Source organism: Cyprinus carpio, chromosome B16, assembly GCF_018340385.1.
Source record: "Cyprinus carpio isolate SPL01 chromosome B16, ASM1834038v1, whole genome shotgun sequence".
Taxonomy (NCBI): Eukaryota; Metazoa; Chordata; class Actinopteri; order Cypriniformes; family Cyprinidae; genus Cyprinus; species Cyprinus carpio.
In genome coordinates this window covers 9,280,389-9,400,684 of record NC_056612.1, presented here as the reverse complement: position 1 = coordinate 9,400,684, position 120,296 = coordinate 9,280,389, and the positions used below count along the sequence as shown (strand labels likewise).

The 120,296-nt window shown below is 37.0% G+C and overlaps 5 protein-coding genes across 15 annotated transcripts in view; 1 reads left to right on the top strand and 4 right to left on the bottom strand.

The window, feature by feature from the left end:
* Positions 1–1,831: 1,831 nt before the first annotated feature.
* Positions 1,832–59,778, bottom strand: LOC109104707 (POU domain, class 2, transcription factor 2-like). 10 transcript variants are annotated; one of them, XM_042740568.1, is made up of 17 exons: positions 59,715–59,778; positions 15,452–15,517; positions 14,825–14,859; positions 14,691–14,750; positions 14,309–14,419; positions 13,921–14,160; positions 13,678–13,783; positions 13,110–13,201; positions 12,260–12,388; positions 12,032–12,173; positions 11,391–11,539; positions 10,804–10,995; positions 10,314–10,362; positions 10,081–10,219; positions 9,835–9,897; positions 4,497–4,570; positions 1,832–4,271 (listed from the first exon to the last, which is right to left on the bottom strand). In XM_042740568.1, exons 2-17 carry the CDS (start codon positions 15,507–15,509, stop codon positions 3,970–3,972), a joined length of 1,941 nt encoding a protein of 646 aa, XP_042596502.1. In that variant the 5' UTR covers positions 15,510–15,517; positions 59,715–59,778; the 3' UTR covers positions 1,832–3,969. The 10 variants fall into 10 exon arrangements, with proteins under 10 accessions (XP_042596502.1, XP_042596497.1, XP_042596499.1 ...); XM_042740563.1 differs by lacking the exon at positions 59,715–59,778 and adding an exon at positions 39,630–40,845; XM_042740565.1 differs by lacking the exon at positions 59,715–59,778 and adding an exon at positions 19,454–20,672.
* A 743-nt stretch (positions 59,779–60,521) lies between these two features.
* On the bottom strand, positions 60,522–74,083 carry dedd1 (death effector domain-containing 1). The gene is made up of 7 exons (XM_019117981.2): positions 73,946–74,083; positions 73,348–73,495; positions 72,635–73,131; positions 72,433–72,552; positions 70,178–70,306; positions 62,473–62,863; positions 60,522–61,818 (listed from the first exon to the last, which is right to left on the bottom strand). Exons 3-7 carry the CDS (start codon positions 73,098–73,100, stop codon positions 61,812–61,814), a joined length of 1,113 nt encoding a protein of 370 aa, XP_018973526.1. The 5' UTR covers positions 73,101–73,131; positions 73,348–73,495; positions 73,946–74,083; the 3' UTR covers positions 60,522–61,811.
* LOC109104701 (prenylated Rab acceptor protein 1-like) lies at positions 74,073–80,556 on the top strand. The gene is made up of 7 exons (XM_019117989.2): positions 74,073–74,206; positions 74,677–74,779; positions 77,981–78,061; positions 78,752–78,964; positions 79,193–79,290; positions 79,409–79,510; positions 79,594–80,556. The coding sequence occupies exons 3-7, from the start codon at positions 77,991–77,993 to the stop codon at positions 79,680–79,682; spliced, it is 573 nt and encodes a 190-aa protein (XP_018973534.1). The 5' UTR covers positions 74,073–74,206; positions 74,677–74,779; positions 77,981–77,990; the 3' UTR covers positions 79,683–80,556.
* A 4,142-nt stretch (positions 80,557–84,698) lies between these two features.
* On the bottom strand, positions 84,699–103,543 carry atp1a3b (ATPase Na+/K+ transporting subunit alpha 3b). The gene is made up of 20 exons (XM_042740562.1): positions 103,215–103,543; positions 103,057–103,121; positions 91,535–91,651; positions 91,398–91,457; positions 90,546–90,749; positions 90,324–90,437; positions 90,105–90,239; positions 89,896–90,013; positions 89,537–89,805; positions 88,318–88,516; positions 87,970–88,214; positions 87,484–87,676; positions 86,697–87,009; positions 86,271–86,421; positions 85,979–86,147; positions 85,727–85,881; positions 85,489–85,612; positions 85,124–85,269; positions 84,885–85,015; positions 84,699–84,804 (listed from the first exon to the last, which is right to left on the bottom strand). Exons 2-20 carry the CDS (start codon positions 103,060–103,062, stop codon positions 84,699–84,701), a joined length of 2,955 nt encoding a protein of 984 aa, XP_042596496.1. The 5' UTR covers positions 103,063–103,121; positions 103,215–103,543.
* Positions 103,544–119,519: 15,976 nt separating this feature from the next.
* Positions 119,520–120,296, bottom strand: part of LOC109054052 (nectin-2-like) — a 65,109-nt gene continuing 64,332 nt past the window's right edge. For both annotated transcript variants that reach the window (XM_042740560.1, XM_042740561.1), the window contains one exon: positions 119,520–120,296. This exon is cut by the window's right edge and continues 35 nt beyond it. In XM_042740560.1, coding sequence (XP_042596494.1) covers positions 120,149–120,296 — 148 coding nt within the window. In that variant the 3' untranslated portion in view covers positions 119,520–120,148.

Sequence of the window (120,296 nt, the reverse complement as noted above, 5' to 3'; positions counted from 1 at the left end):
TTGTTGTTTGTCGTTTCTCCAATCACAAATGCAGACATGGTTTTATGTTTACGCAGCGCGATGCAATGCAATGCAATGCGTAGAAAGAGAGTATAAGTCATTTTAAATTAAAAAGTAATTATGTCCCCACTGGATGCAACAAATGCCTCGTTTATAACAGCATCACAGTATGGTAAGGGACGTAACATTTCCGTCACATGCTTGAAGTATTCAGCCAATCACAACACACTGTATAGCTGGCCAATCAGAGCACACTTTGCTTTTCAGAACGATTAGCTTTGTAAAAACCGACGCGTTTCAGAAGACAAGGCATAGAGGAGAAACAATAATGTACAGTATGTGGAAAATAATGTGTTTTTTAAACCTTAAACCACATAAACACATTGCATTACACCAAATACACAAAATTATGTTCTTTTTAGCAACACCATATGACCCTTTTAAATTGAAAAATGCTGCGAATCAAACTCAAGGATTGTGTACAGGATTTTAGGGAGCATGTGTGTTGTGTTGGGTCTCAGAATGACGTGTTGCTTTGGTATCATTCTCTGGAGATTCACGCCACTGAGAGACTCACACTTTGAACACGCTCCCTTACGCTGCAGCTATTACTTGCATATCAACACGAGAAGTTTTTAAGACGTCGGGAACTGCGCCTGACTGTAACGGTAAGAAGGAAAGTTAGAGAAAAGATAACGCAAGATTGAAAGGGTTCCCCTTATATTCCTCTACATCTCTTGCGTTTTAAGACATAACATTTGTCACCTAGCAACAACAGTCGCCGCCCGCTCTTCAGTCACCTTTCTGACTTATATACATACACATGCACAGTAAGTGTGTACATATATGAAAAGGTGTGTGAATGTGTCCTGCCCTGTGTTTGGTGACTTAAAAAGTGGTCCCAGGGGCCAAGGGAGTGAACATGTCAGAGCATCGTGAAGTTCTTTGAGTGTTTCCATCTTCATAATGTTTCAAACACTTCTCCTCGGCCCCTACTTTTCTGTTTTAAAGCATTCATCTATTTGGTTTGTCCTTAAGAGAGTGAGGTATACGAGGAACTATCTCTCTTCTACATCCCCTAACCAGGAGACAGAACAACAGACATGCTACAAAATAAATACAAAAACAAAGCAGGAATAGAAATAGGACAAAGAGGAGGAGGAGTGAGACAGAGAGCAAAAAGAGAGGAAGATGGAGCACTGATACATTTCTGCTATCATACAATACATACATTCCACTGTATTTTCTATCAAGGAACCCCAAATCCCTCCGTCTTTCCTCTCCTAAAGTTTTTGGTTTTGTAGCTGTTTAAAGCTTTCAGGTCAAGGCTCACGGCAGCACTGCGCTCGACGCCATCATAAGCGGCAGCCTTCACGACAGTAACCATAGCAACACCATCCCTAACATCAGCAGTGGCGAGACAGGTACGTACAGATACAATGCATGTTCCTATAGGACCTTATCCTTTCTAAGCCATGGCAGTGTATGCTTTTACTCTGGAAGGTTACTTCAGCGTTGAATGAATGCTACCGACACATTTGAGCAGAAGAAACACAGTGCTGCTTTTTCCCCTGATAGGTTTCCCTCCCACAGGCTCTGTCCAGTAAGGAACAGCTAAGAGGTCGAGAAGACAAGTGTCCGCCCCTATGCTGTCAATTAGCGGCCGGCACGTAAGGACCGACGGTTGCATTTGTCGATGGATTTGGTTTGAAAGGTCGCCTTGGCAAAGGAAGTTTACATTTGAATACAATCTGGTGCCTCAAACACACCCACTACAAAACAGCATCTGGAATATATTAAATAAATAATAATATTAATCATAATAAAAAAAAAGAAATTCACAAACGAGCAAGAGGAGAATAAAAAAAAAATCTAATTTTTAAAATGGGGGAGGAAGAAAACCCAAAAACCCAAAAGAGAGATATGTGAATTTTTGGTCTAAGTAAATATCAACATTTTTTTATCTTTTCACAATGTTTTTCTTCCATACATTAGCAATTAGTAAGCATTATAACATAGATCACTTACTACAAAATCTATAGAAGCACTAACTGACCCATTCAGACTATACGGTAACGTAGAGAACTGAGTTCATGTAGCCATCCCTCGTTGAACCTGCAGCACTCACCGACTACAGATTTCAGCACAATATAAATACAACGGTAAGGTGGATGAGAGCATGTAAATTGTTGTGTATGTGATATTTGGTTCTCTTTAAAGCTTGTTTATACTTGACTTTGGTTCTTTGGATGTACTTGAGCGTGTTTATCCTGGTTTCTTATCTGTTGAACTGATTTTTCACAGTATTGTTTCAACCACCTGATTAGAGTCTCTAACACAACTAGATAGGAACAAGTAAGGAACGTAAAAAATGAGATTTCCACAAATACGTATGAATACCTTTTCCCCAAACGAAAGCACACAAATCTACACACACAGCCAAGAAAAGTCCCACAAAACAGACAGACGGAACGAAAGAACAAAAGTAACAACCCTCCCAACCCCCAAATGAACCCGAAACATCTTCTTCAGATAAGTCCACTGAGGTCATCAAAGATCCCGCCACCCAGGACCAGGAAGAGTTTGAATGACAGGAGGCAGAGGCAGATCCCTTGCTACATGGTTCTGGGTGACCTCGGTCCAGAGATGCATGAAGGGATACTCTTTTTCTGTACAGTGACTCACTTTACTCCTCCATCCGTTTTTTGGCTTGGTTCGTTTTTGGTTTTCCTTTATGGGAAGCTTGGCTGGCTTGAAGTTTTGCTCCATTTTTAGGCTTGTAGAAGAAGCAGAGAGGATGGGAGCCCCTTCGCCGTTTCCCATGCTGTCTTAACAGAGCGGCCTCGTCAAGGTTTGGGCCCCTGATCTCTTTCTGCATCATGTGAATGATGAACTGATCATGTATGAATGGATCACTTTGGTATTCAAAAGGGAGAAAGTGAGTGAGGAAAGCATGAAATGGAATGAGGAAGGATACAAGCACTTAATTATTAAGAGAGAAATGAGAGTATTTACACTTAACTAGAGGTGTGAAAGCTAGAGTGGAGCTTGGTCTCACTTTTATTACACTATATGACATTCATGTCATCAGACAAACAAGTGCATCAAGCTATGCAGTGCTAATATGATGAACATCAAAGACCAAACACCCAATCCTTTCTATATGCTCGATAAGACATGGAACGATTATGATGATGATATGTACTGAAACATTCAATGAAGACAGATGGAAAAATCTGCTACTTCTGAGAAAAAAAACAGACAAGAATGATGAAGAACCAGAGAAACACAACAGCACTGGGAGTCCGGCTCATTCATATTTAAAATTAAATCATAAAAAACATAAAAGAAATGATGTGATTGCATGGCAGATAAGATGATGAGCTCAGAGATGGCTGGATTGTTGTGACTGGGTCTGGTCCTGGACGGTTGGCTATTTACAGGTCCTTTGGATAAAGCTTTTCCATCCGTATTTTTGGTGTTTATTTTTGGTATTTGAGATTTTGGTATGCTTGTATTTTTTTGTCATAGTGAGTCTCTCAAAGTTCCATTATACTTTTTGGTATTCAGTAATCCACATGTTTGCTTCAAAGAGTTCTTTAACACAGTAAAGTTTGTTCTCTTTGTTGTTTTTGGTGCTCAAGGATCTCTTTTTGTCCTCTTCTTACTGCACTACATAGTTTATTGTTCTCCTTTTATTTACGTATTTGGCTGCGTCCAGCTAAGCCGCATGGTGTTTTTTTGGTTTCATTTTCCCTCCTCTCCTCTTCCTTCCGGCTTCCACTCCGTCTCTCCATCTCTCCCCTCTTCTACTCTGTATATTTTTGGCATCAGTAGAGTGGGAGAGCGGAAGAGAGAGAGTGTGAACGAGAGGAAACGAAAGGGAGCGAGGGATCAAGAGATGCTTTGGTTGACAGGTAAGGTTTCATCTCCTCCTTCTCCTCCTCATGTGATTGGCCTTGGGCAACGTCACTCGATTTTAGCCCCTCCAATCGAGTGTGGGCTGTGTAGCAAATCGCCAGAAGAGCAGGAAGAGATGGGGCTTGAGCAAGGGGAGGGACTCATGCCGCCTGTGACAGGAAATGAGGTTTTGGCAAGAGCTGAACTGCCCAATCCCATGCCGGTGCCTGTTGCCATGGGCAACAAAGAGGAGTGGTTGAGAAAGAGGGAAGAGGGGAGACCTGCTCCTTGGCCTCCAGAACCACCAATTAACACCTTGCTGCTTCCCTCAAGACTGGAAATGGGCAGCTGGCCACCAGTGGCTGCTAGAGCTGTGAAAGAAACACAGTATTACTCACAAACATCACTGAAACTGACATGTTACGCATTAAACAGGATGCACTAGTACCATGTGAACTGATGAGCAGATGTGAAAAAGGGTGAAAAGGAGTAGGAGGACTTAAAGAAATACTCAAACAGAGAGGACACAGTAGCACATGACTGATATGAGGTGGCAGAGTCATTAGTGTGTCTCTCACCCTCCCTTTTACACAAACCTTGGATAGTAGCAAGTGGGTTGCAGCCAAGAAGAGCTTGGTTCATTCCTGTGTTAACTCCCCTCACCATATTCCTGAGTCACACAAAAAAAAAACCAACCCACAAAACACACAGACAGAAACGGAAAACAGAAATACAGAGAAGAAGGGAAAAAGAGAAAACATTTAGAAGCATAGTTAAGAGTAGGGCTGAAACGATCCATCGATATGAATCGATACATCGATTAAAGGGGTCTTATTATGCTTTTTCACTTTTTGAATTTTAGTCAGTGTGTAGTGTGCATGTTTGGGCATAAGAAAGATCTACAAACTTACAAATCTCAAAGTCCACTCCAAAGGGAGATATTTTGTTTTTTAAAAATCCCTTTTCAATAACTACACCGAATGGCTTGTTTGGAGTACAGCGTTGTTTTCCGGGGTTTTGTGATGTCACAAAGCAGCCCATTAGAATATCATTAAAATAATTGCCTACGGAAATTCGAATGGTTGGGGGATGGAGAGGGGCGATGTCTTGGTTAGAATGCTTGAGTGATCAGACAAGACGACAAAGAAGAAGTGCTGCTAGCATCACGTTTTTGCCTGTCGAAGAAACACTGTTTTTTTCACCCATGTGCCTTTTGAATTTCCTTGCAGCAGATGTTTTCTACCTCGCTGGGCATTTTAACGCAGTTATCACACATGCACCTGAATAATTATGTATGTAAATATGTATGTTACAGTTATGAAAACATTTTTATAAATTGCTGACAGTACAATAATGGACAATGATGTAATCTGCAGAATTTACGCTTCAATTATGAGACTATGGTATAAATAAATTCAACTGTATAATGTTAGAATTAAAGAACAATAAACATAATACATATTACAGCTGCACTTATCTGTACATAGTAAATGCAGTTATTTTTCAGCGAGTGGGTGTGTGCCCGAAGGGTGAATCCATATACAGAAAGGCATGGAAAACAAATAACGTTTGCTAATGGTTACATTACAGTACTTAAAATTTCAGTTAGCACATGAACAAAGTAGGAGAGATGACTGAGGATGATGGCAAATGACAAAACATCTAATCTTGTAAAAGGTGTTGTTAAGTGCTGCTGCTACATATAAACAGAGTATGTGTGATCACGAATCTGGAAAGTGAAAGTGAAACTAAAAAGCGATGGTGCACTCAAAAGCAGTTTCAGTGCCAGGCATAATAGCGGCTCCCCGATGCCTGCAATTCATATAAGCCTACAGTATAATTAGCCAGTGATCTTATAAAATGTGTGGTTATTGATGTTTATATTTTTATACAGTGTTTTTTTTGTTCTCTTTAGGGGTTCGGGTTCCATATACACATAATTTTCTTTAAGAAATCGGTACTGGGATGCGGGGGGTAATGGGGGGGGGGGGGTTTAGTGAATCGCAGCGGAGCTTCTGGCCCGACTGTGGAAACGCAGCGCTATTCTGGCCTCGTGCTACTGGCCCGAGGCTATTAGCCCCGCCCGGCCCGTTTTAAGCCCTGGCTCGCACTGGCCTGACAGTGGAAAAGCGGCTATTGATATAGCAATATTGACCCCATCCTTAAAGGGTTACTCCACCCTAAAATGAAAATTTTGTGTTGTGTCGTTTATCCAAATGTAGTTGCTATATATTATTTTTTTTGTTGGTTTTCTTTACTTTATTTGAGATATTTTGGATGAAAACCGGGAGTCTTGTGACTGTCCCATAGACTGCCAAGGAAATTACACTGTCAAGGTCCAGAAAAGTATGAAAAGCATTATCAGAATAGTCCATCTGCTATTAGTGGTTCAACCGTAAAGTTATGAAGCAACGAAAATACTTTTTGTACGCAAAGAAAACAAAAATAATGACTTTATTCAACAATTTGTCTCCTCTGTGTCTCTCCGCATCACTGTAGGGCCATTTAGGAGAATATCTACTGAACGCAAACTGCGTACGCTATTCTGTGTCAGCCGCAACACAAGGATATGTTTTCTACGTGTATTTATGCTTTGATTTGAACAAAAACAGCGCATCCGTGCAGCGTGGCTGACACAGAAGTGCGTATGCTACTTGCGTCCAGCAGATATTCTCCAAAATGTCGCTACGGTGATGCGGAGTAACACAAAGGAGAAGAATTGTTGTACAAAGTCGTTATTTTTGTTTTCTTTGTGTACAAAAAGTATTTTTGTCGCTTCATAACGTTACGGTTGAACCACAGATGGCAGATGGACTATTCTGATGATGTCTTTCATACTTTTCTGGACCTTGACATTGCAATTTACTTGGCAGTCTATGGGACAGTCACAAGACTCCCGGTTTTCATCCAGAATATATTAAATTGTGTTCCGAAGACGAACAAAGCTTTTACAGGTTTGGAACGAAGTGGGGGTAAGTGATTAATGACAAAATTTTCATTTTGGGGTTGAGTATCCCTTTAAATATACTGGAGCAGCTGGAACTTGCTGCTTTGACAAGGAGCGGGGCAGTACTGAAACAGTCTAAGCTGTTCGCCAATCACAACGCACACACTTCATTTTTCAGAAGGAGGGCCTTCATTAAACCTGGAACTAATCAAGCTGTTTGTGCCAGGCTGGGGAAAAAGGTATTGTAATAATGTAAATTACGTGAAAAATAATGCGTTTTTTTTTTTCGAACCACCAAGCATGAGAGCATGTTCTAGTACACCCCCAAAACAAAATCAAGACTTTGTAAAAGAATATAATAGGACGCCTTTAAACGTCTAACCATATGATGTATCGATGCCACACTAGGGGTGTTGCGATATACCAGTATTGACGATAACCGTGATATTCAAAGCAACAATTATTGATATCGAGTTAATTTAATGCGTGACCATATACCGCAATATTTAGAATGAACAGTTCTCTTATGATAAAACCACATGTAAATACTCCAGGACCAGTACCTGATTGAGCTCCCAGGTGGCAGTATTGTGCCATAACGCTGACACCTGTCACACAAGAAGAAGACGCAGCGCTCGCAGCTACTCCGAGGAGTGCCGTGTTCATCAGAGTAAGTTGTCATTATTTTACTAGTCATAGAATGGGAAACGTTACATTAACCTGTTAACAGCGGTTTTCTGTGTTCATATATTTAAGTAAAGGGTGATTCTTTTTATAAGTACTGCATTTTCTTTACTCGTCTTATTTTTGTATTTGCAATCAATACGGCCTGCTATGCGTAATAACACTTTATTTCTTTGTTCAAATCTATTAACAGTTACACGATTAAAACTGAACTTGAAAAACTGAGCGACAACATTGTTACATTAAACTCTGTAAAATGTTAAGTTGGTCGCAGTGCCATGCACTTAATGCCTCATCTGCAGTCATTCTTCAATAAGGTTTATTAGTTAACATTAGTTAATTACATTAGTTAACATATATAAATAACATAATAATTAACAATATTTCCACAGCATTTATTAATCTCAGTTCATTAATTTCGGCATTTACTTATGCATTATTAAAATCACAAATTGTGTTTGTAAACATTAATGCACTGTGAACTAACATGAACAATGAACGACTCAATTTTTATTAACATTAACAAAGATTAATAAATTGTGTAATAAATGTATTGTCCGTTGTTCATTCATGTTAGTAAATACATTAATGTTAACAAATGACATCTAATTGTAAAGTGTTACCATTAATATTTATTCATCATACTGTTGAACTTGACAGTATTTTCTCTCTTGTTATTTCATAGGAGCCTCAAAGAAGTGCCCTGTGCCCTGCGTTTATCAGTATCCTTATGTTTGTTGGGTGAAAAAGAAAAACTCAATAAACAAAGTAAAAAATAATTTGACGTGACCCCCCCCCCCCATTATATAGGACTAACAGAAAACCTCTGTCAAAGAAAATTTTTTACAGATTTTGACTGAACAACTTTTATAAGGATTAATCTGTATTTAATCTATATAGTGAAGACTATGCAGTGTTATTTTACATTTGATTATCACATTTCTGTACCTGAAAATTTCTTTTATTAGTTTATTTAATTTGTGTCTTTGTTATATTGTATTTATTTTCTGCTATTTCTTGTAATTTGGTTATCTGTAGAAAAGTTTTTTTTAGCACTGAGCCCATAGTAGCAGCCAAAAAAAGTCTCAAATAAAGTTTTAACAGCTTTACTTTTGTATATATTATTTTTCTACATTAATGTATTTTTTCCTACAAGAGTACCTCATTTGTGTTTCCTAATGAGGATTCACATTATTTTACACATTGCATATTTTGGCACAGAAATCTGAAAGACTGTTTTGACTGTTGTCATATCTTAAGATTACTGAGCTTGCATGTGACTTTTTTTTTTTTTCATTTATTTATTTTGCTTTATTCTTAAAAAAAAGTGTAGGCCTATTTTTTGTTGCGAATATCCCAATTGAGGAACAGGATGTGAAAATTTTAGAAAAATGTTCATGTTATATGTTTTTGGTTGCATTTGTGAGTTAATAAAAATGTAGATGGTTGTTTAAAATAGGTGTATAATATAATAATATCAATATATCGATTGATATTCTCCTGTACTGAATCGTATCGAAATCGTATCGTAGAATTTTTTTGAAGTATTGGCAAATATCGTATCACTGGGTATGAGAATGGATATCGTATCGTATCGTATCGTATCGTATCATGACAATCCATCTGATTTACACCCCTAGTTAAGAGCTTGAAAAACAGTGCAAGAAAACAGGTCTTTGCAGAGTAAATACATTTTTTCTTGTAATACAATGCAGGCCACACACCAGCAGACCTCAGTGACGCATCAGTACGAAACAATCCTTATGTTAAGATGTAGTGCGATTTGACCAAATCTTTTGAACAAATATGCAAAATCTTAAAAAAGAAAAAAAAAGCACAAAAAAATAGGAAATGTAAATAAATAAAAACTAACTAAAATTAAAATAAAAAAAATAAAAAAATAAACTATATATATTTTTTGTAGTATCAAAACAAATATATAATTTATAATTAATATTTGCAAATAATATTTTATAAATTATAATAATTTAATTACAATAATTATATAACACTAATTATAATTAATAATGTATTTAATTGATAATAATACAACTGTATATACATTATGTATGTGCATATACATAGTACATCGTCATACACAATTGTCTCAATATCAAGGTCAATTTAGCAGAATTCACCTTATGCCCTAATCCACATTTTCCTATACTTGACAATGACAGATATGTTTATGTGAAAGTGTGTGTGTGTATTTTATATTTATATGTGTGTGTGTGTGTGTATGTGTGTGTGTGTGTGTGTGTGTGTGCGTGTGTAAGGACACAGACTCTGCTGGTTGTATTCACCTCAAATGTGCAGCAAAGTCATTGATGTAGTTAGAAACGTCACCATTCTTTTTATGCCATAAACTGTGGATGACAAAACCACACACACACAAATAAATTTGCACACACACACAAACACTGCAGTTACCTACATTTGCTGAGCGACAGGGAGTAAAAGGTGATGAGTATGTGCTGAGTGGATGTGTGTGTGTGTGTGTGTGTGTGTGTGTATGTGTGTGTGAGAGAGAGAGAGAGAGATCAACTCACCCTGTGTTCAGACTTAGTGTACTGTGAGTCGGAGGGGCGGGGCTGGCATCACTGCGGGGAGGCGGGGTCACAGGAGATGGTGCAGAGCTTAAGGAGGGTCCATTTGGGGTCAAAGGGCAAACTGATGACATAGTGGTCACTGACAGAGGGAAATAGTAAGAAATAGAGCATCCATCTTATATATAATTATATGTATCTCTGATCAGCAGATGATGTCCACTTCTGTGCCCTACCTGGTGTACCGAGACGGCTCACTGTCTGCGATGGTCCCTGACTGGGCATCTGTAAGGAAGACGTGGATATGATGTCACAGGTCAAAAGGGAGACATGATGGACAGAGAGTAATGGAGGGTGAAAAAGGAGAGAGGCTTGTGCTCTGTTTGTGAATTTAAGTTACTCAACTACAAAATTATAAACCAAAATACTTAGTTTGAAAGTGAAAACATGCAATCTTTCTCCTAAAGAATCAGAAACAGAGGCTGAATCGTCCTATAGTATTATGACAATGACAGTAAACTAGTTGTAAAAACTGGCTATGAAGATTATTACACATTAAAATGCAAAGCAATGCAGGGTGGGTGAAACCACATTCAGGAGTGAGTGATATATGCACCATTATGGGAATGATTATTATCATCTGCTCATGCAGGAGAAACTAGTAGTGTTTTGGCACAGGGTGGTTGGAGATGGGGGTATGGGCCAAGGGAGCAAGCCGGGTCGTACCATGTGCGGGCTGTAGCAGGGGGGTTTGTGCGAGGTGGGCTGGGGTTGGCTGGGCAAGGGAGGGGTGGCACTGGAGGGGTTAATACGTTTCTCTTTCTGCCGGCGGTTGCAGAACCAGACGCGGATCACCTCCTTCTCCATGTTGAGCTTTTCAGCGATGAACAGGATCTCCTCTGAGGTAGGCTTCTGGTTCTGAATGCAGAAAGCAGAACTGTGGTTTAGGACATTCATTTCGGAAGCATTTACTTATCTACTACCACTTCAAAGTTTGGGGTCAGAACTTAACAGAAATGAACACTTTATTCAGCAAGGATGCATTAAACTGAAAAAAGGGTCAAAAAGTGACAGTAACAAAAGATTTGCATTTCGAATAAATGTTATTTTTAACTTTCTATCAATCAAAGATTTTAGAAAATATTAAAATGAAAATTTGTAGTTTTATATTGTAATAACATTTTATAATATTACTGTTTATACTGCATTTATAACGAACCAATGCATCCTTGGTGAGCATAACAAATAAAATCCAACCCCAGACTTTTAACCGGTAATGTATGTGGTGCAATAGATTTGTGATGTGTTCTGACCGAGATGAAGCTGCGTTCCAGAGCGACACGGACGTTGGTCTCAATGCTGGTGCGTTTCTTCCTACGGCGGCCAGGCAGGCCCTCGTACCCCAGCGAGGCAGAGGAAAGAGCACTGGGACTTGGCAAGGTGCTGTCCATCGACATTGTTTCTAAGTAAACCATTAAAAACATTTCATGCTTATTATTATATCAACCACAAAATGTTTTATTTACTGCCATATCACATTTGTTACATTTAATTTTTTTTTATAATGATTTGGCCTAAATGCCACTTAAACTGTAGTTTTAATGTATGTACATGAACTGGTTTTTGAGATTGATTGGAAGTTAAAGGGATAGTTCACCCAAAATGATCATTTATTCATCCTCGTATAGTTCCAAACCTGTAAGACATTCTTTCTTCTGTGGAACATGAATGTTGAAGAATGTTGGCTTCCATTGTATTAACAAAAAATACAACTCAAGTCAATAGGAATTGAAACTGCTTGGTTGCCAACATTCTTTTAAATTTTTTTTTTTGAAGAAAAAGTCATACAGGTTTGGAACAAAATTAAAATTTTCAGAATTGGGTGGACTGTCCCTTTAAGCACTAGGTTTGATTGACAGCTGTTATGTCTAATGCAACTGTTTGTGATGGTTACCTGCGTCAGTCAGCCACTTCTCCAACAGAGGTTTAAGTTTGCACATGTTTTTGAAGCTGAGATTGAGCGCCTCAAAACGAGAGATGGTGGTCTGACTGAAATCGTTCCCATAGAGCTTCCCCATGGCCAATCCCACATCACCCTGTAGAGAGAAACAGAGAACAAACATTACTATACAGGCAAATACAAATCTTCTGAGTGTGTGTGTGTGTGTTTATGTGTGCATACCTGTGTGAAGCCCAGTTTGATCCTTCTCTGTTTGAATGTGCGGGCAAATTGCTCCAGTTCCTCCAGATCACTGGGCTCTTCGGGATGAGTGGTCACCGTGTTCACGCTGCTCTCTGCAACCTTCTCCCTCTGCCACAAACCAGACACACAGATAGAAAAAATGATAGCACAGAATGTACACACACTACTGTTCAAATGTTTTTTTGTTTTTAAAGAAATTATATGCTTACTGAGGTTGCATTTATATGATTAAAATACAACAAAAACAGTAATTTTGTGAAATACTATTACAATTTAAAACTGTATTCTGTCTTAATACATTGTAAAATATAATCATTCCTGTGATGATGAAACTGCTGAATTTTCAGTAGCCTTTACTCCAGTCATCAATGTCATATGGTCATTCAGAAATCATTCTAATATATTGATTTGGTGCTTAAGAAATGTTTCTTATTATAATCAATGTTGAAAACAGTAATATTTATTATTACTTATGCTTAAGTAATGCTTTTTTCAGGATTCTTTGAAGACTAGAAAGCTCAAAAGAACAGCATTTATTTAAAACGAAAATCTATCAGTCTTTACTGTTAAAACATTTTAATCACCCCAGTCTTACTACAGCTGTCATACACACAAAATTACAAAGTTCATAAACAATACTGTGTTTCCCTTTTTCAAAAAAGGAACTGAAAATTTCATACGTTTAATTAATCACTTATGTTGTATGTTTTTTTCTTTAGAGTTTAATTTAACAAAGAAATATCGTTCCAAGTTCTCCTTGGATACTGTTAAAGTAACCTCTGGCATATGTTTACCCCTTTTGGGGAACAGTGGACTCCCAAATATGTACCTGTGCTTGCAGACTAAGTCTGTGTGGAGCGGCCAGCAGGCTTCCTTGGTTTTGCTGAGGTAGTGGAATTAGATTTGGCGTTGATAGCAGCCCTGAAACATGTATGAATATACGATTACATTCATTACAATTAAATCAAATCATACCATTTCAGCTAATCTTGAAAAATTACAATGTAATAAAGTGATAATAAGCAATAAATTTGGTTACACTTTGTTTTAAGGTGTCCCTATTACAATGTAATTATACATTTAAGTACTGAGTAATATTAGTTAACTACATGTACTTACTATAGGGCCAGGATTAGGTTTTGGCTTAGGGTTACTTGCGTGTTATTATGCATAATTTATTGTTATTATAATAATAAGTACATGTAACGTGTAATAAGGACACCTTAAAATAAAGTGTTACCATAAATTCTTATAGGTGTAAATTAGAAATGTTCTTAACAGACATACAACAAATCCCTATGTTTAATTGTTCAATTCATATTAAACAACATTTTTAATTCTGATTGACTGTGACTGGCAAACTAGTGATTTGATGTTAATAATAATAAATAAGCTACCTTGCTGCCCTTGCTGTGTTTGTGGTAAAAGAAACTGTGCGGGTGAAGGCAGAGTGTGTCCTGGAACGAGGACCAACTGCTGCAGCTGCAACAACTGCTGAATGTCCTGAAAGAGAGAAAAGAAACAGATGCTGAAAGGATGTGATGGTTTCACTCTGATGAAGGACTGAAAGAGGAAAAACACTGATTCTGGAACAATATCAACACTTTTCAGGTGTGCTGCCCGGCACTGACTGGCTGTACCTGCGCAGTGAGCTGGATTGGCTGAGAAAGAGAAAGCTGGTGAGGAGGATGCGGCGGGACAGATGCGGCGTTTTGTTCCTGTGTGCTCTGCGATTGGCCCTGTGACTGCGGCTGAGCTGCCTGCTGCTGGGCTTGCTGTTGACTGGCCGCGTGGGCCACATGCGACTGCTGCACAGCTGCAGCGAGGAGCTGCGCCTGCTGTAAGAGCAGCTGTTGCTGTGCTGGCAAAAGTGCAGTCAACTAGAGAGAGAAAGAGCCGCAGAGAAGGAGTGTGGCGAAAATAAGAGTTAGAAAAGAAAGCACATCCAAAGCAAGCAAGCTCATGTAGGAACCCACACAGACACACATACAGTATGCAGCACATATAAAGAGTGTATGTGTGTCTCACCCCTGCGAGCTGACCACCCGTTAGCATTAGCTGTGTGTGGGGAAGGGGCGTCTGAGCAGGTGGAGTTTGTACAGCAGCGGGAGACATCTCACCACAATCCTCCACCTTAGTCTGAGACATAGTGACAGAGAAGCGTTGATGATGAATTAATTTGTTACAGAAAGGGACAGTGAGTGGGGGTATAGAAATGAGGTTAATAAAATACACCTCATACGGCAGCTCATAAGGTGGAAAAAAAGCTATAATCTGTAAAAACTGTTAAAGACTAACTTTTAAACGGTCTCCGAAACTTACAACAAGAATATGTGCAGATTTGTATGTAAATCACTTGACGGTAAGGAAGAACACAAACTATCACATTCATTTACACACATTCACTCACCTTGGTGCTGCTGCTCAGTGTGGGAGAAAGAGAGAAAGGGCTGATTTTCATTGGCTGAACCTGTTGGAGGGAAACACATTGAAAACATGCTGTTTTCAGATTAAATATAACACTGGTACCTGGCTGTCACTTACCTGATTATTTGAATCTGAGCCATTTCTTTCTGAGTCTGACAAACACAATGAGAGAAGACAACATTTCTGTTAATTTTGTAAATTTAAGTTAGGTTTTAGTTAAGATAGATACTTTATAAAGCTATAAAGTAGCTTTAATATAGCAAAGGACATGCTATTTATTTATATTAATTTTTATTGTAAAATTTACTTAGTGCTGGGCAATGATTAATTGCATCCAAAAAAAAAACATTTTTGTGTATATTTATTATGTATATATAAAGACACACACATACAGCATATACTTTGAAAATATTAACATGTATATATTTATATTCATATAATATATATATATATATATAAACAACATTTTTAGTAAATACATGCATGTGTGTGTATTTATATATACATAATAAATATACACAGTATTATGTACACAAAAATGTTTATTTTGGATGCGATTAATTGTTGCCCAGCACTACTTTTGTTTATTCTTTATTATTGATTTATTTTTGCATAGTTTTAGAATGTTGTTAACACATAAAAATGTGCTGCAAATGTTATGTTAAGTAAATATCTGAGCAGAAAATTATTTATTGTTGAGACTTATTGCAGACATAAAAATAAAAATATAATGTAGTTTTATACCTGTGCTCTCCATCGGAGAGTCTGCTGCTGGATTCTCAACCTCTATTGGCTTTGACATTCTGATATCTGTGAAAAAGAGAGAGGGATATGTGGTCAGTCATTAGCTTTTGGTACATGATGATGAATTTCGGTTAACATATTTTGTTCAAATCAATTACAGTTTGCATACAGTTAGCAGCCCTGTACCCTGATTTAACAGTTCAATCCTATGCCACAGTTGAACAGTAAGATATATATATATGTTTTGATGATGATGAATGGAAGTGTAACAACCACAAATATGTTAGATTTTGAATAAAAAGGACACACAAATGCACACATTTTGATTCTAAAAATGTAGAGGTCTTGATTCCTCCATTCTCACACAACTGGAGACGTGCTCAATCCAACAAACAACTAATAATGGTTACGTCACCGTAGACGTATCATTTCAAATTTAACTGTAACCAAGCCCATGGGACTGTCCCAGTCCCTCAGTGGTGAGAAGCAGAGCGTGCAAAGTAAATGTGTGTGTGAAATATCTTATATCTTTAAAGAATCATAATAACAGGTTTTTTTTAGAAATAAGATTTAGAATATTCTGCTCTAAACTGAATCATGTAAATCATAGATATATTTTACATAAAAGTCAGAACACAGCTGAATGTGTGTGTTTCTGACAAATTCAAGCCAGTTCAGTTAATCTGTATGGCACTTTTTACAATACAAAGGAGTTATAAGCAGCATCAGCGTTATAAATTCTGTAGCCAAAAAAGCTCTCTAACAGACATTCATAAACACACACACAGAGAGAGAGAAACACACTCACTTCCCTTTTGTGAAAATGCAAATAAAGCCAACGACTGACTAATAATATCACCCACCTGCATATACCACTATCTCGTATGATCCTCTTTATCTATCTCCCCCTCAACACTCATGCCTTATCCTTCATTTCTCATTCTTTCACAAATATTTTCATTGATATTTAATTCCTGCCAAGTACATGAAACACTGAAGCCTTACCAGACACTGATAATTAAAAACTGACTCCTCCAGAGGGCAGTACAACTTAAAAACGTGACTGTAATAATCCCAGAGAAAGTTGCACAGGAAACCAACTTCACTCATATAAATTGAGTCACTCGTGAAAAAGCCACCAAAAAGCTGAAGAATTGCCAACTTCCTCAGACGATCAAATCCAGGGTCCAGCGACAGTGATTGGTGAAAGGAAGTAAAAGGAAAGGAAAGCCCCTCTCGAGGCCCGTCAGCCAACGTGCCGTATCTATAAGGGTTTCCACAGAATGGCCTGCTGGTAAAATGGTGCTATGATAGCTCAGGCTGAAAGTTTGAGAATATTTTCAGATTGTGTCACACACAAGTTCTGACTATTTTGAGTATGGTGTCATTATTCATCTGAATAAAATAAGCTGACTAGAGGTCTTCAGAAAGGCATCATTAATTTGAAGCAAAAAAGTCAAAGAAGTGTTTTTAATCATGGATTAATCATGACACCTTGCAGTCTATGATAACTTATTTGATATACAGCCACCAGTTTCGCATTATGGAATCTAGAACATAAGGTTTTATATCAAGTGAATATGCAGTTCATCATTCATATGAAGTTAAAATGAAAAAGTGCCTGATGGTTTTGGTGTTAATGTCTCACTTCCCTCTCTGTTTCCCCTCAGGCTGGGCCAAACACAAAGTGTTAAACTAAAACCCTTACTGTCAGGCCAGCTATTAATACACACATTCACACACACACACAGACACACACAAACAGGCTTAAATGTAGGTGCTGCTATATAATATACAGTCTTTATACAGTAGCTGACACACAGTTCTGTTTCTTATATATTCCGTACTTCTCCATTTAATAACTTCTGTATTACAAAGATCTCCAATCTTTTTTTAAATCTGAAATAAATATGCTTACACCGCCTGCACATACTGGAAATGGTTTCTGAGCTTAATTATTGTAATGCAATATTATCTGATAAAAAAAAAAAAACACATTTCTGAGGGAGAGAGACTTCCTGCACACCTTCAGCAATACTTGTTTCCTCTCTTATTTCTATGTTAACCTCATAATCCCTAATTCTGCTTTATTTTAGATTTAACAGTTCCATGTAACCTCTTTTATAAGTGGCTTGCGTTAAGCAAATTGTTTTTTCTACTAGTACATTTTTCTAGCACGTTCAGCTACTATTGAGTGTTCATTGAGCTATAGGATCCCTGCATGTGCGACTCATTTTCAGTCACCAGTCACTTCTTTTTACGTCACGATGTAAAGATAAAGAGCTTTCATATAAGAAAGCAAGGATCAAGGCAATCTCAGATCACCATCACCATCTCCATCACTGCATGAATTAACTTCTCAATTTGCTCAGCTCAGTTGGTTTGTATTTAAACACATATTCTTCATCTAAGGGTGTCTGGGTTCCAGTAGACTTACTTCTTCTGACTGCCGATTACTGACCTCTTTCCCATTTTACAATGTTTGAAAGGACAGATAATCAGTTAAGATAATTCAGGTTGTCTTTGGGAATATTAAAGCTGGTTTCTACCTGCTAGGAACTTCACAGTAAGTGAATGAAACAGTCCTCAATGAAGCATTCTTATTCCTTTTCATAGCAAACACAAACTGTTCCAACAAAGATCATTATACTGCACAATATACTAATTTTCATTATTAAAGGCAAGAGTTCCTGTACTGTGATCCATCTGTTGAGCTGCAGACAGCTGCGTTGTAGGTCAAAGTTGCAGACGGGAGCTAAGGAAGGGGGAAAGCCCATGAAGAACTTCATATTGGGTTTCCCAGAGGTTCCCTTATATACTTCCAGTAAATAAATAGAATTTCATTACCTCCTGAGTACTAAAAATTGCTTATTTACTTGATGAAACAGCAAAAAAAAAAAAAAAAAAAAAACAGATCATTGACGAGTTGTCACATTTTACTTAATTACAAATTCTACAATAAGAACATGAGATTGGCTAGAAAAAATGCCCCCCCAAGTTTCACGACCTCACTGTGGCAGCAGTCTAGTGAGAAAACCACAGAGGTCAGTAGCTGAGAATGCAAGAATTAAGCCACTACTCCAACACAGTCATGAATAAAAATAATAATAATAATAATAATAATAATAATAAACTTGGTCTGCCAAAAAGCATAATATTCCTAAGATGTGTAAAAAGAATTGTGGCCAAAAGTAGTGAAAATGTATATATGTTGTGCAAATTTAATACTGGCCACACTTCAAAAGCCAACATCCTCATGGTGAAGAAGGTGTTGGAAGCGTCATGCTGTGGATTTGTTTTTCATCAGCAGAGACTGGGCATCTTATCAAAGTACATGGAAATATAGATGCTGCAAAACGCAAGGAAATACTGCAAGAAAATATCTCTCTGTCTGCTGAGCTGAACTTCAGCAGGACAATGATCTTAAATTCTGAGAACATGTCCTACATTGGCCCAGATTTCAAGCCAAAAATTCGGTGGCATCTGAAAAGATGAATCATAAAATGTATCGCTTGTCATATTCCATTTGTAAGATGCTTGAACTGCAACGAACAGCAGTGAACAGCATGAAACTGGGCACATATTTAAAAAAAACATTTATAACGTCTCTAAAATGTATTTAAACAAATAGAATATTTAGAATATATAATAATTATTTATATTATTTCAGTTTTTTATTAAATAAACTGAAAGTTATAATTAAATATTTTTTTTGTAAATAATTTACACTAATTTTTTTTTAAGTTTCAGTGGTTTGAAGAAAAAAAAAGCAATCACAGAAATCTGAATTCTCCTGCAAAGCACCATAAAACAAATCGCTCTATTTCTATAGAAATTAGATACTCCGAAATTCATGACGCATATTTTGGAATTTCAGACTTTCTGTAACTTTGCATAGCTCTTTCTTTCAGTTTCTCTACACTAACCTTCTTGGTCCAGTGACCTCAAACATTCCTGCATTTCTAATGAGTCCATCAATAAAACTCAAAAAAAGAGACCAACCTGGCAACCACCCCAGATGCTCCAGACACATACCTGGCAACCACATATGGGAGTAGTCCATGGATGCAACAGGACCTGTCTTTGTCATGTTGATGAATATGTGTACAGTCGTTCAGTGAGGTCCTCTTCCTCTCACACACATGAATAAACTCTTTCTCTGTCTCACTCTCTCTGCGTCTCTTTGACTCTGTGTGTGGCCAAGAAGGAGGAACAAACTGATAACAAGTAGGGGGTGAACTCTCCACTCCTCCTTCTCTCCTCCCTCCGTCACCTCTCTACGCTATACTCACCCACACCTCCGCCCCCTCTTGCCCACTTCCTGACCCCGAGAAAGCAAGAAAGGAGTGGGTCAGGGCAGACATGGCACATTTACAAGAACGCAACGTTGACTGCATTTTACACTCGTAAGTTTGTCACAGGTCATTTGACTGAGCGAATTTATGCGTGTTTGGAGGAGGAAATGCTGAGGAAGACGAGCAGGAACGGTGCACATACGGAGGAGGAAGTGAAGCGCTGTCGATCGGTGGGCTGAAGAGTGGGGTCAGGTGAAGAGACCGAGGATGAAAGAGGTTGAGAGTGGGAAGGCAGCAGAGAGAGCGAGAGAAAGAATAAGCAGATGGTGTGATAGAGGTGAAAAGAGGGGGAGAGTTGTGCCGCTGGAAAGTGCTGGGGTTGCTGGAAAGAGTAGCTCACGAGTCCTCTCTCGCACACCCATCTCACGCCGTATCTCTACTGTATATCAACACAAGCCTCCATCAGAAAATACAGAATGAGGACGCTTGCTCACACGACTTTTTTTCCAACCTCACACGTCCACACTGGGACATGAATCACCCCGTAGGAGCCCAAAACAAAGCAGAGAAAGCAAAACAAGCCATATGTGTTGTGATATAAAACTGTTATGTGTCTAAAGCAGGAAACAGAGATGGATTACTGCTGTACTGCTCAAAGACTGAAAATAAACATGTCCAAACTGTCTAAACTACATGTTCCGCAACAGAGAACAGCATGGACACACCAAATTGTTATTATATTTTATTTTACACATTCTGAAAAATTGTAAAGCTCTTAAATGTTATAAATCAACAAATAGAGCTGAAATGTTGTGTTGTGTTGAAGTGTTGAAGATCCTTATTGGCTACTTTTCACTATTTGCTCCAATTTAAATCACAAAAAATAAAAACATAATAATAATAATAATAATAAAATAAAAAAAATCATACAGTGACAATTAATATTTTGTCTAGTAAATTATTTTGAAGGATTTAAGCATGAGCCTTTTATACAGCAGTCCACACCACAGCTAAAGGTACAAAAACAAAACAAACAAACAACAACAAAAAAAAACGATATTGTTGGAATCGATAAACTCTAAAAACATTGACAGAGCCAATCAGATATCGTCCGCTGGTGTGGACGCTAATATCGTTATCTTTATAGTTATCGTTCTTGGTGTGAACTGGGCTTTAGGCTGATGATACACGGGACAACTTTTTGGGCAATGTTGCCATCAAAGGGCAACCAGGTTAGCCACAGGGCCCACGACCGATCCAGATGTATCATCAACCTTTAGAAACAGTTACATTTGAATGATGCTATATGTTGTAATATAGTTTTCCACCAGTAACTGCATCTTCATAAATATTAATGCATTCAAGAAAATGTAATCACAATAATCTGAACATTAAATAAAGATATAGTATATATAGTATAAAAAATATTACGGTTAATATAATTATCTTAATACTATGTAAAACAAAAAAAGTTTTCCTATAAAAGGAAGATTTTAGCATACATATGCACACAGTATGATATTATATATTTATGATAATAGTTTTAGGGTGTTGAGTGAAGATAATATTGATGGAGTGATGTAAAAACATTCCATCTGAAATTTTAGATTATTATTTATTGTTATTATTATTATTATTATTATTTTAGCAGATGCCTAAAGATTCATTACTGTTAGTTTGCTATCAGACAAAGTCTCAAAGGTCGGAAAAGAGAGATTCAAGTGCATACAGCAGAAATTAGAGAATTTCAGCAGCAAGAACAAGATTTACAAATGCTTAATACTGAATGTTGGCGTATTAAACATACCAAATGATTAGTTACTTCGGAAAATTTTAGACACAGGCTCAGCCCGCTACACAATTCACAGTCAAGGCAAAGTCGAAGTTCAGCATGTATGGGTGAAATAAGAGACTGCAGTACTGTATGTTTAACACGAGGAGGCGCCATCGCTCCACTTCTAATGAGTTTGTCTCCAGTCTACTGATTGATAAATCTCTAAGGGCTCAATTTCACATTCACTGGTCATATTACCATAAAATAAATGTAAAGATAACATGTCTACTTTTTAGTCTGCATTAATCTGTACAACAGACACAAACAAAAGACAGCTGAGAGCTTATTTTAGTTACAATTCTCTCTATTTACTTATATGTTCTTCATGTATAGTCCTACACATCTTCACTGTAACATAATAATCAGATATTTGTAATACTGCAGAGTTTGAGCACTTGTATATGTATTGCATCACACAAAGAGAGCAGAGCGTCAGGTTCACGGTCATCGACAGCCTGTCTGTATGCTGTGCGGCTGCTGGGGTTAAAGTTCATGACCACAGAGGTCACACAGCACAGACACGTCTGCACATGTCACGGGGGTCTCAGGCCATTTGGCCGGCCCCTCATCTCATGATTTCCATTTCCAGGGCAGGTAATAACTGCAAACAACATTTTTAGCTTGAGTGATGACCTGCGGCCTGATGCATTCGTGGAACAAGCAGGACCATCTCGTGATCCACCAGCTCACATGCCTCTTTCATCTTTAAAATCGAGTATGTTTCTTGATCTGTTCCTCTCTCCCCTTCTCTCCGTGTTTATCTGATCAGCTGTCCGTTTAAGAGCGTGAGCTACAGGCCTCAAGAGAGCCATCAATCTTGCAGCTGTCACAGCTCAGAGCCGTATACGTGTGTATGTGTGTGAGTGATTAGATACTAACTATTTCTCACAGCAAACGCTCTTCACGCTGCAGATGCAATCGCGTTTGGTCCAACACAACTGTGTCTTAGTCTTTAATGCTGATAAAGTTACTTTCCGTCCTTCATTCCAGACTGAGGCGTCCACCTCTTCACCTCCATAAACACAACTGTCCATTCTCTCCACTTCCCACTCACTCCTCCAGCTGTTAAACTTTCAGCACGTCCCGTAACGTAGCGATGAAAATGCTCTTTTTAAATGGTTTCCAGACATTTCTTTCTCTCTTTCTTCCCTGCTGGTCAGCAGATGCTGTGACATCACTGGACACTGCTCTGCACTGTGATTGGTCACTGGCCTACGTTGCCAGGCAACAGCAGCGAAAGGTCTCTTGTGTGTGTGTGTGTGTGTGTGTGTGTGTGTGTGTGTGTGTGTGTGTGTGTGTGTGTGTGTGTGTGTGTGTGTGTGTCTGTGCTTATGTGTATGTTTTTACCCCTGTGACAGACAGTGAAATGGTAAACGGAGAGCGGCTCTTGTGCTGATAAGTTTCCTATCTGAAATGGAGCGTTTTTCCTGTAATGTGAGGGTTGTGTATCGTTTCCCCTGAACGGAAGTGTGCATGTTTAATATTTCGGCGTATAGAAGTGTGTGTGAACGCAGCTGTGTGTGAGAAAGCGTGTGTGTCTGGGGAATAGGTGGTGGTTATTTTTTTTGACAACGACCCTCATATTTCTGGATCGATCGATTCCTCTGACTCCCGACATGACAATAATCGCACACACACACATGCACACACACACTTGGGCCTCTTTCTATCAGTAGCATTATTACTGTGCAGAAAGGTAAAGGGGGAAATAAGGAGAGCTGAGAGGAATTCATACGGCAGAACGGGAAAGAATGTGGATGCAGGAGAGAGTCAGGCCACTTGAAAAAGAAGTGCACAGTGGGAGAATTGATAGTAAAATCTCACAGGGAAAGAAAAGGACAGGGGGAGATGAAGAGAGATGAGAAAATAAATGAAAAAAACTCGGAAGATAAGACTAGAAAATTGAAAGAAATGTGTGTAAGCTGAAAAAGTGCACCAATCTGATGCTCTTGGTCGCTACAAAGGACCGTCTGAATTGAACTGATTTTTTATGCAATTCTGAATCAAACTGGTTTAAACTTTATCATCGGTTTTAATAAACCTATGATGCTTCATTCAAAACGGATTAATTTGTGTAATTTTTGTTATGCATTACATTCACTATAAAAGAACATTTTATATTTAGAATTTATTTATTATTAATGTATTTATTTTTATTAATTGATTTCATTTTTATTAATGAGAGGGTCATTATTTTTATTAATATGAATTTATTAAATATCATTTGTTTTATTCATAATATTACAATTTATAGTTATACTCTAGGTAATAAAATATAAAATAAAATAGATAATATTTTATATATTTACATAATTGGGTTACACTTTATTTTAAGGTGTCCTTGTTACAGTGTAATTATACATTTAAGTACTGAGTGATATTAATTAACCACATGTACTTACTATATGGTTAGGGTTAGGATAAGGTTTTGGCTTAGGGTTACGTGCATGTAATTATGCATAACTGAAAAAAAGTGCTACCCATAACTGTATATAGAAAACATATTTTAGTAAAAAACGTCGGGAAACCATTTATTATTTTAACCTTTTAAGTTTACACATTAAAAATTTAGAATCTAATTGGTTACAGTGACTTCTTGGTGAAAACTACTATTCCTCAGATTAATAAAAACACCAATTTCGGAACAAATTCATAAAAATCGAGATATATATATATCAAATAACGTCAAAAGCCTGAAAATTATGTCTATAATATTTTTAGCTATCTCGCCCAGCCCTACTGCAGAATAATAACAGAAGAGCATTACAAGAGAGAAGATGAAGGATTCATCCCATCTTTTTCCAATAAAGAAGAAATAAGGGATTGAATTGGGGAGGATGGAGGGGTGAGGGTACAACAAAAGAGATGAGACACACATACACACAGAAACTGTTGTTTTTGAGAGATGAGGAAGAGATGTTATTAGGTTGACAGCAGCGTAATGACGGAGCGACTCTAGAGCTGTCACAGAAAAAGCACAAGCGCTCGGTGATGGAGGACAAACACGGACATGTTCACACCGACACTGTCACTTTCATGAGGAACCGTTTGGTTTGACATGAAGGACGGGTCATGATGGTCAACTAGAGAGGCTGACTAGTTTACCTAGGTTTTTTCTTATATACTATATTTCATTCGATTTTTTAGCTTTAGTGCATGTCAAGTTTCATTAGACATTCTGTAGTGCTAATAGTTTTTTAACACAAGAATCCATCTCATATTTGATAAAAAAAGGTGAACCTAAACCAAACCAGTCAAATGGCCAGCTCATACACTAGTTGATTTTTAATATTTCATTTTGCACATCCTTATTTGATATCCCCCATCCTCACACAGAAACTCTTTCTATCTTTTCCAGTAGTTACTGTATTGTAGTTATGGTTAAAAGTGACTGATTTACAATTTCAGGGATAATTTGACCTATAACCTGCCTTTCACCTTTCCCCGTGCAGTTTTTTCCCTTCATTTTGTCTGTCATTCTTACTCATCAATATTCCCACTCACCCTCCATCTTTATCACAACATCCATCTTTCTCTCTCCCATAATCCCCTTCTCCTTTGCTTTCCGCCCCCTCCTTTTTGTATCACTTCATTCCCTGTCTTCGTTCTCTTCTCATCCCATTTCACTTCCTAAACTACATCTCTCACTCTTTCTCTCTCTTTGTATATCCATCCATTTCCAGCTGCCTTTTTAAAAAAAACTCTTTTATTGTTTAATTTCCTATCCTTTTTTATGCCCCACTTGGCCGTCTTTCTCTATCCGTCCTTGTCTCTCTGTTTGTGATAATAACTAAAATAAGAGTTTCTTCTGCCATTATTTATTTCTCTCCTTCCGACCGCAAGGAGATATCAAAACCTACTCAGAGCCGGCACAGGGGACCCGTGCTACATTTGGGGAAAGGAGAGGTGGACTGTGAGATGGAGAGAAGGAACGAGAGGGGGTAGGGGCTCTACTGCTGTTAGATGGGGGTAGATGGGTTGGGGTGGGGGGGTGTAGGAAATCGGTCTGGCTAGCGGAACAGCTTTTCACCTATCTCGCTCTCTCTCTTTCTCTCTCTCTCCCCATACTGCTTTGTATTCTGTGGAGATGACAGGGGAAAGCTTTATTGCTCTGAGTCGGTATCGATCGGGGCCCTAGGCAGGGGGGAGTGCACAGACGCCCATTAGAGGCACTTTCTCAACGACCGCTCCCTAAGAGCACAAACCCCACCCCACCCCCCTCTTTCTCTTTCTTTGCCTCTGAAATTTAAATTCAAGGTTTCTATCCTTGAGGCTTGACTGAGAAAGAAGGAGAGAAAGCGATAGGAGACATAATCTGATAAAGAAAGAGCCAACAGAGACACAAAGCAAAGAAAATATATCAATATTTCAATAGCCTACGAATATATATAAAGTGCTACATTCCTCTTATTCTTTCAATCCACTATTATGCTGTATCTTCTATATTTTTAATAGCAAATGAAAATTTGTTGGTTGAAATCACTGGAGATGTGTAGGGTCCAGCACTGTATAGTTCTTCACACATTCACATACACAGTAAAAACACAGACTCACAACAGAGAATGAATACTGATCCTGTGAATTGTGTGTAACACCAAGGCCATTCCTTTCCACTGTGTCTGTGTGTTCAGATCCCACTGGGATGTCACACTCTGGAATGAGGCCTGTATCACCTGTAATCTCCCTCTTCACAGAATTCCGCATTTTTAAATCAGAGTTTGGCAAGGCAAGAATCTCATCTTACCATTCACCCGTCCTTGCCCTCTCTCTCACACCTCGACCAAACAAAACCACACTGTCTTCATGAAGAAAATGCTTTCTGGTGACACCCCGGCTATCCAAAATCACACAGTATACTATAAATATTAATTCTCTATTATCCAGCTGAAAAAGCCTGACCGGCAGAGACCACACTTTGACCTTGGGGAATTTTAAGTTCTATCTGCACATCTCCTCATCGGCACATCACTCCCTTATGGAATGATTTAAAAGGTACAGTGATCTAGTGTATGTATGTATGTGTAAATATGTTTATGTATATATATATATATATATATATATATATATATATATATATATATATATATATACAATTCTAAAGTTTTATATGTTTATATTTGCAATAAAAAATAGTTTGAGCCTTGGTGCTCATGTGGGAAAATCAGATTCAAATCTAGCCTGCAGGATGTCCTGATTCAAGTCTCTTTAAGATTTTCCTGTCATCTCTATCTTTTCTACCCATAAATAGTCATATAATATTAATATATGTTTATTTGTATCTGCATGATCAGAGTGACTACTCAAGTAAAACTTTTTATATCTACCAATATCTCTTCTTTTAGTCAAAGTATTAGTAAGTATGGTGCGACCTCCCAATTTTAATCTGATTACATGTTTTTAACCTGACAAACACTGAAAAGTCTGTGTCTATAATAACCACATGGGAATAGTTGAAGAGACTTCGACGCAGCACAATCATACACCATGTTTACACATGTGAGTCAATCGCTCCCACGCCAATCGATGGAAAGAGAGAGAGACAGAGAGAACAGGTTACCTTTGGTCATTAAGACAGGGGGAATCCCAGACTTAGGGTGGTTAGGGGGTTCATTGATAGAGAGAGAGTAAGAGAGAGCGAGTATTTGGCAAAGAGAGAGAGCAGACAATTATCTGTATTGATTAAAGGGAGGCAGCAGAGTGAAGAACAGAGCTCACTATGTGTCGATCAATAGAGAGAGAGAGAGAAGGAGAGAGAGGGAATTGTTTGGGGAAAGAGGGTCAAAAGGGTGGGAACGAGATAGGGACAAAATCAAGAGTGAAAACGAGAAGTAGAGTAAGGTAGGTAATGCAATGACATCCCTAGTGAAAAAGAAATATACTAAAAAGCATTTGAAATACATTTATTTAATTCTTAAGATACTACAAATACATTTACATATTTATGCACTTAATACAAATACCCTGCAGTTGTACTTTTAGTATCCTAAACTGGTATACTTAAGGTCTGCTACATTGTAACAACTAATTTTGTCCTTAATGGACCTTAATTGTGCGGAAGTAGTGCTGAAGTCCATCTAAAGACATACTGAAGTATATCTGATTGTGCTAAAGTGAAACTATTGCAAGTATACTTCAGGTACACTTTAAATATTTATATCAGTAAGTCTCGAGCGATATGTTAGTATTATGTTAATAGAATTGAACTACAGTATATTTAGTATGAAAAAAAAAGCATTTTAAATATATAACTTTTTTTTACTAGGGAGTGCACAAAATGAAAAAATCTAACCTATATGTAATACTATATGTATTGTTTAAAAATGTAGATATTGACATCATAATTATTACATGTGTTTCAAATGTTTACATTTGGCTATCAAGTACAGATGCAATTTTGATTGGCACGGTGTTTCACATGCCTTATACACTAAACAAAAATATAACACTAACCTAACACATTTTATAGTTACAAAATGAGCTAAAATGATTATTGGCCTAAGTGTGCAAGCACTGCCATGGTGGCCACTAAAAAACTAGTGGATGTTTATCATTAACACATGTGCAGTCAGTTTTACTTTTACAGACTGAACGTGTGAGTTGAGTTTGAATCCATGTTGGGTACTTTGTAGCTGAGACCACCTCTCGCCCTCAGAAACGCGTGAAACACTATGACAAAAGCTTCAAAGAAGACTAACACAAGTGAACTGTGTAGACACATGCAGTGTAGACAGAGCGACTGCTTGCCCCTTCTCAAAATATTAATCCCCTTTCAGACAAACTTGACCCCCAACACACACACACTCCCCTTTTCCGCTCCCATTAGGAGCCGAATGCATATCTACAGGCTGAGCTGGCTGTTGCCTAGTAACTGTGACCCTCATCAGCTAACACCAGTAACAACACAACATTCATTACATCCTCTGACTCATTTGTTGCTTAGTAATGCAACATTGTCCAAAAAGCATGTATTAGTGCACTTTAGCTGGAGTTTTAAAACCAAAGTTTTCAACAAAGAGTGCATTTTGGGTAAGGCCTTACAGAATAAAACGAACATGAACGTATTTGGTAAATAATGCATTAGAAAAATGGATTTTTAAAAATTAATAATACAGAAATAATGCACAAAAGCAGTGCAATAATCAACAAAGCTAACTAATTATTATTTCATGTCTATGCATACGCTGTTTTTGTTTTGCAATCTAAATAGTATATATATATAATACATACACATAGGTACATACCTCAGTTTTGACATCACGGTTCGCTTCTAAATTTTAAAAATTTTTGTTGAAATATATTCATTTTCACAGTGGCTGTTCATAACAGATTTATTTAAATAATTAAGACATCACTAACAGGTAAAATAAAATATGAGTATATAGTCTAATATTTCACGAAATGCTCTTCTCTAGACTTCATTTCTCTAGCGAACGAGCTGTGAACACTGATGATTGCATGAGGTAAATTAAATGCTGCGTGACATTTTGTTTACAAGCTGTTTTAATGACGTCTTTCCACAGTCGAAACACTGATTGAGCGATTACATGAGATGTTTATTCACATTTATTTTGCATTAAAATTAGTAGTAAAGAGGAAGGGACGATCGCGCTCCACACTGCCATTTGAACTGAAGCGTTTATACAGCGATCTGTCGTGCAACATCAAAGAGCATCAAAAACCGCATTTATTGGTGGAATTTCCTGAAAGAAAAGTGACAATTTGAAGATGAAACTTAGTTTCTTATCAAAAGTAACAATATATAAAACTGGAAGTTTCCAATGAAGTTTCATTCGTTGAAGTAAGTTGCTTTCTCTGAGAAACACATATTCCTGGTAAAAATGGCATTGTTGGGTAAGAAACAGACAATAAAAGTGGAGGATGGGATGGTGGACACAGGTATTATGATGCCAGAAATAAATGTTTACATTTAGTGTATTCAAAAAAACTTTTCGTAATAAATTAAAGAAAACAATTTTTTTTTTAAATAATTGCAAAACTTACTTAGCAATAGGACAGATTGCATCACGGGGAACAAACCTTACAGCCTAAGATGAGGCAAGGTTAAGCGAAGGAGCACACACACACACACACACACACACACACACACACACACACTGTATCGTCTGCACTGATAAAAGACCTGTTTAATATGAATCAGATCTCAACAGATTTGGCAAGGACACAGAGTCCGTGTGCATTATAATCTACCAGAGTAAATACTTATTTACATGTATCTAGCACACACAAACACACTGGTAAATAATAATGTTGCAGTCTGTGTACAGAATGTAACTAGAGGCAATAAATACAACAACAGAAGTGTATAAAGTGCCAAGTGGGTCTGAAACACTAAAGCTTTGAAAGAGAGTCCGGCAGAAAGATTAAAACCAACAGAATTCAGGTGTATGGTTATGCATGCATGACATCACAGGTCCCCTCCCCCAGCCCTTGGGAGTGGGTGCCTTGGAAACGGTCGCTAAGGGAACAGACGACTAAGAAAGAGAGAGGGAGGGAGAGAGAGAAGGTGAAAAAGAGCGGAAGGAATAAAAGAGAATAAGAAAGCATCCTGTGCTGCCGTGCAAAGGAAAAAAGAAAGCACCAAAAGAGAGTGAGAGGAAGAGAGGATGAGACATAAAAGCAGATAATATAATATCCCATGAAGATTATTAAAAACATTACATAAGTCATATTAAATACAGCTTATTAGATAATGTTTTCTAGCAAGACATTATGAGATTCTGGATGCAAGATTTTATTAAATTATTTAAGAGGTGGCATAAGTCAAGGCTTGCAGAGCAGCCTGTGTGCCTGTTCACCTTTTCTACACATCCATCTTAGCACTTACTAATACAAAAGAATGAAAGAAATAAGCCGCGGGGCTTCAAATGTCTTTTATATTAATCTCAGTATCTGTAAAACTACACTAATGTGAACACTGATTAATATCTCAGAAAAAAAAATATTTCACTTGCCAGCCTTTATAGAGGAAATTATTCATTGTGATGTACTCCAATCATATGGCTTTAATGTAAATTTATGCTGATGTAAAAGTTCACATTTCCATTTATATTCCATATATTCCTGCAGCCACATCCACATGGGCCTGAGACAAGCATCTCCTGTTACATCATTCATGAGCCTCCTTGAATATCAGGATGCTTGAATACTGTATACATCACCATAAAAACACATACTCTTCACCAAAGGAGAAAAATGAAGGGGTGGAGATTTGCAAGCCCAATAGAACTAGCAGACTCCAGTAGCCATCTCACCTCCAATCCAGAAAATAACCCACTGCCTTCACTTCTACTTAAAGTATTACTGGGTTCAGTGCATGTTAAAGGGATAGTTCACCTAAAAAAAAAAAAAAATTCTGTCATACACACCCTCATGTCATTACAAATCTGTATGACTTTGTTTCTTCTGTGGAACATAAAAGATTCTTTGATATTTTGTGATACTTTTAAGAATGTTTTGTTTTGAAAACAGCTATGGTTCCCATTGACTTCCTTAGTATTTTTGGTCCATACAATGGAAGTCAAAGCGAAACGGAACTGTCTAAAATATCTTCTTTCAAGTTCCAAAGAAAGAAAGTCATACAGGTTTAAAGTGACACGAAGGTGTCAGAATTTTAATGAATTATACTATTAAGCTCAGTGGACAGCATTTGTGGCACAATGCTGATCAGAAAATAAAGTTCAATGTTATCATGAGACACTTACAATGGAAGTAAATAGGGACAGTTTTGGAGGATTTAAAAGCAGAAATGTTAAGCTTATATATATATATATGTGTGTGTGTGTGTGTGTGTGTGTGTGTATATGTTATGTTGTCATAGTAATGAAGACACAAAATTAGACTACAGAAAATATAAGCAAGTGGTTTTTCACACTAAAATCATGTTATCATTTTGTCTTGAGGCTCTATAGTGCCCTCAGATTGGCCCCATTAATTTCCATTGAAAGTGCCTCACTGTAAGCCAGATATTTTAGCTTTTTTTAAACAGAAATAACTGTGTAATCAATATTATGCCACAAGTGCTGTTAATTGATCTTAACTTGTATTGAACCCCAAATAAAAACCCACACCACAGATTTAAATCAGTCTAACTATCTAAATATATTCAAAACTAGAGGCTGAAGAAGAATCAACTTTTTCCCAGGCTCTTTAAGAAAGGGTATGTGACTTTTCCCCTTAACTTTCGGAGTGTTTCGCATCGTATGAGCTGTTAAGGTTCGTTAAAACTTACAAAAATGGCAGATGCTGCTATCAGCTGCAACACAGCTGGGTACAAAACATCCAACTAGTTCCAGGACCATCCAAATGTGAATTTACAGATGCTTATCCATACGAGCACGAGTGAATGCAGTGGGCACATGAGATAGAGAAAGCAGGGATCCCAGACCGACATCTTCTCATTTACACTGATAGGGCTGTTGTATCTGACTCCACATTACTATTGCAGCATTGTGAATAAATGGTAGACTACCCCCACCTTCTACCCGGTAGGTTGAGTCTTTAACCTTGACCTCTTGTGCCTCTGCCTCCAGTAATGAAGTCAGCCCCCCCACCCCATCTCCCCATTCCCTCTCACCCCCCGTCTATCTGCCCCCAGCTCTTCTGTCCAGCACTCCTCTCATTCATAGTAAACACTATTGATTTTTCAGCACAGAGAGTAAAAAAGCCATGAATTTTAATGCTACTATCTGTCCCTCGCTCGAGCTCCCTCTCTTCCTCTGTCATCCTTTCCTCTCATGCGTTTTCCCTCCATCCCTTCATCCCATCTTCGAGATGTGAGGGAGGGCAGGAGTTGAACCAAGTATGTGTTTGTTGGCTATAAACTTTGGGTATGTGAACGTGTGTGTGCGTACGGAGTGCCAACTAATGCTCTCATCTCTTTCGCCCTCTGTGACTGAGACCGATTGATTTTGCTATAAGCAGTGTTGAGGCTATGACAGGCCAGCAGCGACAGACAGAGGAGCTCATCAACGTCCAATGAACACGGAAAAAAATTCTCCTTAAAAATCCCTCCATCATGCCACACCAGGACTGGAGGAGAGAGAGCAAGAGATACAGAGAGAAGGACAGGCGGTAGAAGATAAGCCTTTATAAAGAAACATCCCGCACTGTAACATCACAACAATACGTGGAGAACAGACAAACAGGTCAGACTGCATTTGTGAGGGATACGATTTAAAAATCACATTATTGTCTGGAATAGACATGTTAGTAAGGGATAATGTAGGCTACAGACAGGGGAGACAAGGAGACCATTCAGCAATAAAATAAACAAAAATAAGTCAAATAATAATAATATAAAATACTCAATTGATTTGAAATTATTTCACAATGTTACCTAAACATAGTACCTTGTAGCTTCCACTAAGGAAAAAATGAAATGATCCACTTCCACGTACAAAACAATCAGCCCCGCTACGAGACGAACAATGAAACTATATTACAGTATTATTAATGTTTACTAACCTTAGTTCACACAAAATTGGAAATTCTGATATTTCTTGCTTTATTATGAGGAGCACAAAAGAAGATCTTTTGAAGAATGTAACCAAACTGGGTAACACTTTTTAGAGTCCTTGTTTACATGCTAAATTTACTTATTAAAGTAATAACAATAAACTATGCATAATGCAAGAACCCTAAAACAAATCCTAACCCTAACCCTATCCTTATAGTACATGTTGTTCATAATATTACCCAGAACTCAATGTATAATTACACTGTAACAAGTGTAACATTGTAAAATAATGTGTAACCTCAAACCATTTTGGTTACCATTGACTTCCATTGTATAGAGAAAAAAATGCACAGTTCTCAGAAGATCTTATATGTTCCACAGAAGAAAGTAAGTTAAACAATTTTGGAACAACATGAGGGTGAGCAACTATCAATTTAAGTTTAAGTTTGCTAAGACCATTTTTACTACAATCGATAACTAAAACGCAAGACGGTGCCAACTGCATTTGTATGAAAGGAGAAAAGTTGCGGTGACATGAAAGTAGTGGCGGTTTCAGTTAACCGGTCTGATATACAGTGTTGCCACAGGCAATGGTGAACATTACGAAATATCAGAGCACTGAATACCATGAGCAACATCAGAACTGAATATTTCAGAGAGCCATAAAATAATTCCTCATAAAATCTGCAGTTCAATGTATTTTTACAACCATAATCACTTCTGCTATGTTGCCTAAGCTCCTTCATTGTACGTCACCTCAGATGCATTCCACAGAAAACGCAGTCATTCAGCCGTGATCCCTCCAGCATTCCTGGTTTAATGCCCATCTGCATCATCAAATGCCGGACACCAACCGAGCTTATATGCGCTGATGGTAATAAACTCTCAGTACAAATTGCTTTCAGGGAATACAATTATCCCATCAAAGCATGTATGAGTAAGGCTGTCAAATTAAAGGCAAAATGTCTCAGTATTCTGCTGCTCTGTTTTAATGCTATTGCGAGTGAATGGAAACAATTTGCTCTCATAGAAGTGATGAGAACATGCTGCATAATGGATATAAACTTCGAGTAATCTGATGCAATAGGCATTTTATGTACTCAGGTGCAGAGTACAAATTGGCAAGCCACGTATTGATCGATAAACCCGGATTGAAGGAAACCCTGTTAACAGCAGGCTGTCTGGGGATTCGGGCTCCATCCCTCCCCTCTCTCCATCTTAATTTGATTGATGATCATACTTGTCACTCAAGGCAGCATGTGGCCAATTACAAGATTTGTACGGGTAGGTGGCTGGTGGTTTCGGCTTGTGTTGTCAGTTAAAAATACAGTGTGGTTGTAAGTGCCCTGTTTGGGGTAAAACTGCATTTATCTTACCTAATTTTAAAAGATAATACAGTTTTACAAGCATTAAAGGGACAGTTCACCCAAATGAAACATCATCATGTTGTTTCTAAACTCTATGACTTCTTTCCTCTGTGGAACATAAAACAGAAGATTTTCAGAGAAAGGTTTTAGTGGGGGTTTTGTTTTCAATGAGTCAAGTCCATAACGTTTTGGTTAACAACATTCTTCAAATTTTCTTCTTTGTCTTACACAGAAGAAGGAAAGTCATACAGATTTGGAATGATATAAGGTAAACATTTTACGGATGTTTATGTACTATTATTTACTCAAAAGCATCCAGTCAGAAATGCTGCATATTATATACGCATAAGTTTACACTGCAACAGTAGACCACTAATTTAATCTAAATCAAATTGTATCTATAAGATCATATAATTTAGATAAGAAACATCATTATCATACAATATGAATGAATTCCCAAAATGAATTATTAATAACTAATAAACTAATTGGCATATTAATCAAAACATGTCACCAGAACACCTTTCGACCATGAAAAGAAAGGGGGGAAAGCCCTTAAAAACATTCACTAAGCCCTACATGTGAACGAGAGACCTTGAACGCTATAAATCTTAAATGAATTGGAGGAAGAGAACAGATTTAGGTCTTGAGCTTGTTCATGAGGAGTGAAGGACATAATCAAAGAGCAAGCTTTTATTACACATCTCTATGATCAACACACACACAGCAGCAGCTGCTGAGAGGACAAATGACACTAGTTTATGTCCATTTTTCACCTTATAGAGTCAAAGCAGGAGCCAGATTTTAAAAAGTGGCATAATTCTGTGTCAATCCATCTGTTTACCCCACAAGCTAATCTAAATTTCTCTCATTACATCCATTTGTCAGTAAAGCCACTATGCACCTGCCATGTCAAATATCAACACATTCATTCATGTCTATTTACGCTTATCTTTCATTCTAGTCCCAATCTCTCCATCTATCTACACACACAACAGTTCTGTGTGTCTGAGGTGAATAAATCTTTCTATGATAATAATGTCTCTCTCTTTCTCTCCTCACATGTGAACATACACATACAAATACACATGTGCAGCCAGATAATCACACTAAATTAACACAGCAGCGCTGAATCTGTGTGAGTGCTGCTGTACTGGTAGGGGGTGTATTGACCAGGTGCCGTCTCACACAGATGTGTTGATTAAGGGCCTGTCTGAACACTTCACCTACTTTTGCGCCATCATGTAGCCACCAACACCTCCAAAGAGTGTTTTTGTATGAGAAAATGAAAAAACGATGTAGAAAGACAGTATAATAACGAAAAGATTTGCATTTCCTGAAGGAGAAGCTCTTTCTAATCAAAAACACCTGATTTTACACATCAGCTCATTTATAGAGACTTTAAAACCCGATATGGGTGGGTCAAATAATGGAGACATCCAAAACGTATACTGCTAGTGTGCCTCCAGGAACAGGGAAACACTGGTGTAGAGAGCCATTCACCCAAAATACTGCAGTCTACTTTTCCATTGTCTTTCTATGTAAACATTAAGCTAGATGCCCATGTTTGATCATTGCACTGAAGTTTCATGTCTTTTGCAGTGTCCCCCGCATGGCACGGCATTCTCAACACGTGGCGCTTAAGTAAAAAACATTTTTCATTGCATCTTACATAATGCATGTTTTTGTGTAAACTGTGCAAATGACCTTTAAATGTGGTTGTAAGTAAATAATTATGTAAAAGAAAGACAGAACCAATAACAGTTCCATATGCAAATGTGTTTAAGAAAGAAGAACATTCAAAATTCACTACTCAAAATTGCAACGCAGCCTGTTACTTTGTTTGTCATTATGTCAATGAGTAAATTTACATCCACAACAATTTTTCTATTAAATTCATTATAAAAACCTGACAATACAACAAAACAAAGTTCACACAAATTTAAAACTTGAATTTTTTAAACTGTTTATGTTTAGAAACTGATAAAAGAACACAGTTAAGGTTTACATATGGCTTATTAAGCACACAGTTGGTAAAAAAATGCAGATCTAAATTTCTTAAGGTTTACATTTTAGTGCATGAAAGGTTGAGGGAATAGTTGGTGTTTTTGGTTGAATTATTTTTTAGCAGTTTTTGAATATTTGAGGATCAAATTGCAAGCTCTTGTAAGTATCTTTAAACTTTCTGTGTGACAGAGAGTTCAGTCTAAAATCTTCATCATCAGTTTGCAGAGCAGACTCAAGATGTGTAATGTCTTTCTGGTTGTATAAAGACACAATGTGTGTGTGCTTGTAATGGTCACTGGGAGGAAAGAACTCTTGGGAATTTCTTACAGAGTGAAAAGCCGCGTCTTCCAGTACTAATGAGGGAAAGGGTGCTGTCAGTGTTAATACACCACAGAAGGTCAACCCACACAGATGCAAACACATTTCTGCTCTGCTGAAACTAACAGTACAACTAAAAGACCCGTGGGAGTACTGTCACTAAACGAAAATCATGACGACACGGCATATCAATCAGAGCAAGAGAGGGTGGAAGAGTGAGAGAGAGAGAGAGAGAGGAGAGAGAGGAGAGAGAGAGAGAGAGAGAGAGAGAGTGAAATGCAGTAGAACATTCTGTATTGACATCTTCCTTATATCTACTGATTCCCCATTATGTTACTAACAAACCCAAGCTGACATTTTGTCATTGCCAATCATCTTAACACCAGGACTTGCCCTGATCTATAAAAACACTTTCTCTCACATTCGCTCACACAAAGCTACCAAAAATAAATAAATAAATAGCTACAAAAATATATGGATTCCATTTCTGACCCTGTCAGCTGTCATTATGACAATGAGACAATTATCTTTCAGTACTTTTAAAGTCATTTTATCCTAATCAATCAAATATATAGTAGTTCTTCTTTCTCTCTGTTGAAATCAGTAAGAACAGATAGGACAGATTTTCCTTGGTTCATAAGTCATGCAAAGCAGAATGTTGCTTAATGTTCACTTTTTTTCTCTCTCAGTCAATATTCTCTCATCCTCCAGGATCTGCCTGTTACTATAACACACATAAAACTTTAATGGAGCCATTAATGGCAATAATTCCAGAGACCACTTACAAGAATAGGTCTTGATTATCTCTATCTCTGCATCTGTCCATGTCTATATCCGTTATCTAATGGGAATAGGGTGTAATAGCTGCATATATTAGTAACTGGATCATAGTTAATAGGTTCTGCTCTCTCTAATGGTGATTAAGAAGCTTCGATGAGATATGCATATTTCTGCTGGCCATAATGGTATTTGACAGCATAAAATGAAGGACTGCTGCTTTCAGTTTTGTTGAGGTTTAATTGACTTTACATAAACGTTTAGTCAAAATGATTTCAGTTTTTGGAAATTATTAATCAGATTTGCCATTCACCCACTTGTGTGAAATAGGTGCCAAGTATGTAGATCTAAACAACAAAGTTTACAGCCTTGCTTATCATTCACACCTAATGAGCTAGACGACTGTGTCCATATAAGCTGTGCCTAGGGCTCAAGATCACCTCTCCCGCTCAAACTCGGTTTTCCATACTCGTTCCCATTTTTCACTGTCATCTGCACCTACTTTCCTTTAGTGGTCCACAGCTTTTTCTTTTTTCTGCCTTCTTTTTTTTATCTTCTTTTGACACTCGCTATTTTTCAGGGAAAGGGGCATGATACTCCTCCTCCTCTCCCTTGGCCCTGTTAATCTCTGAGGGGAAGAGGCTCATTATCCTTCCCCTTTATCATCCTGCATCCTTCTTCAGTCCCAAAGCACAAGAAAACCTGTAAGACTGAATTATGCAAATTCTGAATTGGTAAAACCACACAGAACAATGCAATCCCACTAGGTAAAATAAGGTTGCAAAAAAAGTCTGAATAAATGCAACACTTTCAATTGCCACTTTACACTTTCTGAACACATAAAAATGAACAAAAGTAATGTCTGAGGAACTTTTAAGTACCAACTTGGTTTTTATACCATAATATAGGGAAAAGGTCCCGTATGCAAATAACTTTGATTTTAGACTGAAATTCAACTAAATTTATAAGGGGAACTGTATCTTGTTCCAAATATTTGATGCAATCCCTCAGTTAATGTGCTTATTACAAGAGAATGAAAAGTAACTATAAAACAATTATAAAAATGCTGTTAACAGAATACTTAAAGCATAACATTTTACACCAAATGGCATGTATATTTTCCAACATATAACCCATATAAGCGTTATATAAAATAATACAAAATAACCTCTGCATAAATGATACAGAAAACAGTTTCTGTATTAAATTACTGAACAATTGCATTGTATTCTCAGACGTCACATTCTCAGTAAACATAAGAGCAGCTTGCTTATGCAGTTATGCCTCCTCAATTCAGACTACACCCATCTCCTCCTACTCCACCCCCGCCCTCCTTTCTCCATCCCCGCTTCCTTGTGTTTTCATCTTTATGTAGACACCGAGCAACCGGCAAGTTCCCGCAATGAAAATAATAGTTAAAACAGTCGTCGTTTGCCTTTCTCCGTCTCTTACTACAAAAGACGAGGTGCAAATCACATTATACACATATATGTATGTGATCATCTATTCAAAGCGTTTATAGCCGATCACACGTGCAACTACATCTACCTGACCATCACACTATACATCTGTATTTGTGAGCCAAACATAAGATGTTTAAATAGCACAAATGCTCGTTTCTCTGTTCTCTGTAGCTGCTCTGATTCTCTCCTCTCTCCCCTCGATCCGCCGGCCCCGGAATCGATCCTGCGGAGATCGATAAGTTGGCATGAATATTCCCAGCTCACCGCGAGTTTAGTTCGGGGGAGACGGAGGCAGAGGCAGAGGCGAGAGGAGGAGACGGACGGATGCGGAGCCCTGAAGAAACTAAGCCCAACGAGACTGGAATATATTTAGTAAACACCTTGACAAAACAAACCCGACCTGAACTGCATTTTGAGGAGCCATAGCGCCGTGCTAGATTTGCTATAGACAAACTTGACTCGCGTCGGCTGGACTAAACTGAAAGGTTGGAAAGGGCGGAAAGCGCGCGCGGCACAAACAGAAAATGGAAAATGAGGATGTTTCATTCACACGATGGATACGGGGATTAGGCCACTGAGCGCGGTCACCGGATTCGGTGTTAGAAGAAAGAAAGGGTGGTTGCTCTGGAAGAAAGCCTTACCGGAGTGAGAGCGCAGAGCCAGCGGGGACTTGAGGCGCCAGGCGTGGAGATCAGAGGCAGTTCTCGGCAAGACAAACGGCACCGGCAAAGGAACAAACATGATCCGTCTTCTTGTCTGCTTCTTATCAGATGTTCTTTTTGCTGTTGATTTTTCTTTGCAATTTTAGCAGTTGTGGCAAGATGCTTTATCTCACTTTGGTTCCAGGCGCTTTTGACACAATACCTTGTTATTAATAAAATTGCGTTTATGCGTGGGTTTCCCAGTTACATTTTTTAAATAAAAACCCTTTCCTTTTTCGCTTGTAGTTTACTTTTGATCTACATGCATAGATACGCAGACGCGCGCAGCCCGACTGTATTTTCCCAGCGCGCGCACACAGGCGGATAGACGGATTAAAACAAGACAAACGTGGGTTATTTTACTATTACTTTCACGTTTGTCTATTCGTTTTGGTATTCAGCTACAGTATTTGGTATAACTGTTCGATCTGCTTGCCGAACATATATGCTTCTGTCACTCAAAGGCATATATTTACAATGTTTGCGAACGTCTATAAATGCATATATCTCCCGTTGTAAACTGAAGTGTTTCTGTCCTCGTCGACACTGACCACTGTATGTTCAGCTGGCCTGGTCGCAGTCGCTTTAACTTTGGTTATCTGCTTGTGAAATAAACTGACGGTTCTGCATTTGTTCTAATAAAGAAAAAGAAAAAGATTTCACACCCTGACTGTATAACGTATAAAAGACAGCGGATACTGTTATTACTTGGATATGTGGTGCATTTTTTGGTGAATTTATTTGGTCTAGCTCTTCTATAGCTCTCTTCCTTGTTCTAGCAGCTACAGGCTACACATTCATTTAGTCACTAAACGTGGTTAAAACCGTCTGCTTATTTTTGCTCATTGAAATTAAAAATCTATAGAAAAATAAGGCAACTCAACGTGTCCGTCGGATTCGCCCCTCCTCCCACGCACCTTGTCACACGCCAGTAGGCTAATTAAAACGCAATCAATCGATACATGACTAAATAAGGCAAACAAATAAATAAAGCACGAAAACATCAATGGGAAAAGAGCTCGTTACGTCGCTGGTTTTTAAGATCACTTGCCTATATTTCCGTCCATCCGCCTGCGTGTTTTGGTCTGTCTGCCTGTTCCCGTTATTTGGGAACCCCAATAGCTCATTCGTGCACGCTCTCCTCCCTACGCTCTGAATCCACCACGCTGTCCGCAACATTGAAGCGCGAGCGGAGCCGTTACAACTCTCACATCACCCCCCACCCCCCCCCCCCCCCCCATTTCTCTCTCTCTCACCCTGTGCTCGCCTCGCTGAAAGGTAAAATCACAGCTACGAACATCTCTTTCCAGCAACACTTATTGATCTAATGTAGATTATAAGGGTATAAACATCACGACACTTTAATATAGCGAGCAAAACTAGCTTATTCATACTTAATACAAAAAAAGAAAGGCTTTCCCTCAATGACAATGTTTACATGCATACCATTTTAAGATTAAGTTTTATTTGCTGGTAATATTTTATTTATTTTACACTCACTCTTGCCATCACATTGCATTTTAGTCATTTGACAACATCTTTTATCTCTAAGATTTTTGACATAATCATGTTCATGTCATTCATTTATGCTTTTCTTTGTCCTTTGTTATTGACTTTTTGTACTGAAAAATACCCAGGCAAGGTATTATTTTTAATACCTTCCTTTGTGCTCCCGAAAAGAAAGAAAATCATATTTGGAACATCATAGTGAGTTAATTATGTGAACTATCATTTTAGTTAACTCATTTACCACCATTCATATGCTTAATAAACAAGTGCACAATAAATATTGGCCATGCCATGTTTTTTTTTAATCATTATGCCTTGATAGTAGGTAAAAAATGAGTCTAATTCTAAAATGTGTTTCTTCAATGTATTTAATATTACCCAGATTTATGTAACTTTTATCCTTTTGTTTGGACTTTTTGGTTATTCCAAATGAGGTATTCACGTGTACCAACTGTCTAAATTAATAAAACCACATGTGAGTTGTTCTAAACTGTAATGTTGGCTTAATCTGCTCATTACTGACATAAATGAAAATCAACCAAATTTTGATAAATATCAGATTATGCAGAAATGCATAGAAATATAGAGTGTAAATGTTCTTGGACACACCTGAGAATCTCTTAATAAGTCACACAGGCTGTTGCAGTTTTATTCGTCAATAACCATTTTACCAACATGATGTGAAGAACAACAGCAGAAACAAAACGGGCTGATCTCAAGAGAGCCGGTGTGGACCACATTGTTTCCCAAATCTGTCCGGGCCCCAAACAGAACATATTCAAGATGTCTTCAAATCAAGCACCTGATCATCAGCTCATCAGTAAAATACTAAAACACTATTATATTTGTATTTGTCAATAAACATTGTTTACCAATATGATGTGAAGAACAACAGCAGAAGCGAAACAGGCTGATTTCAAGAGAGTCTGTGTGCTACTCACAGTTTCTCAATTCTGCTCTTGGAGCACCCCAACAGGACACATTCAGGATGTCTCCCAAATCAAACACCTGATTATACCCATCAGCTGATCAGTATAATTCTGAAAGGCCAGAAATGGGTGTGCCAGATGAGGGAGACATCCAAAATGTGTACAATTGGGGGGCCCTCCAAGAGCAGGGTTGGGAAACACTGTGCTCGGAAATCTCGTTGTGCCAGCAAAACCTCCCGGGGGCCTTAATCAGCGAGCACTCGCTGCTCCTCTCTCCTACCGCCAATTCATCACGTTCTGTCAATTACAAACCATGCTGCGGCACACTTACACAGAAGATTATTGTCAATATAGATTTTTAAATAGAAAAATCTATACACTAAACACTCCAATCGATAGGAGTAAATCGATTCCACTAGGCAGCAAAACTCTCGGTGAGCTCAGGCTCACAAGTCTTGGGAATGACCGAGATGCGAACAGATGTTGCTAATAAAATCATTTCAAAATCTTCTTCTATGCAGCCACAAATAATGATGTGTCATTTTATAATAGTAATAAAAATAATATGATTATGTCTTTTGTTGTAGTTGTTTGTTGTGTTCAATTTTGGGGGGTCTCTCCATCTGCAACAAAACACGTTTCCTCTTTATTTTGTTCAATAGAAGGATGTGTTTCATTGTCCCTGTCCTTCTCTTGCATCTCGCTATTGACAGATGACATCCACAGGTCAAGTGAAAGAGATGAAAAGCAGTGACCGGTTGTCCCTCGCGTACCCCCTCGACGTGCTGAGGTAACGGGGCGCTCGGGCCCCTCCCTCCAGTACTCCTTTCAGACAAAAGCAATTATTTCTTGTAGAATATAGTGTGGTTGTGCACATCTAAGAGAAGGAGAGAGGGACTGGATGGAAAGAGAGAGTGCGAAATTGAGGGAGAGGAAAATAAGATGGTTTTGGAAGGATAGGGAGCTAACACCTCCTTCCTAGCTGTGCTCTCCTCGTCCGCACATACAGTACCTAGCCATTGTTCCTGTTTATGTTGACTTCCTGGAGTAATACACTCTTAAAAATAAAGGTTCCATGAAGAAGCTTTAACATCCAGGGAAAAGGGTCTTTGGAATAAAAAATATATTTCAAACTAAGAAAAAAAAATGGTTATCTTAAGACTTGTTCACTGTAAGTTTCTTTGGGGAAACACAAAATAGTTATTTTATCCCATTTTCACCCTTATTTTACACGCTTATGTCGTTCCAAACCTGTATGACTTCTTTTGCCCATGCATACAATCAAAGTAAATGGGGTCCAATGTTGTAGTTAACTTTTACTTTATGTACAAAAAGTACATTTTTTAAAATATTTTTGTGTTCCACAGATGAAGCCAATTTCAACAAGTTTTAAAGATGATGAGAGTGAAAATTCCCTTTCACACATGGTCTTTACTGGTAAATTACTGTTAAGAGGACCTTTTCAAAAATACAGGTAAATTCATTCTGGCAACTTACCGGTATGAGCATGTACAAGTTCAAAACAGCTGACCTAAGACTTTTATTATGGGCCAATCATAATAAGATGACGCATTGTTTGCGGAAGTCAAAGAAATGTCTAAAGTCGTCTTATACGATGTCCCTGGGCCAAAAGCAGCTGCATGAATGTGAACATCTGACAGAAAAATTAAAACATCAACAACAATTATATATAAAAAAAGTATACACAAAAAAGTATTTTGAAACTGATGTGAATGGTGCTTTACCAGTTTTTGACAGTGTGAACACCGCATTTTTGTATTTACCGGTAAAGTTGTTCCGGTAATTTTACCGGAATTTACTGGAATTACTGTGAAGGGGCTAAAGATGATGATTTTCTTTTTTGCGTGAATATTTCTTTAATATCACACAATTACAATTTCTACATAGCAATCCAATTATCATATGCATCTTGAACACAAGCAGTTTTATTAAAAACCTAACCAAGAAAAACTCTTTGGTAGCATATACTCTTATAAATAAAGGTTCTTTTTTGTTTTCTGCAGAAATGCAATAAAATAACCATTTCAGTGAACAGCTCTTTAAATAGCCATTTTACTTAGTTTGAAGAACATTTTTAAGTATTCTAAAGAAACTTTTTCCACTATTAATAAGCCTTTGTGCACTGGAAAGGTTCCATTGATGTTAAAGCTTCCTCATGGAACTACAGATGCCATTAAAGAACCTTTTTTCCCCCAAGAGTATAGCAGCATGTGATTTTTCCACACAGTGCTGAAAACTGATAAAACAGTTGCCTGTCATTTTGATTATTGCTTCAACTCATATGAATTATTCAGATGAGATCGCAAGAATCCTTAAAACACAGTTTGCTGTTAGCAACTGCCTGTCTAACAGAGAGAGGTGACAGCTTTAGTGCGGAGATCTTCAAATGACTCCACATGAGCGAGAAATGAAATGCATACATGATTAATGCCACTGTGTTTGTTATTGATGATTAAACTGTCATGTCTTGACAACCGCAGAAATATTCCATGCTTATGTGCACAGGAAATAATAAATTCTCTTAGGCTATAACACACATTATTCAGACAGAGACATATAGCAGAGTGGAAAGTATGATTAATATAATGGAGCAAAAGAGCAGGCTGTGAGACTGTATGTAGGAATGAAGAAGCACAGAATAAGCAGTTTTATATGTGTGTTTGTGATGGCTGCTGCTAAACAATGATTCCACGTTGACAGATGAGCAAGTCAGATTAGATTCTTTTTCATCAACAATATGGTAGTCTGATCAATAATATCTCAGTGCTACATCCAGCAGCACATTGCGTTTCTTTCATCTCGCTCTCTCTTTCATTCGGTCATGCGTACAGACACATTCAAAGAGCTCAGAAACCGTTGCTGCCTTAATTAAAAGATTCTATGTGACACATTTCGCCACAAACACTGAATATTTCATAATTATCTAATATAGTTTCACATTTCTTCCACCAATTTTAGTGTTAGTAAAAGTGAACATGCACATTTATGTCTTGTACATACAAACAGATGGACAATCTTCCACACACACACATATTTTTTTGCTTTTATTTTAGAGCAGAAAAGCAGATCCATCTAAAGCCTCTGTTCCTTCCTCACTCGTTGTCTCTTTTATTAGTTTTTATGAACTCCCTCTCCCCTTTTCTCCTTCTCTGTCTCTGTCAGTACTCTCAATAATCAATGCTGATATATTGCCAATATCCCAGCCGGTCCCTGGTGCCATCCCTCACTGCTCCTCTTTTATTGTGGGAGATTGGTCCAAAAATAATGATATTTATTAGATATATTTATTATCCTCAGCAGTGCGGCAGTGCTCATGTGTTCCCACAATATACTCCTTCGACAACTTGTGATTCTTAGTATTGTTGCAATACAAGAAAAGATACAGAGCATTTCGCAACAGCCGCTTGAAGGAAATGTTGGAACATTGATCAGGACCGAGGCCCTAAATTTGATTTCCTCATTTCTTTTTACTTTTGACTGCATCACTTTTATGTTTTTCAGCGGATATATAATTTAGGGGTGCTTTAGCTCCTGTGGCGTACAGAGAGATTTACTGAGGAGAGCTCCAGCCTCATGGCTAAGTCCTGAGGCAGCCCCCCACGAACCCCCCCAGACCCAAGGCCTCCAGACGTTAATCTACACCTCCCTTCCTCATCACTTCTCCTATCGATTTCCTCTTTCTCTCTTTCTCCCTCTCCCTCGCTCTCTTTCTCTCTCTAGGACACAGCAGGTGCTGCTAACTCATTGGTCAGAAGCAAATGGGAATCTGGCCACAATGGAGAACCAGCCACAGAACAAACACAAAAGAAGAGAAATAAATACATTAATGAACAAATACATGGGTCAGTGGCATGTAAGAAAAAGACACAATAAAAAATAAACCCATAAAACCTTTTTAAAATCACAGTCCAATTCTCGCTATTAACAAACAATTAACTACGACTTTTGCCTCAAAAAACTCCTAATTTGCTGCTTATTAATAGTTAGTATAGTAGTTGTTAAGTTTAGGTATTGGTTAGGATCAAGGATGTAGAATACGGTCATGTAGAATAAAATGCTTTATAACTATTAATAAACAGCCATTATGTTTAAAATAGGCATTTTTATTATTTAATAGGCATTTTAGTATTTAATTTGGTAAACAATCACTTAGTGTAAAGTAGTAAAATACTATTTTTGAATAAAATAATATGCTATAATAATTTAACAAAATTTATTCACAGGTCCACGATTCTCTGACTTTAGTTAATGGTCACACCATGAAATGCAGGTAAAAGAAAATATTTCATCTTTTTAGCAAGTGTTTTATTTCAGTGTTGTTATTTCAAAATTACATATTTTATTTTTACATTTTTATGATTTCATTAAATATTAGCTTTTCAATAAACTCACAAACCCCAGTTTTGGAAATCTTAATGTAATGGTTAATGCACTTCATGTTGTTTATATCAACAAATTAAATATATTTTGTTTGCATTTTTATCAATATTGTACAAAAGCATCATATTTAAATCAATGTGATTCAATCAACTAGTTAGGTCAAAAGTAATAGTAATCAAAAATTAGTTGGATTATATTACCTAAAATGTTCAATGTAATGAACTACATTACTAACTACAATTTTTTTGTCATGTAATTTGGAATCAGCAACGGACTACACTTAGTAAGTAATCTACCCAGCACTAGTCATTCACAAACCTAAATGAATAAGAGAATAGTCAGATGGCAACAAAAGAATGAGACTTGTGTTCGAGATGACAGCATGGAGCAGTGAGGATTGTGGGGGCTGAAGAATAAACGATTATGAGGATCATATAGAAAATTCAAACAGATCATATAGAGAGACTGTGTGTATGGTATTTGGAATTTGAAATAGAAATCAGCAACCATAAAGACAAGCAAGGACACAGAGTTGACAGGTGATGTATGACAGTTCCAGCAAACAAGAATAACATTGCATTGCTTCCGTGTGGAAAAGAAAAGAAAAAGTAGAATTCAATTACATTACCCCTATTCTCATTCCAAACTAGATGAAAATCCTCATAACGGCACTTCTGAAGAAGGCTGGGAAAAAAGGTGGGATTCTCTCACTCTACTGTGACTGAGCACACATCACGGCAAATGGACAAGATCAGTTCTATTCCCCATGAATACACACTATTTTAGAGAAGACACAGGCCACACTCTCACATTTGGTCAGGAAAGGTCTCTCAGCCTTTTCATCAGTGGTAACCCTCAGCTGTGTCCAATCACTCAGAAAATAAAGAGAAAAAGCAAGTTCTTTTTCTTTATAAAGATATCCCATCACCTTCCTTTCCATCTCACTGACTATTTCTAATTCCTTCTTTGGGATCCTATGAGCTGGCAGATGTGGATTATTCTATAAATTTTCTGTTTATCTATTTATCTGTCCATCCCTCTATTGACTCATCACTTCCATTTTAGTGCTGTTGCGTGTGGATAAACAGTCCATATGTAGGAACGAGAGAGTGAACGGCAGAGAGATTTAAACCCGAGATCAATGGGAAGTTTCAAAATCAATGCACTAACAACCAGAAAATCAATGAGCTCTAATGAGGATGCCAGTTGCTTCCGTCAAAACAATTAAGAGGTGAAGAAATGTTTAACGGGAGTCATGAGAGGGCTTACGGGGTGAGAGCACAAGTGAGTACGTGAGAAAGAGTGCAGAAAAGAAATGATTAGAAAGATTTGACTTATTATTCAATTAAATAACAAAAACAATATGGTCTGGCTTGCTGTAATAGTTTGTCATGATCGATGCAACATAACGTTTTACTAATTATATTTAAGTGATTTATTTGCAGAATGTCTCTAGTCAAAAGCTCTTTATTTAATCTACGTTCTTATAGTGCTTTGATGGGGTCCTGAATGACTCTGTACTCTGACTGAGGGAGGAAGATGGAAAGAAGGGGCTAATTTGGGGTCAATCAATCAACACCACCCACAGTCTCTCTCTCTTGTCTTGTTCATTGTTGAAGGCAATCAATAAAAAATCCCACAGCTTGTCAATTGCTGAACATACAACTAATCACATACTCACACACACTGACAAAGCTGCAATTAACCTATTGATTGAGAAGATGTGCAAACACGAGTGCGCAAATCCAAACAAACACTTGTGGGATTGATGTCAGTTAAGGCTAATTTCCTTGTTGTCAACCATACATCTCTCTGCGGCTCCGAGTGTTTGGATGAAGTATTCAAGCCATTAATCACACTTCACAAATGCAACATTTAAGCACAGTTCTAATTATGTATCTAAAAATAAACAATTAAATTAAATAATGACAAAATGAAATTATACTCATTCTTATGCTTATTAAAATCGTTACAGCATACCAGATAAAGACATATTCTTGTTCTGAAGGGTGGTTGTAAAAATTAAAGGACTAGTTAGTCCAAAAATGAAAATTCTGTCAACATTTAAACACCCACATGTTTTGTTGTTTTGAACACGTGTGACTTTCTTACTTTTGTGGAACCAGAGGTGGACCGAGCAAAGTATTTTACTTAAAGGGGTCATCGGATGCCCATTTTCCACAAGTTGATATAATTCTTTAGGGTCTTAATGAAAAGTCTATAACATACTTTGGTTAAAATTTCTCAATGGTAGTGTAAAACAACACCCTTTTTACCTTGTCTGTTGACAATGGCCTGTTTCGGTGCATGTCCCTTTAAATACTAATGAGGTCTGCTCACCCCGCCCCTCTCTTCTGTGGGGTTACAAGCGTTCTCACACTCTAAAAATGGCTGGGTTAAAAATAACCCAGCCATTTTTAGAGTGCATGAGACTGCAAACTTTAGTCACGGAACTTGCTAACTAACACATTATTATGAAAGGCGATTTACAAACATTCATAAAAAAAAAAAAAAAAAACTTATACTCACTTCTTCTGTAGGTGAAGCTGGATCATGAATGATTAGCGTGAACATAGACACATTTAGGTAGATTGTTGAGTGCATTCCCTTAAAAAAACAAAGGTAAGATCATCCACTGTGTCATCAATGGCTCAGATGTCGGGAGTAAATGATGACTGCTATGTTCATTATTACATCCCACAACAGAACACCTCAATCGCTTAGGAGTCATTATTTTACTGCTCCGGTGTCGAAACAATGGCTGACTGTTTACAGCTCACTCAGGGCAGGTCTAAGGTAAAACACTAGTGTCAGTCAACATTTGTGGGAGGGGCCTGTGCAGAACAGCGTCACTCTGCCAAGAATCTCAGAACAGCCTGATCTGAGAAAGTGATAATTTTTATTGGGGATTAGAAAAAAAAGCACTGGGTGGATTTTTATCATTATAGGGTGGATGTGTACACATACATTTATGTTCAAACAACATGTAAAAGTGAACTTTAAGTATTTTTCAAGTATCAAGTATCTGTATCTGATTTTACTTTTACTCCACTACATTCCAAAGCATAATATCATAGGTATAGTTCACCCAAAAATGTAAATTCTGTCATCATTTACTCACCCTCATTTTGTTCAAAACCTATAAGACTTTCGTTCATCTTCAGAACACAAATGAAGATATTTGTAATGAAACCTGAGAGATTATAGTATAGTATAATCGTATATAATTAGTATAGATTTGTAAAAACTGATCTATATGAATTGAGCAGTTTAGTCCAAATTTTTTGAAGAGACTTTTTATTCACATATCTACATTGATCAGCAAACATCAACCGAAGCCTACCTGCTTGATAAGAACAAACATCATTGGTTCTAAGGAAGCTTAAAATGCTTAACAAAACACTTATAGAAACTTAAAAAGCTGTGTAACACACAAGAATGAACCTCATTTGCCATTTGCCATAAATGATGTGCGCATTGATTAATGTTAGTATGGGAATAAAAGCCTAGGCCTAAATTAAATCTGTTTATTATATAAAGTGATCACGTCTCTTCAGAAGGTTTGGACTAAACATATATCTATCTAATATATCTGATATTCAAAGTCTTCTGAAGTCTTACAATTGTTTTGTAAAAGAGACTAAATTTTTATTTCTGGGTGAATTAACCCTTTAAGACCAAATCCCAGTGGGTACTGTTAGCTCAACTATAAGGAAGTGTCAGTTACTACGAATCACCCAAAACCTTCCTAAAAAACTCTTTGCACAAACACAGAGGAGAATTTGAAAAAAAAGCCACAGATGGGCCAATGATCACTGTGAAGGAGCTACAGAGTCCAATAGCTGAGAATGGAGTAAAGTTGAAGAGCTCTGCACAACATGTATGGGAAGATGGGACTGAAGAAGCCATTTCTTCAAAAGAACCATGTGAAAGTGTGGAATTAACCAATTGTGACACAGAAGAAGATTTTGTGCAAGTGCTTTTTTCTCCAAAATAAAAAAAGTAACATGGTGTAAATGTAATATATGTATATATATAGATAATAGATAATAATAATCGGTAAAATTCATAAATGATGGAGTAGCATTATTCTGCTGGACTGGTTTCATCAGCTGATGAAAAAAAACTAGGAAATTCTACTGCATACTTTTATGCACAAATGCACTCTAAAAATTCTTACAGCTTTGGCAAAACTCTTACAGTATATTACAGCATGCAGAATCCTCCACTGAGATTTAGACTGCCCCTTTCTGATTTATGTAAACCTTTATTCATTTTGCAGGCCGTGTTTGAAGAAAATGGGTTACCCAATGTATTACTTCTATGCCTCACAATCAGATTTAATAGCTACAAAATTAAGTAATGCAAGAAAAATTTAACAATACATTGTCTGCTATTTAAACATATCCTACACATACACACACTGTACATCAATTACACACACACGATTTTCACTCAACCAGAGTGAATCCAATCCAATTTCAGATTTTGAATGTTCTGTTTAAATGAAGCCTAAATGTTGCAATCCGATACACATTGCATTTATTTGCATTACATTCCAAACAAAACATCAATGTGATAATATCACAATGAGTACACATGTTGTTTCAAACTTTATTTTAGAAGAGCTTTGTAGCAAATATTAAGAAGATATTTATTCTCATCCTTTGACCAGATGGTAAGATATTAGACATGAGTAAACAAACATACAGACATTCACATGACCTTAAATGTACACAAACATACGCATCACAGCACGGTATATTTGAATCCGAAAAATAAAATAGAAAATAGTCAGATTTAAGCTTTTACATACTTTTTTTTTCTTTTTTTTTTTCTTGTTGACTGAATTATTTCAAGTCTACACCACCCCTTTTAATACAATCTAAACTGAATTCCAATCAAGCTCAGTTGAATTGATTGAGGTGTTTACATGGAGACTTTTCAGTCCGACAGAGCCACCAAATCCATTTCTAAACAGATTATTAGGATGCATGTAAACACAGCTAATAAAGCTGATGGTAACTATAAATGTAGAATAAATGGTGCTGGAACATATGGTTTTCTACTCCAGCTCTCACTTCTGTCCATTCCTCTACCTCTCTATTCTCAGAAGAATATGTTCTGTGCTTGGTGTTAATAAAATGGTATTTTCAATTTTCTAAACAACACTGCAAAGGGCTGCAAAGATGATTGCAAAAGGTTTTCTCCATACAAAGATAGACCCACAATAAAAACTAAATGCAGCAAACCCTTGAAAAAGCTTATTTTAATGCAGTTTTGTGGGTATTAGGGGATGAGCATAACATACAAAATATAAATATACAAACAGTGCAAATTCCCCTGGGGCCAAATGTTTAAGCAATTTTGGGACGGTCAGGCAGCGAATAAATGAATCTGGACAAAGAAATCTTCCCCAGATTACGTGCTCTTGATCCTACAGTGAAACGAGAGAAAGAAATGAAAAAGAGGCATTTGGGGCTGAGGGGAAGCATCCAGAGATCATTTTTCTCAAATAAGCGTCTGCATCCAGTCCCTTTCATCCCTCTCAGCTGAGAGCCTTGTTTTCAGAGCTCTCTCTCTCCCTTTCTTCATCCCTCACACCCTTTCACATTGCACTTTTCTTATGTTTGTTTTGTTTTCTTGGTCATTTTCTTCCTTGTAACAAATGAGTGACCCAGAATATCTGGACTTGTGCTGGGGGAAAAAATCAGCAAGGAGAAAATATAAGATTTTCTCTCATACACCACCTCAAAAGAAACATTCAGTAGTTAGTATCAGCAGGAAAATCACAAGAAACAGACAATGTTACAAAAACATCTCTTAAACATGATGACGTGTGTAGAGTATCTTTTAGCCTTTGCTATTTGAACAGCAGAGATAAATAAAAGACATCTGGATCATCCGAAGGCAACAGAGTCTAGGCCAAGCCCCTGTCAGTGACTAGACTGTGCATTAATAAAGAGCATTGTGGTTGTATTGGTACCGTAAGGTACTTTTTCCTGTCAGTCAGCCTAGACTTTCATCTTTTCTCCCTGCTTTTTACTCGTCATAGTCGTCTTGCAGAATAAACTACAACTGATATAAGTATATGAGAAACACTTGTATTTCCTTACATTGTCTTCTCATCTCCCTCATTATTTCTTTGCATGCAGAAATTTTAAATATGCATCATAACATAAATGTATCTTTATTTTTGTTACGCATATATTTTTGAATTTATTGTCTATTTTTAATTTCACCATTCTGATTTGTGTGTGTTATGTTTACATATGTTTTATAGTCATTTTTGAACATTTCAGAGAATCTTCTAAAATATGAAGAAAAAAATCTGAAATCTGAAGATAGAGTAACATATCTAATGAAGAAGTTGAGTTCTGAACTGTCTGAATATTTATTTATGCTACCAATCCAAAGCTTAAGGGTTGATAAGGTTTTTTAATGTGTTTGAGACTGTCGAGATTTTTGATAAGAATGATCTTATCCCCAGGCTGCATTAATTTGATCAAAAACAGTAAAACAATCATATTGTGTAACTATTACAATTTTGTATTTTAAAATGTAATTTATTCCTTTGATGGCAAAGCTGATTTTTTTAGCAGCCATTATTCATGTCTTCAGTGTGATATGATCCTTCAGAAATCATTCTAATATGCTGATTTGCTGCTCAAAAAAAATTATCTTATTATTACTATTATTATTAATAAAATCAGTTATGCTGTATAATAATTACTTTAGTGGAAACTGTGATACATTTTCATTTTCAGGATTCTTTGATAGACAAAATGTTCAAAAGAACAACATTTATTGTAAATTGATATTTTTTTTTTAAAAAATCTTTACAGTCACTTTTGATTGACTTAATGCATCCTTGCTAAATAGAAGTATTAATTTCTTTCCTTTATTTTTAATTTACTCACCCCAAACATTTGACACCAGTGTAGTTATTTGTCTAAACAATATTATCAATATAAATAACCTATTTTAATAGCTATAATAAGTAATTTTTAGCGTTAAAGGAAAATCAAGTGAAGAAATATAATTATTCTCATTAAAACAAACTGATATTATGTATATTTATCATATGTATATTAATCAGGAATGTCTTACGTAAACATCATATCTTGAGTTGGGACATTTTATTTTATTTTCCTCTCAAAACACAAAATATCAATATAAAACATTACAGTATACCTTCCCAAATTATATTAATGGCAGACAATTCATGATAAGTGAGGTCACTCTGTGCAGAGAAAAGATTTGATGTCGTTTTAATCCACAAGAAATTTCTCAGTAATTTTAATCTTGTCCATCATATAATTACATCTGTTAGCTTCATATTTTCTTCAGAAGTATGCAAATTTACTACTACATATTCTTCTTTTGATTCTCATTACTTCACTCTCAATAATTAAGCAACAAAATCAAATAAAACACAGTACTTTAAGATTTCTTACTGATATAAATAAGTGAGAGTTTTGTTTGATCTATCCATAACCCAACCTCAATGCATGTCACCATCTATACACCAACACAGAAAAATACAAAAAAAAATGTCATTTTAAAAACCAGAAACCAAGAAGTAACAAAAAATCCTCCACACTTCAACTGAAACACCTCGAGTTTTAAAGAAAATTCACCCTAAATACCCCCATCAAAGGGAAAATGCCCACTAAACACCCCATCTCGAGTTAAAAGCCGACTGATTAGCTACCAGCACAGGACAGATAAAGGGAATGTCAGCCAAACCTGCTGTTCTCCTTCAGCGAGAGAACACACAGATATACCTCTGGATCTGCCCATCTAATTGCTTAAATTGGTACGGGGACAGGGGCATTCAGACAAAGAAATAGGTGAGAAAATGACAGCTTAAAAGTGTTCAGAATCAGATTTTACAGATATAAAACGCTGAAATATGGGAAATTTAGAGGAGCAACGACAGATTAGCATGCTTCAATTAGCACCTGCAAAAACAAAGCACATGTTGTGAGCACTGCAAAAAGCTTGAGCACACAAACAGACATTTTCGTGAGCTTTTCCATGTCATCTTCCTCACCCTCAGGCTTGCTTGCGTCTTCCCCCTCACTCCTGTATCCTCCCCTGGTCATTGGCTAAGATAAGTAGCTAAACTAAATGGGCCGGACAGCCAGCTCTCTGCTGCCAAGCGCAGGTCACATATGAAACTGCAGCCCCACTCACACTACACCCCTATCATCAGCCCCAGTGGCCCCTACCCCAGCACCCCGCTGGGGCTTTAAGAGCAGCCATCAGCCCTGATTCTTTACTAACCCTCAGTAGGTGAACATGGCCAACTGCAGGTGTTTAAACCTCAATCTTGGGTTATAGTGGAAATGCGTGTGAGTGCATATGAGATACAGAAGAGTTCATCTATAGCAGCTGGGGATACAAGAACACCCTGGAGCTGGGGTGAAGATAAGGGTCAAAGGTTAACTTTTCTTTTGTGTAAGTGTGACAGACGCAAATAGAGAATACATTTGGAAATAAAAATGGAGAAAATGGGACAACAAATGTGTGTGTTTCATAACCAGCCCTGTATTTATCGTTTTACCCTTTGCCTTTAGCTTCTGCTCTCTCTGTTTTCCCCTTCTACTGTCATTTTCTGTATCCCTTCGAATCCTTCCCCCATCCTGGTATGACCCCAGGGTCATTCATAAGGGCAAGGTCGTCCGTCTGGGGCTGAATTTGAACTCTGACCCCCTCGTCTCATCGGGTTCTAAACACACGCGCACATTCATAAACGGCGCGTGCGTGCCCCTATGTGTATTATTGTGGTCATCTTGATTCTTTCAACAGTCACATGAGCAGCAACAAAATAGAGCTGCAGCCAGACCAGCCACACATTCAAACCAGGAGCAAAAGTCACAATTGTAAAGGTTACAGCAACAGCCACAATTTATTAGTTGCTGGTATTAAGGTTTCGCCAGGTGGATTTTACAGCTGTGAATGCGGAAAGGCCAATAATGTCTGATTTATGTCATCTAAATAAAATAAGTGAATTATAAAATGACACACTTTTCACAGAAACTTCTCTAAAATGCCTTAATTTCGAGAAAAATTAATTATTCAGCACACCAATGATTATTTTCAAAAAATAAACCAGAACTTATTCTGCCTTCTGTAAATTAATTTCTGAGGAATTAGTAGGCCTATAACAAAATACAAAAGAGATCACATCCTTAATGCTAATAATATATAGTAGAATAATACTTACATTAAAAAAAAAAATGTTCTCTGTAAAACACTTCGTATTTTGTGAATATGAGGACACGGGTCTTTGTATTAGCATCAGTATGGTCATATGCTTTTGATAGCATCATATTTTTGAAATAAACTGCCTGCGGTTTTGTTCTTTTGTAAGAGGAAAATTGGATGGGGCCATAATGCTCCATCTCTGTCCGTTTTAATTGCACCGGTGGTCGTTTGGCCTTCGACCCACGGGGTCGTGAGTTACGCTGACAGCTGCTTATGAAAAAACCCAAGATTGATACCGGACACTAAATATCTGAGGGGCACTTTTTTATAATAATAATAATAACAATAATAATAATTCTAACATAGGCTACTAAAGTATGCATTTTAAATAAGTGATATAAACAAGACGACTGTCGCGATTTCGACGACATAAATGATCTTCTGACAGAGCGACCGATGTTGTCTGAATCCGTCTGAAGAGCAGTCATTTCCTAAAATAACAAGAAAAAATACAAGCTTCCTTCTCTCACGAAGGAATTTGGGCCAGTGTAATTGTAATAGAACAGTAAACAACCAAAATATGAAATATTAATAATATCACATAGGTACTCATTTAAAATAAAATCTTACAAAGGTATAATTTATTATTTTTTCATGTTTATATGTAATGTACTTACAGCACACAAGAGCCATTAAGCTTTTGTCGATTTGTTAGTTGACAGTTTTAGGTGAAATAGGCTACGACTTAAACATCAATAAACATCAATAAAGTCGTGAATAAAAACTTAGTAAACTCATGTAGAAATTTAAGTAGATCACAATAATATTATTCGTATATTTTATTCTGTTATAAAGTCTTTACTTAACGAGTTTACCGCAGTTTTAACCGCTGTTATTTGTGTGTTTTTCTCTCTTTACTACTTTGGTTATGACATGAATATAATGTCGATGATAGAATTATTAATTTGCATGGTATCAAAGACAGATCATTTTGCAAGAGTTATTATTTGAAGTGTTGATATAAACGACAAACATTCTGCTGATGAGAGATTTATTCTTGTCTCCACAGAAATTGCTGCATTGTTATTAAATGAAAGAGTAGCCTATATTTTGTAACCTTTTAACAATAAGTTTTTTTCTCTTTGAAATTGTATAACCTAGGCTACGTAATATTTCTACTGCATCTTTGGAAAGTCAAGACACTTTTGTTTTACCCCAAAACGAGCTCAAGGGAAATGAATGGTTTTATTTAAATAACTGATGCATAAAAAGCATTTCTTCGATAAATATCACTTCGTTTGCGTTTTATAGGGCTATTCATTAACATGGATATAAAAGCTAAACTGCAAGGATTTATGGTTGTATGTATTGCTCAGCAATTTGCATATCAGTTAAACTCGGGTTTATTTAGTTATTTAAAATAAATCTGGCATATTAAGTAAAAAAAAAAGTCTCATTACATAGCTACAACATTACAAAACGCGTGACAATATCTGTTACTAACAATCTAGTCAATAATCATCGTCATTAATTCAAGCACGGTAATATTTGATATGCAAAGATAACATTTGCATATGCCACTCAGATAGAAATCTGGCTATTTAAATAATTAAGAATCTAAATACTACAATAATTATAGAAATACATCTCTGGATTTTCTATATAAGGTAAACCATGGACGCATCGTCTCAATACAGACATGGATAAATTTATCTAGTTATGTTTATCAGGCTATTCAGATCAGATATGTTCATATGCATGATAGTGCATATTTTGACTGGATTATTTTCATGATTTGCATTATTCAATTTACCGTAATTCAAAAACTAAAACAAATAAATGCGTGGAAAATAGCCTAGGCTATAACTTTTGTGAAATGTTTCAGTTGATATAAACGTAATTTCTCTTTAGTTATAGCCTACCTTAATGGTAAAATGAGGATATATTTTGAATAACACGTAAATTCGGTTTTCAGTTAATATCTTTTTTAAAATAAGAATGTAGTGTTGATTTATGCACTGTTTTAATAGCCTAAAGAGATATGCGTCTTCAAAACCTTTTGCATGAGAAAATTCTATAGTACATAGCCTAGGCTACTAATGCATTTAATATTTCAAAACTTTTAAACTAAAGATTACCAGGTCCTAATGGTTCTCACAATTTCTGCATCATGTTTTAACTCCCAGATATGGCATCGATAATGAGTCCTGAAGATTTAATGACATCGTAGCCTATTCAGATACAGCACCCGTGAAGAGGTTGCTGTGTGGCGTTTCTTAGTTAATCTGAAGCCAATAAAAGGTGTCCGTGCCTGTGTTTCAGCCATCAAACGTGAGAGCACATATACACTCAATCAGGCTCTTCAAATATTTGATGGTCCATCTCCACTATGTCAACTTATAAGAGAACGTCTCCACCTTTCTGTCCATCTCTACAAACCCATATCTACAAAAGAAAGAAATAACTGTTCACTGTGAATAGTCACATCGAAACACGTTTGTTTGTTTGTTTGTTCGTCGGTACCGAGGAAATAGGATCTCCGCGCGCTTCTCGCCATCACCAAACATATGCAGGTTATATCTTAAAAAATATGCTGGAATGAAATAGCCCCATTACAGCATTGTAAATGTGTTTTATGGTCGGCTGACAGAATTGCAAACATGCAGGCTAGTTTAGCGTCATAAGCCACGGAGAAAGTGACCAAGCGCTCGCGCACCTTGAATAAGACGAGATGAGCGAAAGGACGGAGCCCAGAAATGTGTGACCAGGCTTCTTTTTTCCTGTCCCTTTTCCTTCGCGATGGGTGCCTTTTAAAGCCCAAATCTCCACCTCTTAATTGATTTTCTCATAATTAACTCAGTCTGCTCATCGATTTTCCCCTCAGTGTGGCGGCGGACACTGACGGCGATGCTGAGGCCGCGTGATGGTATTATTACAACGTCGTTATCAAGAATAGGCCGCCAAACAATTATCGACCATATTGATTACAAAGCTTCCCAAAGGAGTAAACACCATGTCCAAATTTTCCACAAGTCAGGAGAAAAAGCAGAAGATGCACGCCTATACGCGCGTAACCGCCATCAATTAGGCAGAAATAAAGGAAATATTAATAGCCTACCAAACCATCACAACAAAGCCATTAAAAAGCTTGAAGGGTTTTAAAACGTTTTAACATCTATTTTCAAACGGGCGTCAAAAACTAAAAAATAAAGCCTTGCAATTTGGACTATTAGCTTACAATAGCACTCGGTGACACCAAAACGGTAGGCGAAAAAAAAACTGTTTAGGTGAAACAATTAGTCTATAAAGCTGTGTCCCCTTTCGAAGACATACAGTAGCTTTTATATTCCTCCCTTATCATAATAATCGCTATAAGCTCGTTTTGGTCTGCATAAAACAAACAGCGTTAATGACTGGCCAAAAAGCTGAACAGAAGCTTGCTTCAATGATGGTGGCAGAAAGCTGTGTATTTATTATCCCTCGACAAATCTGAACATCGCAAGATGTTCGCAGGAGCATGACTGTAAAACACGAGGGCATGCATATTTCACAGGACGATCTCAGCTGTTCAAAATCAAATCAAATATTCCCGCGATGCCCTGCGCCAATTACAGCATGCAGAGAAACACAAGCAGAAGCGCTGACTCCGAGAGAGAGGGATGTCTCATGAATTCATTTCTGTCTAATCAATAAAAAGAAAACCCCGGTCCGAGCGAGAAATCAATTCAGGCAACAACCCTGTCCGCCACTGTCCGGGACGGGTTTAAACGAGACGGGACAACTTTAGCGTGAATCGTTTTGATGGAACATAACGGCAGAGAAAAGGCATAAAGTACAAACAAATATACATTAGAGAGGCAAACATAGAAAGAGCGAATGAAGTAGAAGGATGACGTCATGGTATGGAAAAGTTGTAGCTATATACGCAAAAGAACGAATGTATGAAGCTGTGAGTTTGTTTACACAACATTACCAGCGTTTCCATCGAAGATGAACGCGGCGGTCTGCGTCACGCCAAGAGCTGCTCACACCGAAAAGAGCCGGACACAGCAAAACGGGGGAGAGAGGACAGATATTTTGGGGTGGTTTGGTTGGGGGGTTGGAGGGGGGGCAGAAAGGGAATCTGGTGAGGAGCCTGAATTTGAAATTAGGGGCGAAAGGTGAGGGGGTCGGGTGGAGGGTATGTGCTCGTGCGCAAATCCTTCATGTGTCTCGCTCTACCTCTAGCGGTTTCCATGACTACGCGTTGACCACCGGTGCTGAAAAAGGGGCAAAAGCGCATCTGTATGGGCGAGGAGAAGAAAAGCAGCATACATGTTTTTTAATCTTCATTTCCCCTTAATTGTTTGATTACTTCAGTATATGTTTTGCGTAGGCTTGACTTGGATTGATCAAACATATAGCTGCCATCTACTGGTGAAATTACTTAATTGCACAAAAAAACGCGGTGAAGGCTCGGAGCAGGCCTCTCTCCAAAACACTGTGCTCTAAGCAAACGAGTATAGACATACAGTTACATTTACACCCTATAAGAAGTTATTGAAGAATAGTTACATTTACAGCTGTGTGTTTAATGCATTTTCTCATTTAAGAATATCAGTCAATAGACAAACACCTCAGTTCTGTATATAACGTTAAACTATCACGAATTAACTGAAAAAAAAAAAAAAAAAAAGCAATACTTACAGGAATCCACCGAAGGGATTTGGCCACAACATTTCCCAAAGAAATACAAAAATTGAAATTAAACGTCTTTTAGCTCACAGTATCAGAAAGAGTGTTATTTTCTGACAGGACTTTATTAAGAATTATATAGTTACATAAATGTACATACTCCAAAACAATATCAAGAGATATCATTTCAAACAAAAACATGAAAACACAAAAGCGTTCAATGTTCCACTCCCAAATCACTTACATCAGTGACATGACAGGACTGTTCCAAACCGAATCTCAACTAAATACTACTGAACTTTTATCTTCTTTGCATTTTTGTCATAAGAGTACAAATATAACAAAAGGGTCAACATGTTCTTTCTTTATAAGAACACTTTAGTCCAGAAACATGACTAGAAGTTAATCCAGTTGTGTCAAATCATTGGTCATCTAATTATAATTAACAATCATTTTTCATCATCAGTTTACAAAGGCATTGATAATCCATGAGCTTGTTTCTGAGACAAATAGCAGATGTTGGGACACATGTAATCTCACAGTGGTGCACACTGTAGAAAATCCTTGTTGTAAAAAAAGCAGAGTTGATTTGTTCCAGTCAGGTACGATTTGAAGGATTTCCAAAGTTAACTAAGTTGACTCTTATAAGCAGTACAACAGAGCACTCTGGAGCAGTTAAATTACACAACATATTAAACGGTCCAATAGTGGAAGTGTACAGTTGGTCATCTGAAGCATTGTTACCAGCCCAAACTCTTAATTAAGTTACCATTCAATCTTTCAAAACCTTTTCAAACAGGAGATATAATAAAAATAAAAATCCTGACATAATCTTTTTGTTAACTATACATTTGAATGTTTATTAATCATTCGTATATCCTTTTGGGTTACATATTTGTTGTGTATTCCCATTATTCCTATCTTTTATCAAAGAGGTTATTTTAAATTTCCAAAAAGTTAAACACATAACTTGAATTCAGAGGTTTATTGTATGTCATCACATTTGGGAAAAAAACTTCTATCCACATACCACCTGTGGAAGACTAAGTGGTACAGATGCAGAACTTCCATCTTTTGTTTTCTATGGGTGTGCATTTGTCCATGTTTAAACTGACCTGCAATAGAGAGAGAGAGAGAGAGAGAGAGAGAGAGAGAGAGAGAGAGAGAGAGAGAGAGAGAGACAGCCCTATATTTGAACCTAACCTCTGAACACTCAAGAATCCTTTTTCCTTCAGAAACAGTCAGTGTCCAACAAAACGGCTGCCCAGTTTAATATAGACTCTTCCAACAGGCTCTCCTTCCCAGGGTCACCAACACTCAATGGGCAATGAAATAAAAAGGGAAAACATCTTCTTCATCCATCATAGTTGAAGGTCCTAAGTGGAACTGACATTTCTCAGGGCCTGTGAAGGAAACATGGAATACATTACTTAATACAGTAATACTTTAGTAAAATGACAGCATAAAAAATAATAATTTAATAATATATAATTATTTAACTTTGGAAACATATTTTATTTGTTAATAAGGTTCTCGCCAGTGTTGTTTTGAAAATAGTTTTGGTTAATTCACATAAAGCTTAAATAAAATAATATATATAGATATATAGATAGCAAAAATATAGCCTTGGCAACTGAAAAATAGTTTAAGCTTAAGTAAAAAATTACAAATAAATAAATAAATATAATGAAATATAAAAAACAAAAGCTAAACAGAATTGTAAAATATTAAAATATCACAAGTACTAAACTTTAACCTGAACGTACCAAAACCTCAAAAATAATAAAAATATATATATAAAAAAAATAGAAGAGAAGAGTTATACTAAAGACTATAACTGTATATAAATAATATTAAAAAATACAAATTTCTCATGGTTGTATAAAAGGGGACAAGACAAAATTGTTTTCTACTGCCCCCTGGTGGTTACATGATAATATAGAGGCAAGAGAGAGAGAGTATACATGCAATTCTACATTCAACCCTAATGTATCAGACCACAAAAAAAAAAAAATTTCAATAAATAAATAAAATCCTATGCATAAAAAAGTACTTACAAACTTTGTGCTGCCCAGTTTGTCCCATTATGTGTCTGGCTTCTGAGCAACAGTTTCCTGCCCTCTTCATAGTCATCCTGATCCACACTGACAAGCAGCCGGACCCCCTCCTGTCCCGCTGCCCTTTTCAAAGAGTCTGTGATGAAGACTCCTTTCAGTGCCTCAAGCAGTGCCCCGCTCAGATAGTCTGCCCAAAAGGCATCCAGGTTGGCAAGTTCCGAGAACTTGATATCACAAACAATACAGCCCAGATCACGGGTACGGAGCAGCATGCTTGCTCGGCTGAACAGTTCAAATTGCCTCTCCAACGGCTGCTGCTTGTCAGAAGAAACTCCTCCACGAAGGGCCGACTCGTGCTCCGAATACTCCGCACGCACACGCAGCCGGACATCTGAGAGCGGAAGAGTGTTGGAGACAGAGAAAGAGAGGAGGGTGGGATGAAGGATGAAGGGTGGCATGCAAAGGGGCAAAGAAAATCATGAGGGGATGGAGATGGATTTGTGAAGATTCAGTGTGTGAAGGTTTTTTTGCAGCAAGGATGGAGAGAAACAAGAAAAACAGTAGCAGGAGGAAAGGGGAAGAACACGAGAAATGACAAATCAGTGGGGGGGTCAAAAGGAGGGCAAAAAGTACAGTGATAATGAGACTTGACATTCAGTTTATTTGTTTACATCCAAAAGTTGGTTGAAAAATAACTAAGATTAGCAATGATTCATATACATTTGCCTAAAAAAATTCCTTCCCTGTTTAAATTTTGATTGGTTATTTATGGACAAAGTCTATTAAACCAGAAGGCACAAAAGTCAAACTCTTTCTGGTACGGCATCAGCTCTGAGATCTACTGGATAACTGAGGTCAACATCCTCAAGATTGTCAGAGATCGAGATTTTTGGAGTCGACTGACCCTGATTTTTCACTTGTAGTCAGTGAGGCTACAAGTGAAACCAGTAGGCTGATTTAGGTTATGCACAAATTCATCATGAGGTGGCTTTCAAATTATTTGCAGGCACACACGACTTGGAAACACATTGGTGAAATCCAACATGTTTACTGAACATTGACAAGGGAGATTTAAAGCACATGATCTGAGGCCATTCGGAAAGTTCAGGTGGATTGAAAGCACCTTGAGCAAAATCCAGAGATGGGCTTGCATTTGAGTTTCAGGCGACAGATCTGGTGATATTTATGTTTTGATATGTAGATCCAAATTCTGTAGGGATCGTTATTAACGGAGTTTTATGCAGGTTGGCTTTACCAAACAGTGGAGGTAGAACTGATGTCATGCAACAGCACAGGGAACAGAGATGGCAAAATACGATTGGAGTATACATACTGAACCAGCGCTTCGCAGTGATGTCATTTCCTTTCATGTCATTAGCTCAGAGGTCAGAGGAGGAAGTGGACCCATCAATCTTCAGAACATTGCTGCAACACAAATCCAACCTTTCTACAACCAAAGCTCCAATGCAAACTCCACCTTTTTGCATGTTGGGACGTTTACAAAGCAACAGTGAATATGAAAGACTAACCATTAACTTAAGCGACTGAGTGACACTTTAATTCATTAGTGAAAATAAAACACTGTTTAAATGTTGAATGTACTGTATTTACGGATTGCTTGTGAACAGCAGCACTTTGGGAATTTGTTATTCCTAGAGCGACTGGAGTTCATTACCCAACTGGACACTTTCCCTTCATTCAACAATCAATCAGGTATACAGTATAGGACTTTGCTAGTAAATAATGTCATATAATTACAGGTACACTACTGTTCAAAGGTTTGGGGTAATAAGAAATTAATACTTTTATTTAGCACTGATCCAAATTGATCAAAAGTGAGAAATACAGACTTTCACACTGTTACAAATATTAAGCAGCAAAATTGTTTTCAACATGAATAAATAGAAATGTTTCTTGAGCACCAAATCAGCATATTAAAGAAAGATTAAATTTAACACTGAAGACTGGAATCATGGCTTCTGAAAATTAACTGAGCCATCACAGGAATAGGTAACACTTTATTTAAGGTGTCCTTGTTAGACGTTACATGTATTCACTATTATAACAACAATAAATTAATTACATGCAAGTAACCCTAATCCAAACCCTAACCATATAGTAAGTACAATGTAGTTAATTAATATTACTTAGTATTTAAATGTATATTTACACGGTAACAAGAACACCTTAAAATAATAAAGTGTAACCCAGCAATAAATAACATTTTAAAATCTATTGAAATGGAAAAAGTTTCAAACCATTTTTTAATTCCAAATTTTTGAACGGTACTGTAATATTACAAGATTGTTCAAATGCAAGCGAGACATGTGGACCAGGATTGATGTGCTAGACAGTGTAACTGTATGCATGTATATATATTGATGCAAATGCTTTGGCAATGTATTGCATCTTTCACCATGCATATAAGGATTTTTGAATCATGTAATGTAACTTGTACTGAAAGTTTGATTCATATAAATTTAAACAAATCATTCGCACAATGGTCTTTACTAAAACACACTGTTCAAAGATTTTCCATTTCTGATGAAGAATAAACATATCACTTGACAAGGAAACCAGCCAAAACAAGGCTTTAAATTTAGCCTGAAATTGTGGCTAAAATGGTGGTGGTCTCCCAAACATAATTTGTAATGCAGGTTTGAAAGCAGACTCGAAACACAAGAGTTATTTAACGTTCTTTTAAACACAGCACACATTTACAGAGCACTTTTAGTTCCATTAAACACACATCATCAGAGCTCCTCACATAAACTAATACAGGACATTGGTTTTCCTCAGCTTCGAGTTTCAGTAGACAGAAGGTACCTATAATAAGTGGCACAGTGTAGGTTTTTCTGTCTATATATTTAATGCCCCCCTTGTAAGCATTACGTTTATTGTGCTTTTTGTGCATCCCAGAGCATTTCAGAAAAATAACATGTATTCACAAATATTCAGATATTATAGGTTGTTGAAGATTTTGTTAATTTCTTCTTATAAACAAACAGTAACTACTTTTTCTAAAAATCTAAAATGTTGTGCGTCATTTTATGGGGTGTTGCTCCATGCGAAGAGCTTCCACACTTATTTCGATCCCTCTTTCCTGCTGAACAACAAACCAAGATGGAGGGAGAGAAATGAGGGCATAAGGCTGACCGACTGCACCCATAGATCAGGGTCAGGCTTTTCTTTTGATTGTTTTTTTTCCCTTTCATTCTCTCCCTCTCTTAGTATGTGAGGATGGCCAACTTGTTTTTGTTCCTGACACTTGAGTCAGTATGTTTTTCAACTGTGGACATAGAGAAAGGAGAGGGAGACAGAGAGAGAGAAACAAGCACTTTTGGATGAATGTTGTTGCAACAGTTTTGCTATGTCTTATTTTTTGGTCAAGCAGGCAAAGTTCATTTGCACAATCTTTTATCTGTGTGTAAAAGCAACATTTTCTAGTTCATTCCTATGGAGGCTACAGGTTTAAGATTCTCTTTGGTCGAGAATGAGCAAGTTTACAACCAGTGTCTACTTTAATTTTACAAAAATCAAAACATTGGCAGAAATTGATTGAATAAATTAAGGTATCTAAGGTAAAGTTCCAATACTAAAAGCCTAAACACAAATACAAAACACTCGGTTGGGTCTAAACAAGAACTGTTGGGTCATTTTCCTCAGAACTGCTCCAGCAAAGGTTCACCGAGGATGATTTTTCAAGGACAAATCATTGCAAAACTGAGCTTTGGGGCTGAGTTTGGTCAACGAGTGTAGAATGGTTTGTTTTTGAACATAGATTGCGCTGAATTAGAGTCGTGTAATGTTATGTTGCATTACAGGTGATTTAATAGGACACACTCAAATGGACTTTCAGAAATTTCCAAGGTATTTTTAATGAGTCAGTTCCGAGAAACACTGAGGCCAACAACCCCTCCAAAGAGGATTTTGTTCCTATTTGTTCCCAAATTAAGTTCATAGATCATAGCACATGTCATTGGGGAAGTGGACAGCAACAACTGAAAACTGACATTTGAACACAGAGTATTAGATTCGCCCCTCGTCCTATGCGAGTTAGGAAGGGGGTTCTTTACCTTAGGACATGGACCAGGCGCGTGAGTTAAAGCACACACAAGTCTTGACTGTGTGTGATCGGACAGAGCGGACAGCACACACTTGTTTTTGTTGTGAGCTCTGTCTCTTTCACTCTATCCATTCTCCTGCTTTTTCTACTCAATCTTGAGTCAACCTGCCAAGATCAAATGCGGAGTCAACACAGCAAACAGCATGTTCAGCTAGTTCAGGTGTAAAACAAAGGTGAAAGTTCATAGGTCAATCATGGCACAGAAGGACTGTTATGTTGGAAGTTGTATGGCAGAATCTGAACAACAGGGAGGATCTCGTAGTGAATAGAATGCATTCAAATTTACCATATAAGACTGAAGCTTGATTTATGAACATTTTATAGGTCAAAAAAGCTCACAGTGCAGTGTAACCTAATGTTTAAGGGACATGTGAAGTAAGTTAGGGCACAAAGGGTTCTCATCACACTAAACAAAAGGTCAGTGCAGATAGTAGATTAGCCTTGGCTGCATCAAAGCTCAGGTACAGAAGAGAGAGGATCGATGCTTTAAATGAGAAGTGGAGTGACAATAATGAGTGTTTTACTGGGCATGAGACACCAGGAAATACAGGCTGATGCAGCTCAGTCTCAGTGGCCCAATATTCAATAATCTCTTCACAGAAATTTCATTCAGACACACCACGGGAGTTAATCACACTGAAAACTGCTTATCCAAAGGAAAATGAAAAAGAACAGAAACGGGGATAGAGAAGTTGATGAAAAATGTGACACAGGTAAAAACAAAGAATGTGAGTGTACTTTTCTCTATAGAAATCGAACCATGAAGGAAGCAGGGGAATTGAGGCAAGTCTAAAGCACAACTCAAACATAAATGCTCACAACTATAAATGGGAACACGATCTGTAAGAAATCTTAACTTCACAATGTTGTTTCTGATAAGAAGGAATATATTAACCGTTAAGCACTATTGGGCTGCACCAAATTACCTGTTTTAACTGATACAAGCAGCTGTTACTGGCACACTATAGTAAGTACATAAATATGATTTAAAAGCAAAAGGTTTTCTAATATCCTGCCTTTAAAGGGATACTCCATGCCAAAATGAAAATTTTGTCATTATTCACTTACCCCCATGTCGTTCCAAACCCGTAAAAGCTCCGTTCGTCTTCGGAACACAATTTAACACAATTCTAAGTCCCATAGCCAAATAAATAACAGTGTCAAGGTCCATAAAAGGTATGAAAGTCGTCGTCAGAATATTCTATCTGCCATCAGACGTGCAATCTGGGTTATATGAAGCGATGGGAACAATTTTTGTAAGCAAAGAAAACAAAAATAACAATAATTCCTTTGTCAACGGTCTCCTCTGTGTCTCTCCATATCACTGTATGCTGTGTATACTCTTCTGTATCATCCGCGCCACAAGGATGCGCTGTTTCTATGTTTATTTAGCTATGATTTGAAATAAAACAGCGCATCCTTGTGGCGCGGATGACACAGAAGAGCATAAGGCATTTACTTGGCAGTCTATGGGACAGTCTCAATCCTCCAGGTTTTCATCCATAATATCTTAAATTGTGTCCCGAAGACGAACGGAGCTTTTACAGGTTTGGAATGACATGGGGGTAAGTGATTAATGACAAAATTTTCATTTTGGGGTGGAGTATCCCTTTAACAAAAGCTACATGCTTTAAGCAGGTGACATGAATAAGCAAAGAAATAAGCAGCTTCAGTTGAGGGTTCAAGAGCCCCTGCAGTGCACATAATGAGGAACCAAAGCCATGCAGTATTTGTACAGGCAGGTCAATAAGCATTTGTAATAGGGTTGGGTTTCGTTTGAATATTATCAATTCCAATTCTGCTGATCAATTCTGATTCTTTTCGATTCCCAGTTTCTTTTTCCAATGTGGTTAAAAAACCGAAGTCAAAAGTTCAGATATCAAACATTTATTCTGTCTCTTTTTGCAAAACATTTAATTGCTGTTGAATACCTTGAACAAAAATCAGCCAGCTACATAAAAACTGGACTTGACAGAGCCAGATTCTGGATAAATTTACACTTTTTTTTTTTAATGGAGGTTGTAGTTCTCTCACAATTCTGAAGAAAAAAATATAACTAAACAAAATCTCATGGAATTTATGAATGGAATGATTCAGTGACTCACTCAAGATTTACTTGTTTCATTATTGGATGAATCAGTGTTTTTGAATGAATCTCTTGAATTATTCAAAGACAAACGCATTTTTAACAGCCCCTTTTCACCACCTAAAAAAAAAAAAGATGCGCACACAGGAACTGATAGGTGGAATTAAAATGTTTATTTTACTACAAGTATTCGATTCCTGACCTTCAGTATGTAATTCTGGAATTGGAATTGATTTTCGATTCCCAACCCTATTTGTAACAGTAGAGTACAACTAGTGCCGAGCATCTGAGGTGAACAAAGAGCATGTCAAGAGTCTCACTCACACGTTTGAAAAAAACAAAATGGCACATAAATAAGGCTGGATGCAGATACTTGAGTGTGTATACTGAGTGTAACAACAGCTCTTCCATGTTTAAATATGTTTATCCTGTTAAAATTAAATTATCCTCTGAATTCCCTGATTTTCATTCATGTTTTTAGAAAAGTGAGGTCTAATGTGTGGCTCATGCATCAGACAGATATTTTGAAAGAATCCACACAATATAAAAACACATTTGGATGGTGAAAATCTGATTTGTCTATCTATTTATAAATGTATATCATATTTTTAGGCATAGCAAAAGATTATGAACCCAAAGATGAAGAGCTGAAACAGTAAGCAAGACCATGCAGCCTAAATGATTACAATAGATGTATCTGCACTGTTACAAGAAAAACAACAACCTATTATAGTGATCAAATCTAAGAAATTATTTGACGTGTATCTGTATTAATTAAACATTATTATGAGACATTCAGCTCCCACAAGAGTATTATGCTGGAAAACATGGTCGTTTTTTAATGCTATACTGCAAATTGGAGCGTAAGATAAATTATGGCTCTTGGTATTTTGAGATCTGAATGTCCCAGAAAAAGAAAAAGTCCTTCCAGAAAATAAATGCCTCACATAAACCCCTTCTTTCTTGACAAACAGTTTTGGCAAAATTTGAGAAAGCAGTTTTTATCTTGGTATTTCCTTACTTACTGTGCCATTATTGCCACTCAGTGTGTCTCATGTGCTCTGTTCTGAAGAGATTTTAGCAATGCCCTGATGGCAGGACAGCTCCCATCTAGCAAAAGCACAAAGAGGCTTTGGTGTGAGCAGCCTTTGAGTCCAGTCAGAATGAAACTCAAAGTGATAATAGTGCAGAGTGCAGGGAATTCACAAAGGGATGAATGATGACATACATTTAACATGGACCTCTTTTGTGACAGTTTCACTTTCATTCTGACAGCATTAGAGGTTCAGGCACTAATGAATGGGTGACTGGTTATTTATAAACTGTCAAGAAATGGAGCGCTAAGGTACACTCTGCTGTGGAGCATTTTATAGATAAAATCAAACAAAAGAAAAGAGAAATGGAAAGGCAAAGAGATTTGTACGTTTAAAAAAATGCTAGTAAGAGAGACTAAACAAAAAATGTGTAACAATGAGGATAAAAATTGATCTTACCGCAGGTCACTTTGTCGGGTGTTGGCTGAGGCTGGATTTCAGGCTTGCCCCTAGATTTTCTGCTCCAGTGGTGACCTCTACCTCGCTTCCGTCGGAGAGGGGTGGTTGTTGTCACAGAAGAGCCAGTCCCTAACAAAGCAAACATACATTATTACACAACAACCAGGAAGGGGTGGGCGCTATACCAGTATGAAAGTGACTACCAGTATTACGTTGTTACATGATATGGATTTTGCTATACCGTGGATACCGTTATATAGTCACAAATTCAAATTTTGCATTTATATAGTTTTGTTCAATTTGGTACGTTTTGCAAATTTTAACACACATGACAATAAAGAGCTCGAGGCTGAACGTTTTGGTCCTCTGTGTGCAACGCCGTATTACACAGGCATTAGTAATCAAACAAAGAGAATCGTAACAGACCAAATTAATAGAGCGCAAATCGCCAACTCCAGTGGTTCCCAAAATGAGGGATAGTGTAGTCAGCAGATTATTTTGCAAAATAAACCTCTGCAGGGTGATAAAGACTACACTGTATAATTTTCCCACTTATCTTGCCTGATAAGTAAATAATTGAGCGCAAAATATTAATTTGACATTTTAATTACCTCAACATGAGTCGCAGTACCCAGTACGCAGATTGCATACACTCTTCTGTGTCAGCCGCGCTGCGCCGATGCGCTGTTTGCTTTCAAACCAAAGTGTAAATACACGTAAAAAATGTACCCTTGTGGCGCGGATGACACAGAAGAGCGTAAGCCGCCTGCGTACTGCTCAGATTTTTCAAAATGACACTACACTGATTTGGAGAGACACAGAGGAGAGGAAATGTTGAATAAAATCATTATTTTAGTTTTCTTCGTGTACAAAAAGTGTTCTCATCGCTTCATAATGTTATGGTTGAATCACTGATGGCAGATGGACTATTCTGACGATACTTTTCATACTTTCCTGGACCTTGACAGTGTTATTTACTTGCCAGTCTATGGGACAGTCACGGGCCTCCCGGTTTTCATCCAAAATATAAATTGTGTTCCGAAGACGAACAAAACTTTTACAGGTTTGGAACGACATGGGGGTAAGTGAATAATGACAAAATCTTCATTTTGGGATGGAGTGTCCCTTAAAGCAACAAGGTTAAATATTTTAATATGCTTTATGCTTAATGTCCTACAAACTGGGCCATTTTGGTTACCCTTGCTACTAATTTAATCAAGACTACAACGCAAGCAGTAAAAAAACGGCAACAAATTCAATTTATTTTTATTAATCAGTTCAAACTGTTTTTGTCATTGCTAAATTAAAAGTCCCCACATTATATTTTTCAGGTATTTATGATTTATTGAAAATATACAGTGCTATTATGCATTTCTACACTGGAGCATATAAACAAAAATGATTAAATATATAAAAAAATCCTTTACTTTTTTTTTGTGAAAAAGAGTGTGGAAAATATTCCTTAATTATTTTAAACAATTATATTATATCATATTATATTATACTTAGGTTTGGTATATATATAGATCGTTTTGTTTTTTTTTGTGTCGTCAGTAAAGCAAAGTTTCATGATTAGCGGTAAATCCCCTCACCTGCTTTCAAATGGAGCTGCAGTTAATACACAGAGCCGTAGTTCACTGAGAAGCTACGCTATATCGAGTTCATTATTGAAGATGAATCGCCTTTGATAATGAACTCGATATAGCGTAGCTTCTCAGTGAACTATGGCTCTGTGTATTAACTGCAGCTCCATTTGAAAGCAGGTGATGGGGATTTACCGCTAATCATGGAACCGGCTTAACTGACGAGATGCACATGGTCATATCGTTCGATATATTGTCCAGCTCTAATTATACTTAAACTATTATTAAACTGGGTGCAGCCATTTGTAACTTGAACTAAGGCTTCCGGTGTCTTCTGCTTCTAGTTATATTAGATGTACAAAAACAGTCCTTTATGATGTCTGATACTAGTTTTTGTTATCAATACTATTATTAAATTTTTTTAGCATAAAAATAAACACTGTGTAGTGCAATAGTAATTCTATTTACTCATATCTGCCAGTGAACCAGAAGTTCTGCACATTCACAGAAAGCAGCTTACGCATTGAAAAATAAGGTGATGATATTATATAATATTATAATATATTTCCAAAAAGACTGAAAAATATAGAGACAAAATGTTTAACAAACAAAAGCAGAATTGTTTTTAAAATAAATTGATGTGCTGAGATTTTAGCGGAAATCTTTTCTCACCTGCTCTCCACTGGTGGTCTTGTGTGTTTTCAAAGGATGGTATATCTGTGTTTGAGCTGAATCGTGTGTCCCCTCTGGTATCCACCGCTTGGTATTCTACCTTCTCTCGCTCTGGAGACACTAACAGTACAGGTGACACATTAGTATGTGACCATAAACATTACTGTATACTGTTCACTGTTTTTTGACACCTGATACTCACCTGTTCTTCTTTTCTTTTGTGAGACAAAAGGCAGGACATCATGTCGTGTCAGAATTCGCAGCAACTGCAATAAAGGTTTGAGGTTTGCTTCGCTCAAGTATCCTCTCCTCTCCAACTCCAACAGCAGTTCAACGCCGCTCTTGGGTCTGTGGCAACCGGCGATTGGGCTCGGCTCATTCTGCGGCTGTATTCTTCGCCATGTTTTCAGAAGCCGAGGACATGGAGAATTACCCTGTGACGACCCATCAGGACCAGGAGGCAACTCATCGGTCCATCCCTCTGGATCGAGGGGATGTTTTCCAGGATAAGCTTCATCGAGGAGAAAGGACAGAACCTCGACATCAGTCTCTGTGAGTTGGGAGCCCACGATTTCACAGATCTCATGGAGGGACAGCATCTCATAGTAGCTCAGGCACTCAGTCTCCTCCCAGTACAGGGAATATCTCGAGCATTTCGCCGAAGCCATGGCCTCTCCAAATGGTTCTGGTAAAGAACACCTATAAATATTAAAATGCGAGTTATTATATTATATATACTGAATAAAACAAACAAACTTGGCTGTCAAAAATACTAAGTAACGTTACATTCTCTGTACATTAGCCTACAAGCTAACTATCAGGATCGACTGTCCGTTAAAACATACTTCTATAAAACATTCAAATCCAGTTTTTGTGTCTCCAAGTGGTACAAAAACAACATAGAAAGATATTTACACGGTCTTAGTGGAAACAGCGCAGTTATTTTGATCCAAAAAGCGTTTCTGTGGTGAGCCGCCCTCAGTCAGTCTCTCCGTCAGCTGTTCCGTCAGACGTTCCTCTCGCGCAGGGTCACGTGGACTCTTTATATAACGTCACGTTTGAGCTGAGGGAACAGAGCCAAGGTGATAAAAGAAAACGAATCAATGACATGCATTTATGTTTAATTATGAAACAGCGTTAAATTATGGTGGTTGAGGGTTGAGACTACGTCCAAATGTTCATGTTTGCGGCGTCAGCTGACATTCCTGCAGCGGACTTCCGCCTCTAACGTAGTATTAACGTTACTAGATTCTTCGATGAGCTAACCTCACATCACTGCACCAAAACCTCTCGATTAAAAAATATTTATAATAAAAAACCTACAAGATTCATTTTACATACTACACAGAGCACAAGAGTCCCCCTGTTATCAACATTTTTGTTATTAGCGCCCGGACAAGGAATTGTGTTCTTTTAAAACAACAAGGTTTGACTTGATTTCTTTTTATATTTTGCTGTATAAACAAAACACTCATATTTCACGTCAATACCTGAGGTTCCACAAGTATCTTACCTGTACAAACTGTTTATCTGGATTGTGTTTACACTCTTGTTCTAGCCCTTCCTAACACCACCCACAAACCTCGACTGGAAAAACACCGCTCGAGCGTTAACCGGTTTTGTTGACCGAGCACCGAACAGTCGCAGATCGTTATATGTGTTTTTAAAGGAAGGTCACTCGAATATGATTTGTAGATCGAGGCTCCATGTAGACAAAGCAGACACATCGTCCGCGAAAAGTCGCCATATTGGGAAGGGAATTAGACACGCAAAAGTGAGTAGAAATATTTGTTTGTTTATTTATTTATTTACTAACATACTTAACGTTACTTACTTACTTATCGGAGGCTGATAGCAAGTTACTTTATAAGAACTGCCCTTGTCCAATTTTTTTAAGCATCCTTGTGGAAGTTGTAGTCCATGAAACATGCACTTTAGTGATTCGTAAAATGAGGTATGGTAGTGTGTAATTTATGTTGTAGAACAAAACGTCCTCTATTATCCACAGACTTTAATTAACTAAATAAAAACCAACAACAACTCTATTTTGGGCCCATTATATGCTGGGCCTTCCTTCCTAGCTGGCCAACAAATTGACGTCATGACTTTTAGATAAAATAATAATTTATTATAATTCCTAAACGTAGAATATAATCCATCATATTAAAAATACGTGTGAATTAATACATGGGACTGTGATTAATCTCTGTTTGCCTGTCCTGTTGGTTTGGTCCATGTCACTAGGAGGCGGTCGTAGTTCGTCTACGGAAGAAGATCGTCACAGCTGCTGGATAACCACATCATATCCGCCGCACAGCAACAACTGAATATAACTTCGAAAAGTACTGTGAGTAAGAGCTTTGTTTATTTAGGGTTTATTTTCCTCTCAGTGCGCCGTTTTTGCGATATCTAAATTTACAGTCGCTCCTCAAAGTTCACTTACAAGTTGTCTGGTTTTCATACTTGTTGGGGGATCAACATTATCGAAGAAAGAGCGAATAGTTTCCGGTTTTATTAGATATTCGGTGTTTGATTTTTTCGGTGATGGTTTTCGTAGCTTACATGAATATTCATGAGTTTCCTGTTTCGCGTTAAAGCGTCTCTGAAAATATTAGTACGTTGTCACTGAAACATAAACGATTTTCAAAAAAGGTATGTTTTAGCGTAGAATGACATTATGCTTAGTGTATTGTTGTTTTTATTACTATTGTTAATATGCAAAATAATTTAAAGATTGTGATTGTCGTAATGATTTACCTGAGGTAGGCTATGCTCCAAATGAGCCTACAACAATTAAGCATTTTTATAATATTAAGAGTCCTTAAAATGTGTCGTTTAATAACTGTTCCAAAATGTATCTGTTGTGCCATAATAAAATGTATGATGATTATTCTGTGTCATTCCTAATCGTTTGCTCAATCATTCAAAAAAAATTTTTTAATAACAAAGCAAAAGATGAATTTTTTTTTAATGCACACATGAACTGGAATATAAACATTCTTAATCTCTGTATTTATTTATTTATTTGTCTAAAAAAATATACATTTAGTACATAAAATGCACTATATATGCACTATATAGTTAAACAAAAATGTACAAATGTCTTTATACACTTTATTATTGTTTTTAATCATATACACATTGTGGTGCACTTGAAAATCATTTTGACTCAAATGTGTATTGGTCAAGTTTTGAAATCCACAACCTTGCAGTACTTTAACAATTTTTTGCTTATTTTCTACAAACTTATAACAATTAAAATGTTTTGTAGTTTAATAGAAAGTGGCTATATCAAAACATACAGTAATTTGTATATTTTCATTTCAAAGATAAAAGTAGATTGCTTTTGCTGAATAAAGACTTCAACTGATGCGGTGTTAAAAGTTTTTATTAACCGATGTGGTGAAGGCATTACATAAATGACATTTACTACACACCTGTATAAATATAAAATACATGGTCATGTTTTGAAAAAAAAAAAAAAAAAAACAACTGTGAAAGCTACAGGAGGATGTAACAACTTGTATATGTGTTCAGGGATAGGCCTACTGATCAACATAAGCAAGCACATGTTTATATGATTTCTGTTGTAAGTAAATTATTAAATACATTATTAAAGTAAATTCCTATATGAACAAGAAATGGCAAACAGAAAATTTATGCACCATGAACAAACTCAATGAAATCAGTCTAAATGTTGGGAGAAGAAACATGCTTTCAAATCAATGGGATCATATTGTTTATACCACTGCAGAATAAGCCATTCAAGAATGACCCACATGTTTTTAATATTAGTGGAATATCCACCAACATGATCTTTTTTTACAAAACCCTTTATCCATGAAACATGTTTTATTAGGTTGTGCTTGGTTTGATTACCTTTGATTATCTTGATTCCAAAAGTGTGGATTTCAGGAACAAAATGTAGTAAAACTTTAAAACTGGTTACATAATACAACATTTGTATCAAATAGTAGGCTATACAAATTTTTTTATTTTTGCATATGATTTGTTTAACTATTACACTGATAAAGTACACATCCACCATCCCCTGCATCAGATAAAAAAGCAAAAGTTAATTCTGAGCACGTTTACGCATGTCTTTATGTATGTGTGCAATAGTGGCCTCATATATAACTTGACAAAAATATAAGTCTCCCCCATTAGAAGAGCTTCTGTAAGCTATAGGAAAACAATAACAGGCAAAAGTATCAAACTCTGCTGATTTGTAACAGATATATTAATTACAAACAAACAGCTTCTCCACATGAACTGCAGGCTGTCATGCACTTCCATGTGACACCTTTTTTAAGGAGAAAAAAAAGTTAAATAGTTGTTACTACATAAGAGTCTTTATATCGTTCTTCATTTCTCACCTTACAGTCTTACAATACAGTGAGCAAGTTTGTGCCACCATATGCTACACAACTTCAAATGACATACATTTAATAGCAAAACAGAGGAATATGAAAAAATATTTAACAGCTACTGGCCCATTTACTTGTAGCGTATTCTAACGATAGGCTGCTTCTGGCAAATCAGTGGCTGTAATCGTTGAGTAAACATTTAAAACAGCAAACAATAACATTTTGTGCACAAACGAACAATTATATTCAACATTTGCTTATCTTCGTTAGAAGCTGAAACGTAATTAACCTACCTTGTTGAACAGTTTTTGTGATCCGGTGAAAACGTACTAATATTATCAGAGTCGCTTTAACGCGAAACAGAAACACATGAATATTCATGTAAGCTCCGCCCAGCGTCACCGAAAATCTCAGACACCGAATATTTCAGAACATTGTATGGTTTTCGTTTTTGTTGGTTTGTGAAGTTTATTTAAGAAGGAGCGTATAGTTGATCGCGTTGTCTTATTTCATAACTTAATATGTTTTGGACACATCTTGACGTAATGCAGCAGTTTAACATACTTGTTCTTCCGGATTCTTTGTCGTTGTGGATGCGGTTTCTGTACCAACCCATATGAGTGACATCGATTTCCCATTAGCGCGCACATACCGTAATTTAAGACATTTATAACTTGATGCACAGTAGATGGAAAGTCTTCTAAACGAAGTATCTGAAATAATGAAAACTATTATGTTTATTTAATTTGTTTTTTCATGGTTTCATAAAAAAAAAATGAAAGAGAAAAGTGTAGGCAGTGGTCTACTGAGCAGTTAATAAAGTCTTTGTTCATTCTGTTCTCAACAGACCTTCTTATACCAACGTTTCCCACTTTTAAAGTTTCCATACATCTTGACCTCTTCTCCTTCGTGTACTATGATAATGTAACAGTGTAATGACTACAGTAATGCATATAGGCTAAAAATATTTTGAATGAGCAAAATGGACATTTATTATGAATGATGGACATTTCATTAGAAAAGGGTCCCACTTTTTTCTTTAGATATAATGGAGTTTCCTTTAAGTATAATATAAGTGTATTATTTTATAGTGTATGTGTAGTGAGTTGGAAATTAACTAGATGTTTTAATAGTTACAGTACTTGTATATATTAATGTTAAATAAATTCTTATGTTATTAGACACACTGAAATGGATGGAAAAGCAAGTGACCCCTTCAGCAGTGAGGCAGGACATCTTCCTGATGCTGGTGTAGTGGGGAGGTGAGTAAAGTGTTTAATCTTTCATTTTAAGTCATATAAATCTACAGACAGTAACTTCCTTTCGTTTCTATTGTTTGCTATTATAATGAATTACACATCATTAAAAATAATCATAGTTCAAGTCATATTATGATGCGTTATGTGTTGTTGTTACCCTCAAAGGTGCTGTATTTAAGATTTTGACTCTACTTAAGCTTAAAAATACCATAGTTATTATATGTTATGTTAATAGATATTTAAGAAACATGCTAAGTAAACATACTTGTTTATCTGAAAAACAATGCTACAGTCAGTTATTCTCCTTTGAAAATGTGCGTTCCGGGCCGGAACATCGATCTTCCCGCCCACTGCCAGTTTACACAATTGTATTTCGGCACCACGGGTTGCCAGTTGGCAGAAAACACCGCATATTCCATTTCATTCATCGTCAAGTGCGCTCGGTCCTGTTTGATTCGTCAATCTGGCAACCTGCGTGTGTGTCAAGTCTGAGGAAGAGAAGCCAGGTGAAAAAAACCCTCTCCAATATTTTGAATTTGGACTGCAATGCTTAGTTCAACCACTCGGCGTCAATCCTACATACAGCACCTTTAATTGTGTTATTATGGTGCACATATGTTTTAAAATGAATGAAATGTATAAACATTATTATAACTCTGGTAATTCTTTTTTCCTGTCTGTTGTGGATGTCAGACAGTGGCTGCCCAAAGGTCTGTCTGGTAATGTGATTAAGGATTGGGTTGACCGCAGGAGGAAGTCCATCCGTCCGTGGGCCAGTTTTGTAGACCAGCGCAAGTTCTCCAAACCTCGCAATTTTGGAGAGCTGTGCCAGCGTGTGCTGAGGAACCTGAACACCTATCACAGCAACTACACCTTCATCTTCCTGGGACTCATCCTCTACTGCATGTAAGGAACTGCTTGCTAATAATCATCTACAATGTATGTTACAAATGAGCTAATATTCAAAAATATGTCACTTCTTCCAATTAAATAAAAGGCTCACATTTTAATGCCTCTGTTCTTATGTACACAACATGGGTGTGTGTGTTTAAGTTTCTCTGAAGGTCCACATTCATGCAACCATCTGGAAGGTGTTTAACAGAATAAAACTTTCTCTCTCCTTTTCTCCTCCAGTATCAGTTCCCCAATGCTCTTGATTGCTTTGGGAGTGTTTGCTGGTGCCTTCTATATAATTCACTTGAAAACGCTGGAAAAGAAGCTGCTTGTTTTCGGTAAGAGAGTGAGTCATTGGATTTGTTTGCTTAAAATGCTAGTTTGAAGTTGAAGGGCTGGATATTTGATGTGATGTAAGTGATCTAATGAGCAAACACTCTCCTCTGTTTCTCTCAGGTCGTGAGTTGACTCAGGGACACCAGCTAGGTTTAGCAGGAGGGGTTTCCTTCCCTGTGTTCTGGCTCGCAGGTGCAGGAATGGCTGTGTTCTGGTTATTAGGTGAGTTTTTCACCTTCATCTCATTGTACTTGTTTTTTCAGAAAAGGTTCCTCTGAAACTGATTTTTTTTATTATTTATTCAGGTGCTACTCTAGCTGTTATCGGCACTCATGCGGCATTTCGTGAGCTGGAGTCGTCTGACATAGATGAGCTACTCATGGAACCTGTTTAAGCCTCTCACCTTTGACCTTTTGGCTCATATTAACCTACAATAACTTGCCTCATCTTTTATATTGCCACATAGTGGTTGTACTAATTTAAAAATATCAGTTTACTCTCAGATTGGCCAGAAATGTGGACTGTTAAACTGATATTGCCCTAAACGGATCGAGCACATTTGAAAGACCTCAGTTGCCTTTAATAGTACCTATTGGATATCATGTTCATTTGTTACATTATTTATTTCTAAATGCATTCTTAAACACAAACTAAATAGACTGTGACCCAAATGCAAAAAATCCAGTTTATTCAATTTATATTGTCTTTAAAGGCATAGGTGACCCAAAACTGAAAACTGTTGTTCTGTGGAATACAAAAGAAGATATTTTGAAAAACAAATTCTTCGTTTTATGTTTCACAGGAGATCCCAGGATGAACTATCCTTTTAAAGGTTTTCAGATCCTCTCGCACTAAAGGACAAATACATTTTTTGATCAAAATGTTATGCTAGATCATCCAAAATAGCGAGGAAAAAAATTCAGACAGCAAGAATGTACTGTCTTGACAGTTTGTGTGATTTCTAGGGTACCGATCATTACATAATCATTTGCCTTAAGCTATATTTAGCTCATATGTTGTTTTATCAGTCTTTTTAGGACAGCTCACGCATGTATGATTTCATAACAGCATGCGTGAGCAAAGAAAAAAATGTTTTATTGCTATTGTTTAATCAGTTTCTGATGCCAATATTCTCAGTGGAAGTTTTTTTATTTTTTTATATGGTGTCTCATATTATGGAAATGTTTGTTTATTGTCTTTTATTTTACAAATTGCTTCTGTTTTATCAGTTAATGGGAAGTGCAATAAAATGCTCAGCCTGTACAATATTTTCAGTCTAATGTTTATTTAACGACTGCTCATAGAACAATAGCTAGACTTATTGCCTATTATCTTCTTTTTTTTATCATTGTCTTGTCACATCGCACAAATTTGACTTATGTGAGCTGCTTTCATGACATCAGGCCAGTGACAGTCCATCTCATTTTTAAGTTGCCATAGTGATGACCTTGAGTGGGATCAACCTTTCCCTTTAAACACTGCGGCAAGAGCAGCCGGTCGATATTCCATTACAGCAGTGCAGTAAGGATAGAGGGAGGGAGGGAGAAAGAGGAGCACTGCAGTGAGCCCATAGCATTCTCCCAAGGGACATTAGGCATGTGTGTGTGTGTGTGTGTGTGTGTGTGTGTGTGTGTGTTAGGCAGCCCAGTTTTGCAAGTCAGTAGTTTGCAGTGACATCAATGTATGATGAATGCTGCGGTCAGCATATTACAGTCACTCTCTGCTGTGGCCTAAAAAGACCATTGTTTGCCATTGTTTAGAGAAGGAGATAAAATAGTGGTATTGTTAAGTGGTTATTGTGTGTTCTGTTGAAACTGAGAATTCTCATGTTTGGGATGCTGGGGACCCCAATGATATAGGAGGAAAATAATACAGTAATTTTAAATGAACCTTTATTTTATACACAGTAAATTATGTTTCTCTAAACAAAGCAGATATTCAAGCTTTTCAAGATGTATCACAAAGCACAACTGGATGATTTTTATATATGGGCCTTTTTGACATAACACTCAAAAATGAAACATTTTTAAATCAATTCTTGTGTTCAAAAATAATTTTGGTATATAAATATATGGTATATACAAAATAAATTCAAGCAATTATGAGCCAAATTAAATGAGAAGGACAAGCAAAAATGTCCACCCTGTTAGGAACAAATAAACAACAATTTAAAATTTTTATATGTAAAATTTTATATTTAAAATGTAAAAAAAAAAGTTTAAATACACCACTTCTTCAACTTCTACATCAATTGCTGTCACTATCACTATGCACACTGAATGTGTCCAGCCTGACTTAACAGCTTGGACATTTTGACCTAAAATCAGCCATTACACTAAGTCTGAGCAGAAAATGCTAACACAGAAGGTCTATCAAATAAAGAATTGAATGGATTTTTAAAAATAAAATAAAATTATATTATAAATTAATTAATTATTAACTTTTCTTTTTTTCCTATTCCCCTTAACAGGGTGGACATATTAAAGCTGAGCACATCAGATTGGAAAGATAAAATAAATAAAAACAGAAACAGAGGCTCTCACTCACCTTCCCCAGGTGTTTTCCTTCAAAGAAATTATGTCAGCTTTTTGAAAAGTTGTAGTTTCCTTTTTCCAACTTTAATTTAAAGGGCCAGTAGTCGAATATAACAGGGTAGACAATATTTTAAGGGGCAAAATATTATTATTTTTATTTTTATTATTATTATTTTTAATGAATTTAAAACTAATATAGATACATTAAAGAAAAGTATTACTGATATACCAAACAAGGTGAAAATATCTAAAAAAAAAAAAAAAAAAAAAGACTTTATATTAAGTGTATTCATCATCAAAATGGCAGGCACAGGCCAAGGAACATAAGAAAAATTGTGATATTTGGTGGTTTAAAATGCTGTAAGATGTTTAGAATTATATATAAATAAAAACTTAAATATGCTTAAAGTTCACAAGGTGTTTTTTCATCAAAGACAACTTTAAAATTGATGTTAAAAATTTGAAGGCAATAATATCATGATCTTCACTGGGGACACAAAAGCCACCGAATCTGCACTGAATACAGCATCTTTAAATAAGAGTGATTTAACAGTAACATCTCATATTAGAAATTTGGTAAGAAGAAGATAAAGATGCAGAAATGAAGAGTCAGACATCACTTGGTAATATTAAATGTACTAGATGTTTTATTGGATTTGACCTTTCAGATACATGTTTCTACCAGTAGTTTTGTCATTCTGTCTTTAATCTCAATATTCACGTCTTTCAGATGAACAGCCAATGGCTGACTGCAACAGTGCACTGTCCCTCACCTCTCCCACAAACACACACATGCGCACATACACAGACAATAAGACCTGATACTGCTTCATAGCAATCACATCTCCTGATAAACCAGCGCTGGAACCTGCACACACCAGGCTCAATTGGTTGGTCCAGAAATAATTTGGACGATAAAGTTTGTTTCTCGAATCAGATACTAGGAGAACAAATTGTTGATATGACAGATAAAAGCTGTAATCTATTCCAACAATTAATATAAATATAAAAAACGGCATAAAAGAGGGACAACAAAACCTGGTGTGTTTCGGTTCATGTCGGCAGTTGATATTATTCCAGAGATGCAGTTCAACACAATACTAGTTTTCAGTGCATAACCTGACCTGCTTCTAGTGTGTTTCAGTCACGAGAGTTCAAACATACAAGAGGTTCATTTTATACGGTTTTTCAGTGTTTCTATCTTCCAAGATATGCCTTTATTGGATTAATCAGATGTGGTATTGTTTACATTTTCCCTAAAACACAGAGACTGAGAGTGTACTGAAACATAGCAGTCAAACGCACACAAACAAAGAAAGAACAAGTGAGAGAGGATGCCAATGTCAATCATAGAAAATAATATAAACAAAGCCACCAAACCACCTCCATTAGTGATTAAAGAACATAAAATCATCTAACAAGCACAATTATTAACATAACATGAGTAAAATATGTTAAACAGAGTCTAGTCTAGTGTGTGCACTGGGGTCCAACAACAGGTTTTGTGTGATTGGTGTATCGGTGTGTGACTGGAGTGTAGGTTGAGGGAAAAGGCATAGATGTAAAAGATCGATGGAGGGACGGCCTTTTTTAATAGGTGAGCGTACATTCTCTCTTATAGCATCAAAGCTCCTTTCGAATCTACATAATGATTATGCAGCTGCCAGTTTTAGATATATAGTAGACTTTTTGTACACAGCCATGTGAAAATACATGCAAAGATTATTATAGGAAATGGGGGGCATGATGGGGACATTTGAGAGTTTGGATGTCTTTGGGGAGAGAGACATGCTATTGACTTAAAGCTGCTGTCTCTTTGAAAGGAGGGCGGGAGAGGATGGTTGTGCGTCTCGGTTGGGAAGAGAAGTTGTAGAACAAAATGGAAGATGGGGGAATGTGAGTAAAGACGATTTGTTGATCAATAGTATGTCTCCTTTTCCACCCATCCTGCAAAAAAGACAGAAAAACAGCAGGAATCAGTTTGAGGTTTTGCACATCATTTACACACTGATATATACTTCTATACTGAACACTATAGTATCGTATCCCTGATTTAAAGAAAGAACTTTAATAACCCAATGTGGGGTCATAATGCAAGACATGCTCATAAGAAGTGTGGTTTTTTTATCGTGTTCGTGATTTAATGGGGTTACTTTGAAGGAGCAACTTTCGGACCTCATCATACACAAAGATTAAGAAACTGTAAGGGAAAGCACAGAACCACCAGCTCGGCCTGGAGACAAGAGAGAGACAAATGAGAAGAGAGTACCATATACTTCATGGAAAAGATTATGACATGTTTGTGAACATCTGTGTCTATAGCATAACTTTAGGTCATGTGTCTCACATGTGTATTTATGAATGGCCTAGATTCATAAAATGACTCATGAAATCCATATCGGAATCAGTTTTAGTTTGATTTGATTATTTTCAGATTCTCAATAATTGAATAAAATTACGAAATATATTTAGAGAGCCAGTTTACACCACAGTGGCATGAACATTTTACATTCACAAGCTCTATAACATTATTCTGAATAAGAAATTGATGCATAATACATAGTGAATAATAATTTCAATATATTATTAAATTTTGACTATTAGCATTAAATTCGTAAGCTGTACATTGAATGTTTATTTTGAGTTTGAACATTGAGACATACAGTATGCAACTCAGATTGTTCAATAAACTCTGTTACTTTTTACCATTATCACTTCGTCTCTTCTTTTCTGCTCTTCTCTGGCTTTTCTCTGTCAACTTCTTGACTGACAGAAGACTGTTAAACCCTCATTTTGGTTATCAACAGCTCTGCTGACTAGTTGTTCTGTTACTGGACAAACTCATATTTTCGGGGTTGGATCTAACAGTGTTAAACTCACTTGAGCGGGTACATCCTGAGGGCCACATCCATGCCCGGGCAGTATGAGAGGAATGCAGCAAGAGCTGTTTCTTCAAACAGCCCAAAGATCAGAATCTTATTCCTGTAAAAGGAGAAACACAATTACATCAAATGTTCTTGTGAATACAAACACATAAATGAACACACACGTCCTGAACTCACTTCATGCCCTGCTGGAATACTGAGTTGCGTCTGGTCTTGCAGATGATGACATCAGCCCATTGTACAACCACAATACTGACAAAGAACGCTGTGTGACATGTGAACTCAACAATCTTCCTCTGCTCGTACGTCTGGGGAACATGAACACAACATCTTACAACATGCAGTGAAACGTCTCTGGACCTCTCATGAGACATGTATGAGATCTAAACACTTTCACAACACATGAAAACACTCACCCACTGCTGTCCGTAACTGTCCTCCAGGTCGTTCATCGAACGATCATCCCAGTTGAGTCTGATACCCACGAGCAGTGAAGGCAGGAAGCCATTCTCAGCCAAAATCACAAAGTAGCTGAAGAAACCACCCAAAGCCTGGATCATACCTACACACACAAGCATATGCTTACTTTACAATTTTAATATTTATTAGTTTTTATATAACAGATATAACAGTTTAACACTGTTTCATTGTCATATTTTCTAGTATTATTTGTGGTACTACTGGTCATTCTATTATTAAAGAATTTTTATTTCCAGGGTTTCCACCCTAATATCAGTAGCTTGTAGCACAGCTAACAGTTTCAAAGTTGTTTGTGACTAACCAATTTGTCCGTATGCAATGCTGATGAGACGCTCGTTCACAAGTTTGTCTCTCAGAGGGTTCCTGGGCTGCCTCTTCATGATGTCACTCTCCGCAGCTTCATAAGCTAGGGAAATAGCAGGAACCTGTGGAGGTAGAGAGAAAGTTACATTTTTGTAATTCATGTTTGTGTGAGTATATATTAGTGTGAGAGTAGGTCATTATTTCTCCTGTTTTCCTTTTCAGTTTTTCGTGCTTACCATGTCAGTCCCCAGGTCGATGCAGAGGATGGTGATGGTGCCCAGGGGCAGAGGGATATTGACGATAATGAAGAACAGGAAGGGAGTGATCTCAGGGATGTTGCTGGTCAGGGTGTATGCAATGGACTTCTTCAAATTATCAAAGATAAGTCGGCCTGCATGGGGAGAAATGGATTTTCATATGTTGTTTGACAACATCAAAAGGCATTGGTCCTGCCCTCCAATTCACTAGTCTCCTCTTGTCTTACTCACCTTCTTCTACTCCAGTAACAATGGAGGCAAAGTTGTCATCCAGCAGAATCATGTCAGCAGCCTGTTTAGACACATCAGACCCTGAAATGCCCATAGCGACACCGATATCAGCCTTCTTCAGGGCCGGAGAATCGTTCACACCATCACCTGTTACAGCCACAATGGCTCCCTAAGTGACAGAAACATAAACAGGACATGTAGAAAGCTATAATTAAGACATTATTCAAATCACAAAGGACTTCTGGAGGACTGAGGAATATAAACAATCTTGAAATGCAAGATGTGTGTTTACCTGTCGCTGGCAACCCTCTACAATAATGAGTTTTTGCTGAGGAGACGTCCTGGCAAACACAATCTCAGTGTGGTTCCGCAGAACTTCGTCTATTTGCTCCTGAGAATAGTCCTTCAGATCCGTTCCATGAATCACACAAGCCTTGGCATCCCTAAAACACACAAAACAAAAAATACTGATAAAAACTTTTTTGTAGTGCAATCACTTCGTCTGGCAATTTTTTAAGGCAAAATCCAATAGTTCAAAAGAAATTTTGCGTGAGGGCAAAATATTCTACCATTCAGATTTCGCAATAAATGCAAGTTGACCACTATAGTATTGACAGACAATGAATCTTTTTTTGCACATGAAATTTCGCTAATCTGACCGCACCATAAATGCATGTTGAGGTGCCGTGTGCATTTACAGTGCTGGTCATTGCATTACCTGGGATTGACCTGACTGATGGGGATGTTGAGGCGGGCAGCGATGTCTTCCACAGTCTCGTTGCCCTCTGAGATGATGCCCACACCCTTGGCGATGGCCTTGGCAGTGATGGGGTGATCTCCTGTCACCATGATGACCTTGATTCCAGCAGAACGGCACTTTCCCACAGCGTCAGGCACGGCAGCACGGGGCGGGTCGATCATTGACATCAGTCCCACAAAGCAAAGGTTGTCTGTCGTGAAATTCACATCTTCTGTGTCAAACGCAAAGCCTTTAGGGTACTGGTCCTCAGGCAGTAAGAGGTGGCAGAATCCTGTGGAAAGAAGGCAAGTTTACACATATTTGTATAATATATAATTGAGTTTTTAATGTTTTGAAAGATATTTCTTATGCCCATGAAGGCTGCAGTTTATTTTGATAAAAAAACACAGTAAAAACAGTAATATTCTGAATTATTAGTTTTCTATTAGGATATATTTTAAAATGCAATTTATTCAAGTTGGAAAAAAAGAAAAGAAAATCCAAACTTTTTTTTAAGGTGGTTATGTTTTATAACCATTCATTTATCATAAAGGGGTTTATTTATGATGATACATTTCTCTGCTTATTACACAGCCGCTCAAACTCCCAAAATGGACATCCACTATATTAACATGTAGAAAATGAACTATGGTCAATTATGCAGTTTAGTAACCATTATACAAAAATATCTGACCTAGAATGCTGTGACTGACCAATCAGATTTGAGTATTCTAGAGTGCCATGTCATAATACCATATATACGCACCCAGCACTCGCTCCCCAAGTCCTCCAAGCTCCAGGTAGGCATTCTGGAAGGACTCCTTCATCTCCTCATCCATGGGCTGCTCCTTACCCTGCAGCATTATGGTGGAACAACGATCTAGGATGCGCTCTGGTGCCCCCTTCATCACCAACAGGTAGCGGTTATCGTTGGGGTCTTCTGTCTCATGGACGGACAGCTGGGAAAAATATGGAAATAGGGATGACTACACTTAACTGAGTTTGTGATTACACCCTGTCTCTATGCTGCAGAGGAGCTCCAGACACTTTATTATCCACATTTCTCTCAAATAAGAGGATTTCAGATTTATGTTTAGTCTTTTATCAGAACCAAACAATATTTAGTTCCATTTTTAATATTTGCACTACACAATGTGCTATTGTTTGTTTGTTGAACCTCAGCCTTTCCATTCATTGTAACTCATATTGATATTTTCGGTTTGATTTTGAAAATCAGTAACTGCTGACAAACCTGGTATTTGTTGGTAGAGTTGAATGGGATTTCAGCTACTTTCTTGTTCTTCTCTCTCATCATCTTGACTGAGCCACAGGACAGCTCGATACACTTGAGCAGGGCCGACTCAGAAGCATCACCCGCAACGTCCCTCTTTAGGATGGGCAGAGAGTCTTGTGCTGCCTTAAACACAGCCCTGTTACACAGAGCCGCCACACGGGCCAGAGACACCCACGTCAATGAGCTCTTATCAAATGATGCACCTGCAGAAAGAGATCAACTTAGACTCTGGAGGGAAAAACCGATGTCATAAAGTGGGTGAGACTAGATCATCATTCGGCTCTTAAAATGAAGAAAAGAACAAACCAGACTGATCTTCAGTGGTGTCAGCTTCATGGATCTGGTTGTCGAACCACATATGTGCGACGGTCATTCGATTCTGGGTCAGAGTTCCAGTCTTGTCTGAGCAGATAGTTGAGGTGGATCCTAGTGTCTCTACAGCTTCGAGATTCTTAACCAGGCAATTCTTCCGAGCCATACGCTTTGCCGTCAGAGTGAGACACACCTGAGATTAAATAAACATTAGAGAGATTAATTGAAAAACTAATTTTATATCCCTTAATGTAATTTAATCATTAAGGGATAAAAAAATTTGTTTTTCAATTTAAACATCCTTAATGGTTCCATTATCCATTATCTAAGTGGTTTTGAGGAAGGAATATAATTTTTTTTTTAAAATCAATTAATTGATTTATGATTATTTATTGATAAATTTGTTTTAATTTTTTAGTTTAAAAATATTATTTGTTATGGTGTTTATATTTTTTTTGATGCAATATAAATAGTCTTTTGCCCAGAAATCGGACTACACTGGTCGTGCTAAATGCTTCACTAAAAAAATACATAAAGGCTCTAAAACTGGTGTGAAGTCAAGGTTCTGATGCACTGAAAAGAACTGGTTAATGAGAGTCATTCACTTGGGAATCAGACTACCCTGGTTGATTATTTTTTGGACTACACTGGTTACACTGTATGTTTTTGATTCTTAATTCCTAGAAGGGGTGGGCGATATGACCAAAATCTTATATCACAATGTGAGTAATTTTATTTCACGGTAACAATATATACATGATGTAGTTATTTTTTGCTTTAAAAAACTAACACTAGCCTAAATTTAAAAATAAAACTCAAGTTACCGAAACAGTAAATTATTAAACAGTCGGCGATTAAATAAGAATAAGAAACTAATTACAATCAATAGGCAAAAAACGCCCTCACGGCCTATATAGCGTCTCTGACAGCACTCAAAAACAGTCTCATAGCGAAATGAGTTCTCTTGCGCTGATGCTTGCCTTTTCATTTGTTTTAAACCGTAATGCTTAAAAACATGTGCCAACGATAAGTTTTCGAGACCACGTAGCACAGCAACTTCATGTGAGCCTGTAACCACGAGAGAGACAATAGTCTAAAATCTCTGCCGGCTGACAAATTTCTACCGTTAATCGCGTCTACTAGTATATCACCCACCCCTAGTTTCTACCCTTACTGAACTGTATTTAAATGCTTAGATGATGCATGTGCTCACAGTGACAGTAGCCAGCAGACCCTCAGGCACATTAGCGACAATGATTCCGATGAGGAAAATGACGGCCTCCAGCCAGGAGTATCCCAAAATGATGGACAGAATGAAGAAAGACACTCCTAGGAAGACAGCCACGCCTGTGATGATGTGAATAAAGTGCTCGATCTCCTTGGCGATGGGGGTTTTCCCTGTCTCCAGTCCTGAGGTCAGCGTGGCAATGCGGCCCATCACGGTGCGATCGCCAGTGCAGACCACAATACCACGAGCAGTGCCTGATAAAGAAACAAAAAAACGTCACACCTCTGACCTTGACTTTTACATAGGTAGCCAGGTTCAACACTTGACTGTAGCAAATCACGAACCTTCCACACAGTTAGTGGAGAAGAAAGCGATGTTACGGGTTTCCAGAGGATTGTCATGAGTGCAGTCAGGTGATCTTGTCTGAGGTTCTGATTCGCCGGTGAGGGAGGAGTTATCCACCTACGTATCATATCAGAGACACACAGTTGCCCAATGGGTAGCAAAGCAAGTACGATTCCTTACAAAGGATTGGAGTTTATAAACCACAAACCTTGCAGCCATGAGCAGAGACGATTCTAAGGTCAGCTGGGATTCGGTCTCCACCTTTGACCTCTACCAGGTCGCCTGCTACCACGTCCTCAGCGTTAATCTGCATCTTCTCTCCTTCACGGATTACTAATGCTTGCTGTGGATAGAAAGAGAGTCATTTCTGCTCACTGTTTCTTTGTGTTTCTGTGTATTTTAAGTTTGCATGGATTGTTTCCAGTACCTGGGGCACCATGTTTTTAAATGACTCCATGATCTTGGAGCTTTTTGCCTCCTGGAAGTAGGAGAAGCAGCCAGTGATGATGACCACAGCAGACAGCACGATACCCAGGTACAACTGAGAGGAGAACAAAGAAGACGCATTCAAATATTATGTTCATGTATTCATGTTCAGTGTGGATTCACTGAAGCAGGATACGGTGCTAGTGTGTGAATGTATATGCACGTTATCTCCAGCTGGCTCATCTTCGGTAGCAGCCTGAATGGCGTAGGCCAGGAAACAAAGAATGGCTCCGATCCACAGCAGGATGGAGAAACCTCCGAACAGCTGACGACAGAATTTAACCCACTCGGGTGTTGTGGGAGGTGGGGTCAGAGCATTTGGCCCGTCTCTTGCCAGAAACTCTCTAGCCTTTGCATTAGTTAAACCCTTGTGAAGAGAAAAAGAGAGATAATTTCCTAAAATGACTTAATCAATGTCGTGCCACTTCAGTTTCAAACTAGAATTAAATTAAATATTATTAAATAGTTAAATAAATTAACAAAAACGTATTTAAAATAATCTTAGTGTTACAAACAAGATTTGTAAGCAATTTATTTCTTATTTTTATTTTTCCCATCAAAAACTGTTGTTTTAATTGAATAATATACAGTTATAGAAACTTCTTGAATCATGAAATTAATCACAGTCAAGTATCTTCTAGATATTTATAATATTTTTTATATTCCATAAATCTATAATACCTACTGAAACTCTTAGTTTCTGTTCACTGAGATGTTTGAAAACAAACAACTTTGTCATCATAACAGCTAGTGAATGTATTCTACTTGGGATGCACAGCCTAAACCAATGTATTATACAGAGTATGGAGCTCTCTAGTGGTCAATAAGGAGAAGTGCTGCAAAACAGTCATTCCTAAAATGTGTTGTTCATACACTCAGGTGAGTATTTTCTGCTCTGCTATATGTAAACATTTTTTAAATCACCTACACACATCAGATTTATAATTGGACATGGGTGTTTTTAGCAAACATGGAAGCCTGGTTTTAGCAAACACTAAATCATTTGTGAGTTTACCTGAACAATGTCTGTCTGAAATTTCCGGCATACTTCCTCAACGGACATCTTATGTTCTGTCTGAAATGGAAGGTAAAAAGTACAATTAACAAAAGAAAAAGATTGCTACCATGCTGCTTTTTCAGTGTGATTCTTACCAGGGGAACTTCTTTCTTCAGATCATCAAGATCCTTCGTCCCCTTCTTCTTTTTTGGAGAATCCTTATCATCTTTATCTTGCGTGGTGGCCACGCGATAGCTATCCGATCGCCCATACTAAAACACAGAGAATATTTAGTTAATTCACTTTAGACAAATCAATCACAGAAACTGAGAGTTTAGTCTCTACTTGCAATGTAAAATTGCAATAGAACATTTCAAGTAATTTACTCTACATTCACTGTGATTTCAGATGGTGGATCATGGGTCTCTCTCACCTCAAAGAGGTCATTTAACCTCATTTAATTTGCTGAAAGAATACAGAACTTGAGAGTGTGGCATCACAAAGACTCTTGTTGTTCATCAAAGACACTCTGATTAAGTTGAATATGTGTCTGTTTCAGATCACAGTGACATGAAAATCTAGAATGTTTAGTGAAATGTGCACGCATACACAGTTCAGAGAGTGCATGCACTTCAAAACATCTCAAATCTAATTTTCACACTTTGTTCTTTATCTAATGAAGACAGAGCTCAAAGTTCAGACTCTGGAGAATATTCCACTTTTGTGTTCATCTAACAGGCTGATGATTTTATCCGATTAGAGATATATAGCCTGAGGTTGAGATAATTATTCGATCATGGACAGTTTTGACCTTTCAATGTACTATCATAATACACCCCCTTCCATAAATCCTCTGTTTCTATTGGCTGGATGTGTAATCCTATCATACCGGAAGACTGCAGCACAGAATAAATCCAGCAGAGCTAAGATGGCTCCCGTGAGACTCGGGTGGTGCTATTTTAGGTGGGCAGTCATCATTAAAGCAGGAAACTGTGTATCATCTGACCTCACGAATGATCAATACTGAAGTTCCAGAACATTTCCCTCCAGGAAATAAAGAACTATTCTTGTAGTGCAGTCAATATGTGAACAGTGAATCCCCTTCCAGGAAATTACTGAGGAAAGACCCTGTGTAACAGGACCTCTAACATGAGGCTCTGGATGAGTGGAGCCCCCTGCTGGTCAATGTATTGAAAGAACCAGACCAATTTGGTAATTATGAGTATTTTTAAAAGTACACAATGTATCTGTAGTATTGTTTATTAAAACATATATATTTAAAAATATATAAAACATTCAATAAGTATGTTGTTATATTTAAAAACTACTGCAATTAAAAAGTATTCTGTATTTATATTTAAATATTAAACTAGTTCTCTCTCTCTCTCTCTCTCTTTCTCTCTCTATAAATATAATATGAAAACTACTACTGTAATACTGCAAATTTAAACAATAAATTGAATACACAATAAAAAAAATGCACATGCTTTTGTATATGCTTGGTTGTGTAAATAAAATATTTCATACAAATATATCAATACATTTATTTGTAAGTACTGTTATATTTAATATTATATAATACAGTTAATACTTACATTATTAACATTTGAGATATTTTAACATTATATATAATATATAAAATTACTGTATTTAATGTTATTAAAATAAAACTATTAGTAAATATTACTTTTAATCCAACATTTCACTTATTTTTAATTAAAATATATAGGTCTAATATTTTTTTCATTTTGCCAAAATATCAGCAGGGAAATACTGTACAAAATAGGGGGGCAGCAGAAACTATCCTTACTATCAAACCTTACGTGCAAGAGGAGGTTTTATCAGCAATCCAAAACAGACCTATGTCTTTTGATTATATTTGCAAATTCAAGCAGTGATGTAAAAATACACAGCCAAACACAACACGACATTTGACTGAGGTTTTTTATCTGCATTTTTATGGTCAGCTGACACGCCTGCTTTAGAGCGAAAGATGTTGACTCGCGCACACAGCCAGGTGACACCTATTAAAAGAGAATGAGAACGTGAGAAAAGAAGATGGATGGATGGATAAAGAGGAGAAACAAAAGAGGGGACAGATGGAAAGAGAGAAGAGCATGCAGAGATGGGGACTGAGAGAAAAGCTGACAGACCAAGAGAGATATCCAAAGAGAGAGAGATTAGGAGACAGAGAGAAATATATGTCACTTCCTGTGGGGTAATTAGATATTGACCTGCTGCTCTCTCAGTGTGAGAGCTTGTCGCTGTCAGCGGCTGCATTTAATGCCTGATGACTCTAAGCATCACACCACCTGCCCAAAACCAACCGGACACACACACACACACACACACACACACACACAGTGACCTTCTAGCCAACCTGCACGGGACACACAACAACGCCACAGATCCCATGACAAACGCGAGTGCATGTGTGGTAGGTGACACCACTCAGTAATTAAATGAATAAAAAGTGAGCATCACCCCTATCAGCTCACATTGATCTTACAAATCAAAAACATCTTTTCACTACTGAAGCACATCTTAGAAGCTTTTAGAGTTTGATTTTGTAATAGTGGCTAAAAGTGTGAAAGCTGATGAGACACACCTGGAAACACTGCAAACACACAGAGGTCCTCTTTCATCGCTACGAAATTAAAAACAGCTGAACACACACACAAAGAACAAAGGGAACGATGAGAGAAATGAGATAGAGAGAGTCAGGGACAGAGGAAAATAGATTAAAAAGCAAAATACAGAAAAATAATGTATGCTATGTAATATGTTTCTATACTTTTTATGCTTTTATAGTAGGTGTGTGTTTTGTGATGTGAAGGTGGATATGTGTGTGTGTGTGGTGGGGGGGCGGGGGCACCTGCCGCAGATACATCTGCAATGATACCTGCACTGCGGCATAAGAACAGAGCGCAAATAGGAGAAGAGTGCTCTCTTTCTCTCACAGACAAACCTGATGCAAATTTAGAGAGATATCAGATTAATAATAACTTTGAGTAAAGCTCATGTGGAGAGACTCACTGTCAGATAAACAGAGAGAAGACAAGAAGATCAGGGTCCAAAACTATTTGCCACACTTGTTAATGGAAGATCCATTGAAACGAGTTACCAAAACATTTAAATGTCAGAAACATTTGTTGTATGTATGTGTGTGTGTGACTGTGTATTTAATTTATTTAAATAGATTTTTTCTCTCAAATTTATTGAATTATTGTGAAGAATATTTAAAACTTCAGGCATCCTACAAAAACCTCTGATAGAAAATTGCTATTGAGATAAATGTTGTTATGTGATTTAAATTACAGTGTGGTTTACAGTAGAAGCCTTAGGTGTGTGTTATTATTATCCGATTCCAGATCAGATATAACTGTGCTCTTGTGGTAAGGTTACTGACTGAGAAAAACAGAGAACCAGAGACGCTGGGCTGGAATTACACGCCAGCATACTGACATTTCTACTGACTAAGACAGAACACACACACACACACACAGTCTCTGGTACTGACTGAGGTCTGTCCTTTAACTCTGGTCACAAAGTATTGATGTTCTTGAAACTGAAGGACACATTTAGTCTGCATGTGTGTGTACATGTATGTTCACATTCTGCAGAGCAAAAGACACAAGGAGAGGACAAGTGTGTGGCGGTTGAGCTCAGGGACTTGTATGTCCTACATAAGTTTGGAAAGAGTGACTGAGATAGACTTTGCAACATAGAGAGAGAACAAGAGAAAGATAGAGCACAATATTTAAAAAGCACATTATTCTTTCCTATCACATATTCTATGGTTGCAGGTGGTATTTATAATTTATGGTGAGGGACATTCTCATTTTTAGAGAGAACATGACTGGACCAAAATCTGCAGTGCAGGATGAGTCATCAATATGTTTTGTCCATTTCTCCAGAGGAGAAGGCCTGTACATTTTAAATGTGTTTATCTGCTAAAAGTTCATTTTGCAAACTTGCAAGCACAACAACATGCAGATGTTATGACTTAAAATGACTTGACATAAAACAAACATTAAAATAAGTTAAAACAATTAAAATCAACACTTTCTTAATTAAACACACACCTTCGACAGCTGAGGAAGTTGCTGAAACAGTTCTACTCACCCATCAGTGAGTCTTTCCTGTGCACTTCAGTAACTGTCTTGGTTTGGTTCAGCTACAAAACCAGACATCAGAGAACAGTTCGGACTGCTGAAAGGATTATTGCTGCTCCCCTGCCCACCCTCCAAGAACTGTATACATCCAGAGTGAGGAAAAGACAATTCATTTATTTGTAAATTTTTGTCTTTTTACATTTACCTATGTGTATTTTTTATTCTCATCTTATTTTTATTGTCTGTGTGTTGTTGTCTCTGTGTACTGGAAGCTTATGTCACTAAAACAAATTCCTTGTATAGTCATCAAATTCCAAGCATACTTTCTGATTCTGATTCTGATTAATTAATACATTTTTATTTTACTTCAACAGTTTCTTCTTTGAAGAATTAGGGTTCTCACTGACTGTTTTGGAAAATTAGTACATATGAGGTAGCCTACTGGTACTGTAAATTAATAAAATCATATAAAACTGCATTTTTATAATCAATATGCATTTTTCCAATTATGTAAATATGTTATTGGGTAGCAAAAAAAAGAAAAATGTAATTATTATTATTTAAAAAAAAATTGCTACCCAAAAACATATTCACATATCTGGAAAATTTTTTGTAACTGTGCTATATGTCATCATCACCAATAGCTTCGTGACAATGATGTGTAAAATACTACTTGCTCCTCACTGAGTTTGTCCTTGTGATTATGAAAATGTAAGTTAATCTGTGAATAAGCAAAGCAAACCTTCCCTTTGGGAAAAGCAATCCAGGGTACTGCAGCCTTCATGAATGTTGTGTTCACAGAAGTGTAAAAAGCACACTGATTCTCCAGGGTGTCCTTAAAAGCTTTCAGTGTGAGAGGACAGATTTTTTATTCTAACATAAATACTGCACACATATTCTTTTTCACAAATGCCCTAATCTTCATTAACACACACATGTCCACATTCAGATTTTAGCAAAGAACTGAATGGCCACTTCACTACGACTTGGAGTCTTTACTATTTTTCTTTCTTTTTTAAAAAATAGTTTTATTCAGAAACAATCGATTTAATTGACCAAATGTGACAGTAAAGACTTTCATAATGTTACAAAAGATTTCTATTTCAATAGAATCAAGGTCTTTTGAACATTATTTTTATTAAAGAAAGTTTCCACTGAAACTGTTTTCAACATTAATAATTATAAGAGTAAGACATTAGTAAGACATTTCAACATTAATAATTATAAAATAAATGGGTATTATAAATGTTTCTTAAGCAGTAAATTAGCAAATTAGTTTTTTTTCTGAAGGATCATGTGACACAATTTGTAAAACAATATTACAGTTCTTACTGTATTTATGTTCAAACGAATGCAGTCTCTGTGAGCATAAGGAAAATTTAAAAAAAAAACTTACCGACCCCAAATTTTGAAATGCAGTGCAACTTGCAACAATGACACCAGCGTTAGACCATCTTACATTATCATCAGTCAATCAAACTAAATAGAAATCCCTTTTTTTTTTTTTTTTTTTTTTTTTTTACACTTTTTGTATATTAGTTTATACGTTGTAAGATGTAGCACTATCCTTTGAGAACCAATGAAATGACCAGCCTAGTTTGATTCTTACAGAGCATGAAGCACCACATCTGCCAGCAGCAAGATCACTCTGTTCTCTTTTATCAGCCTTTCCCTCTATAGCATGAGGACTGCATCCCACTTTAGTACAGCCATGTAGTTTTCCATCTAAAAAACCTGTAGAAATGTTCAGGACCAGAGGGAATCCCTGTCAGATCTAGTCTTCTCTGTCTAGCTCCTGATGAATATCTCCAGGCAGAACAGTGCCAGCTCTACAAAGCATTTAAACGACTGTTATAGCAGCAGTCAGACACATCAACACTACCCTTAGAGTGCTGTTTGGTGTGTGATATATTACTACAAGTGTGTCAGTGACTTTTACACATGCCGATACAGCCATAAAAAGGTCTGTTTGATCTGGCATGAGTGACCTTAAAAGTGTGAGTCATGAAGTACTTGTTCAAGAGCAGATAAGACTGAACACTTCATCCAGTATTTCAGTGATTGACTGAGTGTGTGTGTAAGTGACCTTGCTGTACCATCTGTTACACTGTGAGATGTAGACCAAGCTAGGTCTGGGCCTCAAAGTACAGAATAAATAATCTGATTACAGCACTCTGGGATTAGCTCCTCCTGAATCGTCTCCATCACAAAAAAGCCAGACTCGCTGCAGAGTTTTCTATGTGAATACCTGACATAAACAAAATCTTTACACCTAAAATCAAAACCTGATGAAATTCAATTATATAATCAATAAAATCTCCCAAACAATTATTTATTGTATATATAATGTTTATTGCTTATGCTTAATGTCTTCTTTATGTGTACACAAATTTGTGTCAGAATATTTCAATGTACTGTTTATACAGTACATTGTATAAAGTCCCGGACCCACTAGGGGGCCTCAGTACAGTTGCTATGCCATATTTCTTATTTTAATTTATTCCGTAAAATATCCATTTTTTTACTTAACAAAGAGATTTCGTGAAGTTCTTGGAAAACCTGTATATATGGGACTTTTTTTTAAAAAAATGTTGTCTCAAACCTGGAAAAGTCACAGTAAAATCCTAAAAAAATTAAACTAAATAAATAATCAAGCAAATAATAATATACATTATTAAGAATTTGTGATATAATATAAATAATAGATTAAATAATATATATAATTTAAATATTTTTATTTTTAAATAATATATTTATATAATCTAAATAATTACAGACAATTTCTTCTAGTTATGTCAAGCACAAAAAGATTTTGTGTGGAAATTGATATTTGTAAGGAAAAAATCATTTTAAAAACTTGTGCTCTCACAAATTACTATATGTCATTTAAATTCATTGAGAATAAAAGGGTAAATACTGAAGAACATTAAGTTATTGGAATTATGGAATTTATTAAAAAAAAAATTATTATTATTTTCATAAATGAGATTCAATGGTTTAAATCAATGGAAAAAAATCCTTTATCAATAAAAAAATATAGAGATTAAATAATTATAATGATGAGATCATTTAATTCCTTTATCCAGAATCCTCACATAACCCCAGCACAGCTCAACCGACACACACACACACACACACACACACACACACACACACACACACACACACACACACACACACACACACACACACACACACACACACCACACACACACACACACACACACACACACACACACACACACACACACACACACACACACACACATTCAGATGATTGAAGAAAAGAAAAGAAAAGAAAAGAAAAGAAAAGAAAAGAAAAGGAAAAGAAAAGGAAAGGAAAAGAAAAGAAGAGAAGAGAAGAGAAGGAAAGTTAGGTTATAATTTAATTTGGTTTGGTCTTTCTAAAATTAACATTAAACAAAATCTATAATCCTTCTTGTTAAAGTATTACCTCTATATCCCCTCCTGTTCTTCTCTATCCATTATTCTATCCTTCCATCTGTCTATACTTCATCCACTCAGCCCAGCAGAGCCAAGCAGCTTTGTCAGAGTGTGGGGCATCTGTGTGCATGTTCTTGATTGGAACAATAAATCACTGTCCCAAACTACAGTCACAGCAGGGAACACAGATTCTTCACGTCTCAAAGGGGTTGTCCAAGAATTCCTCTCTTTATTCTCTCACACAGACATACTGTACACACTTCATAAGCAGTTTCTCTTGCCATTTCATCACTTTTATCTCCCTAGTTAGTAGGAGACGTCACATTCTCTCTGACGTCTGACACTAATTGTTCATTACAGCTCTAGTAAAAGCAGAGCTAATGGTTAGCTGTGCCCCAGAATTCCCTCCATCAGAATGGACTGTTCTTTCTCAGCTCCTCAAACAAAGGATTGATTAATAAATTATTGTGTGGTGTGGATGTGGAACCTGAACCAGGCCCTCCACGCATCCCCACCGATGGACCTGAGGGGGCAGTTATGCTACATCAACACTGGGGAAAGAGGAGGAGAGGGTAATCTGACCTTGAGCATCCGCTCAACTCACCGACGTCCCATGGACAGAATGTGATAATGAGACCTAACAGATCCAATCCAACTCACAACGAAATGTGTCATTTTATGGAGAGACAACTATCAGCAAGCCACTTTTAAGTTGACTTAAAGGTGCATAAACTACATACTTCACCTTTAACAAATCTTTCATACCCCTTAATGTGGTCCAACAACATTGATCCACTGAGAAACAGTCAGTAGGTATAAGAGGCGTATGATGTGGCCATATAAAACAGAGTCAATTAGCTAAAAAGCTTTTGTAAGATCATTCCTATAGTAAAGTCATATTAAGTGCAGCTATGAAAGGCTCTATTTATTGATTATGTGCTCAACTGAAGGTGAAACATGACCACCAGGATGTTATACAGGATGTTAACTCAGGATGTTATGTTCAGAGAAGGCATGTATTGATTAATTACATTATTAACATATTAAATGCATTATTAAATGCAGAATACAATCTAAGTATTTTATATTTATATTTATTCAATATGCACACATATTTATATAAGATTATATACTCATAATCATTATATTTAAAAAACTTAGCCCTAGTTCTGTCGTGACAACTCTCGGAGTGATTTGCATGGTATATACATGACAATGTTAATGTATTTGGTCTTTGCGGAATAGATCTGCTACACTGCTGCTGCTGCGGCAGAGCAAGTACTGAGTAACTTGCTCAGTCTCAGTCAACATATATGAATAACCCCCATAGCATAAATGATAAATACAGGTGGAGCTGGGGAAGGTGGAGGGGTTCTGAAGTGCGCTGCTACAGCAAACACTGCCAAGTATTTAAATGCTGAGCAACGAGCTCATTGGCTACCGATACAGGAGAGAACCAATCAGCTGTGCCATGTGATAATGATGTCATTATGTCATACTGAGTTAGATCTATTGGACTGCACCATCTAGAGTTTCATGCCAGAACTTTATATTTATCTTTATATATTTTTTGCTAAATTCTATTCTTTTCAGTACCATTAAACTTAAATACTACCAAACATAACTCTATCCTAACAAGCAAACCATCCAATACAAGTCTGATTTGACCTTTTGTATGATCTTATTAGATCATGCACTTAATTACAATCTAAATACTGATCAGTTGCATGTTACAGACACCTCTGTGTCCTCATCTTTGGGCACTCGTTGTCTGTACCATCTGTACCCATTTAACCCAGCCCACTCACTTTGGAAACACAAGTTCAGCCGGGTTAATTACACATAACAGGATCTGTGCCTCTTCCTCTCTCACCCCTCCTCCCAACTACACCGTCCTGCTGCAGCACACCCCTCCCCTCCTCTTCTTCCCCTCTCCTGGGCACTCACCTGCATACACACACGATGTACATACTGAATCATCATGTGTCTGAAGATGAAATGTACATACCATCATACCACCAGCTGTTCTTTCTCTCTTGGGTTAATACAGCAATATTTAAACGGGTTTACACTGAATTAATAATCATTAAAGACATACTCATGTAACATTTTAAATTTAGGTTACTATGACCAAAGTTGTTTCTAGTTGGTGGCTGCTCTTTTCAAAAAAGACTCTTCATCATTTAATAAATAAGTTAATTATTTATTTTGTTTTTACAATAAAATGAATATATGTGAGGGATTGTCAATCACTTTCAATGAAAATTTTCGTGTTTTTTGAAAGTAAATGGTGTCTGAGACCTTCATTTTGCCTATAGGATTATCTTTTATGTTCCACATCCAAAGAAGAAATAAAGTCTCACAGGTTTGGAACTGCATGAAGATATGATGAAAATAGTGTATTTTTGAACGAACTATCCCTTTAAGAGCCCACGACCTCGATGAACTTTATTTCACTTCATCTATTCGCATCCACATCTCGTGCCTATCACAGGCCGGTAACGGGAATTTCCACTCGCGTGGCCCCGCCTCGTGTTTGACGCAGAAAGCCAGCAGCCGTTTGCTGCAGAACACAAGATCCAGGGGGCGTGGTTGGATCCCCATCTAGGGGGTGGAGATTGGTAGGTTAAGGGGTGGAGATAGGTAGGTTTAGGGGTGGCGGTGGGTGGTTTAGGGATCAGGGAGTGGAGACGGGTAGGTTTAGGTATATGTAAGGTGGGAGGAGTTGTATCTGGATCCAACCCCGCCCCCTGGATCTTGTGTTCTGCAGTGATGAGGCCTATAGGGAGTCAAACAGCTGGGATGCTGATGGTGCTGCATTGCCACGAGCATCACTGCGACAGCTACCGGCACGGCACGCGGCAACAAACGCTGTCAAACTTAAAGGAAACTGCGCGAAATTAACCAATATGTCTGTTAACAACCGCCCCGTTTAACCAGGTAAACTCACACCCAAGCGCTCGGATTAATCCATGACTTGACGAAAGTGTCTGCGTAATCATTTCAGCGCTGCTCAGTCATCAGTTTTGACGCAATCACTGCAGCGCGTCTGTGACATTCACTAACTACTGCAATGTTTAATGTTTCCAACGGATCTTTTCTGCGTAAATAGCTTTAGCCGGTCTCTCCGGTTCCCTGCAACGCCTATTAACGACATCAGCTGCTCGACACCGGCATTCACTGCTGCCACGGGATGCACCTGCTTACTCAAGCCGCCATACACACGTCTTTCTGATCGTAATTTGGTAAAACCACGAGGAGGCAAATTTCGCAGCTCAGCCTAACATTCGTTTCATCCCTCCGCGTGTTACACACTGTACTTTGATGATTCCCCATTACCCGCAATTCAGACCCTTTTCGGGTCATCATTCAGAGTGAATCTATTAAATCTGTCCTGTCAGTGATTACCCGCGCGAGGTTATGTCACAGATGCAGGAAATAAGCCGGTTGAAGTACAGATTCCCGGTAACCGCATTATGACGCATGGACTTCAGCGATGGACCGGCTTTGAGGTGTGTGTGTGTGTGTGTGTGTGTGTGTGTGTGTGTGTGTGTGTGTGAACACCAGTCACTTATTATGCCGGTTGTATCCATAAATACAAAGTTGATTCAAATTCACATTCAGTACATCCAAAGTAACTGTGCAGGTCTGGACACGCGCTGCGGTCATTAAGTAACTTAAAACATGTTAAAACAACAACCTGCCAAACAACTTTTGAGCATGAATAGGGCTAAGTTGAAAGAGACATTACACATTTATAATGCAAAGACAGCATTACGCAGCGCTGCCCTTTAGAAAGTCTTTAACTAGCATAACCCGATTAAACTGGCACTTGAAGTTTGAAAAAGCAGCTCCTTTGCGTTTGCTGCTCACCATTAAAAGCATGTAATAACGATTTCAGAATCGTGACGTATAATTTGTAGCGCGTTTCCAGAAAGTCCTGTCCCGTCAGTTTGTCGCAGTCTCCAAATCCGCATAAAAGTCAATGTCACTCTGTCACTTTATGTATGACGCTGCATTTTGCAGCATTTAAAGTTTGCTTAATAAGTTGAAATTCACTGAAAACGTTGTTTTACTTCTTTTGCTGTGATGCAGTAAAATAGAGGTGTCGGTCTTACCCCCATGGTTGCGCAGTCAGTCCGTTCTCTTCAGGTAATATGAGAGTGATGGAGAGAGTGACAGCCTTTCACGAAGAGAGAATGTCAGTCATCAAAAATGATCTTAAAAAAGACGAACAATTATACTTGGTTTAAAAACTTTGTTTTCAATGATTTACCTCGGCTGAGGGACCTAATGCGCGTATACTTTCACGTCAAGGTATAAAAGAAGTTAAGCTGTTCGTTGCAACATTAAGTTAATGAACCTGACAACTTTGTAGAGATTAATTAAACTAAATGTTCAAATGAAATTCGACGGCGAGACAGTGCATTTCGCAGGGATGCCGGTCTCGTGCTCTGCTCTTGGTAGTTGCGATAAAGCCGGCAAAAAATTAAGAAGCCGCACTGCTGCCTTTTTAATGGTGTGGTGTCCCTCCGCGGCACCGCCAGCTGCCGCACCACTCCGCCTGGAAAGAAGCGCCGGTGGATGTGAGAGATGCGCTTCTCCATCTGACCGACATCATAAACGAGTACCTCGCGAGGAACGCCCATATTTACGCTCTCAGCCTATAGACGCACGCACGCCTTAATATCGACGAGTCATCTGTCCAATCAACGCGCAGGCAGCAGGTACAAGTCACTAATCGAAAGCGGCTAAAGCTCCTCCTTGCAGTACTGCGGAATTCCAAAGGTGACAGTCGCACAGCATCATCGTGTGCTCTGAGAAAATCTCTTTTTTGATAAAACGGACTAAGAATAAGCTAAGTCATAATCGGTGCGATTGCATGATTAATGTATTGTAAACGTGTTTGGTTATTGTTGTTTCTATGTATTTTATTATAGCCTACATTTATTAAATTGGTCAGAGAATGAGCACACAGCTGCAGTTCTAGCCAACACTGCAGCAAGCCTTAAGCACACTATGTTCAGTATGTTAAAAACTGTCCTTTAATACTTTAATACTGTAAGACCTTAAGACTTTTTGTTTAATATTCTAATGCTTTGTGTATAATATAAGTTATTGTAATTCTGCAGTTATCAAATCGATTTTAGTGCACCAGTTGTAGTCTCTTCATTTACAAGTTGTGGTGCATGTCTGTATTGAAGACTATTTTTTATTTCACTCTGGAATAATGAAAGATTTTTTGTAGCTTCTTTAAATAATAGTGACTAATGCATCACATATGGCAAACATCTTATGCTAAGCTTCATTTTAAACATATACATATTCATACATACTTCATTCTGTACATTACTCTCTATGACCATCTGTTCTTTTCTTTCCTTTACTCTCCTATACTGAACACCATAGTAAAAGGGATACTCCACCCCAAAATGAAAATTTTGTCATTAATCACTTACCGCCATGCCGTTCCGAACCCGTTAAAGTTTCGTTCATCTTTGGAACACAATTTAAGATATTTTGGATGAAAACCGTGAGGCCTGTGACTGTCCCATAGACTGCCAAGTAAATAACAGTGTCAAGGTCCATAAAAGGTATGAAAGTCATCATCAGAATACTCCCTCTGCCATCAGACGTGCAAAATCTGGGTTATATGAAGCGACGGGAACACTTTTTGTAAGCGAAGAAAACAAAAAAATGACTTTATTCAATAATTCCCCTGTCAACAGTCTCCTCTGTGTCTCTCCATATCATTGTATGCTGCGTATGCTCTTCTGTATCATCCGCGCCACCAGGATGCACTGTTTTCTTTCAAATCAAAGCTAAATACACATAGAAACAGAGCAGATTGCACGTCTGATGGCAGATAGAGTATTCTGACGACGACTTTCATACCTTTTATGGACCTTGACACTGTTATTTACTTGGTAGTCTATGGGACAGTCACAGGCCTCCCGGTTTTCATCCAAAATATCTTAAATTGTGTTCCAAAGACGAACAAAGCTTTTACGGGTTTGGAACGACATGGGGGTAAGTGAATAATGACAAAATTTTCATTTTGGGGTGGAGTATCCCTTTAACTTCATCCACCTTTGTAAATCTGAATTACTGTTCTTTTAATATTTATTAGCAACATCCAGAATACTGAATACTGTATGATGAACGTGTTAACTGCAAGAGTAGCTTCATACTGCATACTGATTTACAGTACATTGAAACAGAACAGGCGACTGCACACAAGTTCATTAGAAAGAGAGAAAGATGGAGAGAATTAATCAAAATGTGACCTCAGACTCAGTGACCCTGGAAAGGTCAAGCTTACAAAGCAAACACATGCTGTTACCTTAAAATAACACAGATGCCCTTTAAGTATTTATTTATGTCTCCTACAAAGGACATAAGTACAGATTTCATATTTTAAAGAAAACATACACATAAATATTAGTCCATGTATAACAGACTGACAGTTTTTATCACAGCTGGCTATAGTATCTGGATACAGGAAACACCTTGTACTCCAGACACCAAGCTGCCAAAAATTACAGATGCTCAACAGCATCTTAATGGTTGCTTGATTTTCATCTTAGTCGGATCCACCATCTACAGATCCTTCTCTACTAACGTACATGACACAGACTTCCAGTGTAGTAATACATACTTTAAAGATATTGCCAATTGCATAGACAAAATGCATGCACCTTCTTACAATAACTACATTTTGGGTGTTCAGTTACTTGTTAGTAAACATATAGGCTTTAAAAGAATACTTCATGTCTGCTACAGAAAAACTAGATTCAATCATTGACTCCCATATAAACACTTTTAGCACACACACATAGAGCCACAGGGTTGATTTGCAATGGAAAGTGATTCTGTAATATGCATGGGGATACACATTGTGTTTTTTTTTTTTTTCCTTGGTTAAACTTGCTGTTATACCCACATTATTTGCTTTTGAAAAAAACTGTAAATCAGTCTTTATGTATACATACTGCTGGTATTTAGCTTTATCTTGTCTTCTGAAAAGCAGAAAAAGTTAACTAAACTGCATTTGGCAACATTTGACACACTGTTTATGTTTTAATCAACTGTGTGGCCCAGTAAAAGCCCCTCAAGGTTAATGTATGGCAGCATTGTCTGATAAAGTTTTTTCAGATTTTTTAAAGAACCAAAATGGCTGACTCCATGTATGCTCTATCCGTCTTTAACCTTTAGCAGCATCCCCCCACTCGCTGCAGAGAGAAGTAGAAGGGAAAAAAATCTGTCTCCATGGCAACTGCGGTCAGGTGATCTCATCTCTTAGTCATAATGCTGACTCAGAAAATGGGGGATCAGGGAAGAGAGGGAGACAGTCAAAGAAACCCTTATTTTAATCTGTGACAGTTACATCACCGTGTGAAGTAGCCTAGCCTGAGAACTGCTGCTAATTAGTATGTGTGTGAGAACCGAATCCCTCATAATCTCAAATCTGCTTTTTAATGTAAGATTACCAAGATCTCTGAAGTGGCCAGTATAGTCAAGAGAGTGAAGGAATGAACTTCGATGAGGATAAGTATGCAAGAAAAGGTGAAGGATGGGGATCAGAATAAAAGGAGAATAAAATCAGCTGCTATAATGTCATTATTGTCAGAACAGTGACAATGTAATGCAGTTAGCATCTAACCCAAAGTAAATTATAGTAAATTAGGTTCAAGCTGTAAATGTATCATCAAATATATTACTATATAAATAAAGATACGTATTTTTATATACTGTACATCTTATAAATAATATACAGTGAACTCACCTTATAAAATATGCTAAATTATTTTATTATAATAATAAATATATAGATAGATATAATTCTATATATATTTAGATATAGTTCTATATATGTATACATACATTACATTACATAACATAGGCTATATAAAGTATATATGTTTGTATAACTTTAAAATGGAATTGATAAAACTTAAAAAAAAAAATCTGTAAGGATGTATTAAATTGATTAAAAGTGACTGTAAAGACATGTAAGGTTACAAAAGATTTCTTTTACATATAGAAATGCTGTTCTTTTCAACTTTCTAAGGATTCTGGATAGATGTAGCCTAAAAATGTTAAGTTGCGCAACTCTTTTTAACGATATTAATAATAACTATAAATGTTTATTCAAAATCAAATCAGCATATTAGAAAGATTTCTGAAGGATCATGTGACAATGAAGACTGGACAGTTTCCATCACAGGAATAAATTACATTTCTAAATATATTAAACTATTAAACTTGAGACGAACAGTAAATCTAAAGGTGGCAGGAAGTTCCCCAAATAAGTTTCCTTAATGTAAACTGACAACAGGAAGAAAGTGTGAGTATATCTGAGTGCAGCAGTTGTATTTTGAGCCAGTTAATCATATGAACATGGTTTTGTGCTGTTTGACAGAGAACAGAACATTCTCTCCCAGGAGCGATGTGGTTTTTTTTTGAGCGCATCTTAAGTAACTGCACGGCTCTGATGCTGTGATGGCATGACTGCCGACTCTGCAATCTGTCGTGATGCTGCGGAAGCGTGAGGTTACAGTGCTTGATTCAGAAAGTCATATGCTTACTGGACCACTTTTGCTTTAAGATGTAGATAGCCAATCAGAAGGCCAAACAGTAAGAGCAGGGTGTCCTTGGAAACGACCTTGCAGAGCATAAGGGTGAGGTGAAGAGTGAAAGTCACAGCACCGTGTATATCGGGAATCAAAGTTGCATGTCAGTTCATAGAGAAGCGAAATAAATTAGAGATACAGATGAATGTGAGATACAGAGACAGTTGGGAGTATTAAGAGCACAGAGGTCTCTGTTACACACACGCTCAGTCGTCATCCCCCTCCAGATTAAAGTGACCGCACACCATGTGTCCTCATTGCATAATGACTTCCCTGAAAGGAGTAGAGGACAAGATAGGAATAGACCAGGATTAAGGAGAGGAGGACATACATAAAAGAGGGGGAAAGAGAGGAAAAAAGAGAGGATGGGGGGATGAGAGAGGTTTCAAGCCAAAGGTTTTAAAACAAGCAATCAAGTTTAGATTAAACGTAGCTCTCCTTGTTTCTGTCAGGCCTTTGTGTAAAATGTGACTCCAAATCCTCTAACAATAAACTCTTTATATGTTCTGTGCCACAGACACACTTAATGTAATATAATAAAAATGTCTGTTCATAAATCAAACGTGCACTTTTCTGTATAAAGAACTGCAGGGGCGGCACTCTAAACTTTTTTTTTTAAACAGTTGTAAATAAAACAGATTTTTGGAATACATTCTTTATACTTTTAAAATATTTTTTTTTTTTTAATTATTTTGTTTGTTGTTTTTTTATTTATTTTTTGTGTTTTTTAAGAGATTTTTGTGTGTGAATAGTTTCAAAATGAAACCAACACCTATTTTTATTGTAGATGCAAACCTTTAACTCCAGTGAATATGTCTCAGGATGTGTATATTTTAGAAAGTCTGTTTCTGCTGACACTTTAAAGTCTTAGCTACAAAACGCCCCTTGAACATGTCCACCATTACTGCACACAAAAGTAGATACAGGCTGACCTTTAAAGGGATAGTTCACCCAAAAATGAAAATTCTGTCTCTCACGTCATTCCAAAACCGTAAGACCTTCGTTCATCTTTAGAACACAAATTATTTTTAATGAAAACCAAAAGCTTTCTGACCCTGCACAGACAGCAATGCAACTGACACGTTCAAGGCCCAAAAAGGTAGTAAGGACATCGTTTAAATAGTCCAAGTGACATCAGTGGTTCAACCTTAATTTTAGAAAGCTACGAGAATACTTTTTGTGCACAATGTAAATAAAAATAACGACTTTATTCAACAATTTCTTCTCTTCCATGTCAGTCTTTGATGTGCATTGTTTCTGGGCATTGAACGTGGTCGTTACTGTCTATGCAGGGTCAGAAAATATCTTAATTTGTGTTCCGAAGATGCATGAAGGTGCTACGGGTTTGGATAACATGAGGGTGAGTGATTAATGACAGAATTTTCATTTTTGGGTGAACAAATAGTGGGGCATGGGGTAGTTGCAAACCTATTAAATAGCCCAATGAATTATTTAAAAAAAAAAAGAAATAAAAAAGGAAAAGAAAGGAAAAGTATATAGCAGCATTTAAAAGGTATTGTATGAAATATTAAACCACTATTTGGGGCAACAAATATTGTAATTAATGCATTTTAGAATTAGAATTTTTGACATTTAAAATACGTAAAAACTTACCCCATCCTACCAAAATAGCTTTGTACTGAGAACTTTTCAGTTAAAATCCACCATGGTTATACATTTGACTCTTGCCTGAATGTATGCTAGTGTGCATGATGGTGATGATGTAGGATTACAAATACATTTAAGATTTAAACTAGATTATAAACTACCATACAAATGAAGTTTTGACTTAAAACTTTATAGTTATGGGATACAGCCAACTAGCCTCTGTGTCTCCTATTTAGAATATTCACGTCCAAATCAAAAGGAATTTCTATTTATTTTTAGTGTTCTGAAAGCAGCAGGAGAAGAGATGCAGTCTTTGTTCTTTTCTGAATCTCAGTCAGCTGAATGATGGAGGAGAATAGAAAACAGATACCCCATGCTAGTTTTCCATGCAGGTGCTGGTTCTCAGGTTTTATTAGCATTAGGCTAGCATTTAGCACTATCTGAAACTGCTGTGTTGACAAAGAATTCTGTAGTAATAAAGAACACTTGCACATGTGTGTACTCACACACAGTTCAGTAGCTCATTCATCATTGCTTATGATAAAGTTTTTTTTTCTTATTATGAAGCACAAGGTGTACAGATACACCCCACAACCTGAAGATAATGTCACTTTTGCCCCATTAGTTTGAAAAAGTGCTGTGGCTAGATTTTAGACACATCATCATTTTCCCTCTTTTTTCTCTCTCTTGTATCGCATATATAAAGAAAAAAAAAACACATATGCAAGCACAAAATATCAAATCAGCATAATTTTGGTTGCAAGATTTGAGAGCATGTATGTGTGTGTTTCACACCTGTTCTAAGGGCATTTTATTGTACTCAAATGCTGTATATCAACACATATGCACCTTACAATTCAGTTTTGTGTATAGTGTAATCTCTGTAGGCTTCTGTATCTGGGTAGTGTGTGTAAAGCATTTTGTGATGAATATGTTGAGAGGAGATTTCTTCCTTCAACTTAATCCTCTTTTTTGATAGCCCCCATGCCCCCAAAATATGCACATGCAGAAAATTCACGATGTAAGGTCGTCTATAAATAGCAGCATGACATCACAGCCCCTCCTCCACATCTGTTAGTCATGCTATTTATGCTTAACACACATACACACACACACTAACACACTGATTCATACATAAGTTCCAGGCTCATAAATTGAGAAAAGATTTACACACTGATGCTTTCAAACTGATGCTTTCAAAAGCAGTATGACATGCTAAATTAACCAATCAAATAGCCTGTAGTGAATGCATGTCTAAGGAAAGACCAAATCATAAACCTATGCATCTGGCATCCGAGACAGAGTAATAATTTACTGCAACATAAATCTCAACATGAAGCAGAAAGTCCATACAATGCAAGATCAAATCCTCTTTCTAAGGACAAAATCAATGTCAATTTCCAGTAAATATGTGATAGCATGTAATATAATATAATACTATATATATATATATATATATGTGTGTGTGTGTGTGTGTGTGTGTGTGTGTGTGTGTGTGTATTTTATATATACAGTATATATATAAAATATATTTGCATTCCATTACACACACACACACATGTTGAGTTTCTATGTTTTATATTATGCCTAGTGGTCGGCCGATATATCGGTCTATATTTGGCATTTTTCAAATATCAGTATCAACCGTTAAGTGCGTGTTTCTATGTTTTATATTATGCCTAGTGGTCGACTGATATATCACCAAGGCCGATATATCAGCCAATAATTGCCAAATATCGGCATCGGCCGTTAAGTTTGACGCATTTACATCATTTAAACAAATCTTTGAAGGACTTATGAAAATGTAACTTCACAAACCTTGCAAACTTAGTCGAATCCAGTTGTGAGATCTTGTGAAGGGCACATATGACCTGCATGATCGCCTGTTCTCTGCGTGACTTTCGGTCAGTGCAAATTGAATGCTTTAAACATTAAATTGGTGATTTCAAATTATGCTGCACTTTATGCATTTGCCCACTGTCATATTCATGTCATTTTCACTATGTAAAATGAGTGTTACCTTGGCTTTAAAATATGATTCCCAATGCACACAAACTTCTCAGAATACTGAGTGCCCTGTTGGTTACAGTTTACTTCCTTTTTAATTATATTTTTATTAAATATTTATTTATTTGTGGAAAATACTTTGTCATCTAATGTATGTTTATTTTACAAATAATTATTTTAATCCATTTTCAAATTAATTAAAATAAATACAATTATATTGGCTTTATATCAGCCACCCCGCTTTCGAAGATATTGGCATCGGCTATCAAAAAAACAATATCGGTCGACCACTAATGATGCCACGTGCACACACACACACACACGTTGATGTTTTATATGATGCCATGTGCACGTGTGCACACACACACACACACACACACACACACACACACACACACACACACACACACACACACACACACACACACACACACAAATATTACTTGGCCAAAACTCAATAGCTCTACATTTTAAAACAGAAAGGTCCCAACTTTTATATTTCTTATTAACTTTCTGTTATGTCAGAGGCTGCCATTAAATGAATTTGCCTAATAAAAAGGATGCTAAAATGAAAATGCATGTCTTTAATATTTTAAATTTTACGTAAGCAGTTAACGTTAAAGACCTGAAAATATCAAATCAATCCAGTGTTATATAATATTGCCAAATATTAATGAAAAAAGTAGCTTCTATTATAATTGCTATTCTTATAATCAAAAGAGATACAAAATCTGAAGTGTGATAACTTCCTTTTCCCTGTTGTGAAGACCATGTTAGACCATGCTGGCTCAGGCTAATTTATACTGGTTTTGTGCTGCTTTGTCAAGCTGATTGACAAGCATTGTCCAACCAAGTAACCAAATGGTTTTCATGACTTTCAACTTAACAGTTTTTAAACTTTTTTCTTCAACAATTGTCTCTTGAGCATGTGATTCATAACATTGCTTTCAGTATATATACAGCAGTACACTTTAAATATATTTTTAGCAATTATGAAATTATATAAAGATGTAAGACTTATTTAAGAGAGATAGAAGAGGTAACAAATAAAGTTGCTACATACAATAAATGTAATAAATGTTTTTTTTTTTTTTTTCAAAGAATTGTAGACAGTTTTTTTCCTATTTATGAGTAATATCAGGGGTTTCAAACTCAATTCCTGGAGGGCTGGCGCCCTGCAGAGTTTAGTTCCAACCCTGCTCCAACACATACCATGTAGTTTTCAAATAAGCCTGAAGGACATTATTAGTTGGTTCAGGTTTGTTTAATTAGGGTTGCATCTAAACCCTGCAGGGCTCAGGCCCTCCAGGAATTGAGTTTGACACCCCCCTGAGTAATGTTGTGAGTAATGTTTCAAATGATCTTTTAATTTGACACTTGACTTCTGAGTGTACTTAATGCAATGCAAGACATATTTTTCCTGACATTTTCTATTCTTTGTCTTCTAAGAATTACTAAAAGAGTTGTTTAAAGTAGAATAAAAGAAACCAGAATCATGAAGGGAACAGATCCACAATGTAATATACCTCCTAAGAAATGACTTTATGAATCCTGGAGGGGACATCAGCACACTGGCATCCAAAACACAACATATGCTGGTGACCAGCAGCGCTGCTCTTTTCAGCAGAGCAGAACGCACGAGGGAGGAAACAAAAGCGGATCCAGTGTGATCTCATGAGTGCTGACTAATTATGTGGTTATTTCACTATAGTAACAATGAGCCATGTGGGCCCAAATTCACATGAGCAGGTGGACAAAACCCAATCCTCTACAACTGGACAGTGTCCACCTTACACTGTCTTAAGACAACCACATAAAAATCAGTATCACAAATGTCCTATATGCTATTGTGCTAAATTATATTATTGTCTTTTAGTTCTAAAAATATAGTCAGTCACCAGTCCACCCAAAATGAATATCACCATCATGTCTTTACAAATCTGTATGACTTTATTTCTTCCGCAGACCCCAAAATAAGATGTTAAGCAGAATGTTCCAGTTGCTCTTTTCCAGACAATGAAACTGAATGGTTCTCACTATCTACCATGTGACTGAATTCTAGTAAAATACCCCCACTCCTTTCTCTCTCACTCACCATTCTGTCCAGATGTCCTCCTCCGTCTCCTCTTTCGTCTTCTCCTCTAGTCCAGAAGAACCTGCCCGCCTCAGGGTCAGAGATGAACCAAAAACAAAGGAAAAAGAGAGAGACGTTCAGTAAATGATTCTGGGTGACAGAAGGCTTCTACTCTACTTTACTTCACATACAGAGAATAAGAGATCCTGTCCACTAAGCACCTTAAACAATCTGTCTAATCACAGTGTCTATTACTTATCACACACAGAGCACTATAGGGGGTCTACAGTCACATGACAGGAATACCATCCTCTTAGCAGGAAACAAGTAGTTTCAAAAGTAGTAAACTGGGCCTGGTAGCTTCAAATACTGTGGAGTTATTATCATTTGCTATACAAATCACGTATCACATAGTTTCTCTCGTCTTCTGTGTTGAATTAAGAATTAAGTGTGCGTTTATTAATATGACACGTATAGTTGCTGCCTATGTAAAGCGTTCCAAATCAGTCACTAATGAGGTTACATTTCTGTTAGGTTGCTGTGGTAGGAAGCAGTGAATAAGCCTGGTTTTGGAGCAGAGCTATTGTGTTTATTCAACATGCACAGGCCTGTTTTATCATAACTTATCACACACTTAAAATTTGAATAGGTGTGATCTGACTTACAGACGTGTCACTGCATGGAGAGCAGACTCTGTATTTATGAGACGTTATTTAACAGCAATGTCTGGGTATTAAAAAGGTGGTGGATTTGTTTGCAAATGGTGTACTCTCAGACTTTTGGCCTTCACCCACACACTGCAAAAAATTCACAGGATCGCAGGGTGTCCCATTTATCTTGGTATGGATTGCTATGTGCCATCAATGCACCCAACAGCCCATGTGGCAAAATGTCTGAAAAAAATCATTTTCTTAATCAGTATTTGTGCCATGTTTTGCAAATACTTACAGGCAAATTTAGCTGTTCTCAAATACATTTTTAAAAATGTTATACAAGTCTATATATCCAGATAACTCAATTTTTTTCCTTACTGGCATTTTCTACTTGTGAAATAAATTTTGCAAAGGACATGTTTAAAATAAGAAAAACTATTTGCAAATGGGGTAAGAAAAATAAACACAATATTGCTAACTTTTTATAAAGATGTATTTTTAAGTATTTTTTTTCTGGTGCTATCCCACAGTAATAATTAGTTCCTAAATATTTCTGTCACTGTATATGGTTTCCAAAGCTCATTCGACGTCATATCTGAGCTTATCCCTCTCAAATCGTGACAGATTAGCACTGGCCTGTGCAGCATCGGTAATACGAGGTGTAATCTGCACTACGATCCCGGAGTCCTGGTTATCTCCGAATGCTTTTCAGTCCTCATCATCCAGTGTAATTTAAAAAATAAACTGTAAAATGGTTACACAACTTTTTTTATCAATTATTTGTCAACATGGCATGCACATCAATCTTACTTTCCTAAACTACATACCTGGAGTTATTGTGAAGGCTTCATCAGTCCATGAAATTCCAAAGAAAAAATGTATTTATCTTCATAATAAATAATGAAAATGGAACAACTTGCTCCGCCTCTAAAATAGCATTCTGATGACATCACCTAGGCCGTGCAAGTTATTTGATAATGTTACAAAATAACCAAATAGCTATTTAGACATTTAGATTTGGGTGCATTCCAATATGATACGCCCACATTTCAAGTCCCGACCTATTTTTTTAGTTGTCCACTTCAAAATACAATTACACATTACAAAGGAAAATGTGTTGTGAATGTCATTTCATGTTGATTTTAAGCAATATAGTTGTGTTACCAATTAGGTATGTTGAGTGTACTCTATTCTACAGGGAAACAGTCTTTACTCACCAGCCATGACAACAGTGCACATGCTGCCATGCTCATCATAGTCAGACACATGGTTACAGACAGGAAGGGTGGAGTTTGTCCATCAGACTGTACATGAGCAAAGCAGAGACACATGCTAATAAGAACACATTTGACTGTGATTGGCAGAGAGCAGGGAAGGATCAGAGGGAAGTGTACTCCACCTGCACCCTCTTTAACCTCCTTCTTTTATCCTTCCGTCCTCTCCGCCTGCTCATCCTCCTCTCTTCTCATTTATTTATAGACAGCTTAGTTGAGGAGAGGAGGATGTTCCTGAGGCCTTCTGTGTCAAGCGCACAGATCCTAAATGAATGATTGTATGTGAATCGGATTCATTTATCTGGGTGTTTCTTAACCTACAGTATGAATACTTTGATGTTCAAGGGGTTATTTTTTATCAAATAAAACAGATTTCAACAATTTGTTTTGTTTTAAAAGCAGATCACATTAAAAATGTTTCACAATGTCTTTGTCATTTGTTTTGGCTAATTTTAAAATCCCTTTCATTTATAAATGCATAGTTAACCTAGACCTATAATTTCAAAACAACGATTATATAACAATATAACCATAACCAAGAGCTTTGCCCTTAATAAAGTGTTTTTTTTTTTTTTGTTTTTTTTTTGGAAAGTGAGTCAGCAGTGTCAATGAAAAGTATACTTGAGGTGAAATGTCTACAAAATACAAAACAAAAATAACAAAATTCACCCTTTTATTTTCGGACATGCAAGTTTAAATTGTTTTGTATTGTGTTGTATTGTTTTGTTTATTAGGTTTTACTGTATTTATTTTACATGTTAGAAATAAAGTCTCAAATAAAACAAATACATTTTAGTTAAATAATTTTTTATATTTTTTTAATCAAGATTTCCAGTTCCAATCAAGCTGTAATTTTGTCAAATTCTGCAAGAAGTGTGAAAATATAACTTACTGTTGGTACTAAGTACACATTGCTAGCTAGGAAATTAGCCTTAGCAAATATAAGTATGTGATTTTATTTTAAAAAGAAATAAAAACATTTAAACACCATTTCCACAACAAAACTTTTACATGTAATGGAACTGTTATATACAGTCAAAATATTATACACTGTTTTAAATGAAATAAACTACTAAAAGTATTTGTTTATTTTCTAAAAGTCCGAAAGACTAAAATGCCCATATTTAAAGAAACATCAATTTCTTTTAAATTCAAATGCTTCTCAGTAATAAGCCCAATGTTTTGTTCTCAGAGCAGCTCTAAATCCAGAACACAGCTGTCAAATTAATGACAAACCAACCCACCACACAGTTCAGAGCCAGACCCTCTCTCTGTTGCTCTCACACTTTCTGTCTCTCTTCTGATGAGGCTGAGAATCGTTGCTGTGGTGATGTCATGGGTTGCCTAGCAACAGCTGTCCCTGGGCAACCCGCAACCAGGGCTTCAGTGGGAACATTTTGGATTATTTGGGGATGTTGAGTTCATCAGTGGTTTCTTGCAGCAATCTGCCAAGATACAGTACGACATGAGACTTTATGTCAGAGGAAATAAAATGAAGAAATCTACTGTGAGGTCCAAAAGTCCTCTGGTCAGAAGGTTTCAATTTCAACTTTTTATTCTAATAATTTAAAATAAAATAATCTAATATTTTCTATTAAATTAGAAAAATGCAAAATAAAAGCATTTTGACTTGTGGTCCCAGACTTTAGGACCCTACTGTATTCACCTTATTTAAATTTTTGGGTGAACTATCCCTTTAAGATACTAAAGGGTTAGTTCAACCAAAAGTGAAAATTCTGTAATTAATTATTCACTCTCATGTCGTTCCAAACCTGTAAGACCTTTGTGCATCTTCGGAACACAAATTAAAATATTTTTGATGAAATCCGAGAGCTTTCTGACCCTGACAGCAATGCAACTGACATGTTTAAGGTCCAGAAAGGTAGTAAGGACATCGTTAAAATAGTCCATTTGACATCAGTAGTTCAACCAAAATGTTATGAAGCCATGAGAATACTTTTTGTGCTCAAAGAAAACAAAAAATAATGACTTTATTCAACAATTCTTCTCCCCCAAGTAACCATATTACCATTATGAAGAGTACCATGATGCATGCGCGTGCTTTCCTCTGCATGTAAACAACGTGCAGCATCAGCGTGTTCTACGTCAGCAGCATTGCGGGGGAGGAGAATTGTTGAATAAAGTCATTTTTTCAGTTTTCTTTGCACACCATAAGTATTCTAATGGCTTCATAACATTACGTTTGAAACACTGATGTCACATGAATTATTTTAACTATGTCCTTACTACCTTTTTTGGATAATGAACATTTTAGTTGTGCTCTTGAGGGTGTTTGTGGATCAGGGAGTAGGGTGAGGGTGTGAGAGCCCATGGGAGTTTCTAGAGCTCTGGGCACCTTTCAGTCCGACAGTTCACATCCTCTTCAACTACTGCCAGTAAATGAACTGGAGCAGTGCTGAAGGAGCTGATGGAAAAGCTTGTAACTGGCACAGCATACAGTATTTGGTTCACCTCATCCGAAAAGCTGACTATAATTATGCTAATAATAAATTCTCCACAAATTCTCTGTCGGTTACATTTGCAGTTTATAAGTAACTGTAAATCACGTGTCATGTTTTTAATTTTGTTTTTAAACGATTTTGCCCATTTTAAGCAAAGAAAATAGCAGCTTAATTACTAAGCATGTCTGTATGCTATTTTATGATTTTAGATAACTTAGTAGGAAAGATTGCTGACTGGCCGCAGGGTACTGGTTCTATACTAGAAGACCTACACAATCTGGCGGCAGTTTTGAATGACTTCAGGTTGTAGTAGAAGTATTTACCTGTAAGCAAGCAACTGTAATCTGTGTTCAGCTTTAAACGCCTGCAGACAGCCAGGTGTTATTCTGTGAGCGAGCGCGCCCTCCTGTGATGGGATTTAAACACGCCACCGTCACAGCGTTTACGACTGACTGTGTGCAATGAAAATATTGTTGTTATTGTGCATTATACAGTGAGTATATTTTTATTGTTGTTGTTGTATCTGTTCGTTTCGGTACTTCTGGAACATGAAATGAGGTTGTGTTTATCCTGGCTGTAACCGAGTGCCTAATGGTAAATGTTATAGTAAAGGCCCCAAAAACAAAAAGTGAAAATTACTAAATGGTAATTAGATGCTTACAATTAGTATTAAATCATTACCAAATTATTAGCATAAAACTATAGAAATTGTAATTATTTAAAAGTAACTGATTGTAAACTGCCTTAAGAAATTTAACCTAGGTTTTATTGAAGTAAAAGTGTAACCATGTGTTTTTTTTTTTTGGCATATTAATTACCATTTGTATAACCGCAGTTTTACCACAAATACCATGGTTAAACTATGGTTAGTGTAGCAAAGCCATGGTTAATTTGTGGTTACCATGGTTAAACTATAGTAACCATGGTTTTTTGGTTTTATTTGTAATAAAACATGGTTAATTTTCGTAAGGGCTGTTTTACTGTGAAAACTCCCCTTGGGGTAAAAAGCCCCCTACTGTTTTTCCAAAAAGAACCACTGGATAAAGTCAAGATCATTTTTTTATTATGGACTACCTTGACAATAGTGATGTAGAAGTATTCACCATGAAGCTTACACTGGTGATATACCTGAGAGAAAACAGATTTCACAGTGATCTAATTTTCTCAATGATCTCAAGAAAAAAAAAAGTGTTTTAAAGCTTGTTGTTTTGTAAAACATCACAGTTATATATGATATGAGAATAGTCAGGCCTGTAGATAGCGAGTAGGCCTACATGTTATATTAGAAATGTATACTTACTTATTTATACAGTACATACTTATATTTATACTAACCTTGTCTGTGAGGGCTGCCAAGCAAGGTGAGGTAAAACGGGGGCATGGCTTAATTACTGTAGTTACTCTGTTCTAAACATAAAATCATTTGTTTTTGCATCAAATGTATTCTAATTTGTTGATTGAATAAACATATTTGGACTTTATATTTAAAAATTATCTCAAATAAGCATCAGGTAGCTAATTAGTTAGCCAGTTAGCATCAGGTAGCTAATTAGTTAGCCAGTTAGTATCAGTTAACAATATTTTGTTACTCATAATTATTTATTATATTCTTTTTCATTTTAAGATACAATTGCCTGTACTCTGATTTTACTGTAAATGTATAAGGTATATTAAGTTGTCAGACTGGGAGTATTTTACCCCACCTGTTTTCCCCACTCTATCCTATTTTTCAGAAGATGTGTATATGATAAGAATTACTGTATTTGGTAGTCAGATTTCCTTGCTTCCATTGTACACACAATGTTTAAGACATGTCACTAATCCATTCATGCATGTTGACGATATAATACACTGGTACATACAGTACATATAGATATCCACAGACTAATTCACCCAGTTTATTGAGTCTAAACAATTATAGAAGTACACTGAAAAATAATACCACAAAGATTATATTCAAAAGAAAATCAATGCAATTATATAAAAATAAAAGTCAAGAGGGTGCGATATGATTAGAAATCTAGTGCAATTTACTAAAATTACTAAAAAGAATTCAGTACAAAATTAAATCGTGTAATAAAGTCAATAAAAAGAGTTTAGCAACAAAAGGAATGAAATTTCATATTGCAGCAATGGATAACATCACTAAAAAAAACTACCAAAATAATGCTTTAAAAATGTATGTTGATCACTGTCTCATTATGTCCTTTTGGCTGTATTATATTACACAACCATAGTCAACACATCCTAAAATGGCACAAACTAAAATATAACCCTTCATCAGACACAGAAAGAAGAATAAATGTAGATATGCAGAAGTACATCTAAATGTGCAAAGATATGACTGAGGTCATTATAAAATGGGTGCCGTAGAACAGATCCCTTACAGTGTTTGGGTAAAGCAAATCACACCCATACTTCATATTACAAGTATTCAGTATAAAACAGTACAATCAGGCTCAGATTACAGTATTAAAAACCTACGGCTCATTTTTATCCCTACACTATCACAGCTGGAGACATGAAGCTGCTCCCTCTGGCAGAAGAAGTGACGTAATATCCGTCTTCCTCTCCCATCGTTCCGTCCTCGTCTCGGTCATCCTGGTAAGGAATCTGTTTGTCCTCCAAGGAGAAATGTGAAGGCTCA

What these genes read in the sequence shown, in the direction of transcription:
- LOC109104707 (XM_042740563.1), bottom strand. Translation starts at nt 39,729, where the DNA reads ATGTTTGTTCCTTTGCCGGTGCCGTTTGTCTTGCCGAGAACTGCCTCT. An exon ending in CACTGAGCAGCAGCACCAAG is followed by an intron (nt 14,420 to 14,690) that starts GTGAGTGAATGT and finishes ACTATGTCTCAG; the next exon opens with ACTAAGGTGGAGGATTGTGG. An exon ending in TCAAACTGGGCTTCACACAG is followed by an intron (nt 12,174 to 12,259) that starts GTATGCACACAT and finishes TTCTCTCTACAG; the next exon opens with GGTGATGTGGGATTGGCCAT.
- dedd1 (XM_019117981.2), bottom strand. Translation starts at nt 73,100, where the DNA reads ATGGCTTCGGCGAAATGCTCGAGATATTCCCTGTACTGGGAGGAGACT. An exon ending in ACAAAAGAAAAGAAGAACAG is followed by an intron (nt 72,553 to 72,634) that starts GTGAGTATCAGG and finishes CTGTACTGTTAG; the next exon opens with TGTCTCCAGAGCGAGAGAAG. An exon ending in AGACCACCAGTGGAGAGCAG is followed by an intron (nt 70,307 to 72,432) that starts GTGAGAAAAGAT and finishes TTGCTTTGTTAG; the next exon opens with GGACTGGCTCTTCTGTGACA.
- LOC109104701 (XM_019117989.2), top strand. Translation starts at nt 77,991, where the DNA reads ATGGATGGAAAAGCAAGTGACCCCTTCAGCAGTGAGGCAGGACATCTT. An exon ending in GATGCTGGTGTAGTGGGGAG is followed by an intron (nt 78,062 to 78,751) that starts GTGAGTAAAGTG and finishes TGTGGATGTCAG; the next exon opens with ACAGTGGCTGCCCAAAGGTC. An exon ending in GGCTGTGTTCTGGTTATTAG is followed by an intron (nt 79,511 to 79,593) that starts GTGAGTTTTTCA and finishes TTATTTATTCAG; the next exon opens with GTGCTACTCTAGCTGTTATC.
- atp1a3b (XM_042740562.1), bottom strand. An exon ending in CACCACTGAAGATCAGTCTG is followed by an intron (nt 88,215 to 88,317) that starts GTTTGTTCTTTT and finishes CTCTTTCTGCAG; the next exon opens with GTGCATCATTTGATAAGAGC. An exon ending in ATCAGTCAGGTCAATCCCAG is followed by an intron (nt 86,422 to 86,696) that starts GTAATGCAATGA and finishes TGTGTGTTTTAG; the next exon opens with GGATGCCAAGGCTTGTGTGA.